This window comes from Hyla sarda, chromosome 6 (assembly GCF_029499605.1).
Source record: "Hyla sarda isolate aHylSar1 chromosome 6, aHylSar1.hap1, whole genome shotgun sequence".
NCBI lineage: Eukaryota > Metazoa > Chordata > Amphibia > Anura > Hylidae > Hyla > Hyla sarda.
In genome coordinates this window covers 258,270,360-258,414,538 of record NC_079194.1, presented here as the reverse complement: position 1 = coordinate 258,414,538, position 144,179 = coordinate 258,270,360, and the positions used below count along the sequence as shown (strand labels likewise).

The following is a 144,179-nucleotide window of genomic DNA, read 5'->3' as shown; positions in this document are numbered from 1 at the left end:
AAACACTCCCCCACAGCCCTCATTAACCATTTTATTAAAAGAAAAAAAAAAGTAATCCGCCATAATCCATCGATTCCGCGGTAATCCTTTGCATATACGGATCTGAAACGACAGCCTTTGGCTGTCTGGGCATGCTGGGAGTTGTAGTTTAGCAACAGTTGGAGTCTCCCTGTCTGGGTAGACACTGGCAGAAGGGTCTGTCCACATTATACAAAACGGACAATGTGAACAGAGCTTCAGATTAACTAGCCTAGTTCCCTTCTGTAGCTCCGCCCCTAATGACATCATCACTAGGGGGTGGAGCTACACGGACCTGCCCGGGACTCGAGGGAAGTAAGCGGACTTCGTCTTCTGTATACACTATATACAGCTATCTATAGATAGCTGTATATAGTGTATACCGCCCAAAGGGTTAACCAACACTGTCCAGCAGTTTAAGTTAACTCTTTCCTTGCTGGGCTTGCGCATAGTGCACAGCTCAGCAAGGGGTTAAGTGAGCCAGCAATGTGTACACTGTATACACGGCTCAGAGTCAGCTGTTCTCCCGGCTCTGTAGCCCTGAGAACAGCTGATCCCGATATTCACATAAGGACAATCGCAGCGGGTGTCAGGAGGAGTGACATCCGCTGGGATCTGTCCCTTACTGCAGGTACTAATACTACCAACATGAAGTACACTCTGCTCCATGCTGGGAGCTGTAGTACCTTCATTAATAGACATATCGCAGCGAGTGTAACTTCTGACACCCGCTGCGATCTGTCTATTAATGCAGGTGCTACAGCTCCCAGCATGGAGCAGAGTGTACTCCATGTTGGGAGTAGTAGTACTTGTAGTAAAGGAAAGATCACTGCGGGTATCACTCCTGATACCCTCTGTGATGCTCCTTTATAATGTATGGATGCGGCGGACGCTCTCCTATGGTCCCCTGCACGGCCGTACATATATATACATATTCCTATTTCTTACAGAGAGCTGTGATTGGCTTGAACCATCTGGCCAATCACAGCTCTGCGGGAAATATGAATATGTGTATATATACGTGAGTGCAGGGGACCATAGAAGAGCGGCCACATCTATACATTATACAGGAGGATCGCAAGGGAACCCGGCGATCTGTCAATTAGTACAGGTAACTACTACTCCCATCATGGAAGAGTGTGTTCCATGCTGGGAGTAGTAGTACTACCTAAAAAATGTAAAAAAAAAAAAAAGTGAAAAACACGCACACAATACATTTTTATTATTGTCGGCTACATTTTTAGTGCTTTACCCGCTCACATAAATTTATCCCTGTTTAAAAATTAATAAACATTTCATAATAAAAAAGATACATTTCGTTAGATACTATTTTTTCCATCACTACTGTATCTTTTTTATTAATTTTTTTTATGGTACCCTACGAAATTTTAATAAAAAAAGTATCTCCATAATTTCTTTGGATCGCTAAAGTCCTAAAAAGAATAAAAAAGATTTACCGAATGTACCCGAATACCGAATGTATCCGAAAAAAAAAATCAAACCGAACACCCGAATACCGAATGTATCCGAAAAATCAAAACCGAAAATATTGCCGAACCGAAAAAAAATTCCAAAACAAAAAAACGAAACGAAAATTTTTCTAGTGCACAAGTCTAATAAAATCTGGAATAGGCCCTATGAAAATGTTTAGGCCTACTCTCCAGAGTAAAATGTGATTCCTGTATACACATTGGCCCACATTTATCATTGTCTTTAGACAGTTTTTGTGTCTAAAAAAGGAGCAAAAAAGGAGCAAGCAGGTTTTTTTTGCGCCTTTTTTGCCCCTTTTTGTTTACACATTTCTGCTGATTTTGAGTTGCAATCCACTGATTTTGGTAATACACATGATATAGAAGGGTTTATCAACTGCACCTTTTTGTGAAAAGGAGCAAAAAAGGCGCAAAGCCACTGAAAAATCTCTAAAACTACACTAGCCCAGTCATGGTGTAGCTTTATGGTGTATGTGAAGAGAGAAATGTCAGAAAATGTGACCTGCACAAAATGTATCAAATGCCCTGCGACCATTTAAAAAAATGTGGCGCTCCTACACATTACCAGCACACAACAAAAAAGGTGTAAAAAAATGCTTCACTTACACTACAATGATAAATGTGGGCAAATGGCCTTCATTTACTAAAGTCCAACCGACTCTTTTTCTCGGTTATTGCACCTAAATTTGTGTCGCAATGTCTGTGCGACTAATTATGCAACCAAATTTTAGTCGCACAACCGACATTTTAGAAAACACTCGGAGTGGGTTTTTTTTCACTCTGAAATGGGCATGTTTCATGCAAAAATGGGCGTTTTACCGACAAAACCAAAAAATACTTGGAGTACTTCCAAAATCACTCGAGAAAAAGTGTGAGTTTGCCTCACACAATAACCGACAGTCAAGAGGCCGAGTGAAATTCCAAAAATGGAGTGATTTCTAACAAGGGACCGTTTACCATTGTGTTTTGTGTGAAAGTAACTTGGTTTATAACCGGAAAACATTTTGTACCGTTAAACACTATTATGAATAAAGTATTTAATGTTTGGGTGATAATTTTTTTTTTTTTTTTTTTTTTACATTGTAACACCTGAATAATTTTTATTAATGAAACTGTTTATAAACAAACTAGTCCAAAACCTTTTGACTCACACAAATACATTTTTATTTATAAATGGTCTTTAACCCCTTAATGACCAATCCCATTTTCACCTTAAGGACCAGGCCTATTTTATTTTAGCGTTTTAGTTTTTTCCTCCTCGCCTTCTAAAATCCATAATTCTTTTATATTTCCATCTACAGACCCATATAAGGGCTTGTTTTTTGCGTGACCAATTGTACTTTGTAATGAAACCTCTCATTTTACCATAAAATGTACGGCGAACCCCAAAAAAAAATTTGGGGGGGAGGGAATTTAAATGAAAACCAATATGTTGCACATTTTGGAGGGGTTCGTTTTCACACTGTATAATTTAAGGTAAAAATGATATGTGTTCTTTATTCTGTGGGTCAATACGATTAAAATGATACCCATGGCTAGATACTTTTATATTTTTGTATCGCTTAAAAAAAATCTAAAACATTTTGTACAAAATCAGTAATCTTAAATCGCCCTATTTTGACCACCTATAACTTTTTCATTTTTCCGTATATATAGGGTGGTATGAGGGCTCTTTTTTTTGCGCCGTCATCTCTACTTTTTTTAGATACCACATTTGCATATATAAAACTTTTAGATCTTTTTTTTTTATAAAATATGACAAAAAAGCAGCATTTTTGGAATTTTATTTTATACATTTACGCCATTCACCGTACAGGATCATAAACATTATATTTTGATATTTCGGACAATTACACACGCGTCGATACCAAATATGTTTATTAAAAAAATCATTTACGCTTTTGGGGGGTAAAATGGGAAAAACTGACAATTAGCATTTTTATTGGGGGGAAGGGATTTTTCCCTTTTTTTTACTTTTTTTTTTTTTACACTTTTCAACTTAGGGGACTATCTATAGCAATCCTTTGATTGCTTATACTGTTCAGTGCTATCTATAGGACATAGCACTGCTCAGTATTATCGGTGATCTTCTGCTCTGGTCTGCTCAATCTCAGACCAGAGTAGAAGACCCCGGGAGACGGCCAGAGCCAGGTGAGGGGACCTCCGGCCGCCATGCTGGATGATTGGATCGCCGCGGCAGCGCTGCGGGCAATCCTATCATCCAATCAAAGTACCGCAATGCCGCAGATGCCGTGATCTGTATTGATCACGGCATCTGAGGGGTTAATGGCGGACATCCGCGCGATCGCTGATGTCGGCCATTACGGGCGGGTCCCCGGCTGCTGCTAGCAGCCGGAACCTGCCGTGTATGACGCGAGCACCCTTCTGGTTTTAAGGGATACTCCAGTAAAAAACTTTTTTTCTATATATCAACTGGCTCCAGAAAGTTAAACAGATTTGTAAATTACTTCTATTAAAAAATCTTAATCCTTTCAATAATTATCAGCTGCTGAAGTTGAGTTGTTGTTATCTCTCTGGCAACAGTGCTCTCTGGTGACATCTCTGCTTATCTTGGGAACTGCACAGAGTAGAAGAGGTTTGCTATGGGGATTTGCTTCTTAATTGGGCGGTTCCCGAGACACGTGTCATCAGAGAGTACTTAGACAGAAAGGAACAACTCAACTTCAGCAGCTCATAAGTACTGAAAGGATTAAGATTTTTTAATAGAAGTAATTTATAAATCTGTTTAACTTTCTGGAGCCAGTTGATGTATAAAAAAAGTTTTTCCTGGATAACCCCTAAAAAAGTTTGTGTTACGTGTTTGGAGTTTGTGTGACACAATTGACTAGTGCGACACAAAAAACCTGTGCGACAGAAAAATAACCGACATGTGTGAAAGAATAGTAAATAAGCCTGGAAAAAAAATTGAGTGATATAGAAAACAATTCACAATAAACATTCCACTTTTAGTAAATGAGGGCCAATATGTCCGGTTGGTGACGTAAGTAATCACAGAATGCTTTCCCCAGCTTGCCAGGAGAGTTAAACCCCCGGACATTATGGGAAACAATCCTACACATTACAAAGGAGCAGGACAGCTAGAGTGGTGGCAAAAGGGGGAAAGCAGTCCCGGGGGGAAACCAAAATTGAAAAAGAGAGCATCACCTGAAAGGCATAGAACATGACATCAATACAGAAAAAGCTATGACAGACCATGTGGACATAGGCAAAGCAATAAAAAACAAAACAATAGACATACAAAACAAAGAACAAAAAACAACCAAAGTCTAGGAAAGATGGCACACACTGCAATGCGAGTCAAAGTACTTCCAATCTTCCAAAATTGGGCATCAGGACACAGTAGTCCACTACGTATCCAGCCCATTGGAAACAGGCTACCACCCTGTAAGGTTAGGCTGTAGAAAGTGACAGCCATGCCAAAAAACAAAAAAGGGGGAAAAGAGGGAATGGAAAAAAAAAAGAGGAGGGGGGGAGGAAAGGATAAAGAGGGGAAGGGAGCAAGGGGAGAAAAGGAGGAAATGTGAGGAAAAGAAGGGGAAAAGTAGAGAAGCAGAAAGAAGAGGAAAGGTGAGAAGAGGGAGAAAGAGGGAGAAGAGGTAACAGAGAAGGGGGGCGAACAGAGGGGGACAAGAATAAGGGATGAGTAAGGGAGCCAAACACAGAAAACAAGCAGAAGGGAGGCAAGAGATAGGAAAGAAGCTGAAAGAAAGGGGGAGAAGGCAGGAAAAGGCAAAGGCAAGAAAAACAGAGAGAGAGGGGAGGAAGAAGAGAGAAGAGAACAGGCTAGGGTTAAACGGAGAAGGAGTTAAGAGAGCACACAGGCCTCCAGAGAAAAATAAGCCAAAAAGGTAAAAACGCACAAAAAGTAAAAAATGGCAAAAAGGGCAAATAGAGTCAGAGGGGGCAATGAGAAGGTAATAGAGTCCCCAGCAGGCTAGAAGTTCCGGGATACCAGAAGGTCTGGGAGAAAGCAAAGCAGACGCTATATCATGGCGGCAAGGCATCCGCCCTAGGTGCACGGGTAGGCCGGTTGTCCAGAAGTCCAGGTGCGTCCCGGTCGTGAGGCCCTCTGAGGCAGGGGCGGGGATGGGTCAGATGCTAGGGAAAGTTTCTCCTGCAGAAGGGCCTTCTTAGCATCCTACAGATTGCGGACTGTGTGGGAACATCCATTAATATGGAACATCAACGAAAATGGAAAGCCCCAGCGGTATTTAACTTGCGCCTTCTGGAGAGCCAGCGTGGCAGGGCGTAGTTCCCTTCTACAGGACAAAGTCGTGGGGGCTAAATCTGAGTATAGGTGAACCGAGGGGGGCATCTCTGGTAAAGATGGCAAGTCTTTAGCAGCCGCCAGCAGAATGTCACATACCTCCGGGTACTGTGTTTCAAAATAATGTCCCTCAGGAGATCAGGGTTCCGGGGTGCAGCCAGGGCCCGGTGAATGCGGTCAAACAGCAGGAGCTCCGGCTCAAGTTGAGGCGCCAACTCGTTGAAAAGGTCGGAGACCGTTTTAGCAAAGTCGGTCACCGATTCCGGTAGGCCCCGGACTCGCAGGTTTTCCAGGTCCTCCAACTTCAATTCTAAAGAGCTGATCTGCGCAGCATGGTCATCAATGTCTCGCCTGTCCTCATCAGCCGCGTCGGCCAGTTTGTCAATCTTAGCCTCATTATCGGAGACGCCCTAAGCAAGTTCTTGGATTTGTGAGGTAAAGTCCAAGACTGCCGGTGAAAGGTCGGCGGAGTCCTGCGTGTCATCACCATCAGAGAGGCCTGCAGGCGAGGTGGAGCGGGACCCCGCCATCTTGGATCTGGTCCCCGTCCGGAATAATTCCGGAATAGATTGCGAAAGAACCTGCGATGCCCGGTTCGAGCCTCGCCTGTGGGATCTAGGCATGCTAAGGAGCAGGTCAGTAGGTTTGTAGCGCTGATGGAACCGGCAATGGCGCTATAGAGGGCTATATAGATACAATAGCCTCAACATACAATAGTTTCAACATACAATGCTACAGACAGTCCATATCTGTGAATGGCTGGAAGAACTGACCAATCAGAATGGGCATTCACTGGTAAAACACCTGTTTTACTGAAGTGCATGCACTGAATTCCTAACTGGTAGCACCCCCTACAGTACAGGGAGGTATTACATGTTCTGTACTATTTACCTGTGCCAAATTTAGCTGCTCCTTTGGACACCAGGTGTGGATGGATCCATTACTTTTATAGGACACTTTATGTACTGTACAGGTCCCTGAAGAAGCTCCTGTCCTCTACATAGACAGTGATTTACAGCTTCCAGCAGATCTTTCTTACTTTTATATGTAAGGACTTGCTTAATCTATATTTATCATCTACTTATTTTTTTTTATCCCTCACTTTTTCCAATTTTTGGATGACATTATGGGGGCTTCAGAATCAATTACCAGGTTTCCATAGAGTTATGGTCTCAACATACAATGGTTTCAATCCAATAAGAAATAATCAGCACAGGATGGCCTATAGTGCGGTGCACAGTATCCACAGGCTTTCCATGCTGGATTCAAATGCAGCAATCTCCCTCCAAGGAAACAACACCTGTCAAGAGGTCCAGGTGAATGCAGGCTTAAAGGTCTTTTATTGCATCAGAGCATACAAATGGGATGTTTTGCCTAACAAGCCTTTTTCAAGCATAGCACATACATAAATACATCAATCTTAAATAGATAGCAAACAAATGTGATAGGTGGAAACACAGCTGCAGATGCAACAATAATCATTAAGCCAGCCCTACAAATTCAATAGGCTCGGGTTGTGATCATGAGACATGGAAACTGTCAAATATACAAACATCTACAATATATTATAAATATAAATTTTTAAGTCCAGACTGTGGTGTCCCGGTACCGTATTGCATACTGAACTTGTATGGTGGTCCCCAAAGTCAGAGGTACTACGTTCAGGTAGGGTCCCTCAGGTGGGACAGCCCCTAGTCGCCTCCTCCTTCTCTAATTTTATAATGTTTATGTGTACATATTTAATAATGTATATTTTTTAAATATAATATATATTAGTATGCTTACCTTGGTAGCGTCGCAGGACCTTCGGTCATGTGACTGCGTTAATTCCTCTATGATATGTTGGAGGACCTTTGGAGGTCCTTGGGTCACATGGTTACCCATAACCCTTTGTAAAGATGATTGACAGAAGTATTGGACAGAAGTCCAGCCCCTGCCCATATAATGGAACTGTAGCCAATTATTGCTCTCTTGGGTTGCTGCTCTCGTGGATGCCAGACTATTAGGATGGATCTGTGCAACTTTCAAAGACAAGCTAGGCCAGAAAACCTGCCGGCCTCAGCCTCAATCAAACCGTGAGTTCTAAACTAAATCCCCGCTAAAGCTAGCGAGACTGCTGGACCTCAACTAAATCCCCGAAATCCAGCGGAACAGCGAAAATATCAGTCTACGTACTCTAAAATGCTTAAGGTCCCAACCACTGTCAATCTCTAAGAGACTTTGCCTGTATAGAGACTGTTCCGGTTATGAAGCTTGCACAAAATCTTCAGTAAAAGTTCCGACTGTTTTCAGCAAACTCTACGGTTGTGGACATTCAATTATTTCATACCTCCCTATCGCTCTTGGGAAGGGTGGCGGTAGGACAAGCATTGCAGAGGAGCCTTCACCCTGGCATCACGAATAGAAAGGGTTAATCAGACACCCTTTAGTAACCGCACAGCTACACTCCCATATACCCTACTCCCCCAAGCTACCATAAGACCAATTGGAGTGACAACCAAGGGGGGAATCTATGACATCAGTGCAAGTATCCAATGTTTCAAAACTTACAGTAAGCACTGAGATTGTAATAGGTCCACGCTCTGTCCTGTCGTTTGTAAACATTGCATATGCGGCTGCGCAACAATCACGCGTGTGATCACAGCCGACCGGAAGACTCGTCATCTAACCATGTGTGAAAGGGATTCCCCTGCGCGTGCGCTAACACACAGTGCTCAGCGCAGCCGTCCGGTAACAGATGCGAAGATCCAGCTGACAGTTCACTTCATCTAGATCCCGCAGTAAATCTGTCAGGATCCGGAACAAGGTCCTAAAAGGAGAGATGATGGTCCATTTCATATAGAGGATGGTCAGCAATTATTTATGCACTTGATTGATTTGTGGAATACCCTGTACGTGATCTTCTTCAATTGGTCAGGATTTGTGATCATATATAATACCTAAAAAATAAGAGCAAAATAATGGTTAAAATCAACACCTCACATCACTTCCTTATATTTAAATAAATCATTACCTATTCCGAATAAATAGGAAAGAGGGAAAAGACAAGAAAAAAATTTAAAAGAAAAAGAAAAGAAAAAATGAAAAATTTAAAATAAATTATAAAAAAAAACTATAAAAAATATATATATAATTATATATTATGTAAATATATAAATTATATTTAAAAAAATACATCGTAAAAAAAATTATAAAAAAATATAATAAATAATAAAAAATGTATCAAAAACAAAAGATGGATAATAAAAACTAGGAGAAGGAAAGGGGGGACTGAGGGAAAAGGGGGGGAATGGAAAAAAGAAAAAACACAAGGCAAACAAGAATAAGATTACATGTAGGTTTAAGATTGAAGCCACCGTTAAAACCAAATGGGTATAAAGTATTTAATTTATGGATCCATCTGAGTTCTTTTTGCTTTAAAATCCTCTTCCTATTGCCCCCTGGCCTAAGTGGGGGGGGACATGGTCAATTATCCTAAAACGTAATTGACTGATATTATGACCCATCTCCAGAAAATGTTTAGGAATGGAAAGTTCAACTTTCTCTGTCCTAATAGATGATTTCTGCTGGTTCAGACGGATGCGACACTCATTAGTAGTTTCCACCACATAATAGAGCCCACAAGGGCATTGCAGAAGATAAAAGACAAATGATGACCTACGTGTATATCTCTCTCTAATCATTCATTTTTGGCCCGTTTGGGGATGAGAAAAAACAGTCACCCTTGATTATACTATTACAGTGGCTGCACCCTAAACAAGGAAAATTACCTTTTCTGGAGCCCAGCCACATTCCACTCTCTCTAGGGCTTTGTTTCTGACTCCCTACATCAGATTTAACCAAAAGATCTTTATAATTCTGTCCCCTGCGATAAGCCATAACAGGGGTTATGTTGTACTATACTCCAGTTCTGTTTAACTTTATTAGCAATCTTGTTGCTGCATGTGGTATAGGTAGAGACAAAAGGAATTCTCTCACTCTTATCTTTTCTATTCACATGCAGCAATTCATCCCTGGTTTTTGTCTCCAAATTGTATCTATGCTGCCGAAATAATTTCCGCGGGTAACCTCTTTTCCTAAATTTATTACACATCTCATCTAATCTACCCTCCAAATTCTCTGAGGGTGAAACTATACGCTTCACCCTCAGCGTTTGGCTCCAGGGTAGAGATTGTATCATTGACCTAGGATGGAAACTATCGTAGACCAATAGGTTGTTTCTGTCAGTCTCTTTCATGAACAAATCAGTTGTCAATTTATTGTCACGTAAGCAGATAGTTGTGTCCAAAAATTGTAGAGACTTCGTTGAGCATACCATGGTAAATTTTAATTCAGGGTAGATGTCATTTAACTCCTCAAGAAACCCATTTAATTGTGTTTTCGTACTCCTCCAGACCACAAACGTGTCATCGATATAGCGCAGCCACGTCTGAACATGTCTGAACAGGGGCGAAGAATATATATATGTAGTTTCCACATCAGTGATATAGATATTTGCATAACTCGGCGCTAAATTCTAGCCCATGACATAGAGGTCATCCCCAAACAGAAAATAGTTCTGTCTGAGAATGACCCTCAATAAGTCCAGAATAAGGGAGCAGCCGCCCTCGGTCATATCAGAATTTCTCAAGCACTTTGCTACTGCATAAATGCCTCAATCATGATCGGGCGAGCTATATTGGTTTACTACATCGAAGGATACATGTATGGTGTCATTAGGGCACTCCAAGGCCATTATTTTGTGGCGAAAATCTGTAGTATCCTGTACATGGGAGACGGCATGCATGGCAAAATCACGCAATATTTTTTCTAAATACACTGCTATAGGAGAAAATACAGAGCCCCGCCCGGAGACAACAATGGTCATCCCGGAACCAATTAATATTGTAACTTGAGGGACCACTGTATATATCCCTTAAAATGTATAAATAAATAATATTTCAAAATCCCCCTCGTTATGTCACTCCCTGCCCCCTCAATGCAAGTCAATGGGAGGGGGTGGGACCATGATCACAGCCCCTCCCATAGACTTGCATTGAGGGGGTGGGGTGTGATGTCACAAGGGGGTGGGGTGACCCCCTAAGCCCTCACCCAGCCTTCGGAACTAAATATTTTAAAGGGGTTATCCACCATAAGGTGATTTTAGTACGTACCTGGCAGGCAGTAATGGACATGCGTAGGAAGGACCTGTTCTTGTCTTGGGGCTAAATGGCTATGTTGTGAGATTACCATAACACTGTGGCTAGCTTTTTGTTAACTGGTATTTTCTGTTTGACTTTTCTTTTTTTGACTACAAATCCCACAATTCCATTTTCCTCCCTCCCACACATCAGCCACCCCACCCATTGAAACATAAATGAGCTGCATCCATCAAAAGACCTGTGGTTTTCAATCATCAGGGTGCCTACAGCTGTTGCATTAGTTGCAGATTGATCCCTCTCCCACCAAGCGATCCCTCCACCCATGGAAGCAGACAGGCTCCCTGTCATCAGCTGACTAGTGAGTCAGGTCTCGGCCACTTTGCATGCTGGGAAAAATCTGAGACAACAGTCAATTTGTATGCTAATAAAAATAAATATTGGAGTGAAAATTACAGAAGAATTGTGAGAAAACCGTCGCACACAGGTACAGACACTATATTATGAACTACACTAACTTTATAGCCCCTGTAGCATAGTCAAATAAAAAAATTCCTGGAATACCCCTTTAATCCTGCCCCCCTTCCCACAAAAATAAAAAACAAGATATATATTCCTTAAAATGTATGAATAAATAAATAATATTTCAAAATCCCTGAGATAAATAGTTCAGGCCCTGGAGTGTTATATATATTAGCGTCTGTAGCATGTATCAGGAACATGTTAACATACCTGTGTCTTTTTACAGGTGACTGATGCCCGGTGAGATGGTGAACGTGACATATACCCCCGTTAGCTGCAATAAAGGAACCACGAGACAGGTAATTAATATTTATATTAATTACTGATAACAATCAGGCTAGATGTAAAATCTAGACCTGCAGAGTCACAGTCTCTAAATTATACATGAAGATATATGTGTGGTTTATAAGAATATCGTCTATGGACAACTTTTTATATAACACAATTATATGTCAGGTACAGAGATTAGGAACATTTATGATCCCTAATCTCTGTTTTTTATCTGTAGGAATCTCTTTTTCAATATTAAATAGAATAGATTTGACCGACTGCAGAGTTTACAAGTTTACTTTAGACTGTGGGCTGACTAAGATTTAAGACTTAAAGGGGTACTCATATCCCCAGCGTTTGGGACATTTAGTTCCGAACACTGGGTGTGGGCTTTGGGGTCACCCACGCCCTCTCATGATGTCACACCCCACCCTCTCAATGCAAGTTAATGGGAGGGGGTGGGACGACTGTCACACCCCCTCCCTTAGACTCGCATTGAGGGGGGCGAGGTGTGAAGTCATGGTGGCGGGGTGTGACCTCATGAGGGGGTGGGGCGGGGTGTGACCTCATGAGGGGGTGGGGCTATTTCGGAACAAAATATTTTAATCCTGCCCCCCTTCCCTCAAAAATTAAAAACGTGATGAGAGTTTTAGCTTTGCAACAGCTGAAGAGCCGTTTGAGCCATTTGAAGAGCCGTTTGAAAATGGTCTGATTCGTCTAAAATGCCCGGGCCTATTTTTGGTCCTAGTCCAGCCCTGGACACAGCTTTTGTTTGTTTCCTCCTCCATGATGCAGTTTTTGTGGTGTATATTTAAATAATAGATAATAGAGTATGTGCAGCTCACAGAAAAAAATATGCGAGGTTAACTATGAAATTCTCACACCCTAATGAGAATTGAGAAGAAAAAATATGGGAAAAATAGATTACTCAGTCCTCAGCTATATCACTCGAGAAAAAAGTGTATGATGGATGGATGGTTCAGAAGGAAAACAGTAGACTTCCAGACCAATTACCGTATATACTCGAGTATAAGCCGACCCGAGTATAAGCCGAGACCCCTAATTTCAACCCAAAATCCCAGGAAAAGTTATTGACTCGAGTATAAGCCTAGGGTGGGAAATACATCATCCCCCCCTGTCATCATCCAGACCCGTCATTAACATCCTCATCATCCCCTTGTCACGATGCCGGCTGGCAGGTAGTGGATCCTCTGTGCCAGAGAGGGATTGGCGTGGACCGTGCTAGTGGACCGGTTCTAAGCCACTACTGGTTTTCACCAGAGCCCGCCGCAAAGCGGGATGGTCTTGCTGCGGCGGTAGTGACCAGGTCGTATCCACTAGCAACGGCTCACCTCTCTGGCTGCTGAAGATAGGCGCGGTACAAGGGAGTAGGCAAAAGCAAGGTCGGACGTAGCAGAAGGTCGGGGCAGGCAGCAAGGATCGTAGTCAGGGGCAACGGCAGAAGGTCTGGAAACACAGGCAAGGAACACACAAGGAACGCTTTCACTGGCACTAAGGCAACAAGATCCGGCAAGGGAGTGCAGGGGAAGTGAGGTGATATAGGGAAGTGCACAGGTGAACACACTAATTGGAACCACTGCGCCAATCAGCGGCGCAGTGGCCCTTTAAATCGCAGAGACCCGGCGCGCGCGCGCCCTAGGGAGCGGGGCCGCGCGCGCCGGGACAGAACAGACGGAGAGCGGGTCAGGTAGGGGAGCCGGGGTGCGCATCGCGAGCGGGCGCTACCCGCATCGCGAATCGCATCCCGGCTGGCAGCGGAATCGCAGCGCCCCGGGTCAGAGGACGTGACCGGAGCGCTGCCGCGGGGAGAGTGAAGCGAGCGCTCCGGGGAGGAGCGGGGACCCGGAGCGCTCGGCGTAACAGTACCCCCCCCCTTGGGTCTCCCCCTCTTCTTAGAGCCTGAGAACCTGAGGAGCAGACTTTTGTCCAGGATGTTGTCCTCAGGTTCCCAGGATCTCTCTTCAGGACCACAACCCTCCCAGTCCACTAAAAAAAAATTTTTCCCTCTGACCTTTTTGGCAGCTAAAATTTCTTTGACCGAGAAGATGTCCGAGGAGCCGGAAACAGGAGTGGGAGGAACAGATTTGGGAGAAAAACGGTTGAGGATGAGTGGTTTGAGAAGAGAGACGTGAAAGGCATTAGGGATACGAAGAGAGGGAGGAAGAAGAAGTTTATAAGAGACAGGATTAATTTGACACAAAATTTTGAAAGGACCAAGATAGCGTGGTCCCAACTTGTAGCTAGGGACACGGAAGCGGACATATTTAGCGGAGAGCCATACCTTGTCTCCAGGGGAAAAAACGGGGGGAGCTCTTCTTTTCTTATCCGCGAACTTCTTCATGCGTGATGAAGCCTGTAAGAGAGAATTTTGGGTCTCTCTCCATATGATGGAAAGGTCACGAGAAATTTCATCCACAGCGGGCAGACCAGAGGGCAAGGGAGTAGGGAGGGGGGGAAGAGGGTGACGGCCGTACACCACGAAAAATGGGGATTTGGAGGAAGACTCAGAGACCCTGAAGTTATACGAGAATTCGGCCCATGGGAGGAGATCTGCCCAGTCATCCTGGCGGGAGGAAACAAAATGTCGCAAATAATCACCCAAGATCTGGTTAATCCTTTCTACTTGTCCATTGGACTGGGGATGATATGCAGAAGAAAAATTTAATTTAATCTTGAGTTGTTTACAGAGAGCCCTCCAGAATTTAGACACGAATTGGACGCCTCTATCCGAGACAATCTGCGTAGGCAACCCGTGAAGACGAAAAATGTGTACAAAAAATTGTTTAGCCAACTGAGGCGCAGAAGGAAGACCAGGAAGAGGGATGAAATGTGCCATTTTGGAGAATCGATCAACGACCACCCAAATAACAGTGTTGCCACGGGAAGGGGGTAAATCAGTAATAAAATCCATACCAATCAGAGACCAAGGCTGTTCGGGGACAGGCAGAGGATGAAGAAAACCAGCGGGCTTCTGGCGAGGAGTCTTATCCCGGGCACAGATAGTGCAGGCTCGCACAAAGTCCACAACATCCGTCTCCAGAGTCGGCCACCAATAGAAGCGGGAGATGAGTTGCACAGATTTCTTGATACCCGCATGACCTGCGAGATGGGAGGAGTGACCCCATTTGAGGATTCCGAGGCGTTGGCGAGGAGAAACAAAAGTCTTTCCTGGAGGAGTCTGCCTGATGGAGGCAGGAGAAGTGGAGATCAGGCAGTCAGGTGGAATGATGTGTTGCGGAGAGAGTTCAACTTCTGAGGCATCCGAGGAACGAGAGAGAGCATCGGCCCTAATGTTCTTATCGGCAGGACGAAAGTGAATCTCAAAATTAAATCGGGCAAAGAACAGAGACCACCGGGCCTGGCGAGGATTCAGCCGTTGGGCAGACTGGAGGTAGGAGAGGTTCTTGTGGTCGGTGTAGATAATAACAGGAGAACTTGATCCCTCCAGCAGATGCCTCCATTCCTCAAGTGCTAATTTAATGGCTAGAAGCTCTCGATCCCCGATGGAGTAGTTCCTCTCCGCTGGAGAGAAGGTCCTAGAGAAAAAACCACAAGTGACAGCATGCCCGGAAGAATTTTTTTGTAGAAGAACAGCTCCAGCTCCCACTGAGGAGGCATCAACCTCCAATAGGAAGGGTTTGGAAGGGTCAGGTCTGGAGAGGACGGGAGCCGAAGAAAAGGCAGACTTGAGTCGTTTAAAGGCGTCTTCTGCTTGAGGAGGCCAGGACTTGGGATCAGCATTTTTTTTGGTTAAAGCCACGATAGGAGCCACAATGGTAGAAAAATGTGGAATAAATTGCCTGTAATAATTGGCGAACCCCAAAAAGCGTTGGATAGCACGGAGTCCGGAGGGGCGTGGCCAATCTAAGACGGCAGAGAGTTTGTCTGGATCCATCTGTAGTCCCTGGCCAGAGACCAAATATCCTAGAAAAGGAAGAGATTGGCATTCAAACAGACATTTCTCAATTTTGGCATAGAGTTGGTTGTCACGAAGTCTCTGAAGAACCATACGGACATGCTGGCGGTGTTCTTCTAGATTGGCAGAAAAAATTAGGATATCGTCCAGATATACAACAACACAGGAGTATAATAGATCACGAAAAATTTCATTGACAAAGTCTTGGAAGACGGCAGGGGCATTGCACAGTCCAAAGGGCATGACCAGATACTCAAAGTGTCCATCTCTGGTGTTAAATGCCGTTTTCCACTCGTCCCCCTCTCTGATGCGGATGAGGTTATAGGCGCCTCTTAAGTCCAATTTAGTGAAGATGTGGGCACCTTGGAGGCGATCAAAGAGTTCAGAGATGAGGGGTAAGGGGTAGCGGTTCTTAACCGTGATTTTATTAAGACCGCGGTAGTCAATGCAAGGACGTAGGGAGCCATCTTTTTTGGACACAAAGAAAAATCCGGCTCCGGCAGGAGAGGAGGATTTACGGATAAAGCCCTTTTTTAGATTCTCCTGGACGTATTCGGACATGGCAAGAGTCTCTGGGGCAGAGAGAGGATAAATTCTGCCCCGGGGTGGAGTAGTGCCCGGGAGGAGGTCGATAGGGCAATCATAAGGCCTGTGAGGAGGTAGAGTCTCAGCTTGTTTTTTGCAGAAAACATCCGCGAAGTCCATATAGGCCTTAGGGAGACCGGTTACTGGAGGAACCACAGAGTTACGGCAAGGGTTACTGGGAACCGGTTTTAGACAGTTCTTGGAACAAGAGGACCCCCAACTCTTGATCTCCCCAGTGGACCAATCCAGGGTAGGGGAATGAAGTTGAAGCCAGGGAAGTCCAAGGAGAATTTCCGAGGTGCAATTGGGGAGGACCAAAAGTTCAATCCTCTCATGATGAGATCCGATGCTCATAAGAAGGGGCTCCGTGCGGAAACGTATGGTACAGTCCAATCTTTCATTATTTACACAATTGATGTAGAGGGGTCTGGCGAGACTGGTCACCGGGATGTTGAACCTGTTAACGAGTGAGGCCAAAATAAAATTTCCTGCAGATCCAGAGTCCAAGAAGGCCACTGTAGAGAAGGAGAAGGCAGAGGCAGACATCCGCACAGGCACAGTAAGACGTGGAGAAGCAGAGTAGACATCAAGGACTGTCTCACCTTTGTGCGGAGTCAGCGTACGTCTTTCCAGGCGGGGAGGACGGATAGGACAATCTCTCAGGAAGTGTTCGGTACTAGCACAGTACAGGCAGAGGTTCTCCATACGGCGTCGTGTCCTCTCTTGAGGTGTCAGGCGAGACCGGTCGACCTGCATAGCCTCCACGGCGGGAGGCACAGGAACAGATTGCAGGGGACCAGAGGAGAGAGGAGCCGAGGAGAAGAAACGCCTCGTGCGAACAGAGTCCATATCTTGGCGGAGTTCCTGACGCCTTTCGGAAAAACGCATGTCAATGCGAGTGGCTAGGTGAATAAGTTCATGTAGATTAGCAGGAATTTCTCGTGCGGCCAGAACATCTTTAATGTTGCTGGATAGGCCTTTTTTGAAGGTCGCGCAGAGGGCCTCATTATTCCAGGACAATTCTGAAGCAAGAGTACGGAATTGTACGGCATACTCGCCAACGGAAGAATTACCCTGGACCAGGTTCAACAGGGCAGTCTCAGCAGAAGAGGCTCGGGCAGGTTCCTCAAAGACACTTCGGATTTCCGAGAAGAAGGAGTGTACAGAGGCAGTGACGGGGTCATTGCGGTCCCAGAGCGGTGTGGCCCATGACAGGGCTTTTCCGGACAGAAGGCTGACTACGAAAGCCACCTTAGACCTTTCAGTGGGAAACAGGTCCGACATCATCTCCAGATGCAGGGAACATTGGGAAAGAAAGCCACGGCAAAACTTAGAGTCCCCATCAAATTTATCCGGCAAGGATAAGCGTATCCCAGGAGCGGCCACTCGCTGCGGAGGAGGTGCAGGAGCTGGCGGAGGAGATGATTGCTGGAGCTGTGGTAGTAACTGCTGTAGCATAACGGTCAGTTGAGACAGCTGTTGGCCTTGTTGCGCTATCTGTTGTGACTGCTGGGCGACCACCGTGGTGAGGTCAGCGACAACTGGCAGAGGAACTTCAGCGGGATCCATGGCCGGATCTACTGTCACGATGCCGGCTGGCAGGTAGTGGATCCTCTGTGCCAGAGAGGGATTGGCGTGGACCGTGCTAGTGGACCGGTTCTAAGCCACTACTGGTTTTCACCAGAGCCCGCCGCAAAGCGGGATGGTCTTGCTGCGGCGGTAGTGACCAGGTCGTATCCACTAGCAACGGCTCACCTCTCTGGCTGCTGAAGATAGGCGCGGTACAAGGGAGTAGGCAAAAGCAAGGTCGGACGTAGCAGAAGGTCGGGGCAGGCAGCAAGGATCGTAGTCAGGGGCAACGGCAGAAGGTCTGGAAACACAGGCAAGGAACACACAAGGAACGCTTTCACTGGCACTAAGGCAACAAGATCCGGCAAGGGAGTGCAGGGGAAGTGAGGTGATATAGGGAAGTGCACAGGTGAACACACTAATTGGAACCACTGCGCCAATCAGCGGCGCAGTGGCCCTTTAAATCGCAGAGACCCGGCGCGCGCGCGCCCTAGGGAGCGGGGCTGCGCGCGCCGGGACAGAACAGACGGAGAGCGGGTCAGGTAGGGGAGCCGGGGTGCGCATCGCGAGCGGGCGCTACCCGCATCGCGAATCGCATCCCGGCTGGCAGCGGAATCGCAGCGCCCCGGGTCAGAGGACGTGACCGGAGCGCTGCCGCGGGGAGAGTGAAGCGAGCGCTCCGGGGAGGAGCGGGGACCCGGAGCGCTCGGCGTAACACCCCTTGTCATCATCCCACACATCCCCCCTTCATCATCCCCTTATCATCCCACACATCCCCCCTTCATCATCCCCTTATCATCCCACACATCCCCCCTTCATCATCCCCTTGTCATCCCGCACATCCCCCCTTCATCATCCCCTTATCATCCCACACATCCCCCCTTCATCATCCCCTTGTCATCATTCGCCCTCAGTGGTCTTCAACCTGCGGACCTCCAGAGGTTTCAAAACTACAACTCCCAGCAAGCCCGGGCAGCCATCGGCTGTCCGGGCTTGCTGGGAGTTGTAGTTTTGAAACCTCCGGAGGTCCGCAGGTTGAAGACCACTGCGGCCTTCGACATCATCCAGCCCCCTCTCACCCCCTTTAGTTCTGAGTACTCACCTCCGCTCGGCGCTGGTCCGGTCCTGCAGGGCTGTCCGGAGAGGAGGTGGTCCGGTGGGATAGTGGTTCCGGGCTGCTATCTTCACTGGGGAGGCCTCTTCTAAGCGCTTCGGGCCCGGCCTCAGAATAGTCACGTTGCCTTGACAACGACGCAGATGTGCGTTCATTGTCAAGGCAACGTGACTATTCTGAGGCCGGGCCCGAAGCGCTTAGAAGAGGCCTCCCCAGTGAAGATAGCAGCCCGGAACCACTATCCCACCGGACCACCTCCTCACCGGACAGTCCTGCAGGACCGGACCAGCGCCGAGCGGAGGTGAGTACTGTACAGAACTAAAGGGGGGTGAGAGGGGGCTGGATGATGTCGAAGGCCGCAGTGGTCTTCAACCTGCGGACCTCCGGAGGTTTCAAAACTACAACTCCCAGCAAGCCCGGACAGCCGATGGCTGGCCGGGCTTGCTGGGAGTTGTAGTTTTGAAACCTCTGGAGGTCCGCAGGTTGAAGACCACTGCGGGTGGGGGAGTTCACTCGAGTATAAGCCGAGGGGGGTGTTTTCAGCACGAAAAATCGTGCTGAAAAACTCGGCTTATACTCGAGTATATACGGTAGGTTATAATATTTACCGTAATAAGAAAAACAGCAAAATTGCTAAAAAGTCACAGCCGTAGGGCTGTGTACAATTATTAAAATAATAACATAAATTTCTATCACAAAAATTAGATAAGCCCTGGGGAGTAAAAATTATGCTCACATCTGGTGAATCAAATGGAGTCACATGGAATATTGATATACAATGTAATCTAATATATCCCTACAAATAGATGTAGCAACAATGAAATGCCGTAACAGTATCCCTGCAAAAAAATGTAGCAACAATATAACAGTCTGTCTATGTACCAGCTTGAGATTAAAAAGGCAATAAATTAACCTGTAAATGAACAGCAAAAAGAAACTAGTCAAAAAGAAACCAGTCTTATAGTAGCAAAGTCAATCCTGCAATGAGAAATCAGTGCTGAGAGTTTAAACATAGAAAGTTTTGCGCAGAGGGAGAATCAGTTCATACACCGCAAGTGGAGGCTAGGAGCCCGGCTAATGTGACCTGCTGTGCCAACAGTTGGAGAAACGACACAGGCACCGAAGTGCCACTCACCCACTCCGCGCTGGTCCTGATGTCTGGGATGTCCTGCTCTAGCTAAGAACGGTGGCAGCACCGCGGCAAGTGCAGCCGCCGCGCAAGCTCCCGGCATGTGACGTAGCGGGTGTATGGTCACGTGTTGGGCAGTCAGCTGGTCAGGTGGAAGCATGCCGGTTCCGTGGTTTTGCAGAAACGGTAAAGCCTCTGTAACTTGGGTGGGTGATGGAATGTCCTCCGCACAGGTAGATATCTATAATCCAGCAGCTGCTGCTGTATTCACCAAGGAAAATGAAATGCCAGGTGAAATACAGCGAGATAAGGTAAACTCCGCAGTACAGGTCACATGTCTAACCCAGGAAGAAGTACGGTGCCGCCTTCAAAAAATCAAAACAGACAAATCACCAGGTCCAGATGGCATTCACCCCCGTGTTCTAAAGGAATTAAGTAATGTAATAGACAGATCCCTATTTTTAATATTCAGGGACTCTATATTAACAGGGACTGTTCCCCAGGACTGGCGCTTGGCAAATGTGTTGCCAATATTTAAAAAGGGGTCAAAAGATGACCCCGGGAATTATAGACCTGTTAGTTTAACCTCGGTTGTATGTAAATTGTTTGAGGGTTTTCTAAGAGATGCTATTTTGGAATATCTTGATAAAAATAAATGTATGACTCTGTATCAGCATGGATTATGAGGGATCGGTCGTGTCAAACTAACCTGATCAGCTTTTATGAGAAGGTGAGCTCCAGACTGGACCAGGGGCAATCGCTGGATGTCGTATATCTGGATTTTCCCAAAGCATTTGATACGGCTCCACATAAAAGGTTGGTGCATAAAATGAGAGGGATTGGGCTGGGGGAGAATGTGTGTAAGTGGGTAAGTAACTGGCTCCGTGATAGGAAACAGAGGGTGGTTATTAATGGTACTTATTCTGATTGGGTGACTGTTACTAGTGGGGTACCACAGGGGTCAGTCTTGGGTCCTGTCCTATTTAATTTATTCATTAATGACCTTGTAGAGGGGTTGAATAGTAAAGTAGCAATCTTTGCAGATGATACTAAACTCTGTAAGCGGTAAACACCATAGAGGACAGTGCACTGTTACAAATGAATCTGGATAGGTTGGAGGTTTGGGCTGGGAAGTGGCAAAATTAAAATAAAAATAAAATAAATATAAATAAAAAAATTTCTTTTTATTTATTAATTTTTTCTTTTTATCTTATCCTTTTTTCTCACACACATTTTATCCAATCTTATTAATTCATTGGTTATTTTATTTTATATTCTTATATTACATTCATTTATATTCTCATTTGATTCATTATCATTGATCAGAATTTTGCTATCGATATCCCTTTTAGACTTGCACCTTTTTTCTCTCTCATATTCTGATCTTTTTGCAAAGTTTTCCAGATTTTATTCACAACCCAATTCCATTCCATATTTTGTAACAAACAGGATTTAATTACAGCTGTGAGACTTCCAGACCATATAAAAATAGCAGGATAACCATTGATTCATTATACCTCTACCACTGAGGAAGGGGTTGGAGTGGTTTATGCTCAGGTTATACCCCGAAACACGGTGGTTTTCATACTATTTTATTCTATTTAATTTTTGTCTTTTGGACTAAATACAATCTTGGTCCAGTATTTTTAAACCCTCTCAAAGCCTTGGAGAGACGGTTTGTTTGCCCATTCCCCATCTATGGGAACATATTTGCTCTTTTTACAACTCCAGTGTTGTGCCGCTTGAGATACCAGACTATCATATTTGCCGGACAGTTGGAAATACCGGATTATTGGATCTACTATTGGATACACCAGCAGCTGCCGGACTATAGACATCTACCTGTGCGGAGGACATTCAATCACCCACCCAAGTTACAGAGGCTTTACTGTTTCTGCAAAACCACGGAGCCGGCATGCTTCCACCTGACCAGCTGACTGCCGAACACGTGACCATACACCCGCTACGTGACATACCGGGAGCTCGAGCGGCGGCTGCACTTGCCGGTCCTGCCGCCATTCTTAGCTAGAGCAGGACATCCCAAACATTGGGACCAGCGCGGAGTGGGTGAGTGGCACTTTGGTGCCTGTGTTGTTTCTCCAACTGTTGGCACAGCAGGTCACATTAGCCGGGCTCCTAGCCTCCACTTGCAATGTATGAGCTGATTCTCCCTCTGCGCAAAACTTTCTATGTTTAAACTCTCAGCACTGATTTCTCATTAAGGCTAGGTTTCCACTTTTTTTTTTTTTACAAAAAGCCAATAAAAACGCCCATTCTGCCGCATGGCGTTTTTTTGTGTGAAAAAACACTGCAGCCAGATGTTAGCTGCAAGTCAATTGTAAACTGCAAAATGCCAAATCCACTTGGCGTTTATCAGTTTGGCTTTTTTTAATCCTTTTGGTGCTTTTCGGCTCCTTGGCAGTTTTTAACCTCTTGTCGAGACTTCGGCGTTTTTCGGGAAAATCTTGACGTTTTTCTCCCATAGAAGTCTATGGGAGTGAAAAACGCCAAGAAAAACACCATGTGGGTTTTAACTTTGGCGTTTTTTCAGGCGGTTTTTATTCTCTTTTGGACTTTATCGATCCAAAAAAGTGATGGAGATATCTTTTTTATTAAAATTTTGTAGGATACCATTAAAAAATAATAATAAAAAAGATACAGTAGTGATGGAAAAAATTGTATTTAACGAAATTCATCTTTTTTATAACAAAGTTTTAATAAATTTTTAAACAGGGATCAATTTATGTGGGCGGGTAAGGCACTAAAAATGTAGCCGACAATAATAAAAATGTGTGTGTGTGTGTTTTTTACTTTTTTTTATTTTTATTTTTTTTAGGTAGTACTACTTCTCCCAGCATGGAACACACTGTTCCATGATAGGAGTAGTAGTTACTAGAGATGAGCGAACGTACAGTAAATTCGATTCGTCACGAACTTCTCGGCTCGGCAGTTGATGACTTTTCCTGCATAAATTAGTTCAGCTTTCCGGTGCTCCGGTGGGCTGGAAAAGGTGGATACAGTCCTAGGAGACTCTTTCCTAGGAATGTATCCACCTTTTCCAGCCCACCGGAGCACCTGAAGGCTGAGCTAATTTACGCAGGAAAAGTCATCAACTGCCGAGCCGAGAAGTTCGTGACGAATCGAATTTACTGTAAGTTCGCTCATCTCTAGTAGTTACCTGTACTAATTGAAAGATCGCCGGGGTTATTTGCGCTCCTTCTGTATAATGTATAGATGCGGCCGCACTTCTATGGTCCCCTGCACTGACGTATATATACACATATTCATATTTCCCGCAGAGAGCTGTGATTGGTCAGATGGTTCCAGCCAATCACAACTCTGTGAGATATATGAATATGTGTATATATACGTCAGTGCAGGGACCATAGAAGAGCAGCTGCATCTATACATTATACAGGAGGATCAAAGCGGGTGTCAGGAGTTACACTGTGATCTGTCTATTAATGCAGGTACTACAGCTCCCAGCATGGAGCAGAGTGTGCTCCATGTTGGGAGTAGTAGTACCTGCAGTAAGGGACAGATCACAGCGGATGTCACTCCTCCTGACACCCGCTGCAATCCTCCTGAAGTGACTGTCGGGATCAGCTGTTCTCAAGGCTACATAGCTGGGTGAAAAGCTGATGCCCAGCAAGAACTTACAGTGAGCCTGCAATGAGTATACAGTATTCACATTGCTGGCTCACTTAACCCCTTGCTGAGCAGTGTGCTAAGCCAGCCTGGCAAGGAAAGAGTTAACTTACACTACTGGACAGTGTAGGTTAACCCTTTGGGCGGTATACACTAGATACAGCTATCTATAGATAGCTGTATATAGTGTATACAGAAGATGGAGATGTCCCCTTACCTTCGTCCAGTCCCCGCGGGTCCTTGTAGCTCTGCCCCTAGTGATGACGTCATTAGGGGGCGGAGCTACAGACGGGATCCAGGCTAGTAAGTCTGAAGCTCTGTTAACATTGTCCGTTTTGGATAATGGGAACAGACCCTTCTGCCAGTGTCTACCCAGACAGGGAGATTCCTGCTGTTGCTAAACTACAACTCCCAGCATGCCCAGACAGCCAAAGGCTGTCTGGGCATGCTGGGAGTTGTAGTTTTGCACCAATTGGAGGCTCCCTGTTTGGGAAGACATTGCATTATGGGCGCTCTCCCCTGCGGAGAGCGGAAAAAAATGTCCTAACCCATTTTTTTGTGGTTTTTTTTTTCCATCTCATTTCAGATCCATGTATGCAGAGGATTACGGCGGATTCGACAGATTACAACGGATTAACTGGATTTTTTAAATTTTAATAAAATGGTTAACGATGGCTGTGGGGGAGTGTTTTTTAAAATAAAATTTTTTTCCCAATGTGTTGTGTTTTTGTTTTATTGAATATTCAGGCTTAGTCATGGAGGCTGTCTAATAGACGGAATTCATCACTAAGCTGGGGCTTAGCGTTAGCCCCAAAAACAGCTAGCGCTAACCTCCAATTATTACCCCGGTACCCACCGCCACAGGGGTGCCGGGAAGAGCCTCTAACAGGCCCGGAGCATCAAAAATGGAGCTCCTGGGCCTAGGCGGTAACAGACTGGCATTATTTAGGCTGGGGAGGGCCAGAAACAATGGTCCTTGCCCACCCTGGTAACGTCAGGTTGTTGCTGCTTTGTTGGTATCTGGATGATACTGAATATACAGGGAACCCTATGCGGTTTTTTTCATAAATAAATTAAAAAATAAAATAAACCCATAGGGTTCCCCCTATTTTTAGTATCAGCCAGATATCAACAAAGCAGCAACAGCCTGATGTTACCAGGGTGGGCGAGGACCATTGTTACTGGCTGTGACTTTTTAGCAATTTTGCTGTTTTTCTTATTAAATATTATAACCTAATTGGTCTGGAAGTCTACTTTTTTTTCTCAGAACCATCCATCCATCATACACTTTTTTCTCGAGTGATATAGCTGAGGACTGAGTAATCTAGTATTCAAATAATACTGTGTTTTAACTTGGTGTTTTATCCCATGCCTTTTTATTATTACAAGTTGATTCTTTAACATGAGACTCAAGGATTTCTAAGGGGGAAGAAAACAACAAACAACGCCATAGTTTTTATTAGGATTTTTATTTCCTTACAAAAACGCTCTGTCTGTTTTTAGCCTTACCAATTAGCCTGGTTCAATGTGAGAATTAGACAGTTTTGGTATGTTCCCCTATGTTTCCATTAAAGGGGTACTCCGCCCCTAGACATCTTATCCCCTATCCAAAGGATAGGGGATAAGATGTTATATCGCCGCGATCCCGCTGCTGGGGACCCCGGGGATCGCCGCTGCGGCACCCCGCCATCATTACTGCACAGAGCGAGTTCGCTCTGTGCGTAATGATGGGCGATACAGGGGCCGGAGCAGCGTGACATCATGGCTTGTATCTTTTAAGGAAAATCCACCCATATAGCCAATTATAGGATTTCTACTATAAATGTAGTATATGTGTTTCCTTACATTGCGGATTTAAACTTCTAGGTATTAGCAATATCTTTTCTCTTCTCTCTCTCTCTTTGTTAGAGTGTGTTTAGTTTACAACTGTGTATTAAACATCTTTTATTTCTGCCAGTGTTTGGATGTGTAGTGTTGATTTGTGCATTGGATATTAGGATATAACTCTTCCAAAATTCCTAAATAGGTTGGTCTGTGGGGTGTTTATGAATGCATTTGGTCTCCGGTAGTACTGCTCAGTTAAGTGTCTATGCACCTGGTCTGTGAATATATTGTATTCACAACACCGCACGGTGGCAGCCATTTTTGTCGGACATTTTGTGTCCCAGATGCATGGTCTGCAGATCTTAACTGGTCGTGTGACCCTTGGAGCCAGATATAATTCAACCCCAGAGCCACGAACCACAACAGTTGGTTATCAGCATAGTACCCATCCTGCTACCCCTTTAAAAGTACCCTCCTTCTGCTTTCTTATTATTGTGACTTCTGCCTCCCAACTTGCCTATATTACAGTACCTGCTCCACCCAAAAAAATAATGATCTTATACTAAACAGGAGTGACAAACACATATTCCCTTACGTCCTAACCAGTAGCACAGATGGGGTATTCCACCCCCCGCGAACTGGTAGGACAGATGGAAGTTTTATTGAACCTAATTAAACAATCAGTAAAGACACACCCACAACCCCCTGTATAAGTAAGAGGGTCATCCTCTGCTCCATTGTGTTTTTTTCTGTCCTCCCGGACAGTGGGACAGATGGTGACCCCCTTACTCCTGTTATATGAGTAGGAGGGTTTTTTTTTTTCTTACTTGCAAATTTGGGCATAGTTTGCGCCCATCTGCTTCTATTCCTCGGAGCCGCGACTCCAATCGCGGCCCCGGCCGGAAGTGCGTCAGCGGCGTCTGACGTCACTTCCTGTTTCTCTCTTCGCTCCCGGCTCGGTTTTTTGCGCCGTTTTTGCTAATAATGTGGCGAAACCGAGCGAGGAGCCTCTTCCATAACCCTCTAACTAATAGGGTTCCTTTTTTTCCTGTTTTTCTCCTGTTTTTTTAAGACAGGATTTCTTTATCTATAACTCCGCCTTGTGGGCGGAGTCTTGTTTTGGCGCCAGCCAGGAGGATATTTAAACTCCCCCTAGGCTGTCATTCAGCCTCCTAGAGCGCAGAGCTGTTGGTACTTCCACAGTCCTGTCTTTTTGAGTCTAGTAGTGCATCCTTGCGGATACTACTGTTTCCCTATCTCTCTATCTTACCTGGTCTCTTGCTGAGAACTTTGGGTATTTTAATTATATTTTAGCTGGCCGCTACATTATCTAATCCTCCTCTCATATTTACCTAGATATGTCGACCGAGGGCTCAGGGGATCGTGAAGGCTTGGCAAAAAGATCCGCCAAGCGCAAGCACCTCTCTTGCCATGACTGCAATACTTCCCTTGAGGATAATTATGAATTTTCCAGGTGCCCTCCTTGTAGGGCTAAGTCTCTACCTTCCCACCAGACTGAACCTACAGTCCAAGATATGTATGTGTGGGTCTCCTCTAACATGTCGGCTATGCAAGCCTCTATTGAGGAGCTGAAACACGTTGTCTCTCAGAAACGCGCCAGACCTTCTTCACCTCCCAGAATGGAGACGTCTGTGGATCAGGAGAGAGAAGATTCCAAGTCCTCCTCTTCGGATGAGGAGATCGCTGCCTCCTATTTCTTTCCGCTGGAAAAGACCCAGCGTCTTCTGAGATCCATCCGGTCGGGGGACCAGGATGTTGATCCCGGGGAAGCCTCTACCTCCGCCTCTAAGGGACCTAGGGTCTTTAAAGCGGATGATACCCTTCTGTCCGTGCTTAGAACGGAATGGAAAAAAACAGAAAAGGGTCCGGTCTTAACTAAAAGATTTAAGACCATGTTTCCTATACAGGAATCTCAGCTTTCCTCCTGGGGCCCTGTCCCTAAGGTTGACATGGCAGTTGCCAAACTGTCCAAGAGGACAGTGGTCCCTGCTGAGGATGGGTCTTCCTTGCAGGATCCAATGGATCGGAAGGCTGACTGTGCCATGAGGCGCTCCTACTCCACTGCTTCTGCGTCTGCATCAGTGGCGATAGCTTGCTCTGAGGTAGCAAACTTTTTGAAGACCCGTCTTTCTAACATCCAGTCGGATTTGGACCAGGGGGTTCCTAGAGATGAAATTCTTTCATCCTTCAAGACGTCCAATCTGGCCGTTGATTTTTTGTGCGATGCTTCCACCCAGCATCTTAAATTGGCCTCCAAGTCTATGGCCCTGGCTTCCGCTGGACGACGTCCTCTATGGTTAAAACCTTGGAAGGTTGACAACTCTTCCAAGAACACCTTATGTGCTATGCCTTACGAACCCGGCATTCTTTTCGGAGCTGAGCTGGACCGCATTATGGAGGGACTTTCTGACAAGAAAGGCAAGTCCCTTCCTTATTCCTCCTTCGTGGTCGAGGGCGGCGTTCTGGGGGCGGATCAGCCCCCCAGCCTAAGCCTCAGAGAGACTGGGGTAATCAACGCCGGGGCGGAAAACGCTCCCGTGGCCCCAAAGACAACAGAAAGCTCTGATTGCGGGCTTCTACGAAGCTCTGGGTTCCTTGCCGAGGTGACCTTTCCAGTTTCCCATCCTGCCCCCCAGATTCCAGTTGGTGGTCGTCTTCACCACTTTTCAAGCGCCTGGTCCCTCCACATTCAGGATCCTTGGGTCCTGAGATTAATCTCGGATGGTTATTCGATAGACCTCGAATCAATTCCCCCATCCAATTATGTGGAGACAAGAGTTCTTTCACCAATCAAACAGGGGGCGCTAGAAACCTACATTCTGGAATACATCCAGAAGAATGCCTTAGAGGAAGTTCCTCTTGCAGAGCGGGGGTCAGGAATTTATTCTCCAGTCTTCCTAGTTCCCAAGGTAACAGGAGACTGGCGGATGATTATAGATCTGAGATATCTCAATCAGTATGTGAAGCACAAACGCTTTCGTATGGAAACTATTCAATCTGTGGTCAACCTCATCTCGCCAGGGGATTACCTGGCTACTCTGGATCTAAAGGATGCTTACCTTCATATTCCTATTCATCCGGTATCCAGAAAGTATCTAAGGATCGCAGTTCGGGTAGGGGGAGTTCTAAAACACCTCCAGTTTGTAGCCCTCCCGTTTGGAATTTCTTCGGCCCCACACACATTTACCAAAGTGGTGGTAGCGGTAGTTGCTGCTCTAAGGCTCCAGGGGCTCAGCATCGTTCCCTACCTAGACGATTGGCTCCTCAGAGCTCCTTCTTCTGCGATCCTGTCCCAACATCTGCAACTAGCAGTATCCTTCCTTCACCAGTTAGGGTGGATAGTCAATTGGGCCAAATCCAATTTCCTCCCAACGACCTCAGTGAGGTTCCTCGGCTTCATAGTCGACTCAATCTCCATGACACTTTACCTCTCTCCCGAGAGGAAATCTCGGGTTCAGGAATCGGCCCTTTTTCTCTCTGTACCCCGGAGAGTTTCCATTCGCACTCTCATGCGGATGTTGGGACTTATGTCCGCTACCGTGGATGCGGTTCCTTGGGCTCTTTGGCATCTACGCCCTCTTCAATCAGAGGTGCTCGCCACTTGGAATCTCAGGCCCTCGGGCCTAAACAAGTGCCACTCCCTGTCTTATCGAGTCCGGTACTCTCTCAGATGGTGGTCTCACCTCGAGGACGGCAAGTCAATGATCCAACCCCCTTGGATCATACTTACTACCGACGCGTCCCTTGTAGGTTGGGGAGCGCATCTCTTGGATCTGTTAGTGCGGGGATCTTGGTCTCCTCAGGAGAGAGGGTTAACCTCCAATCTCCTCGAGATTCGAGCCATCAGATTAGCACTCCTCCACTTTGCTTCTCTTCTTCAAGGGAAAGCAGTAAAGATCCAATCCGACAGCATGACGGCTGTATTGTACATCAACAAGCAGGGAGGCACTCGATCACAAAGCCTCCTCAGAGAGGTGGGTCTGATCTTGGATTGGGCAGAGAGGAACCTAACCCACCTGTCGGCAGTTCACATTCGGGGATCTCTCAATGTGATCGCCGACCGCCTGAGCAGAGGACTTTCAACTGGAGAATGGTCTCTCCATCCAGAGATGTTCAAACAAATAACACTCAGGTGGGGTATGCCAGAAATAGATCTTATGGCAACAAGGTTCAACACCAAAGTGGTGAGATTTTGTTCCCTGTACAGGGAAGACAACCCAGTAGCAATCGATGCTCTCTCAATCCCATGGAGGTTCAGGCTGGCCTACATCTTCCCTCCAATTTCCTTGATCCCAAGGGTATTGATGAAAATCAGGCAGGACCAAGCCTCTGTCATAGCCATAATTCCATTTTGGCCCAAGAGAGCTTGGTTTACCCAACTCTTGCAAATGAGTCGGGGACAATTCTGGAGGCTTCCCCCAGAGCAAGCACTAGTGTCGGGGGACACTCACAGCTGCTCAAATCTTCAAATGTTCAACCTGACAGCCTGGAGGTTGACCAGTCCCTTCCACATCTAGAAGGGCTTTCTAGTGCAGTCTTGAATACCCTCTCGCATTCCAGAGCGGAGTCCACTAACAGAGCCTATAAAAGAATTTGGACAACTTTTCAGTCTTGGTGCTCCAAGAAACAACTACCTGGACAGAATCCAGCTGTTGCCACAATCCTCAACTTTCTCCAGGAGGGATTAGACAAGAATCTATCTCCTTCCACACTCAGAGTTCAGGTATCAGCCATCTCTGCCTTTCTCAATAAACCATTGTCTCAAGACCCACTAGTCAAAATATTCTTGAGGGGATCCTCAAGGTTAAAACCTACAATTATACAACCTGTCCCAGCATGGGACTTATCGATGGTGCTCAAGGGGTTAGCATCTCCCCCCTTTGAGCCCTTGGAGGAGGTGGACATGAAGTTTGTTACCATTAAAATAACTTTTTTACTGGCAATCACTTCAGCCAAAAGGATTGGGGAACTTCAAGCGCTCTCGGCACTTGAACCATATACTAAATTTTTGCCGGATCGAGTGTTACTCAGATTCATGCCATCCTTTATACCTAAAGTTCCATCATTCCAAAATATAAATCAAGTTATATCCCTGCCAGTATTTTCTCCTCCTCCATCCTCCAATGAAGATAGGGCTCTTCATTGCCTAGATATCTCGAGATGTCTCCAGATCTATATAAGAAGATCTTTGGAGTTTCGGAAGGATGAAAATCTGCTAATTCTCTTTTCAGGACCCAAGAGAGGTTTTAAAGCTTCAAAGCCCTCCATCAGTAGATGGGTAAAAGATGCCATTCGTATTGCCATGGTATCCCAAGGTAAGGAGCCTCCTGAGTTTGTAAAAGCTCATTCCACCAGGTCTGTATCTACCTCCTTTGCGGAAAGGAGTCTTGTTCCCTTGGAACATATATGCAAAGCTGCTTCCTGGAGTTCACTCTCCACATTTATCACCCACTACAGACTTGACAGTAGATTGGCCGATTTTTCCTCATTTGGACGGACAGTATTATCTGCCGTCAGGCATGAGAGCCCTCCCTCATAGGGTTTCTGCTTGCCATTTCCCCATCTGTGCTACTGGTTAGGACGTAAGGGAATCGTTAATTTCTAACGATAATTTGTTTTCCCTTAGTCCTAACAGTAGCACAACTTTCCCTCCCTAGTTAAGTTATTTTCTTCTATTATTTGCCTTTAGTTCTTCTTGTTACTACACAATGGAGCAGAGGATGACCCTCTTACTTATACAGGGGGTTGTGGGTGTGTCTTTACTGATTGTTTAATTAGGTTCAATAAAACTTCCATCTGTCCTACCAGTTCGCGGGGGGTGGAATACCCCATCTGTGCTACTGTTAGGACTAAGGGAAAACAAATTATCGTTAGAAAATAACGATTACCATAGATGAGAACAGTTACCCATCTTTTTGTCCCACTCAGTAATAACATCCCTAACAGAGTAAAAGAGCTCCCTTAGCGTCAACTATGTAAACCTTAACCCCTTAAGGACTCAGCGTTTTTCCGTTTTTGCACTTTCATTTTTTCCTCATCACCTTCTAAAAATCATAACACTTTCAATTTTACACATAAAATTCCATATGATGGCTTATTTTTTGCGCCACCAATTCTACTTTGTAGTGACATTAGTAATTTTACCAAAAAATCCACGGCGAAAAGGAAAAAAAAATCATTGTGTGACAAAATTGAAGAAAAAATTTCATTTTGTAACTTTTGGGGGCTTCCGTTTCTACGCAGTGCATTTTTCGGTAAAAATGACACCTTATCTTTATTCTGTCCATACGGTTGTCCATACGGTTAAAATTATACCCTAATTATATAGGTTTGATTTTGTCGCACTACTGAAAAAAATCATAACTACATGGAGGAAAATGTATACATTTAAAATTGTCTGACCCCTATAACTTTTTAATTTTTCCGCGTACGGGCCGGTATGAGGGCTCATTTTTTGCGCCGTGTTCTGAAGTTTTTATCAGTACCATTTTTGTATTGATTGGACTTTTTGATCGCTTTTTATTAATTTTTTATGATATAAAAAGTGACCAAAAATACGCTATTTTGGACTTTGGAATTTTTTTGCGTGTACGCCATTGACCATGTGGTTTAATTAATTTTTTAGGGGAAAAGGGGGGTGATTCAAACTTTTATTAGGGAATGGGTTAAATGACCTTTGTTAACTTTATTTTTTCACTTTTTTTTTGCAGTGCTATAGCTCCCATAGGGACCTATAACACTGCACACACTGATCTCTTATGCTGATCCCTGCAAAGCCATAGCTTTGCATGGATCAGTGAGATAGGGGCTCGATTGCTCAAGCCTGTAGCTCAGGCTTGGAGCAATCAAACCCCGATCGGACCTGGCGGAGACAGGTAAGGAGACCTCCGCTCGCGTCCCAGCTGATCGGAACATTGCGATTTTATCGGAATGTCCCGATCAGACGCGGCAGTCAACTTTGATCGCCGCGTCTGAAGGGTTAACAGCGCACGGCACAACAATCGGTGCTATAAATAGCAGCCGGGACCGACCCGGTGTGATGTGGGGTTACGGCATGACCCCATTTTAAACACCGGGATCGGGCTCAGGGCGTACAGGTACGCCCTGATTCCTTAAGAGGTTAAAGTGTTCCTGTCAGATCCCACAAAAAAAACAGTTATATGTTACTCAGTACTCACCCTGATCATGTACATTCAATTTTTATGTCTTTCACTAATATAAAAAAAAAAAAATAGCACATTACAGCTGCTCAATGTCTTTTCAAGCTTCCCAAAGGGAGGGGGAGTGTCCCTCTCTTGTCTGCACTGTGATGACTCCTCCCCTACCTCACTCTGCTGACTCACTGCTCTTGCTAACCTGGCAGCCCTGCTCTGTAACCCTTTCATCTCTGGTTTTATGCTGTACACACACAATGATTATTGGAGATTGCTTGTACTCTACCACCAAAGACAAAATGTATAACTTACATCTTCCTAAACTAGTTCAAAGGTTCAGTGCTAAAAGTACAGTGTTTTTTTTATGCACACATTTTATATATGTTTCTATATCATATATATTTCTATGCCAGTCCTGTAATGCTGGGACTTGTAGTTTTTGAATAGTTGGAGGTACAGTGTTTGGATAGTTCTCTTTTTTTTGCAGCAGTGTTGCCTTCAGCTGTGAGCCTACAGTTTTTCTAAAACTACAACTCCCAGCATGCCCAGACATCCTTTGTCTGTCCAGGCATGCTTGGAGTTGTAGTTTTGCAACAGCTGGAGGCACATGTTTGGTAAAACTCTGTGTTACAGCAGTGTTTCTGCAGGCTGTATTCCTCCTTGACCCTTGGACACCCTCATGCTGCTGTGGGACTCATCAGCGTCCCAGGAGGTATGGGGACCCCTAGTGGTGGGATTTTCAAAGGCAGTTTTCTGTGAAAATTTTATAAAGAAGTATATTAGAAAAACTATTGTTTTGCCAAGATATACAACATATAAAATATATTTATATTTGACAGTAATCATTTAATGCAGTATAAGCACTTTTTTAATCCCCAATAGTAATAGTGCCCTCTAGAAGCCTCCACATAGTGATAGCTGTCAAGTCCCCTCCCGTAGGCTTGCATTGAGGGATGGAGCGTGACGTCACACGGGGGCGGAGGCGTGGCGTCACACGCCGCCGGCCGTGTGGTCGCCGGTAATCAGACCCGGAGCGAACACGCTCCGGGGACTGATTACAAACAGGCTGCCGCATGCAAGAACTCGTGGGTCCCCAGCAGCGGGACTCCCGCGATCAGGCATCTTATCCCCTATCCTTTGGATAGGGGATAAGATGTGTAAGCACTGGAGTAACCCTTTAAATGTCCCTCACATAGTAGCCCTGCCCCCTTAGAGGGCCCCAACACATTAAAAATCACTCTCCGAACAATAAAATAATACCTAACCCCATTCCCATAAAGGAGCAGCTTAAGGACACCGGCTTCTTCCAGCCTGTTGCCTGTGCTGTTGGCAGTATGGCAAAGAATGGCATGATGATGTCATTGCATCGTGGCGGCAGGTAATTTTGCAGACCTGAAGTGGCCTGTACTCAGTTTAAGACTCAGGTTAATGTACATTTGACAGCAGTGGTGACTACCCTCTTGATAGTCCATAGTCTGCAACTACATCAGTGGACTATCATAACTGCACTTAATAAGGTGTAAACCTGAGGCTACTTCTGTTGAGAACCGAGTGGTGGGGACATTAGCATATTAAAGGGGTTATCCAGGAAAAAACTTTTTTTATATATATCAACTGGCTCCAGAAAGTTAAACAGATTTGTAAATTACTTCTATTACAAATCTTAATGCTTTCAGTACTTATGAGCTGCTGAAGTTAAGGTTGTTCTTTTCTGTCTAAGTGCTCTCTGATGACACGTGTCTCGGGAACCGCCCAGTTTAGAATCAAATCCCCATAGCAAACCTCTTCTAAACTGGGCGGTTCCCGTGAATCACGATCAGACCCATGAATCACTTCAATAGATGGTAATAATATGCGCAGTCGTAATATGGGTGGCTAGATTTTAAACACTGCGAAAAATTTCCCAACATATTTTGTTTTACGGAAATAGTTTTGTCCTTTTTTTGCCAATTATGTACTAAAATGTGTGTTTTAAATAAAATGTGTTGGGAAATTTTACGCAGTGTAAACATGAGACAGTTTTCATACGTCATATTTTGCTGTAACAAATCAGCCTTCTCATGTTTATTGGGTAATCCATGACTTAGAATGACAATTTATAATAATGGGGCATCATAAAGTTTTGGATTCTGATGATTAAAATCCCTCAGTTGATGATATGTTTGGTAATAAATGGTTTTATAACTTCTGCTCTCTTGTGGTTGAAGAATAAGTATGTATTTTCCTCACCAGTCTGCTGACGTGTGGACGATGTGGCTAACATATGAGTTCAGTTCCTAAGTAATGTTCTAAGTATTGTACATCAAGGGATTTTCCATTAGGCACATGAACATTTTGCCTTTTTTGTCCTGTAGGTTCATTGGGCATTAGGCTTTGCTGTGGAAGTGGGTTTTAATGACTCTATTGTAAATATGCATTGTAGTGCTATGGTGTTTATTCTAATAGAAGATTACTTTAATGGGGTTGTCATGAACCATAGTGTTCAACTGTTAAAAAGACTAGAACAAAAACAGAAAGCGCATTTGTGATAACATCTAATTGCAACATCTAAGTAACATCTAATAGTGCAAATACCCAATATGAATATGAGGCACAACATTAGATACCGTATATCAAATAGATGAAGATCCATGCAATAGTACAATAATCCACTTACTTCCTCCAGTTAATAATGAGATTAAAACGCTGGGAGATCTTCCAATTCAACATTCAGACACATTTATTACCCACAATGCGGCATGTTTCGTGGCAAACAACCACTTCATTAGGCATATATATATATATATATATATACGCTGCATTGTGGATAATAAACGTGTCTGAGTGTGGAACTGGAAGATCATCTAGCTCCTATCTTAATCCCAATTATTACCTGGAGGAAGTGCTTGGATCATTATACAGTTAAAGGGGCTCAAGGGGGAAGTTAAAACTGTGAAACCGCCCCCTAGCGTATGTCCCTGTGTGTGTGTGTGTATGTGTATATATATATATATATATATATATATATATATATATGTTTATATAAAAAAACTTCTCTAGCCTTCTTTTGCATGTTCACATCATGTATAACAATATTCTTCCAAATCTAAGAGAAATGAAAAAACGGAGCACTAGCCGTGTTCTTGCAACAGGTGACTTTATTCCTTATCCAGGTAGATACATGAAAGGGGGAGAGCGGACAGACAGGGAGACCTCCTCTTTGATTTGAATGAACTTTCATGCTTCTGAACTTTGTAGCATTACCATACCTGCACAGGTGTCTGAGTTATCAGCAAGGGGTTTTAAAATACAGCTTTCCAGCTATTTGAATGTAAGTATAGAACGGTGCAGAGACTCTCTTTCTCCTATAAGGTTGCTTGGTTAATTTTGAGCAAGCATCAAGTTCATGTAACATTTTCTATCCAAGAAAACGGTCTAGTGAAATAGCCTACTCCGGGTCAGACTAGCCTTACATTGTAGGTGCAACATTAGTTAGCATTTCATGGTTTCTCATATAGCTATGATCCAATGGTGGAGTGGGGAGAAGCTGCTAGGGACTGTCTTGATGACTTGTGGTTCAGGCAGCATGGAAGTGATGACAGGTTCCCTGTAAACTTTGAATTATAATAGATGAACTCTACATCGAAGAACTGCAATAGATAGTCAATTTTAAAATCCACAGTATGCAATCAATCTGCTGAAGGTTTTTTCCAGTGCGTATAACTTTGGTTCTGTAAAATTTGTAGTTTGGTTCTGATTCAATTAGTTTGTCGACTGATCACTTCCATAGGGTAATATGGGCCTACTCTGTCAATAATCGCCCCATGTAATAGGACCTTATATGTATGGCCAACTTATTTACAGTTTTATTTTTTTTCATGTTCATGAGGAGACTTATTCATATTGTGGTTTTGTGGACTTCTGTGGACAGTTCTTACTCTTAGGATTTTTATGTAGAATCTGAATGTATGTTACAAGGTGTCAGCACATGAATTGTAATACACATTCCATTAACATTTTGCAGTTGACAGCAGCCAAAAAATGTATGAAAGGAGCTGGGAGCTGTGCAAGCAGCTGTAGTCTTGTCCAGGGGGTCAGCTGAAAGGACGAACTTATAGTACGCTCACAATCCCCGGTGAATTATGTACTTGTAAACATACCCTAAGGGTACGCTCACATGAGCAGGGGGCACTAATGTGTTTCCTGCTGCCAGCTTGAGCCACTGTGGGTGTTCGGCAGCCAATTTTCTACAGTGGAATCTGTAGAAAATCTGAACACCCGCAGCAGCTCAAACCCACAGCGTGAAACATGTTTGTAACCAACCTGTGTTAACCTACCTCTAAGGACAGTTCATATGTCCTTATTTTTTACTTTAATGGGTAGCAAAACCTGTAAAGCAAATCTGCAGAAGGAAATACGCACGTGTGAACTGCCCTTTAGGATACGTGCAGTCCCTGCAGATTTGCTGCAGATCTGCTAAAGATCAGTTGCAGAAAATGTGTAGTGTTTCTGCACCAAAGGGGTAAAAACACAATGCAGTTGTCCGCATTTGGCCATATGCAGTAAGTACTTCTGAAATGCTGCTGTTAACCTGCGTTTTTATAATACTAGCCACTTATACCAATTACACCCCACAAGGAAAATATTTGGCCTATTATTTATATATGCAATAAGGATGTTTGGATGTGTTATAGTGTGGCCAGTTTTTTTCTCCAATAAAGATAGTAAAAAAAAAAAAAAGTGGCTTTCTGTCTTTTGTTGTTAGTAGTACAAACTGTTATGTGTACCATAAGACTTGTGGGAAGACAACATATTGGAATAAAGAACAGGAGAGTGAACAAACAGAAATCAAAAGACTTAAAGGGGTAGTCAAGCTTTATACATCTTATCCCCTATCTCGATGCAGCCCCCGGCACAAACATGGCAAAAAGTCACGTTCGGTAGGGATGAGGGAGGCCCTGAACTGAATTGCACCCTCTGTCCCTGTATTTTGGGGTGCCCACCATTCTTAATAGGGTGGCCCCAACCACGGTGCCGGTCCCTACGTTACTAAGATGCAGGGTATAGCGAGGTCAAAGAAATAACACAGTATGGAAGTCAGGAAAACGGGGCACAAAAGGGTTAACAAACAACTCAACAGCAATAGGAGTAATAACAGGGAATGTATAAACAAATGTATAATAAGAGTCAAACAAGTCTGGTCAGTAACAAAGAAGCAGTGCAATACCAAATCAGGATGCAATAGAGGAGTCAGAAAAACAGGCCAAGAATATATGCAAGATACACAGGAATAGCAAAAAAGAGCCAGGGGAAGATCCTTTATTGCAGGCAAGAACACGGGTGCAGATTTATCACTCTAACAATCTAATGTGTCTAATTTTTGTCTCAGACAGATATCAGCCAATACCAGCTCAGCTGTATTTTACAAGAGCAATGAAAGCTGAGCTGTGATTGGTTGCTATCTGTCTAAAATAAAATCAGACATATTTTTGTTTCAGACAGATTGGTAAATCTGGGCTGTGGAGTCTGAGAGCAGAATAAATAGACCAGCTCAGAAGGGCACGGATGATATGTCTGGACACGATTGGCCAATTGTTACGATTCGGCAGGCTGGATGTGGATCCTCTGTGTCACGAGGGATTGGCGTGGACCGTGTCGGTGGACCGGTTCTAGGGTTGCTACTGGTTTTCACCAGAGCCCGCCGCAAAGCGGGATGGTCTTGCTGCGGCGGTAGCAACCAGGTCGTATCCACCGGCAACGGCTCAACCTCGCTGACTGCTGAGAAGGCGTGGGACAGAAGGACTAGGCAGAAGCAAGGTCAGACGTAGCAGAAGGTCAGGGCAGGCGGCAAGGTTCGTAGTCAATAGTAATAGCAGGAGGTCAGGAACACAGTAATGGTAAACACAGTAGTAGCTTTCTCTAGGCACTAAGGCAACAAGATCCGGCAAGGAAGTGCAGGGGAAGTGAGGTTATATGGACAGGGGGCAGGTGGAAGCTAATCAGACTGATTGGACCAGGCACCAATCATTGGTGCACTGGCCCTTTAAATCTTAGAGAGCTGGCGCACGCGCGCCCTAAGGAGCGGAGCCGCGCGCTCCAGGACGTGACAGCCGGGGACCGGGACAGGTGAGTGACTTGGGATGCGATTCGCGAGCGGACGCGTCCCGCTATGCGAATCGCATCCCTGCCGGCAGAGTCAATGCAGCGCTCTCGGTCAGCGGGTCTGACCGGGGCGCTGCAGAGAGAGGAACACCGCGAGCGCTCCGGGGAGAAGCAGGGACCCGGAGCGCTCGGCGTAACAGTACCCCCCCCCCCCTTAGGTCTCCCCTTCTTTTTGTCCGGTTGTCCACCAGGGACGAGGACTTTGGGAGCGATTGTAGAGTCTCCTTCTGGAGGACAGAGAAGTCCTGGGTATACAGATCAACGGAAGGCAGTACAGAAGGAATGGGGAGGGGGAGCAGGGGGAGAAGCATGTCACAGGGCAGGGTGTCACCAGGACGGGGGCTATGAGGAGGCACGGCACAGTCCTGATAAGCCTTGGGGAGACCAGGCACAGGAGGAGACACTGAGGCCCGACAGACGGGGCTGGGAGCAGACATGAGGCATTTCTTGCGGCAAGCAGTACCCCAATTCTTGATCTCCCCAGTGGTCCAGTCCAGGGTGGGAGAATGAAGCTGGAGCCATGGCAGACCGAGGAGGACTTCAGAGGTGCAGTTGGGCCGGACCAAAAATTTAATTTTCTCGTGATGCAGTCCAATGTTCATAAGCAGGGGCTCTGTGCGGTAACGCACAGTGCAGTGCAACTTCACTCCGTTGACCGAAGAAATGTAAAGCGGCTTGACGAGACGGGTCCTGGGATGCAGTACCTATCAAGCAAAGAGGCCAGAATAAAATTTCCAGAAGAACCAGAGTCCACGACGGCCACGGCTGAGAAGGAGGCAGAAGGAGAAATCCGCACGGGCACAGTGAGACATGGAGAAGCAGACTTTGTACCAAGAGACGCCAGACCCACGTGAGCAGGGTGCGAGCGTGCGTTTTCCAGACGTGGAGGACGGATAGGGCAATCTACCAAGAAATGTTCGGTACTAGCGCAGTACAGACAGATTTTTATCCCTACGGCGAGACCTCTCTTCAAGGGTCAGGCGAGACCGATCCACTTGCATAGCCACCTCGGCGGGAGGCACAGGGGTAGATTGCAAAGGATACCATGAGAGAGGTGCCCAGGGATCAAGGTCTTTTTCCTGGCGGAGTTCCTGGTGTCTTTCAGAAAAACGCATGTCAATGCGGGTGGCCAAATGGATAAGTTCACGCAGGTTGGCAGGAATTTCTCGTGCGGCCAGCACATCTTTGATGTTACTGGATAGGCCTTTTTTAAAGGTCGCGCAGAGAGCCTCGTTGTTCCAAGATAATTCAGAGGCGAGGGTACGAAATTGGATAGCGTATTCGCCTACAGAAGAACTACCTTGGACCAGGTTTAACAAGGCAGTTTCGGCATAAGAAGCTCGGGCTGGTTCCTCGAAGACACTGCGAACCTCAGAGAAGAAGGACTGTACAGTGGCGGTGACAGGATCATCGCAGTCCCAGAGCAGTGTGGCCCATGACAAAGCCTTCCCAGACAGGAGACTAACCACGAAAGCCACCTTCGACCATTCTGTAGGAAATTGGTCCGACAACATCTCCAAATGTAGGGAACATTGTGACAGGAAACCACGGCAGAGTCTAGAGTCCCCATCAAATTTGTCCGGCAGGGACAAGCGGAGGTTAGGAGCGGCCGCTCGCTGCGGAGGAGGTGCAGGAGCCGGCGGAGGAGATGGATGTTGCTGTTGCAGCTGCTGTAGCTGAGACTGAAGTTGCTGTGTCATGGTGGTCAAGTACGACAGCTGCTGATCTTGTTAAGCGATCTGTCGGGATTGCTGGGCGACCAGCGTGGATATGTCATCGATACTTGGCAGCGGCACGTCAGCGGGATCCATGGCCGGATCTACTGTTACGATTCGGCAGGCTGGATGTGGATCCTCTGTGTCAGCGAGGGATTGGCGTGGACCGTGTCGGTGGACCGGTTCTAGGGTTGCTACTGGTTTTCACCAGAGGCCGCTGCAAAGCGGGATGGTCTTGCTGCGGCGGTAGCAACCAGGTCGTATCCACCGGCAACGGCTCAACCTCGCTGCTGTCCGATCGCCGAATGACTGTTCAGTGCCTGAGATCCAGGCATGAGCAGTCAAGCGGCAAAATCATCGATCAGTGGATTCTTATGAGAAACCACTGATCAATGTAAAAGATCAGTGTGTGCAGTGTTATAGGTCCCTATGGGAGCTATAACACTGCAAAAAAAAAAAAGTGAAAAAAAAGTGAATAAAGATCATTTAACCCCTTCCCTAATAAAAGTTTGAATCACCCCCCTTTTCCCATAAAAAAAAAAAACCCTGTGTAAATAAAAATAAACATATGTGGTATCGTCGTGTGTGGAAATGTCCGAATTATAAAAATATATCGTTAATTAAACCGCATTAAAATTCCAAAGTCCAAAATAGTGCATTTTTGGTAACTTTTTATATAATGAAAAAATGAATAAATAAGTCCTATTAATGCAAAAAAGTGTACCACTAAAAACTTCAGATCACAGCGCAAAAAATTAGCCCCCATACAGCCCCATACGCGCAAAAATAAAAAAGTTATATGGGTCAGAAGATGACAATTTTAAATGTGTACATTTTCCTGCATGTAGTTATGATTTTTTCATAAGTATGACAAAATCAAACCTATATTAGTAGGGTATCATTTATTTTAATCGTATGGACCTACAGAATAAAGAGAAGGTGTAATTTTTACTGAAAAATTTACTGTGTAGAAACGGAAGCCCCCAAAATGTACAAAATGGCGTTTTTTTTATTTTTTATTTTGTCTCACAATGATTTTTTTTTCCGTTTTGCCGTAGATTTTTGGGTAAAATGACTGATGTCATTACAAAGTAGAATTGGTGGTGCAAAAAATAAGCCATCATATGGATTTTTAGGTGGAAAATTTAAAAACAGTTATGATTTTTTAAAGGTAAGGAGGAAAAAACGAAAATGCAAAAATGAAAAAACCCCGCGTCCTTAAGGGGTTTTCATACAGGATGCTTTTGCTACGGTGCATTCACACAAAGTTTTTGCAATATGACAGCCGGATCCGGTGAGAGAATATAAAAACTGTCCGCTGCCATATCCGCACCGGACCGGCGCCAGTTTTGTTGCCGCTTGGTTTGGTCTGCCAAATTTTTTAGTTTGGTAATAAAGCTGATACGGTTCAAAAATTTAAAAACAACCTAAAAAGAAGTCCTATATACTGTGGTCTAAATAAAATTGGGGAAAACCCAAAACAACCACTAAAAAACCTATAAATACGCCACTACAGCATATAGGGTAAACCCATTAAGAATAAAAATGTATAAAATAAATAAGAAAATATGAATCTAATAAATCAATAAACATCAAGTTAATACCGTATATACTCGAGTATAAGCCGAGTTTTTCAGCACGATTTTTCGTGCTGAAAACACCCCCCCTCGGCTTATACTCGAGTGAACTCCCCCACCCGCAGTGGTCTTCAACCTGCGGACCTCCAGAGGTTTCAAAACTACAACTCCCAGCAAGCCCGGGCAGCCATCGGCTGTCCGGGCTTGCTGGGAGTTGTAGTTTTGAAACCTCCGGAGGTCCGCAGGTTGAAGACCACTGCGGCCTACGACATCATCCAGCCCCCTCTCACCCCCCTTTAGTTCTGTACAGTACTCACCTCCGCTCGGTGCTGGTCCGGTCCTGCAGGGCTGTCCGGAGAGGAGGTGGTCCGGTGGGATAGTGGTTCCGGGCTGCTATCTTCACCGGGGAGGCCTCTTCTAAGCGCTTCGGGCCCGGCCTCAGAATAGTCACGTTGCCTTGACAACGACGCAGAGGTGCGTTCATTGCCAACGTACTTCTGCGTCATTGTCAAGGCAACGCCTCTATTCTGGGCCCGAAGCGCTTAGAAGAGGCGCCCCCAGTGAAGATAGCAGCCCGGAACCACTATCCCACCGGACCACCTCCTCTCCGGACAGCCCTGCAGCACCGGACCAGCGCCGAGCGGAGGTGAGTACTCAGAACTAAAGGGGGTGAGAGGGGGCTGGATGATGTCGAAGGCCGCAGTGGTCTTCAACCTGCGGACCTCCAGAGGTTTCAAAACTACAACTCCCAGCAAGCCCGGACAGCCGATGGCTGCCCGGGCTTGCTGGGAGCTGTAGTTTTGAAACCTCTGGAGGTCCGCAGGTTGAAGACCACTGAGGGCGAATGATGAGAAGAGGATGATGAAGGGGGGGGGGGTGGGATGATGACAAGAGGATGATGAAGGGGGGTAGGGGGGTGGGGATGATGAAGGGGTGTGTGGGATGATGAAGGGGGGTGTGTGGTATGATGAAGGGGGGATGTGTGGGATGATGACAAGGGGATGATGAAGGGGGGATGTGTGGGATGATGACAAGGGGATGATGATGAGGATGTTAATGACGGGTCTGGATGATGACAGGGGGGGATGATGTATTTCCCACCCTAGGCTTATACTCGAGTCAATAACTTTTCCTGGGATTTTGGGTTGAAATTAGGGGTCTCGGCTTATACTCGGGTCGGCTTATACTCGAGTATATACGGTAAATATAATTTTATTTTACAAAAAATACATATATCATACACAAGCGAAAAAGATTGATAATAATATATAGCTATATAACATACATAAAAATAATAATCAATAGCACAATTTGATAATGTGTATAATTATTTAATAAAAAATGTGTATGTATATATATATATATATATATATATATATATATATATGTAAATAAATAAGCTTAAAATTAAAATTTTCAAGGATAAAGACGGTCACGGTGAAACGCGTTGGAGGTGATCGCAGGGACGTGGAACCTACCTTCTTTTTACATGTGGGGTCAAGTATTTACATTCTGACACCTTCACTTTTAGCACTTTATTGTCACGATTCGGCTTCCAGGTAGTGGATCCTCTGTGTCAGCGAGGGATTGGCGTGGACCGTGCTAGTGGACCGGTTCTAAGAGGCTACTGGTTTTCACCAGAGCCCGCCGCAAAGCGGGATGGTCTTGCTGCGGCAGTAGCAACCAGGTCGTATCCACTAGCAACGGCTACCTCGCTGACTGCTGAGAAGGCGTGGGACAGAAGGACTAGGCAGAGGCAAGGTCAGACGTAGCAGAAGGTCGGGGGCAGGCGGCAAGGTTCGTAGTCAGGAAGGGTAGCAGAAGTTCAGGTACACAGGCTTTGGACAACACTAAACGCTTTCACTGGCACAAGGCAACAAGATCCGGCAAGGGAGTGCAAGGGAGGAGACTAGATATAGCCAGGGAACAGGTGGGAACCAATTAAGCTAATTGGGCCAGGCACCAATCATTGGTGCACTGGCCCTTTAAGTCTCAGAGAGCTGGCGCGCGCGCGCCCTAGAGAGCGGAGCCGCGCGCGCCAGCACATGACAGCAGGGGACCGGGACGGGTAAGTGACCTGGGATGCGATTCGCGAGCGGGCGCGTCCCGCTGTGCGAATCGCATCCCCAACGGCCAAGACAGTGCAGCGCTCCCGGTCAGCGGGACTGACCGGGGCGCTGCAGGGAGAAAGACGCCGTGAGCGCTCCGGGGAGGAGCGGGGACCCGGAGCGCTAGGCGTAACAGTACCCCCCCCCCTTAGGTCTCCCCTTCTCTTTGTCCGGTAACTGCCTCCCCTGGGATGAGGACACCTGGAAAGAATGGAGGGTTTCCACAACGGCAGGCAGTACAGCAGGAGTGGGAATGGGGAGGGAGGGCAGAGGGCGAGGCCTGGCACGGAGCAGTGTGACACCAGGACGGGGACCATGGGGAGGCACAGAGGCTTGCCTGACGGGACTGGGAGGGGGGGAGAGGCACTTCCTGTGGCAGGCAGAGTCCCAATTCCTGATCTCCCCGGTGGTCCAATCAATGGTGGGGGAATGAAGCCGGAGCCAAGGCAGACCGAGGAGTACCTCAGAGGTACAGTTGGGGAGAATGAAGAACTCAATCCTCTCAAGGTGGGGTCCAATAGACATGAGGAGGGGCTCTGTGCGGTAACGCACGGTGCAGTCCAATCTGGCTCCGTTGACCGCAGAAATGTAGAGCGGCTTGACGAGACGGGTCACCGGGATGCTGAATTTATTAACAAACGATTCCAAAATAAAATTTCCAGAGGCACCGGAGTCCAAGCAGGCCACGGCTGAGAGGGAGGAGTTGGCTGAAGAAGAAATCCGCACGGGTACCGTGAGACGTGGATGAGCAGACTTGGAACCAAGAGACGCCACACCCACGTGAGCTGGGTGCGTGCGTGCGTTTCCCAGGCGTGGAGGACGGATAGGGCAATCCACCAAGAAATGCTCGGTACTGGCACAGTAAAGACAGAGATTTTCTTCCCTACGGCGATTCCTCTCTTCCTGGGTCAGGCGAGACTTATCCACTTGCATGGCCTCCTCGGCGGGAGGCCCAGGCGTAGATTGCAACGGATACTGTGGGAGAGGTGCCCAGAAATCTAAGTCTTTTTCCTGGCAGAGCTCTTGGTGTCGCTCAGAAAAACGCATGTCAATGCGGGTAGCTAGATGGATGAGTTCTTGCAGATTGGCAGGAATCTCTCGTGCGGCCAGCACATCCTTGATGCGACTGGATAGGCCTTTTTTAAAGGTCGCGCAGAGAGCCTCGTTATTCCAGGATAATTCTGAAGCAAGAGTACGGAATTGTACGGCATACTCGCCAACGGAAGAATTACCCTGGACCAGGTTCAACAGGGCAGTCTCGGCAGAAGAAGCTCGGGCTGGCTCCTCGAAGACACTCCGGAGTTCAGTGAAGAAGGCCTGGACTGTGGCTGTGGCAGGATCATTGCGGTCCCAGAGCGGTGTGGCCCAAGACAAGGCCTTTCCTGAGAGAAGGCTTACTACGAACGCCACCTTAGACCGTTCTGAAGGAAACAAGTCCGACATCATCTCCATATGCAGGGAACACTGAGACAAAAATCCACGGCAGAGTCTGGAGTCCCCATCAAATTTGTCCGGCAGGGACAAGCGGAGGCTAGGAGCGGCCACTCGCTGCGGAGGAGGTGCAGGAGCTGGCGGAGGAGATGGTTGCTGCTGTAGCAGAGGCAGAAGTTGCTGTAACATGGCGGTCAACTGCGACAGCTGCTGTCCTTGTTGGGCAATCTGCTGCGATTGCTGAGCGACCACCGTGGGAAGATCAGCGAGACTTGGCAGCGGCACCTCAGCGGGATCCATGGCCGGATCTACTGTCACGATTCGGCTTCCAGGTAGTGGATCCTCTGTGTCAGCGAGGGATTGGCGTGGACCGTGCTAGTGGACCGGTTCTAAGAGGCTACTGGTTTTCACCAGAGCCCGCCGCAAAGCGGGATGGTCTTGCTGCGGCAGTAGCAACCAGGTCGTATCCACTAGCAACGGCTACCTCGCTGACTGCTGAGAAGGCGTGGGACAGAAGGACTAGGCAGAGGCAAGGTCAGACGTAGCAGAAGGTCGGGGGCAGGCGGCAAGGTTCGTAGTCAGGAAGGGTAGCAGAAGTTCAGGTACACAGGCTTTGGACAACACTAAACGCTTTCACTGGCACAAGGCAACAAGATCCGGCAAGGGAGTGCAAGGGAGGAGACTAGATATAGCCAGGGAACAGGTGGGAACCAATTAAGCTAATTGGGCCAGGCACCAATCATTGGTGCACTGGCCCTTTAAGTCTCAGAGAGCTGGCGCGCGCGCGCCCTAGAGAGCGGAGCCGCGCGCGCCAGCACATGACAGCAGGGGACCGGGGCGGGTAAGTGACCTGGGATGCGATTCGCGAGCGGGCGCGTCCCGCTGTGCGAATCGCATCCCCAACGGCCAAGACAGTGCAGCGCTCCCGGTCAGCGGGACTGACCGGGGCGCTGCAGGGAGAAAGACGCCGTGAGCGCTCCGGGGAGGAGCGGGGACCCGGAGCGCTAGGCGTAACATTTATTTTGTTTTGTTTCTCTTGCACTGCTTTTTTACATTTATTTTATACACTTATTTTTGTGTTGCACATTGCACTTTATGCATATTTATATTTCTAAGGTTAAATACACTTTTTTTTTGCTTTAAACAGAGTGTCACATTGCACGTATTTTATAGCAACAGGTGTTTCTATGATCCATTGGTGATTAATTGACCCCCACATCTACTCCTTTCTTTTTTACATCCTTTTCCCGTCCCTGCCATCTTTTGCATTTTTTAAGCTTATTTATTTACATATATATATACATTTTTTATTAAATAATTATACACATTATCAAATTGCACTATTGATTATTATTTTTATGTATGTTATATAGCTATATATTATTATCAATCTTTTTCGCTTGTGTATGATATATGTATTTTTAGTAAAATAAAATTATATTTATTAACTTGATGTTTATTGATTTATTAGATTAATATTTTCTTATTTATTTTATACATTTTTATTCTTGGTGGGTTTACCCTATACGCTGTAGTGGCGTATTTATAGGTTTTTTAACGGTTCAAAAATTTGCCAACTGGAGTCACTATCTGACTCCATCTGACTTATTCACATGAAAGGGGTATGGCGCGGGTCCAGTGTGGATATGGCAGAAGATAGTTTTTAAATTCTCCTGCTGGCTACAGTTGTCATTTTGCATAAAACCTGGTGTGAATGCACTCTTATTAATGTAAGAAATGTAGTTTTTCTCAACTTATATTCACACTCCTCATTTTGTGTGTTCACATAGGCTAGGTTTCCACACAGGCTTTTTTCTGGTGTTTTTTTTTTAAACTGCTATAGCCCTTTTAGCCCCCCGTAGCGATGGCACTGGGCATGGCCAATGCCAGTTTTTCTGGCATGATGGGAGGAGAGTTGGAAGAGACTTGGCAACTAGGTGGGGGCATTAGAGGATTTTGGTCTGAGGCCTTGAGCCAGAGCATTCTTTTGACTTCCTGGAATAAAGAGGGGTAGGCCCACACCATATCTCCTGCTCATGATCACTGTCAGCCTGGGATGGATAAGTATATTGATTGTGTCAATCCTCTTATTTTTGTACTCAGGTATATCCATACCAGCCTGCTTAACATAGCGCATGTACCATTGCATTGATGGTTGTATGTATGTTTTTAGTTTAGTTATTAATTAATTTTATAGTTGTATGTGGTATTCCGGTACAGGACCTGGTCCTGTCCCTGTCTAAAGTCCCCTCAGCCAGAGTTCCTTCATTCCTATGGGGCTCTCCTGCAGGGCTTACCCCTGGTCACCTCATATAAATTGTTTAATATTGTTTAATATATAAAGATAATATTAATATATAGGAAATATAGATGTGTAGGACCCGGGTAGGGTCACGTGATCTATTATAATGGTTGTATAGCTATTTAGGACCTTTCGAGGTCACGTGATGTACAGTTGTAATGTATACTTGCTTAAGGACCTTCCAGGGTCATGTGATGTACCCAGAGTTCACTGGGTTCATAACTTTCAGGTTTGCTGACCAATGAGCTTTGTTCAGCCACTTATTATATAAAGGGCTGTAGCCACTAAATTCGCTCTCTTGTTCCTGCTCTAAAGAAGCACAAACATCTCAGCAGAAATCTCAATTCATCTAGGCCAAAGCCTAAGAACCTGCAGCCACTAAACCGTGAGTTACCAAGCTCATTGCTTCAGAGTCCCAGCAAAACCTGTGAGGAACCTGCATTCCGGTTACCTCTTAAGAGACTGTTACGTATGAAGACTGTTGCACAAAATCTTCAAGTAACGCTCTCCAGTTTATTCATAAAGTCTGCTGTGGACATTCCGTTATTTTCCCTACCGTTTCTGGGACGGTTGGCGGTAGGACCATTAACACTAAGGAAACCTCACCCTGGCGTCACGACATCTAAGGGTTAATACCACCAGACCCTGCACCTACATCACCACAACACCCCAGACACCACAGCTCTCCTGCTTATCCACATAACTTGTTTGTTACTGCATTAAGGCTCTATACATTTAGCCTGTGCCTCCTTTCTGAGTTCACATGGCCCCATTTCAGGACAGTAGCACATGTAGGTCAGCTCTAATGCTTGAAACCACAACAGTTGCTGTAGTCAGCAGGATTACCACAATAAATGGCGCTGTGAACAGGATAACAACCCCAGAACCACAACACCACATGAACTGTGCATTTTCCCTATTGAATTCAAAGTATTTGTGTTTTTCTATGCAAATATATCAAATAAAGAAAACCTCTATTGATCTCATCTACAGCTTAGTGATACAGGATGCTTATAAAGTCACTTCTATATAGTTTTCTGATAAAGCATTTTTTTCCTTCTAAGCCGTTAGGTCACTTTTCCCAGGACAAATGATCGATTCATTATATTATTAGTTGACAGAAACAAATTGATTTTGCCTATAAAGTACTATAAGCAGGTCACATTGCTTGAAGCTCTTTCACATTCCAGTGACACAGAGCAATGAACTATGTACAATAAATCAGAAACACTTCCTAAGGAAAATGTTTATATGATTTGTAGCTGTTCCGACCATATGGGCTGAGCATCTGACTTTTCTTTTTTAACCCCTTCAGGACCAAGCCCATTTTGGCCTTAAAGGGGTAGTCCAGTGGTGAAAAACTTATCCCCTATCCTAAGGATAGGGAATAAGTTTGAGATCGCGGGGGTCCGACCGCTGGGGCCTCCTGCGGTCTCTCTGTACAGGGCCCCGGCTTTCCGCCGAGATAGCGGGTGTCGACCCCCGCACGAGGCGGCGGCCGACACGCCCCCTCAATACATCTAAATGGCAGAGCCGGAGATTGCCGAAGGCAGCGCTTCGGCTCAGCCATAGAGTTGAATTGAGGGGGCGTGTCAGCCGCCGCCTCGTGCGGAGGTCGACACGCCCCCTTCCCGCGGGCTGTCGGGGCTCCGTACAGGAGATCGCAGGGGGCCCCAGCGGTCGGACCCCCCGCGATCTCAAACTTATCCCCTATCCTTAGGATAGGGGATAAGTTGCTCACCACTGAGTCACCACTGGACCTTTAAGGACCAGAGCGTTTTTTGCACATCTGACCACTGTCACTTTAAACATTAATAACTCTGGAATGCTTTTAGTTATCATTCTGATTCCGAGACTGTTTTTTAGTGACATATTCTACTTTAACATAGTAGTAAATTTTTGTGGTAATTTGCTTCCTTTCTTGGTGAAAAATCCATAAATTTGATGAAAAATTTGAAAATTTTGCATTTTTCTAACTTTGAAGCTTTCTGCTTGTAAGGAAAATGTATATTACAAATAAAAAAAATTTGATTCACATATACAATATGTCTACTTTATGTTTGCATCATAAAATTGACAAGTTTTTACTTTTGGAAGACACCAGACTTCAAAGTTCAGCAGCAATTTTCCAATTTTTCCCAAAATTTTCAAACTCACTATTTTTCAGGGACCAGTTCAGTTTTGAAGTGGATTTGAAGGGCCTTCATATTAGAAATACCCCATAAATGACCACATTATAAAAACTACACCCCACAAAGTATTCAAAATGACATTCAGTAAGTGTTTTAACCCTTTAGGTGTTTCACAGGAATAGCAGCATAGTCAAGGAGAAAATTCAAAATCTTCATTTTTTACACTCGCATGTTCTTGTAGACCCAATTTTTGAATTTTTGCAAGGGGTAAAAGAAGAGAATTTTTACTTGTATTTGTAGCCCAATTTCTCTCGAGTAAGCAAATACGTCATATGTCTATCTAAAGTGTTCGGTGGGTGCAGTAGAGGGCTCAGAAGCGAAGGAGCAACAAGGGGATTTTGGAGAGTACGTTTTTCTGAAATGGTTTTTGGGGGGCATGTTGCATTTAGGAAGCCCCTATGGTGCCAGAACAGCAAAAAAAAAAAAAAAACCCACATGGCATACCATTTTGGAACTAGACCCCTCGGGGAATGTAACATGGGATAAAGTGAACCTTAATACCCCACAGGTGTTTCATGACTTTTGAAAATTTAAAAAAAAAAATTTTTTTTTTACCTAAAATGCTTGTTTTCCCAAAAAATTAACATTTTTAAAAAGGGTAATAGCACAAAATACCCCTCAAAATTTGAAGCCCAATTTCTCCCGATTCAGAAAACACCCCATATGGGTGTGAAAAGTGCTCTGCTGGCGCACTACAGGTTTTAGAAGAGGAGTAGTCACATTTGGCTTTTTGGAAGCAAATTTTGCTCTGGGGGCATGCCGCATTTAGGAAGCCCCTATGGTGCCAGAACAGCAAAAAAAAAAAAACACATGGCATGCCATTTTGGAAACTAGACCCCTCGGGGAACGTAACAAGGTGTTAAGCGAACCTTTATACCCCACAGGTGTTTCACGACTTTTGCATATGTAAAAAAAAAAAAAAATTACCTAAAATGCTTGTTTTCCCAAAAATTTTACATTTTTAAAAAGGGTAAAAGCAGAAAATACCCCCCAAAATTTGTAACACAATTTCTCCCGAGTACGGCGATACCCCATATGTGACCCTAAACTGTTGCCTTGAAATACGACAGGGCTCCAAAGTGAGAGCGCCATGCGCATTTGAGGCCTAAATTAGGGACTTGCATAGGGGTGGACATAGGGGAATTCTACGCCAGTGATTCCCAAACAGGGTGCCTCCAGCTGTTGCAAAACTCCCAGCATGCCTGGAAAGTCAACGGCTGTCCGACAATACTGGGAGTTGTTGTTTTGCAACCGCTGGAGGCTCCATTTTGGAAACAGTACCAGACGTTTTTCATTTTTATTGGGGAGGGGGGCTGTGTAGGGGTATGTGTATATGTAGTGTTTTTTACTTTTTATTTTATTTTGTGTTAGTGTAGTGTAGTGTTTTTAGGGTACAGTCACACGGGCGGGGGTTCACAGTAGTTTCTCGCTGGCAGTTTGAGCTGCGGCAGAAAATTTGCCGCAGCTCAAACTTGCAGCCGGATACTTACTGTAAATCTCCGCCCATGTGAGTGTACCCTGTACGTTCACATTGGGGGGGGGACGGACGGACGGACATCCAGCTGTTGCAAAACTACAACTCCCAGCATGCGCTGACAGACTGTACATGCTGAGAGTTTTCGTTTTGCAACAGCTGTAGGCACACTGGTTATGTATCACTGAGTTTGTGACCTAGCTCAGTGTTTCACAACCAGTGTGCCTCCAGCTGTTGCAAAACTACAACTCCCAGCATGTACGGTGCATGGTGTACGGTGACTGCTGAGAGTTGTAGTTTGCAACAGCTGGAGGCACACCGGTCGTGAAACACTGAGTTAGGTAAAAATAAACTCTGAGTTTCACAACCATTGTGCCTTCAGCTGTTGCAAAACTACAACTCTCAGCAGTCACCGACAGCCAACGGGCATGCTGGGAGTTGTAGTTATGCAACCAGCAGATGCACCACTACAACTCCCAGCATGCACTTTAGCTGTTTGTGCAAGCATAAGGGAATTCTGGGAGTTGTGGTTGTCTGCCTCCTGCTGTTGCATAACTACAGCTCCCAGCATGCCCTTTTTGCATGCTGGGAGCTGTTGCTAAGCAACAGCAGGAGGCTGTCACTCACCTCCTACTGCTGCTCCGGGACACAGGTCAGTCCCGCCGCCGCTCCTGGGGCCCCGATCCCAACATTCACGCCGGGGATCAGGGTCCCCAGCTGCCGGGGTCCACTTCCCGCACCCGCTCACGTCCTCCGGAAGAGGGGCGGAGCGGGTTGCGGGAGTGACACTGGCACCAGTGTCACCTCACCCCTGCTGGCTATGGCTGTTCTGTTCGGGGCCGTCTCAGCCAGTAATTCCGGGTCAACGGGTCACTGGAGACCCGATTGACCCGGATTCGCCGCAGATCACTGGACTGAATTGTCCAGCGATCTGCGGCCATCGCCAACATGGGGGGGGGCATAATGACCCCCCTGGGCGATATGTCGCGATGCCTGCTGAACGATTTCAGCAGGCATTCAGCTCCGGTCCCCAACCGGCTAGCGGTGGGGACTGGAATTCCCACGGGCGTATGGATACGCCCTCGGTCCTTAAGGGCTCGGAATGCAGGGCGTATCCATACGCCGAAAATGAAAAGCAGATGATCCAGCACTATTTCTATGCAGCTTTATTAGAAACACAGCACACAGGTAAAACCAGCCTGAACTCAGACGCGTTTCGAGCGCATGCGCTCTTTGTCGGTGATGTCACAGGTACTACCAGGTGAGGTTAAATACCTTTTGCTTGTGGGAGGGAAGGGAAAGAAATCCCATATCCCCACCTCTCTCTGGAGACGTGTGGCATAGTTCACATTAGTAAGAACAAACAATGTTAAAATATATGTATAAAAGACCAAAAAATGAAACATACATGCAATAATATAGCTTGATTGTTCATAAAATTATAGGATTTAAATGTCACGGAAGGGGGTTCGTAAAATAGGTGTTAATGCTTTTAGTAGTGAAACAGCAGTTCTTGACGGACATTTAAACCCGTCGGAGAACGAGTCCCCAATGTGAACTGCCAATATGCTTCACGATCTGCCAATTTTTTCCTAATACAACCCCCTCTCGTGCCCATTTTTACATGTTCAATGGCAAAAATTCGAAAGGTGTTTAATTTACCGGCATGTGCAAAGTGAAAATGTGCAGATGCAGCAGATCTCTGTCTTACTGCTGTCATTGTACTGTCATTCAGATGTTCCAGTGCTCTTATTTTCAATTTTCTTGTTGTGTATCCCACATATTTTAAATTGCACTCTGTGCACTCTATCATATAAATTACATTACTGTAATTACAGTTCATGTAATTATTGATAGGGTACCTTTTGGTGCCATCCGAGCTCTCGAACTGAGTCGTCTGTTTGACATACTGACAAGTACGGCACACTTTATGTCCGCACTTGAAAAACCCTTTCCTTTCTAACCAGCTGCTATTTCTCCTGTTCTGTGAAACGACCACACTCGGGGATAATTTGTCCCCAAGTGTGGGGGCCCGTTTGGACACTATTCTGCAACCTTCTTCTAAGATTCCAGCCAGCGTATAATCCTGTTTCAGATAATGTAAATGTCGCTGTACTATACTTTTGACCTGATTGAAGTAAGGTGAATAGGTAATAGCCAGAACTGGTTTTTCGGATCTGGTGGATGATTTATTGGCATTATTTGGGTTTAATAAATTAACCCTTTCCTTTTTAGCTACTTTTTGTTCAGCTTTTTTAAGAGTATGATTGGAATATCCCCTAGATTTTAATCTTTGTTTTAATTCACTGGCTTGTGTGTTATATACATTTGTATTTGTACAATTTCTTTTTAGTCTAGTTAGTTCCCCAACTGGAATCGCTTGGACTGTGTGTGTGGGGTGATTGCTATCTGCTCTCAGGACCGTATTGCCCGATATGGGCTTTCTGTACGTGGAGGTCTCAATGATTTGATTCTGGGACCCTCTCAACACTAAATCCAAAAAAGTTATACTAGTGGGGTCCACATGATAGGTAAATTTTAAATTAAACATATTATTGTTTAAGTAGTCCACAAACAGTGGCACGGTCGCGATGTCCCCTCTCCAAATAAGGAGGAGGTCATCGATGAATCGGCCGTACCACTGTATGCTGGCCTTAAAGGGATTATCATCTGTATAAATAAATTGTGATTCCCAAAATGACATAGTTAAGATAGCTAGTGAGGGTGAATGTCTGGCCCCCATAGAAACGCCGCTTACTTGGACAAAAAAGGACCTATCAAAAGTGAAATAGTTACGGGACATAAGAAACCAAACAACCATTTTAATGTATTCACATAAATCTGGAGAATAGTTGCTATGGGTAACGAGATGATGATCCAGGGCCCGCATGGCAACGGTTCATGGTATGCTGGTGTATAATGACACCACATCACACGTATCCATACGCCCTATGTCCTGAAGAGGTTAAGTCCTCTCACGCTTTTCTCCTGCAGAAAAATCTGTAAATAAGCTCCTCTCCATAAAAGGTAGTGAAGTAAATAAACCAAACAAACAAAGAATGTTCAGCATGAGAAATCCTCAGGCCATTAAAAAATATATATTTGGAGCAACTTAGTCAATTCATTCCACCAATACCCAGAGAAAAGATATCTGAGGGGGAAAGCCTGACAGCTCTCTATTCACACTAGATCCACCAACATCATTGGAATGAAAAAAGTCCTACAGACTACTGACTTGGGTTACTGCGATTTTACTGCCAGAAGCGGACTCAGCAGGAAGAAGGAAAAAAGTCCTCCCTATATACTCACCCCTGTCCACCCCTATTTTACCCCTTGTCACCCCTGTCCACCCTTCTCTATAACTCCTGTACACCCCTCTGTCACCCATGTTCACCCCCCTATCCACTCCTCTGACCACTCCCTTTGTCTACCCCGTCACCCCCCTTTCCACAGCTGTCTATCCTGTCACCCCTGCCTACTACCCGTCCACACCTGTCACCCCTGTCCTCCCCTTTGTTACCTATGTACACTCTGCTACACCCCCTATCACCCCTCCACCCCTCTGTCATCCATGTACACTCCTCTACACCCCTGCCACCCATGGACACCCCTCTGTCACCCCCTACACCCCTCTGTCACCCATGTAAACTCCTCTGTCACACCCTACACCCCTCTGTCACCCCCTATCATCCATGTACACTCTTCCACACCCATCTATCACCCATGTACACCCCTCTACACCCCTTTGTCACCCCCTAAACCCCTGTCACCCCCTACACCCATCTGTCACCCATGTACATCCATCGCCAATATACACTCCTCTACACCCCTCTGCCACACTTGTACACTTCTCTACACCCCTCTGTTACCCCTTTACACCCCTGTATTCCTCTTCATTTGTAAAAGGGGCAAGATCGTAGCCAAGCTACCTCCCTACAGGCGGGAGGCATTGGGGTAGATTTATCAAAACCTGTGCAGAGGAAAACTTGCCCAGTTGCCCATAGCAACCAATCAGATCGCTTCTTTCATTTTTAACAAGGCCTCTTTAAAATTAAAGAAGTGATCTGATTGGTTGCTATGGGCAACTGGGCAAGTTTCCCTCTGCACAAGTTTTGATAAATCTCCCCCGTTGTGTGTGTGTGTGTGTGTGTGTGAGGCTGGAGGCATTTGAGTGTGTGTGTTGGGAAGAGGGATCCATTATGTGTGACGGAATCTGGAGGCTGATGCTGGAAAAGTGTGTTGCCTGATGCATGTTTTGCAGGATTTACGGTGAAGAGTTGTGGCTGGAAGAAATCATCATGATGGCCCAGACAATATGGAGAAGAAAAGGGAATGATGCCAGAGATGATGTCATTTGTGAGTTGCTGTATAAAGCAGCACTGTAATCTACATAGCCAACAGATATATACCGTATTTTTCGCAGTACAAGACGCACTTTTACTTCCCCAAAACTGGGGGGAAAAGTCATGCGTCTTATACGGCGAATACACCCCTATCGCTGCGGTCCCTGCGGCCATCAACGGCCGGGACCTGCGGCTAATACAGGACATCACCGATCGCGGTGATGCCCTGTATTAACCCTTCAGACGCGGCGATCAAAGCTGACCGCCGCGTCTGAAGGGAAAGTACTAACCCGGCTGTTCAGTCGGGCTGTTCAGGACCGCCGCGATTTCACCGCGGCGTTCCCGAACAGCCCGACTGAATAGCCGGGTGAGTGCTTACAGGACACCGGGAGGGACCTTACCGGCCTCCTCGGTGTCTACTCCGTTCAGGGATCCCCTGTATGGCCGGCGCTCTCCTTCCTCGTCATCACGTCGTCGCGTACGTGCGTCGGCGTGCGTAACAACGTGATGGCGGCGACGGAGAGCGAGGATACCCGGCCGGCAGCAGAGACATTCCGGAGCGACGGGGACATGGCGACAGCGATGGAGCGACATCCAGGGCAGCAGTTACGGGTCCGGAGCGTCAGGGACACGCGAGTATTACCTCCTATGCAGTGGTATTCAATCTGCGGACCTCCAGATGTTGCAAAACTACATCTCCCAGCATGCCCGGACAGCCTGGAGGTCCGCAGGTTGAAGACCACTATTGGGTTCAAAATCTTTATTGTGCAGGGCTTCTTTTTACCTTTTCTTTTGTTGTCGAAAATTATTCGGTAGGGGTGCCCTGTGAAGTTTTTTTTTCCCGAGGCATGCCCCATGCCAAAAAATGTTGGGAACCACTGCCTTAGGGTATGTTCACACTGATGAATTGCAAAGAAATGTACTCAAGTAAGGTTATGTTCACATGACAAAATGTCTACACGGAAAAGCTCTTCCACAGACTTCGGGCACTAGCATGACATGCCGGCACTAGGACTGCTGGGGAATGTGCCCTCTCATAGATGGCAATGCATTCAGTGCGGACACCGGAATTTCAGCGGCAGATGTTTCCTTCACAGCACAGCATAGCCTTATTCCGCTCACTTATTTTACTTCAAAACATCCAACAATGAAAGTTCCATTGGCTGTTTCGCCTGATGATAGAACATAGTTCATTCTTTAGGCGGAACCTGCGAGTAAAATCCCATTGAAGTCAATGGGATATTTTTTTTACTGACAAAATGAGTTTCACATGGAAATGCCATGTGGAAATTCCGCAGAAGGGGGAAAATGATGGTTCAGGAAGCCTCAGCAGGCTGGAGCAATCGAGCACCGATGACACTGATCATTGCTATGATATGGCATAGCATTGAACAGTGTATGCAGTCTGAAGATTACATGTAATAGTCCCCAATGGGGACTAAAAAAATTGTATAAAAAAAAGTTAATAAGTGCGATTTAACCCCTTCCCTAATAAAAGTTTGAATCACACCCCCTTTTTCCATTTAAATTCCATTTCGAAGCCCTGGCTGGCCCATACTATATATATATATATATATATATATATATATATATATATATATATATATATATATATATATTATATGTAATATGGGCCAGCCAGGGCAGAGGGCACAGCACAGTCGTTGTGTATACTTTATGTTCCTACAGCCAGCCGGCCGGGCCCTTAATGCTCACCGATCGGCAGGCGCTGCCTGCAGGGGACTGGCCCTGCCCTGGGACTCAGCTTACAGGAGAGGCAGAGCTGAAGAGTCTGTGAGGCTGCTACTCTCTTCTTCTTCATGGACTCCGGTGAGCAGCCGGAGGCGGGGCCAGCCGGGAAGGGACATATCAGACTGGCCTGTGTGCGGCATGTGAACAGCCCCTTCTCTTAAAGTGACAGCTGGAGGTGCTCGGACTCGAGTATAAGCAGAGGGGGGCTTTTTCAGCATAAAAAATGTGCTGAAAAGCTGAGCTTATACTTGAGTGTATGGTAACTTTTATTTTTTACACATTTCTTCGCCCCGCTAGGGGCCTATGATAAGCCATCATTAGATGTCTTACATAGATCATTGCTATTGCATTACAATGATCTATGCTGTCTGCGCTCAATTATTAAGGGTTGTCAACAAACCAGGGAGGCCCAAGGAGCAGAGTTAGGAACCCGGGCTTTCTTAGCAACCCATCGTCTTAAATTGCAAGTGGGGGGGGGGGGGGGGGGGGGGGCATGGGACCACTGGATACCAGGGAATAGTGGCATTTAACCAGTTAAATGACAGACATCGGAGCAATCTCTGATGTCCCATCATTACTGGCAGCTGACATCACTGCTCACCCCCACCCATGACATACATGTATGTGATTGGTTGGGAAGGGGTTATTAATCGTATTGACCCACAGAATTTCAAGAAAATGTCATTCTTCCTGTTAAGTGTACAGTGTGAAAACAAAACTCTCCAAAATCAGAAAAATTGTCAATTTCTCCACACAAATAATATTTTTTGGGGTTTTGCCATACATTTTATGGTAAAATGAGTGATGCAGTTACAAAGGATAATTGGTTGCGCAAAAAACAAGCTCTCATATGGATCTGTGGAGGGAAAGAGTTGTGGCTTTTAGAAGGTGAGGAGGAAAAAATGAAAATGCAAAAATAATATTGGCTGTGTCCTTAAAGGGGTACTCTGCTGCCCCAGCGTTCGGAACATTTTGTTCCAAATGCTTGGAGCAGGCGGCAGGGGTTGTGACATCACGGGTGTGGCGTGATGTCAAGAGGGGCGTGGCCGTGATGACACGACCCTCGCCGCCCGCACCCAGCGTTCTAAATGAACACCAGGTGCTGCACAGAGATTTTGGGGGGTCCCTTTGGATAAGATGCCTTTAAAGAGGTACTCCAGTGGAAAAAAAAGATGCCAAAAAGTTATACAAATATGTAAATTACTTCTATTTAAAAATATTAATCCTTCCAGTACTTATCACCTGCTGTATGCTCCAGAGAAAGTTATGTAGTTCCTTCCAGTCTGACCACAGTGCTCTCTGCTGACACCTCCAATCGTGTCAGGAACTGTCCGGTTTAGGATATGTTTGCTATGGGGATTTGCTTCTGCTCTGGCCAGAGGTGGCAGCAGAGAGCACTGTGGTCAGACTAGAAAGAACTAGATACGTACTGAAACGATTAAGATTTTTAAATTGAAGTAATTTACATATCTGTATAACTTTCTTTTCCACTTGTTTTACAAAATGTTACGTTTCCTTAAGGGGTAACTTAGTAATATAGTGTTATCACAAATTGTACTGACTTCAGAATGCTTTTGCTTGAAGTACCCATGACAGGAAGTTGTGTAGTCCTTTCTTTGTCAGTGTGGTATTGTCATCAGCTCCCTGGCTCCTTCCTTTTGCCCAAGATGATGCATCTTCCTCTGCTTTCTTGTGATGCTTGGCAAAATCCTGTCTCTGACCTAAAGCCTGGCCCCATGAGTGATGCCATCACCTCTGACCAGCTCCAACACATTTCCCTGTCATCTCTATTTATCTATCCTTTTTATGTTGACATTTAAGGAAAAATTTCAGGTGTGTTTACAGCATACTGCTTTGCCATGAGCACTGCCATAGGCAGAGGAGCAGACAAAGACTGACAACAGCTTCTGCTGAAGGCTGTTCTTCAGTGTTATAGAATGTTCTGCAGCAACTTAGCAAAGCTATGCATTCAGGACATTGTAGTACTGAGCAACTGCCCTTTCTGTCAGAAGTCAGGACCACTAATTGCAGACATGAGAAATACTGATTATGTTCACCTCTCGGGATTTACTTGTAAAGTCAGCCCACAGAGGCAGACTATACAAGTAGAGTGTAGATATCACAGATCAGTGCTATATGCCTATGCATAGCACTGAATAGTAATAGCAAAAGAAAAAAAAAACATATTTAGTATCACCAATATGTCTGAACTATTAAAATATAATCCCATATGGTGAATGACGTAAACATTAAAGTTTCTTTAAAAGCAGTACAATAATGGAACAAAAGCATGAACAAAAGTTGACCAATTTCCCATAGCAACCAATCAGATCGCTGCTTTAATTTTTTTTTTAAATAGGTTAGTCTAATACCACAAACACATTTACACAAAAAATGTATTCCAGTTTAATAAATCAAACAAATAAATATTAATCATGTTTAATTATAATAATTCAAAACAGTTTAAGCCAACAAACTGCATTAAAAGGCCAAAATTGCTATGTAATATCTTCCATAATACAAAAAATGGGATTGAACCCTATGACCCTCCAACTGTACATGAATCATTAGAATCCTGTCCTGAAACCCCTAGATAGGAACAAAAGGGGAGATTTATCAAAACCTGGAGTAGCGGAAAAGTAGAGCAGTTGCACATAGCAACCAGTCAGATTTGATTTGCTTTATTTTTAAAAAAGGTCTCTGAAAAATAAAAGAATCAATCTAATTGGTTGCTATGAGCAACTGCTCCACTGTTCCTCTATACAGGTTTTGATAAATCTCCCCCTAAGGTTTCTATCACACAGCGACAGAACATGTCTTCGCTAGGGCTGCTCGGAAATGCGGCATCTTCATAGGCGATAATGCATTTCCGAGCAGAATCCGCCGTAATAATTGTCACGTCAATTCTTTTCACAGAGGCAGGAATATGAATCTCCGCACCGGCGTTACATTCTGCCGTGGGCACGCTGCAAAAATGAATTTCTCTCTTGTTTTGTCAAAACTGCAAAATATAAAAATAAAAGTATTTTCACATTTAAGGACACTCTGGGCAGAACTGATCTAATATGTTCTGCATAATACAAGGCCAAAAGGAGGATGTGCATGTGTGGGGATTTCATGTACCTTCCTCTCAGGTCTGCACTCTGCATAACACACTATGAAAATGTGAGTGTTCCTTTAATTTAAGGGTTTTCCCGGAGTAGAATACTGATGGCCTACCCTTAGAATAGACCAGGCATAGGCAACCTTCGGCACTGCTGATGTTTTGGACTACATCTCCCATGATGCTTTGTCAGCATTTTGGCTGTAGGAACATCATGGGAGATGTAGTTCAAAACATCTGCAGTGCCGAAGGTTGCCTACGCCTGGGATAGACTATCAATATCACATCAGGGGGGGGTCCAGCCCACAGCATAATGCTAGTAAGCTGATTAAGGGGAACATAGCGCTCCAGCCTATGTCACATCCCCTTCATTGACAATTTGTAGTGGCTGTGACTGGTACTGAAGCTCAGTCCCTTTCACTTGAACATTTCTGAGCCGCCATACTGTAAGCAATTGTACTGGTAAACAATAAGGCTGGGTTCACACTAGCAAAATATGGATGCATCTTTTTGTACCTCTTAAAAAGGGGTACTCCACTGACCAGTATTTAGAACATTTAGTTCCAAATGATGTGTGCACGCTGCGGGGGTCAGCCATGCCCCTCGTGACATCACACCATGCCCCCTCGATGCAAGTCTATGGGAGGGGGAAGGGCAGCCGCCACCCCCCCCCCCCATAGACTTGCATTGAGAGGTCATGGCGTGATGTCACAAGGGGCGTCACCGACCCCCTGCAGCGCACACATAGGGTACAGAACAAAATGTTTTGAACGCTGGTCGGTGGAGTACCCCTTTAAGGCCTCCTGACTGTAGGTCTATTTTCATCAGGGGTCTCAAACTGGTGGCCCTCCGGATGTTGCAAAACTTTTTTACATGAAAAGCCAGCCAGAGGAGCTTTTGCATGTATTATGCTGTGTGAACTCAGTCTAAAGGAGACATGACACTTGCTGTAGAGCTGGATCAGTTAGCTGATCGGTGGGGGTGCCAGGGGTTGGATCCGTAGTATAGACCATAATTTGTATAGTTATGAAAACTCATTCAATGTCTTCATCGGTTTTTCATCCTGTTAGGCTGAGGGTCCAGCAGAAACTACAGGAATTGTGGGTTTCTGCTAATGTCACCCCACATACCTACATTACCAATAAGAGCATAGCGTGCTGGTATGTTTAGTGCCTATAGCAGCCTTGAACAATAGCACTGTAAAAAGAAAAAAAAAAGTACTGTTCATACTTTGTATTGTCTGTATACGGAATATAATACTGCTAGGCACTCAACTGCTGTCAACAAAGTCCAGGTTTCATAACCTAAGCTTTGCTTAGACCCCTGGCTAACATTCCCTTCATCTACCTCTGCTTGCTGTTCTCTTTCTGCTGGTTCCACCCTGTACTTGGCCTGAACTAATGCTTCATCCAGCAGCACTCTGGGTAGGCTATAAATCAGAGTTTAATCTAAGGCCAGATTTACAGTGTTTTTCGGCAACGCCCCTTTCTTTATTGGAAATGAACTGTTTATTGAGGTGAAGTAAATATGCCAAAATTAGTGACATACCATATATACTCGAGTATATACGGTATTATTTATTTGAAGTTTATTCATCGCAAAAGTGTATGAGAAAGGCTGAAGGCCAGTGAGCCACATTAAACAGGAATGGCGCTAAGCCACGTCCATCATCATGATATATGTCACAATTCCAAGGCCGCACTCAGACTTTCCTCAATATTAGAAAAACACGCTATACCCCAACACCCTGCTTATCCTGTGTATTATAATGCTGCAGGAAGAATCAATGAGTCAGGGAGAAAGAAGCAAGAAAAAGAAAAAACTGCAAAGCTGCAACATGGTTCAAAAAAACAAATATATCTTCATAGACGTTGCACTAGGATCAGTGTTACCCTACAGCTGCATTCACAATTCTGTTGGTGAAGTAAAAATCCCCCAGAATTTCCTGCTCAATGGCTGCACATGACTTTTGCTGTGATGTACATTCTGGAAAGTGTCACCTTTACATCATGGACCGTATAGGAATCTAAAACGTAAAACTAAAGTCATTGACAACATTGCTGTCAGCTCAGGAGAATTGGGAACGCAGCTTCTAATAAATAATATATATAATAGGATCTGTACAGAACAGTTTCATTCAGCAAAGGCAGAAAGAACAAAATACATAAGTTGTTGAACTTTTTTTTTTTAAGTGAATAAAGTGAGCATTGTTACCTTTTTTTCTCAAAGATAGTAAAAAATAATTGTATTTCACTTCACATTTCTATTACAAACTTTTAATAGAGGAGAACTATTGTGTAAATCTCTTACCTCAAAAGTGCAGAGACAGTTTAGGAAAAATAAGAGTTCTTAGAGGCCAATTGTCAAAAAATTTCTAACCAATGATCCCCGTCATGTAAAAAAAAAAATAATAATTTTTTACGTGTCACAAACACAAGTCAAAATGTTTGATCAGTTGATGAGACCCCCACTGATCAGGAGCGCATTACCTCCACAATCCTCAGCGATCTGTCCTGCTGCCCCATAGATGGGGTGTAATGCGCACTAATTCCCATCGTTCTCCCGATTGGTGAGGTCCTGACCGATTAGAACTTTTAAACATTTCTCTGTGACATGTCAAAAGTGTTTATAAAGGACAGGTACACAAACATTCCTGAAGATCAGAATCAATTTATACTACTTGGCCATTCCAACCCTAGGCAACAACACAAGCACAGCAAGGGATCATAATAGTGAAACAATGGGGGATGGTTTCAATGGCCCCCTTTTAAAGAATTTATCTTACTGCTGCAACCAGCTTGTTATCCAGGAATAGAAAAACAGAGCTAATTTCTTTCAAAAACAGCTTCACGTCTATCCCCAGGTTGTGTGTGATTGTGTGTGATATTACATTATATTGACATCCAACCTTGAGACAGAAAGAAAGCCTTTTTGAAAGAAATTAGCTCTGTTTTCCTATTCCTGGATAACCCCTTTAAGTGGGGTCTTATATTGCCTGAATCGTGGAATTAGGCTGGACACACTGAAACTTGTTTATGGAAATGTAAAAGAAGAAGTCAAAAGACCTGCATAAAACATATCACAACATGCCTGGAAACCAACACTATGACCTTTGAAACCGTAATAAATGTGTATTTTAATTAACATTGATTAGTGATTCTTTATAATGATGTAGTGCCTGTTAGTTTTACTTGTATAAATTATATTACTGTCAGAAGATTGAGAATTAAGGGGGGAAAAACTTTTCTTATACAAAACATTCTGCAACACTGGCTTATGAATCCTTTCAGGGCAAAAGAAAGTATACATGAGAAATTACAAGATATTCCCTAAAAAAAAAAAAAAAAAAAAGTCATACTTGTAGTTTGTTATTCTCTTGGCAAGTCTCCACATGGGATATTTCCACTATACACAGTAAATCGGAATTATTAAATTAAAGCAAAGACCAAGGACTATGTATGGTACACCACACAGGCAGGCTGTCTGACATGGTAGACTGTGTGTCATCGTGCCATCTGTGAAGGCACAAAAGGATCCCATAGCTCATGTACCAGCTAATGCCTCCATATATCTTCTCTGGGCAGAAGAACACACTGTAGCCATCACTGCTGGAATAACTCTGCAGAAGGAACACTGGGCAGTGTAGAAGATGTTAAGCTTGAGACGCACCCACTAAGAAGGAGACCACCCACTTGCTTCTCCACCTGGGACTCTGGGATTTCTTAGGCCATATAATTCATTTTTGGTGGGGACAATGTTCATTCCTTTGTTCTTCACCTGGAATGCTTCAGTATAATCTAGTTCTGCCCGATTCGGATATGGGGGTTCAACAGCGGGTTAAGGTTTGGGTCATTGTCAGCTGATGCTCTGCCCCATTTTGACATTAGTAGAATGAGAGTTAGAAAGCCCAATACACCAATGATTAGAATAACCAGGAACCGTTGTTTGGTGGAGACCGGCCGAGACTTAGAACCAGTACGATTCCTGTAATAAAATAATACACGGATTTATTCTCCAGGTGATGTATGAACCCTTGAAAAAAAAAAAACACTAGAGAAATACAATGCCAGCCAGGTCAATCAGACGAAAAGTAATGACAAAATGATAACTTTCCCTTAATAACATATTTATTACAAAGTTTAATATATTCACATAAACTACTAATTTATTTAGCAATACACATAATTCCAAAACACCCATATAAACTGTATTTACACAGGCACGTTTATCATAACACACAATAGTATATTAGTGAAGCTACTGATAAGGATGATAATTATGTTTGATTAACCCTTAAGGACATGCGCCGTAAATGTACGGTGCTGCATAGCACCTCTTAGCACACAGCGCCATACATTTACGGCGCGGCTGTAATACGAGCGTAGGAGCTGCGCTCGCTTCATTCTGGGCGGGTCCCAGTGGCTGCCAGCAGCCGCGGACCCGCCGGTAATGGCTGACATCAGAGATCGCGCTGATGTCTTCCATTGACCACTCAGGTGCCGTGATCAATACAGATGATGGCATCTGCAGCAATTATAATGGCTAATCTGATAGCCTGCGGCACTGCCGTGGGGATCAGATCAGCCAAGATGGCGGACGGAGGTCCCCTCACCTGCCTCCGTCCATCTCCCGGGGTCTTCTGCACTGATCTGCCTTCCAGCAGACCAGAGCAGAAGATCACCGATAATACTGATCAATGCTTTGCCCTATACATAGCACTGAACAGTATTAGCAATCTAATGATTGCTATAAATAGTCCCCTATGGGGATTAAAAAAAGGGTAAAATAAATGTAAAAAAAAGTTTAAAAAAAAGTTAAAAATCCCCTCCCCAATGAAGTTTTAAATCATCCTTTTTCCCCATATTAATACATAAAAGCGTAAAAAAAGATAAATAATAAACATTATCGGTGTGCGTAAATGTCTGAACTATAAAAATATAATTTTAATAATCCCCTACGGCGAACGGCGTAAACATAAAAAAAAAAAGTAAAAAATTTCTGTTTTTTTTGTCCCATCAAACTGCAAAAAAAAAAAGCGATCAAAAAGGCACGTACACAAGAAACTGGTATCAAAACAAACTACAGATCACGGCGCAAAAAATGAGCCCTCACACATCCCTGAATATGGAAAAATACTAACGTTAGAGGTGGTCAAAATAGGGCAATTACATACTGTTTTTTTTTTTTTTTTTTAAAGTCTGAGATTTTTTAAAAGCAGTACAATAAAAGAAGTGTATGTAACCATGGGTATCATCTTAATCGTATTGACCTTGAGAATAAAGAAAACATGTATTTTTTACCGTAAAGTGTACTGTGTGAAACCGAAACCCCCCAAATTAGCAAAATTCGTTAAAATTTCCTTACACAAAAAATAATTTTTGGGGTTTACCATACATTTTAGGGTAAAATAAGTGATGTCATTACAAAGTACAACTGGTCATGCAAAAAACAAGCCCTCATATGGGTCTGGGAATGGAAATATAAAAAAGAGTTATGAATTTTAGAAGGCGAGGAGGAAAAAACAAAAAAACGCAAAAATAAAATTGTCTGCGTCCTTAAGGTGAAAAGACATTATGAGATTCTTGCTATTCTAAAAAGAAAAACATTATCACCATTATAAAGTTATCAGTTTACCAGCCATATGCACATATCTTATACTACTAGAAATAAAAAAACAAATAGAGTTGACAAAAGTATTAGAAAAAACCCAAACAAATAAAAAAATATTAAAATAATCAAAGTTTGTGGCAATAGTAAATTGCACATATCGCAGGTAGCTTACCGGAGTATCCGTGCCAACCAACTTAGAGTGGGTCTCCTCCTGTATTTGTCATCATCAAAGTCAATCACAGCGTCTTGTGAGGCAGCAACATCTCGAGTGTCATAAATCTTTCTAGGAGTTGAAGCTATAGAAAAGAAAAGGAAAAATAATTAACACCCTGTCCCTTTTTCCGGTCTTGTTTGGCCTGATTCCAAAAACAGCCGAGTGGGCTGTTTTACATTGTTTATGTAACTCCACTAGACATTAGGCAAAAAAAAAAAAAACAACAACAACACCATTGTGATCAGTGTCACCCCACCCCAAGTACCAGAAGGTTACTATGGGTGACTCTGCTGTGAGATTCCCTTTAAGGGTAGGGTCAAACACAGCACATTTGCAGCATATGCACTAGGAGCAGACAAACAGCCCTGTGTGTGCAGTAAGATTCGGAGGCGGGCCAAGCGCACCAACGTAACTGTGATGCGCGGCTTGCCTTCACACAATATTAAACACACAGGGCTGTGGCAGGGAAAGCCCTGTGTGTCTGCTCCTAGCCCACATGCAGTGTATTTCCTCTGCATATTTGACGCTGCAAGAAATCTGCCAATGTGTGTGACCCTACCCTAAGGCTGCATTCAGATGGCCATAAAGCAGCCTAGTTTTAGCTTCAGTATTATGGCTGCAACACCTCTACCCCTTTTTGGTGGAGCTGAACACACATATACCACCTTAAGGTTCTATGCAGATCTAAAACTAATTTTGTTAAAACTAGGGAAGGTGTGCAGGTTCGAGCTGTAATACAGAAGTTAAAAAAGGACGTTTCATTGTCATCTGAATGCTGTTAAATGCTGTTGTTAAAAGGGGGCCACACCTGTTACAGGTTGGAAGCTGTGTTTCATCAACAGAGCCAAGCTGCAATACCAGACACAACCAATGGAGAGCTATGGCACTGTTTCTAGATGAAAAGCTATCTTTTTTTTTTTTTTCTAATTCTGGACAATTCCTTTAGGGTATGTTCTACGGGCACAAAAGGTGCAGAAAACAAACCCATTTCCATGTCCAAAACAGTACAGTGTCTTTCCTCAAAATACGACTTCTATTGACTTCTATTAAAGAAGTGGAAATATGCTGAATCTCCCATTGAAGTCAAGGGCTGCAGGTGACCCAGTGGCTCATAATTACCATATTAGCAACAAGATTGACTTCTCCTGAACAGCTCCACAGAATTTTTTTCCAGATTAAAAGTGTTAGAAACAGGGTCACCCCATACCACTGTTGTTGAAGGTCACATAAGTGACAGGGAAGAGTATAGGCTCCACTGTAAAAATGTACAGGTTATTGGGATGTCAAAATCTGTTGACGGCCGAACCAACTAAATACCTGGAGACCTGGCTGAAAAGATCTGGTTCTGACCGTCTTACGTAGTAATGTGAAGAAATGTGCACTGGATCCAGCAATTCCGTAAAACATCAACTTTTATTTGTAATCCACAGCATTAAAACTTCGCGAAATAGCACTCACGACACACCACCTGGCCAGTGATACAATGCAACATGGACGCGTTTTGAGTGCATGCGCGCTCTTGATCACCTGCGCACCTGTCAGGCCGAAGGCCTGATTATTAAAATCCTATATGTGTATTATAAATTATAACTGTGTGTGCAGTGGCGTTGCGACCCGGGTGCGGGGGGGTGCGGCCCGCACCGGGTGACACCAACCTAATGGGGTGACACCAAGACGCTCCGCAGCACCCACACCCCCTCCCCAGCTACACTGACACCCCCCTATGTGCCCGACTGGCCTCCCATCCGTCAGCACACCCCCCCTGTGCTGTGTGTGCGGTGCGCCCGTCCGTTAGCAGTCCCCCCCCCCCTTTCAGTGCGCCCGTCCGTCATCACGCCCCACCCTCACCTTCACCAGTACTGTGCCCGGCCTCCGCTCCCACGTCTGCGCCGGCCTGACGTCACACCGCATGGCCGCGCAGGGGGACGTCAGTTACGTCACTCGCATTGCGCCCGGTGAGAAGGATCGCTGCGCTGGATGGGTGAGTGTGTGTGTCTGTCTCTATCTATGTTTGTGTGTGTGACTCTGTGTGTGTGTGTGTGTGTGTGTGACTGTGTGTGTGTGACTGTGTGACTCTGTGTGTCTGTCTGTGAGTGTGTGTCTCTCTGACTGTGTGTGTTTGTGTGTGTGTGTCTCTCTGTGTTGTATGTTTTTTTTTTGTGTGTGTGTGTGTGCGTGTGTGTGTGTGTGTGGGGAGACTTTGACGCATTGTGGGGAACCTGCGGCCTAATGTGGGGAGTCTATGCTACCTAATGTGGGGAGTCTATGCTACCTAATGTGGGGAGTCTATGATACCTAATGTGCGGAGTCTATGCTACCTAATGTGGGGAGTCTATGCTACCTAATGTGGGGAGTCTATGCTAGCTAATGTGGGGAATCTGTGCTACCGAATGTGGGGAAACTGCTACCTAATGTGGGGAATCTGTGCTACTTAATATGGGGAAATTGCTACCTAATGTGGGGTAACTGGTACCTACCTAATGTGGGGAAACTGGTACCAAATGTGGGGAATCTATGCTGCCTAATGTGGGGAAAAGATGCTACCTAATGTGGGGAAACTGCTACCTACCTAATGTGGGGGAACTGCTGCCTACCTAATGCTCCCCCCCCTGGCAGTAGCACCCTCATCATCCACCAGCAACTACCCCCCCCCCCCAGCAGCACCTCCATCAGCAGATCCTGATGGTGGATGATGGCGGTGCTCCTGCCAGGAGGATGATCCCGCCGATGGATGATGGGGGTGATACTGCCAGGGGGGATGGCCAGTAGCACCCTCATCATCCTTCAGCAACACCCCCCCCCCCAGTAGTAGCACCCCGATCATCCACTAGCAACACCACCAATACCCCCCTCCCGTGGTAATAGCATCAGCTAACGGATGTTGAGGGGTGTTACTGCGGTTGTGGTATTATATTCAGAGGGTGCACTGTATGGCAACGTTATATTCAGAGGGCGCAGTTTGTGGTAGTGTTATATTCAGAGGGCGCAGTTTGTGGTAGTATTATTAGAGATGAGCGAACTTACAGTAAATTCGATTCGTCACAAACTTGTCGGCTCAGCAGTTGATGACTTATCCTGCGTAAATTAGTTCAGCCTTCAGGTGCTCCGGTGGGCTGGAAAAGGTGGATACATTCATAGGAAAGATTCTCCTAGGACAATATCCACCTTTTCCAGCCCACGGGAGCACCTGAAAGCTGAACTAATTTATGCAGGAAAAGCCATCAACTGCCGAGCCGAGAAGTTTGTGACGAGTTGAATTTACTGTAGTTTGCTCATCTCTAAGTATTATATTCAGAGGGCGCAGTGGGTGGTAGTAATATATTCAGAGTGTACAGTATGTGTTGGTATTATATTCAGAGGGTACAGTATGTGATAGTATTATATTCAGGGGTACAGTATGTGGCAGATTTATATTCAGAGGGTACAGTATATGGTAGTATTATATTCAGAGGGTACAGTATGTGATAGTATTATATTCAGGGGTACAGTATGTGGCAGATTTATATTCAGAGTGTACAGTATGTGTTTGTATTATATTCAGAATGTACAGTGTGTGGTAGTATTATATTCAGTGGGTACAGTGTGTGGCGGTATATTCAGGGGTACAGTATGTGGCAGATTTATATTCAGGGGTACAGTATGTGGCAGATTTATATTCAGAGTGTACAGTATGTGTTGGTATTATATTCAGAATGTACAGTGTGTGGTAGTATTATATTCAGTGGGTATGGTGTATGGAAGGTTTATAATCAAAGAGTATAGTGTATAGTAGTATTATATTTAGAGGATACAGTGTCTGTCAGGTTTATAATAATTATTGTTTTCATATAGAGGATGAGAATGCGCTGACATAGTGAGGAGACGTCTGGGCGTCACATTCTGCAGAGAGAAGTTTTAGCTGGACCAGGCGGTATGTACCATCTGAATTAGATAAGGGAAGACTATAGAGAAGACGTCACTGATATCATTGTGTATTCTCCTCTCTGTGTCCTATCAGAGCTGTAGTCGCTTGTCAGTTCTACAGTTATGGTCAGTGAAACTACAACTCCCAGCATAACCTCACCACTGCATAAAGGGGTACTCTACTGGAAAACATTTTTTTTAATCAACTGGTGCTACAAAGTTAAACAGATTTGTAAATTACTTCTATTTAAAAATCTTAATCCTTCCAGTACTTATTAGCTGCTGTATAAGCGATTCACAGGAAGTTATTTTCTTTTTAACTTCTTTTCTGTCTGACCACAGTGCTCTATGCTGACACCTCTGTCCATGTTAAGAACTGTCCATAGTAGGAGCAAATCCCCATAGCAAACCTATCCTGCTCTGGACAGTTCCTGACATGGACAGAGGTGTCAGCAAATAGCACTGTGGTCAGATTGGAAAGAACTACGCAACTTCCTGTCGAGCATACACCAGCTTATAAGTACTGTAAGTATTAAGATTTTAAATAGAAGTAATTTAAAAATCTGTTTAACTTTCTGGCACCAGTTGATATAAAAGTAAATGTTTTCCAGTGGAGTACCCCTTTAAGTTATTCTGGGAGCTGTATATTTAAATGGTGAAAAACTTCTTTAACACTTTCCCATTCTGTGGCAACTGGTATATCTGATTATTATACTGGAATTTCTCACAATGCGCTACAACAGTGGTGTCTGTCACAACAGGCTAAAAACTTACTGGGGGGAGGGGGAGGTATGGGGGTGACACCATTTTCTACCGCACCGGGTGACACCAACCCTAGCAACGCCACTGTGTGTGTGATGTATTATCCAAGACATGGGTAAGAGGTAATTCAGACGGTGTATCCTTTTGTGTATTGAATTTTATTGGGGGTCTGGCTGTTTGTTTACATCTCCTTTGAAGTCAAAGGCTTTTTTGAAGCAGCAGGATGTAAGGGGCACTCTGGTCCCATCATATAATCACAAAGATAAGGGGGCCAGGAAGAGAGAAGACTGGAGTCTTCCTCCCAAGAAAGCAGATATGATATTTAAAACAATGCTAGACTCAAAGTTGGGTGTTCAAGGCTGTGCCCAAAGCTGACAAGAGCTGGACTCTCACTCCCAAGGAGGGCTATACCATCATGCTGTAAGAACTTCATCTTTTGTTTTCTGAACTTGCTTGCCAAACTCTTTTATATATTTTTGTACCTGTATGTCATTTGTTTCTGTATTTTTATCAGATTAAATGTTTAATTAATCAGCTCTGGTCTTTGATCTCTAAATATATGAGCTCACCTTTCTGAAGGCAGCTCTGGTGGAAACACATTTATCTAAGGGTTAATTTGGTGACTTGCTGGGACTAGTAGTGGATACCCAGAGGTCTGGCGGCTTTAACCCTTGCACCATCACACTCTCTCTAGCGTCTTGGCTGGACTGATAGGGTGTGATCGTGACAGCACCCCTTCCCCTCTTTGTACAAGACTCAGAGGGAGGGGCTGACAATTGTGAATTAAAATAAACTACTGAATAAAACACTGTCACAAGAGACAGGTTCAAATAGTAGTCTAATGCATGGATAATGGGAAAAAACTTCTATGCACATTTCGCATGTGATTAATGTATGAAGCCTTCATTGCAAAAATATTTGCTACAGAGATGCCGCAAGGTTCACATGCCAATGTGCACAGGAGCTGATGTTCACAAACAGATATAGGGGAACAAAATTGAAAATTAGGATACAGCAAGCATTTCACACTCTTCTTAATAGTGAAACATAAGTTCTTTTCTTTTATTCAATCCTTGGGGGGCTCTTGTCTGGAGCGTAAACTGCCAAAATGCCTCTCGGCTTAAAGGGGTATTCCAGGAAAAAACGTTTTTATATATATCAACTGGCTCCAGAAAGTTAAACAGATTTGTAAATTACTTCTATTAAAAAATCTTAATCCTTTCAGTACTTATGAGCTTCTGAAGTTAAGGTTGTTCTTTTCTGTCTAAATCCTCTCTGATGACACCTGTCTCGGGAAACGCCCAGTTTAGAAGAGGTGTGCTATGGGGATTTGCTTCTAAACTGGGCGTTTCCCGAGACAGGTGTCATCAGAGAGGATTTAGACAGAAAAGAACAACTTTAACTTCAGAAGCTAAGCTAATAAGTACTGAAAGGATTAAGATTGTTTAATAGAAGTAATTTACAAATCTGTTTAACTTTCTGGAGCCAGTTGATATATAAAAAAAAGTTTTTCCCTAGAATACCCCTTTAACAGTCTGGGCTGCAGATCCCCTCCACGCTTCTTCTGAACTACCTTCTCTATAGCATACATCCTAAAATTACTGACACCAGCATTAGGTTTGTCACAGAAATGTAAAGAAGCCCCAGATTTGTTTCGATTTCCATTTAAATTAGTGACATCATTGAGGTGTTCCCTAATTCTCACTTTTAACCTGCGGGTTGTGCACCCTACATATTTTAAATTGCAGGTTACACGCTCAATTATGTAAACTACATTTGCAGAATTACAATTTAGGTGTTGCTTAATTTTATAGCTACGACTACCTGTTGTATCTGTAAATTCTTTGCATATGTGCGTCAGTCCACAGGCTTTACATCGTGTCGCTTCGCATTTGCCGGTTTTATGAGATTCTGACGGTTTTTGCAACTCACAATTTTCCTGGCCTGTGTTATATTTGCCCGACTGTAACCACGTTTCAATAAGCGGTTTTCAAGGCTCTGCGCTTCTTCCAAATATTTAAATTCTGATGTGCAATTCCGCTTCAATGTTGTCAGTTCACCTATAGGAATTGCACGAATGGTTTGTGGGGGGTGATTACTATCTGCTCTTAACACCGTATTTCCCGACATGTTTTTCCTAAAAGTTTCAGTCTGAATACTTATGTCTGGAATCCCTGTCAATTTAAGATCCAAAAAATGTATTGTAATCGGCTCTGCATGAAAGGTAAATGTTAAATTGAATGCATTATTGTTTAAATGGTCTATGAACGGTGGTATGGAAGACATATCACCCCTCCAAATAAGAAGGAGATCATCTATGAATCTTCCATACCACTGTACATGATCAGAAAAACTATTGGCGGAAAAAATGTTAAGCTCCTCCCAATAAGTCATTGTTAGATTCGCTAAGGAGGGGGAATGCCTCGCCCCCATTGAAACTCCACTGCACTGGATATAGTATTCCTCGTCAAAAGCGTTTTGACAAGGAATACTATATCCAGTGCAGTGGAGTTTCAATGGGGGCGAGGCACTCCCCCTCATTGGCGAATCTAACAATGTCTTATTGGGAGGAGCTTAACATTTTTTCCACCAATCATGACAGCGATCTTATTCTCCTAAGCCTGGCTAGAGAAAAGCAACTCTGTCACTCTGGATGAATGCTTTCTTTCTTTCTATTCATCTGATGTGCAGAAAAAGTGGGCAACATTTATGTAAGTGAAGAAGCGGTTGAGAGCACTGGATGCTATGCTGTGCACCATGTTCTACCCTGCTCGGCTAAGAGTGGCAGCTATGTGGGACACCCACTTCTTAAAGGAGTTAAGAAGGCTTCAAGATGGCCAAACACCCATGAGCAGCAACTTCTTCAGTTTTCCATGCCAAGACATGGATGCATCCTTGCCTTTTCTAGAACTGTGCTCTCCATGCTACCTTAGGCCTAGGTCCAGCTGATCACCGGTCACCTGTTCTATACGCTGCTGTGTTCTACCATTGTTGCACCAATGGGACTGTACCTATGCAAAAAAGGATTGTGCAGCTCAAACTAAAAAGCCTGAAAGCAAAAGGAGCAATTGCTCCGACAGCGGAGTGCCGGCAGAACCTGCCATCTAATAGGCAGCAATGCATTTACGTGCAGAGTCCGCTGAAAGACTAGACATGTTCTTTCTGTGGACACCGGAATTTAAATGTGAACAGCGTAGCAGAATCCGCATTGGAATTCTGCAAGGAAATTTATGCATGTTAGAAATTGGATTACTCACGAGACTGCCAGACCCGACACAGACTACTGTATTGGTTTGTAACGTGTGGAGTAAAGCCAAGTCTATGCTGGGGTGTGTAATACTAGTTTAATACTAGTGTAATTGTGGAATAAGACTCTTCATTTTGGGAGCGCAGAGGGTGATCCAATTGGGTCAATTATGTCAATAAGAGTGTGTAGGTATACACCGCTCACTTCTTTCGGGTCTCACTGCATCACCTGTGCATGGACACGCCGGTCCCGCCCTCGGCTATGTGCACTATTAGAAGAAAGAAGGTTGTCCAGCACTCGGGATATGCAGGTAAAAATCAATGCTTGCTTTTGGAAAAAACTGCTTTTGGAAATTCCACCACTAGGGGTCCCCAAACCTACTGGGACATTAACCAGTCCTGCATCAGGCTTAAATGGGCACTGTCAGATACAAAACTTTTGATATGTTGTAAAGTATGCAAAACCAATATGTTTTGCAATTGCTTTTATTAGAAAATGTTCTGTATTTCATATTGAAAAAGCCAGTCACACAACTGCCCCCTGCCTCCTTGGACACATACTAGTCCTGCTGTGTCCATGCATCATCACCTATGTCATGGACACACTTCCTTGATTGACAGCCTCCCACTGTCAGCTTGTGTCCCGCTGCTGTCAGTGAGGACAAGCTGGGAGTTGTAGTTTTGCTAATGCTGGGGGAGATGTGAGCAGACAGCATACTGAGGGAGGGGGGAGGGGGGGGGGAAGACCTGCACAGTGAGGCCACGCCCCCTCCCTTTGAGAGGAATTCAGACTAATGAGCTAAATTAAAAGTGTAATAAAAAAATGAATAAAAGGTGTCAGACACAAAAATTAGATGAACATGGTCAGGATTAGGTACTGGGTGATATGTTAAAAAAAAAAAGTTTTTTTGCTGGATCTGACGGGTACCCTTTAAGAGATGACTCATGGACAAGGCTATATGAGCAGACATACCAATCACCTCCCACCACCACAAGGGAGGGATACGTCTCCCTTCCTCTGAGAGGATTTCTCACACGGTGAGCTAATGAAAAGTGGTATTTTCATAATAAACTAGCTGAGTAACCGGCGTTGCCTGTTTTTTTCCTTCCTCATCCTTATTGGGGAGGAAAATCAACAAAGGAGGAAGCTTTTGACTTCATATCCCAACCCCATATCCCGTCCTCATACCCGACCTCCTATATGTGTCCCAGGTATTGAAATATCTCCAGCCGTACGGAAGTTATGAGGGAACATACATTTCCCATTGATTTGCATGGGACTTTAAACAAAAACCTCGACCCTCACAAATGGGGGTATTTAAGGGTTAAATTAACTATCCTATATTTTAAGTGGACATATAAGTAACATGTGACCAAGTATTATCAAAATATCGCCAGCCATTTGGAAGTTATGCAGTAACATATTTCCCATAGACTTGTATGGGACTTTAAACAAAAAACCCGACCCTGGCAAATGGTGGTGGGTAAGGGTTAAATCACCTATCCCATGTTTGTTGTCAACATATAGGTAACATGTGTGCCAAGTTTCATGTTAATATCTTTAGCTGTTTGGACGTTTTTGTGGAACATACATATACACATTGGGGGACATGTATCATTATGTGTCTATTGTAGACACAGTTCTACCCCTTTACACTCTTGTCTATTTTACACTCTTGCTCAAGATTTACTAAAGTTGTGCACTCCTTTGATAAATTTTGTGCAAATATAGAAATGCCCCCCTTGCTCTACCGTGCACTCCTTCTCTACCGTGCACTCCTTCTCTACCGTGCACTCCTTCTCTACCGTGCACTGTACACTGCTCACTGCTCATAGCTATAAGTGCCGGAGCAGCAGTGTGCGCCGAACAAAACTCTGCATAATAGTAAAATCATAAATCTGTATAAAGTACACAGAGGGGGAGATTCTCAAAGATTCTCCAAAAATAAGCAATTTTGCTGAACAATCTGTCCCCTTACCTCTATATCTGTGTTTACCAATCAGAATGCCTCCAAGTGCTGCAACACTTTTTGGGGTTGAAATAGGGAAAATAGGACAATTTATTTTTATTGGGGAGGGGGTTTTTCACATTTTTGTAACTTATTTTATTTTATTTTTTTTACAATTTAATAGTCCCCATAGGGGACTATTTATAGCAATCCTTTGATTGCTAATACTGTTTAGTGCTACGCATAGGACATAGCACTGATCAGTATTATCGGTCATCTTCTGCTCTGGTCTGCTCGATCGCAGGTGAGGGGACCTCAGTCTACCGTTCTGGATGATCTGATCGCCGTGGCAGTGCTGGGAGCGATCCTATCATCAGTTGTACTGTCCGCAATGCTGCAGATGTGTTAATGACAGACATCCACGCAATCGCGGATGTCCGCCATTACCGGCAGGTCCCTGGCTGCTATCAGCAGACGAGACCTGCCGTGCATGATCCGGGCATCACTCCGATGCTCGCCGTTATGTAGAGGACGTAAATGTACATCCTGGTGCATTAAGTACCACCTCACCAGTATGCACATTTACGTTATGCATCGTTAAGGGGTTAAAGCAGATTTGTCATCAGACCATGATATCCTATATAGCGAGAGCATTCTATGGAGAATAGTTTACTGTTCTATAAGCCTATATGGCATAAACTGTGCCATTTCACTAATCGTAATGGTCAGAGAATACACTGTACATATTTTCTACATGTAAGCACTGACCCCTTTCCTCTGCTCGCCTTACTCACAATAACTGACAGGCTGCTGTGTACACACATACAAAGCTACCAGCTGTCAGTCACCAGGAATACACTAAACTCAAACTGTATTTTGTGTAATCTCTCATCACAACATTTAATAAGAGAGTGGAAAGGTTCTCATAAAAACTTGCACCCTTGCCACCTTTGGCTTACTGCATACAACCTTTGTCCCCATAAGAATTAGGTGCGCTTGCATTGTAACCACAATTCTCTGTCACTGTGTAGCATTGCATCATTCAGTTATTGTTGATCACCATCGTATTACCTGCATTGATTGTAACACTATCAGCTCCTACATCTCCCATCATCACAGTGTGATCTTTTGACATGCTGCCAGATAAGCCATGCTGAGCTGTGGTGTTAGGTCCAGAACCGTAGAGATACCCGGCGGATTGTTGTTGTATTTCGGAGTTTTCAGACAGGTGATCAGAGGATGAAGCTAAAGAGAAGACAAATGTAAGCGTCACAAATATGACCACTGAGCTGTACCTGTATTCTGATATATTAGGGCTGGGCGGTATGACCAAATATGTGTATCACGGTATTTTTTTAACTTACGGTGGTTCCATGGTATATAACGGTATTCCCCCCCCCCCCTCAATCATGTGACCCGCACGCAGTGTTCAGCGACCCCCCCCCCCCCAAATCATGTGACCCACTAGCGCTGTTTGCCCCCCCCCCCCCCCCCAATTAATAATCAGTCCAGCGGGGCAATACTCACATATGTCACCTTCAAGCACTGCCCTCCTCCTCTTTGTTGGGGCCGCCGGCGATGGAACTCTATACTGTACGCCAGTGGTCTCCAACCTGCGGACCTCCAGATGCTGCAAAACTACAACTCCCAGCATACCCGGACAGCCAACGGCTGTCAGGGCATGCTGGGAGTTGTAGTTTTGCAACAGCTGGAGGTCTGCAGGTTGTAGACCACTGTTGTCCGCTGTATCCCTATGCCCGGGCTGCAAAACATAGAGAAAATAAACTTTAAACTCACCTGCTGGGGACTGGAACGCCGGACAGCAGTCAGCCTATCACCGGCCGGAGCGATGTCCCGCCCTGGCCAGTGATAGGCTGAGCCCACTGTCATGTAAGAAGCCGGCCAGAGTTCCTTACATGACAGTGGGCTCAGCTTATCACTGGCCGAGGCGGGACATCGCTCCGGCCGGTGATAGGCTGACGGCTGTCCTCCCCAGTCCCCAGCGTGTGGCCCCAACGTAGGCGAGTTTAAAGTTTATTTTCTCTATGTTTTGCAGCCCGGGCATAGGGATACAGCGGACAACAGTGGTCTACAACCTGCAGACCTCCAGCTGTTGCAAAACTACAACTCCCAGCATGCCCTGACAGGCGTTGGCTGTCCGGGCATGCTGGGAGTTTTAGTTTTGCAGCATCTGGAGGTCCGCAGCTTGAAGACCACTGGTGTACAGTGAGTTCCAGTGCCAGTGTCCCCCAACAAAGAGGAGGAGGGCAGTGCTTGAGTAGTGCCCCGCTGGGCTGATCATTAATTGGGGGGGGGGGGCAGAACAGCGCTGGCGGGTCACATAGGATTAGTTCCCCCGATGTGGGGACAGCGCTGCGCTAGGCTGATAATACATTCCCGAGGGGAGGGGCCCAACCGGTATTGCGGTATGGGGGAAAATTCATATCGTGCAGCCCAAAAAATTCGGTATTCGGTATGGACCGGTATACCGCCCAGCCCTATGATATATGTGACAATATATGAGAGAACACTCACAATTGACAACTGACCAGTCCCTGTAATCCGTAACATCGTGTTCTGCAACCTCCTCTACAACTGCAGTCTCTTCAATCTAACAAGAAAATATATTGATTATAGATCTATAGACATTGACTACATATTGAGGCAGAAAAACAGCAAAATAATGTAGAAACTTTGAAATCAATAAAGAAAAAAGTCTCAAGTACAAAGATTCCTTTTGTGCTTAGTGATTACTTACCAAAGGGAGGCCCAGTCCCGCCCTCGCCCAGTTTACTGTGGAAAGCTTCTCCCGCAGGGTGGAGGCCACGGGGCTGACAAGGTTGCTTGGAGGAAAAACGGGGCCTTGACAGCTTGGACATTGGTAGCCAGCAGGTGCAGTGTTTGGTGGCAGCTGTGAGGCCAGGTCATTTAGACAGGACCAGTGGAATAAGTCTAAAGCAACATATTAAAATAAAGATCATTCCTAAACTTACAATATCAGAGGATAACATAATGGCTAGAGCAGAATTATGTGCTAAATAATAAAACATTAACTGTACTGGAGGACAGTAAGAGCAACTTTAGTGTTCTATGCCAGGCGGCGGATGCCAAGGCAGACAAAGTCATGGGATGTATCAAGAGAGGCATAGAGGCTGGTGACAGCGGCCCCTGTATAAATCACATATGGAGTACAATGTACAAATATATGAATGGACAGTACAGTGATGTTTTTAAACTATGTAAATATGTAATTGCTATAAATGAGGTTATCTTTTATTTTATTTTTTTATATGTTAAAAGGCTGGTCCAGCCATATTCTCCCCTCAGATCTTAAATAGGACATGGGGAAGCATGTATTCTAGATGCATGTGTGATATTTCATGGTGCCCGGGTGCAGCTTGCTCTGTACCTTCTAGTGCACAGATAGGTCTCCCCAAGCCCAATGTCAGAGAACACTTTAAAGCATAGATTTTGTGTGTGTATATATGAGGAATATCACTATTTATGTCCATCTTGTATATGGCATTTCCCACACTGTAGTCTTCATGTTCTTCCTTGAGCACTTACGATGTATCCCATACACTACACAGACAGAAAAGGGATCCTGTTCCTGTATATCTCTATAACGCAACCTTTAGAAACAGCAGCATTGAAGACATTATAGAGAAATAGTGCATAAAATGACTACAAGCACTGGAGTGAGATATAACATTCACTATGAGCTGCAGCTTCTCAGTGTCCGTTTCCATCATTGTCTGTTCAATCACCCCCTCCCTTCTTCCCTACCCCCTCCATAAAATTCTATGGGCAGCATTAAAATTAAAGGGGGTACTCCGATGGAAAAACTTTTTTTTTTTTTTTTTTTTTTATCAACTGGTGCCAGAAAGTTAAACAGATTTGTAAATTAATTCTATTTAAATATCTAAATCCCTCCGGTACTTATCAGCTGCTGTATGCTACAGAGAAAGTTCTTTTCTTTTTGAATTTCTTTTCTGACTGACCACTCTGTCCATGTCAGGAACTGTCCAGAGCAGGATAGGTTTGCTATGGGGATTTGCTCCTAATCTGGACAGTTCCTAACATGGACAGAGATGTCAGCAGAGAGCACTGTGGTCAGACAGAAAGGAAATTCAAAAAGAAAAGAACTTACTCTGTAGTATACAGCAGCTGATAAGCACTGGAAGGATTAACATTTTTTAATAGAAGGAATTTACAAATCTGTTTAACTTTCTGGAGCCAGTTGATTTTTAAGTACCCATTTAATCTCCCTGTGAAAGGAGCCAGATAAGTGGAAAAAGAAGCATTTTCTTATATTCACTTGTACTATTATGCAAAGTTTGTTAAAAGAATGAAAATGCTTGGATTCAATATTGTGGTTTGTTACTTTCTTCAGATCCTTTGGAATTGTTTGTATACCACATTCTATAATATCTGCTGTATAGGGATGCATATGGAAAGATGACATGAATAGGATGATGAACAATGGTAATAAATATCACTTAGGGGGATCATCTAGCTTTCAAGATGTGACCGTCAATAATATAAACAGACCCAAAACAATGTTTGTTCTGAAGAGACAAAAAGCACATTAGAAAGTGGTAACTGCATCTAAAAGACTTCTGCCCCAGTCTTCACATATCTGCAGCCAGCTTTAAAGGGGTACTCTGTTTTTTTTTTTTTTTTTTATTAACTGGTGCCAGAAAGTTAAACAGATTTGTAAATTACTTCTATTTAAAAAAAATCTTAATCCTTTCAGTACTTATTAGCTGCTGAATACTTCAGAGGAAATTCTTTTCTTTTTGGAATACAGATATCTCTGCTGACATCACGAGCACAGCGCTCTCTGCTGACATCTCTGTCCATTTTAAGAACTGTCCAGAGTAGGAGAAAATCCCCATAGAAAACATATGCTGCTCTGGACAGTTCCTAAAATGGACAGAGATGTCAGCAGAGAGCACCGGGTTCCAAAAAGAAAATAATTTCCTCTGTAGTATTCTGCAGGTAATAAGTCCTGGAAGGATTAAGATTTTTTAATTGAAGTAATTTTCAAATCTGTTTAACTTTGTGGCTCCAGTTGATTTAAAAAATAAATAAATAAAAAGAAGAACGTTTTCCACCGGAGTACCCCTTTAATGCCAGTTTACACGTCATTTATAGAAACTGGAGAAGTCCTTCTTGATGTTGACAATTTCTATATATCTAGGGTTGGTATAAATTTCCACAAAAAGGATATAACATCTCCTACCATAACACACAAGGCGAGCGGTCTCTTTAGAAGACAACAGAGTGTTACATAGACGGCAGTTGGGATTGTAATCGCTGTCCTGGAGCCACTGAAGGTAGGACTGAACAATGCACTGGAACAGACAACACAAGGACAATTCTTTAAGAGGGGTAGAGAATTAAGTCAGAATAATATGAACATGAGCGCTCCTAAGTCTTACCTTCGGATGATTGGCCACCAGACAATGTTCACAAACATTTACACGATGTTCAAAGCAGAAGAGGTTTGTCACTTTTCTCTTGGGACACTTGCAGAGACCCATAATGGGAGAGACACCTGTCAGAGAAATTGGGCAAAAAGAAAATCAGCAATGCGTCAAAAAGTTACTAGGGGTTGGTTATTTTATGAAAGACAGGTACTTTAACATATAAAGAGGATATCCCAAGATTAAAGGTTATGCCCTATCTACAGGATGACTAGCTGATCAGTGGAAGTCCAACCACTGGGACCCATGTCCTATCCATAGTCCCATGAGTGACTGAAGCAGCAGCATGCTTGGTCACTGTTCCATTCACTTTCTCTAGAAAGAGGAAGGAAGGCGCCTCATGTGCGGGATCAGTAGATCTTGTTAGTGGGGGTGGGGGACGGTAATTCCCAGGCCGCTTACCAAAGTTGGTTGTGCGCCCACACACAACAAGGTAAAGTGTAGAATGAATGTAAGTAAAGGTCCACTGCAGCCCTCCTTGGTAGAAGTAGAATCAAAACAGGATGACCGTGAGTTCAGGAGTTAGTCCGGCGCAGAGAGGAACCATCAGGGAGCCAGATAAAATCAATGGATTTATTAAATGCAACGCGTTTCGCTGCGCATGCGCAGCGAAACGCGTTGCATTTAATAAATCCATTGATTTTATCTGGCTCCCTGATGGTTCCTCTCTGCGCCGGACTAACTCCTGAACTCACGGTCATCCTGTTTTGATTCACTTTCTCTAGGTCTTCTGAACAACACTGAACACTAAGTTTGGAAGTCCTACAGACATGAAATAAGAAATGGATGCACGCTGCCACTCCATTCATCTGGGGCACAAGGGAGCTCTGTTCTCGTGATTGGTGCAGTAGTCGGACCCCCACTGATCAGCTAGTTATCACCTATCCACACAATGTGGTATTAAATTGTATACACAGACCAACTTACTACATGTGAGTCCAACCTAAGGCCAGTCATACAAGGGTTAATAGAGTTGCATTTTTGTGTCCGTATTCTGCCTTAAAATACTCAGACACTTTAATACTTCCTTCTAGTTTAGCTATCGGTCATCGTCTGAACACTCAGACCCGACTGATCAACATTTGTGACATGTCTCCAGAACATGGCAAAAGTTGTTTTTTTTAAGTTACAATGCCCATTTACGTCCTATCCTGGCCAAGTTTCTGATGACCCAAACTGACAGCTATAAAAAAAAATAAAATAAATAAAAAAAAGAGTTTTCCCAGGATATATTTTTAGTATATACAGTAGTTTATAAATTTTGTATTTACAATAAGTTTCAGCTAATAAAAAGTATTGTTACACAAGCTGTCATTTCTGATTGATACACGTCAGGCAGCAGGACAGCAGTAGCTGCATCTACCACCACTAAAACTGGTACAGACATCAATACAAGAACAGCACAAATCATAGGTGCCAGCTTCCAGACTTCAAGGTATATTGACTACAAGTAGGGCTGGGCGGTATGACCAAAATATGTGTATCGCGGTATTTTTGTAACTTATGGCGGTTCCACTGTATATAACGGTATTAATTAGCCCAGCGCTGCACTCTCCCCATCGGGGTACTACTCACGTCACCCACAAGCACTGCTCTCCTCATCCTCCTGTTTGTTGCGCCCGCTGGCGCCGACACTCTATACTGTGCGGTATCCCTATACTGGATCCCTATGCCCGGGCTGCAAAAAGTAAACAAAAATAAACTTTTACGCATGTTCCAACGTCGGCCTTATGCTCTTCCTGGGGACGTGAACATCGGAGAGCTGTCAGCCTCGGCCATAGCGATGTTCCGCCTCGGCCAGTGATAGGCTGAGCCCACTGTCATGTAAGGAGCCGGCTTCTTACATGACAGTGGGCTCAACCTATCACTGGCCCAGTCGGAACATCGCTGCGGCTGGTGATAGGCTGACGGCTGTCCGACGTTCCATTCACTAGGAAGCTGCTCCGGACCGACGGGGAAGGCGAGTTAAAGTTTATTTTGTTTACCTTTTGCAGCCCGGGCATAGGAATACAGTATAGAGAAGTGGTCTTCAACCTGCGGACCTCCAGATGTTGCAAAACTATAACTCCCAGCATGCCCGGACAGCCATTGGCTGTCCGGGCATGCTGGGAGTTATAGTTTTGCAATATCTGGAGGTTGAAGACCACTGGTATAGAGTTTCAGCGCCGGCGGCCGCAACAAACAGGAGGACAAGGAGGGCAGCGCTTGCGGGTGACATATGTGAGTATTTACCCCAATGGGGACAGCGCTGGGCTAATAATTAATTGTAGGGGGGGGGGGGGCAGAACAGCGCTCGCAAGTCACATATGATTAGTCGGGGATGCTGAGAGTTATAGTTTTGCAATATCTGGAGGTTGAAGACCACTGGTATAGAGATTCAGCGCCGGCGGCCGCAACAAACAGGAGGACGAGGAGCGCAGCGCTTGCGGGTGATATGTGAGTATTTACCCCAATGGGGACAGTGCAGCGCTGGGCTAATAATTAATTGTAGGGGGGGGGGGGGCAGAACAGCGCTCGCGGGTCACATATGATTAGTTCCCCGATGTGGGAACAGCGCGCTGCAGCTGATAATTCATTCATTCCCAAGGGGGAGGGGCAAAACCGGTATTGCGGTATGGGTTAAAATTCATATCGTGCAGGACAAAAATTTCGGTATGAACCGGTATACCGCCCAGCCCTAACTACAAGGCTCCTAAGATTGATTACGCAGAACCAAAACCTGTACTGACATAAACCCATAGCTACCAATAACACATGATGCAAACAATAAAGCAATGAATATTTAAAGAGCTGCAGAGAGATACAGACAATTATATCACTAAACTACAAGTCTGTCAACTAGGTGACCGCAGGAATGAATCAGCAATGCCTGGACACACCTATAGGTGGTGCAGGGAGCAGCGCGCCTAGGTTATAGAAAGAAGACTCTCATTCATATACATCCGGGGAGACTTCCACTAGAAGGTCAACATGTATACTAAACCCTTCAGAGTGCTGTCAATGTGATTTTAGTGCCCTCATTGCTGGTCTTGAGCCCCTGAGAGTCCCCTCCATGGTGCATGGTTATTTCTCATTCTCTCCATTTTAGGTGAAGGGATCAGAGCTGGCCCATTTGCCAGTGATGCCCAAAATGGACTTCCTTTACCTTACTTCTCTGGCTAATCATTCGACAGCACTTGCTCCTCCCTGCTATGCCATGAAAGTGCATTGTGCAGGAGGATGATTTACAGTCCATTACTATAGATGGCATGATGCACTAAGCGTGCAAGGTGTTATGTGACCAGAAAGGAAAACAGAACAAAAGCAGAATTTGGCACGTTGAACTTCATGCTTGTGCACTATATGACTTTAGGCTCCTTCACTACTTGTTTATCGTAGTCTATGGAAGCTCCGTCACAGGGTCCATTCAGCGTCACAACAGAATGGGATCTTCGCATAACAGACACCAACAGGTTCCATTGACTTGAATAGGGTCCGTCTGGTTTTCCGTCTATTGTCCTAAGTTTTGGACAAGTTGAGCGAGGTAAAAAAAAACAGACCTGTAGTTTTTTTTTCTCAGCTCCAGTCCTGTACTTTAAATAGACTGTGTGAAAGGAGCTTCCCTGGTTAGAATTGAATGGTGGTGTGAACTTACATTTTGTCCATGAATTAAAGGGTACCTCTCATCAAAAAAACTTTTGATATATTATAGATTAATGTATGCAGAATAACTTTACAATTGCATGTTATTAAAAAATATGCTTCTTTCTATTTAATTTTCCACTTTGAAGAAATGACCACTAGGGGTCTCCCTACCAGTCCTGGCAGCAAGCATTTCAGACTCATGCTGGAGTCCTAAACACTACGAGCTGCCAGTCTGCTTTGTTCACAAAGGAGAACACTCAGAGCTGCCAGCCTGCTTTGTTCACAGCCTGTTTGGCTGTGAACAAAGCAGGCTGGCAGCTCTGAGTGTTTAGGACTCCAGCATGAGTCAGAAATGCTTGCTGACAGGACTGATACAATAGAAAGAAGCATATTTTTCATTAACATGCTATTGGAAAGTTATTCAACATTCATTAATCTAAAATATATCAAAAGTTTATTTGATGAGAAGCACCCTTTAATGTCTGAAAAGGATTTTGTGTTATGATGACATCCCCTGTGAACATTATAAGACATATGAAGGGGGGGGGGGCATCCCTCACTCAAGACCCTCCTCTATAAGACAGAGCAGATCTGGAAGACCTAGCAGCCCTATATAACATTGTCATCTCTAAAGGGGTGCCATGTAAACACCGCTGCGGAGGGACAAGATTTCCCCCAGAGATGACAGCTCTGTTTTGACAAGGCGAGACATCTGATTTAACAGAATGTATAACCGAATCCCGTTTTTCCCAACCAGTATGCCTCCAGCTGTTGCGAAACTACAACTCCCAGCATGCCCAGACAGCCTGAGGCTGTCTGGGCATGCTGGGAGTTGTAGTTTTGCAACAGCTGGAAACACACTGAATGGGAAACACTGACTTAAAGGCTAAGAATAAATACTTTCAATGGGCAGATATTTTCCTAGACTTCCTTCTAGAGATGAGCGAACTTACAGTAAATTTGATTCGTCACAAACTTCTCGGCTCGGCAGTTGATGACTTATCCTGCATAAATTAGTTCATCTTTCAGGTGCTCCCGTGGGCTGGAAAAGGTGGATACAGTCCTAGGAGAGTCTTTCCTATGACTGTATCCACCTTTCCCAGCCCACCGGAGCACCTGAAAGCTGAACTAATTTATGCAGGATAAGTCATCAACTGCCGAGCCGAGAAGTTTGTGACGAATTGAATTTACTGTAAGTTTACTCATCTCTACTTCCTTCCATTCAAATAATAGTACTGACTGTAAGTCTGGACCTAGTTGCGGATCTGATGACCCAAACTTCTGCAAATAATGTCAGTTCAGGTCATCAGAAAACAGGACAATCATAGACAATAATAATGCTGAGGGTCCAACTACACCTATACAGGCACCTGCACCTCTATGGACCAATACTGATCCCCATCAATGCATCCCTGTGAGAATCCTATAGATGAACACTCTACTGGCTGATAACAGAGAACAATAGCTGATACCAGACTGTTGCCATATAGTGACCCATCACGTCCACAGGACCTATAGACATACCGGGCACTGCCCCACTTCCGTGTTGTCCTCGCCCCCTTTCTCCTCCTCGGTGTCACTCTCGGTTCTATCTTCCTCCACTTACACCCCACACATAGGTAACTATCGTCCTTTACACCCAAGGCTTTTTTTCCTCTTTTCTGACTTCTATCTGCCACGTCTCTTCCGGGTGACAGTGACAGCCTCAGTGTCAGGGCGCTGCATCCTGCTCGTCACTTCCTCCACACGCAATATGGCGGCGGGCGGGGTGTCGTGTCGTCACTTCCGGTTTCCCAGGCGCGCGGGACATTTGAACTTTTCCGCCTCCGATTTTTGTCGGCGGGGAGAGTCAGGGCTGTGCGATGCTGCTCGAGTGAATGGGATTTTGCCTTGGTCTGCGGATCTGATCGGCCATAGAGGACGAAGAGGAGAGAGGTGTGCAGCCGCGCGTTATGTAATCCTGTGGTCACTGTTCACAGAGTGCGGTAATACACAGGCGTCTATCTCCTCTACAGACTGATTGTATCCGGAGGATAGAGCAGTGCTGAGAACTGGAGCCGACGTCATGTCTGATCGGAAGAAGAGAGGCAGCAGCCGAGGCACGGTGACCTGGGGAGCGGACGGTAAGTGCCCCCGCCCTGGCCATAGCTTATAATGCTGCTATTACATGCGGACATCTGCTTTATCAGGACTGGTGCAAGGATTTTTGCCACCCTAGGCAAAAGCTAATTTTGCCGCCCCTTGACATGCCCCACTTTACTACTGGGGTGATACACTGTAACAAACCCCCTCATGTAATCTCCTTACTACTGGGGTGACACACTGTAACAAACCCCCTCATGTAATCTCCTTACTACTGGGGTGACACACTGTAACAAACCTCCTTCTCATGTAATCTCCTTACAACTGGGGTGACACACTGTAACAAACCTCCTCCTCCTCATGTAATCTCCTTACAACTGGGGTGACACACTGTAACAAACCTCCTCCTCCTCATGTAATCTCCTTACTACTGGGGTGACACACTGTAACAAACCTCCTCCTCCTCATGTAATCTCCTTACTACTGGGGTGACACACTGTAACAAACCTCCTCCTCCTCATGTAATCTCCTTACTACTGGGGTGACACACTGTAACAAACCTCCTCCTCCTCATGTAATCTCCTTACTACTGGGGTGACACACTGTAACAAACCTCCTCCTCCTCATGTAATCTCCTTACTACTGGGGTGACACACTGTAACAAACCTCCTCCTCCTCATGTAATCTCCTTACTACTGGGGTGACACACTGTAACAAACCTCCTCCTCCTCATGTAATCTCCTTACTACTGGGGTGACACACTGTAACAAACCTCCTCCTCCTCATGTAATCTCCTTACTACTGGGGTGACACACTGTAACAAACCTCCTCCTCATCCTGTAATCTCCTTACTACTGGGGTGACACACTGTAACAAATCTCCTTCCATGTAATCGCCTCATCATTGAAGTGACAGCTTAGCGGCTGTCAGGACCTTGCAGAGGGCAGAACGACGCCCCCATCGAGAGGGTGCTCTAGGCGGCTGCCTATTATGCCTATAGGTGGAGCCGGCCCTGTGCTTTATTATACATAGATGTATTTGTGTACATCAGCATTTCTCAGCCTGAGACTTTACAGCTGTTGCAGAACTACAACTCTCAGCATGCCCGGGCATACTAAGAGTTTTAGTTATGCAACAGTAGGAGGCGGGAAACATTGCTTTACACTTTAGAGCAGTATTTCCCCACCAGGAATCCAACATCTGTTGTGAAACTACAACTCCCAGCACACCCTGAAGTCAATGGGCAGCAAAATCTGCAGCAAAAATCCGCACGTGTGAACTGACCCTTAGATAGTAGATTCTGATGTTTGTTTGTCTTTGACTCTGCAGAGATATCTTCTCCGCCTAGCAGAAGATCCCAGAGGAATTCTGCGTCCTTCAACAAGTCTTCAGACAGTCCGGTATGTTTAAGGCATTGCCAGGGTATGTGGTTTAGATCCGGGCATCCTGGCCTCACCAGTGCATTACTGGGGTCCTCTAAAATGGGCTATTGCAATATCTCAGATGTTTATTGCTGTCAGTGAATGGGGTCGTTGTGTTTCCACATATATTCAGTGCTGCGCTCTTTATTTCAGATGTTTATGAGCCATATTAAAGATCTTCTTGCTGTCAGTGAATGGGGTCGTTGTGTTTCCACACACATTCAGTGCTGTGCTCTTTATTTCAGATGCCTGCTCCACTGATGAAGCGATCTGTCACAGCAAAAAAGATTATGCCGCGCAAAACGCTGGTAAGTGTCACCTCTTAGCTGGTGTAATGTTATTAGATCCTGTTGCCATAAATTATAGGGACACTTCTTCCTAATAAAGAAACCTTCCAGCAGAGCCGCAGCTATATATGGCTGAACCCTGTAAATCTGTCATCTTAGGAAGGAGGAGAAGCTACAGGAGTTCTCCAGGAATCCTAGGAATCTTTTATTGGTGGCCCATCCTCAAGATAGTTGAATAGGGGTGTGTGTGTGTGTGTATGTATATGTGTATATATATATATATATCTATATATATATCCCTCAACTTACAATGGCCTCAACAAACAATTGTTTCAACATATAATGGTCTTTTCTGGACCATTGTAACTTGAAACCAGACTCAACATACAATGTTACAGACAGTCCAGATCTGTGAAACATGTCAAAGGCTGGAAGAACTGACCAATCAGAATGGACATTCACTGGTAAATCACCTGTATTACTGAAGTGTATGCACTGACTGGTGTCTGGTAGCGCCCCCTACAGTACAGAGAGGTATTACATGTTCTGTACACTTTACCTGTACCAGGGTTACCTGCTCCTTTGGACACCAGGTGAGGGCGACTCCATGTTACTTTTTTAGGACATTGCATGTTCTGTACAGGACCCTGAAGAAGCTCCTGTCCTCTACATAGACCAGTGTTTTCCAAGCAGGGTGCCCCCAGCTGTTGCAAAACTACAACTCCCAGCATGCCCGGACAGCCAAAGTCTGTTCGGGTATGCTGGGAGTGTAGTTTTGCAACAGCTGGAGGCTCCCTGCTTGGGAAGCACTGACATAGACAGTGATTTACAGCTCCCAGCAGATCTTTCTTACTTTTATATGTAAGGATTTGCTTTATATATATATTAGTTATCTACTTATTTTTCTTTAATCCTCACTTTTTCCTATTTTTGGATGACATTTTCATGTCAGAACCAATTACCAGGTTTCCATAGAGTTCTGGTCTCAACATACAATTAATTAATATTGTAACTTGAGGAACCACTGCCACTTCCAGGAATCTGAGTATATTTAATTCACACACCAAAAAAGGGTTAACTACAAGCACAGAGTAAATAATGTACAAAAGTAGAGTTCCTTACATAAAAATGATGGAAGGTAGAATGTTCATATCTGCCGGTCCTTGGTCTCCTTCTGGTGGGGGAGAGGTAGCTTGAGAATGAGGCCGGCGAGGGGCGTTTGTTGTTCTTCCTCGTTGCCTCTCTTGCTAGGCTCAAATGGCCATCTTATATACCAGTGGTCTCCAACCTGCGGTTCTCCAGATGTTGCAAAACTACAACACCCAGCATGCCCGGACAGCCAACAGCTGTCCGAGCATGCTGGGAGTTGTAGTTTTGCAACATCTGGAGGTCGGCAGGTTGGAGACCACTGTTATATACCCCTAACTTACACCTAATTGGATACTTAACCCCTTAAGGATGGATTTTTTTTATTTTTTTTTTACCTCAATGACCAGGCTCTTTTATTTTTTTTATTTTTTTTGACATTTATCTCTTTAAATGGTAATAACTTTAAACGCTTTTTCTGAGCAGAGCAATTCTGAGTTTTTTCGTGACATATTGTACTTTATATAAGTGGTGCATTTTTGTTGACACATGCAGCATTTTTAGTGAAAAACTTCAAAATATTGTGAAAAACGTCAAAATTTCTGGCATTTAAATTTTTATTTATTTTTTAATGGTGAACACTGCGGTAAAAGTGATGTTATATTTATTCTGTGGGTCGGTACGATTATGGCGATACCCATTTTATATGGCTTTCTATGTTCTTTTTCCTTTTCTGAGCAAAATTCTTTTTCTGCCATTCATTTTCCAACAGCTTTTTTTTATTTTTTGTCTGACGCCATTGAGTAACGACTTATTTTTTTGCGGGATGATCTGTACTTTTTATTATCAGTTTAGTGCTATGTGCTACTTTTCGATCTTTTCAAATGTTGCGTTTTTTTTTTTTTTTTTTACGGCGTTCACCGTATGGGATAATTTACATTATAGTTTTATAGTCGTTATGAACGTGGCAATACCTATTATGTATATGATTTGTGTTTTTGATGATAATACAGGGCTTTTATTGGGAATGGGGCATTTTTTTTTTTTTTTTTTTTTTTTTTTACACTTCATACTTTTATTGAAGAACTTTTTATTTTATTTTTTACACTTTCACAGGTTATACTATGCTGCAATACATTTGTACTGCAGCACAGTATGACCTGATGAGCTGCACATACTACAGCCTGTGCGATCCAGCCTCTGGCTGGATCTCACAGGCTTCCGTAGCTGGCATACAGGAGGTCATGATCTGACCTCCTGCTGCCATAGCAACCAACAGCGACCCGCGATCGCATTGCGCCGCCGTTGGTGAACCGGGGAAGAGCGCTCCCCCTCTCAACACCATAGATGCCGTGGTCAGGATTGATCATGGCATCTAGGGGGTTAGTGCTGCCGGGACCTGCGCGAACACGGCTCAGGCTCAGATCTCCTGTGTTGGGGGGGGGGGGCTTATCTCTCATCCTCTGCTTGTCCCAGCTCTGAGATTGATAAATTCTAGCTGAACCAGGCTTTATCAATCAAGCGCAGAGCACACGGATCAGTGGAGTTCTATGGAACTATTGATCTGTATGAGAAATCTAATGATTCCTCCTAAAAGTTCTCTAAGGGGACTAATAAAGTGTGTGTGTGTGTGTGTGTGTGTGAATTTTTTTTTTTTTTTTTAAATAAAAGTAAAAAAAAAAACATTAACCCTTTTAATATTAAGTTTAAATCGTCCCCTTTTCTGAAATTCCATATAAAAATATATAAACATAATAAAAATAAACATTTGTGGTGGTATCGCTGCGTACGTAAATGTCCGAAATATAAAAATATAATGTTAATTAAACTGGTCAATGGCGTACACGTAAAAAAAAAGTCCCAAATTGCGTATTTTTGGTCACTTTGTATACCCTAAAAAATTGTTTAAAAAAAGCCTCATCAAAACAAAAATTGTACCGATTAAAAAATCCAGATCACGGCGCAAAAAATGAGCCCTCATACATCCCTGTATATGGAAAAATAAAAGTTATAGGGGGTCAGAGGATGACCATTTTAAACCTAATAATTTTGGTACATGTAATTATAATTTTTGTTTTAAGTAGTAAAATAAAATAAAACCTATGTAAGTTAGGTATCTATGTAACCGTATGGACCTACAGAATTAAGATATGGTATGTTTACCGAAAATGATTTTCCAATTTTGCCCCACAAATATTTTTTTTTCTGGTTTCACCGTAAATTTTATGGTGAAATGATTGATGTCATTCCAAAGTATAATTGGTGGCGCAAAAAATAACCCTCATATAGGTCTGTAGGTTAAAAATTGAAAGGTTCTAATTTTTAGAAAGTGAGGTGGAAAATACAGAGGGCAAAAATGAAAAAAAAACTGTGATCCTTAACCCCTTAAGGACCCAGCCATTTTATACCTTAGGACCCGGCCATTTTTTGCACATCTGACCACTGTCACTTTAAACATTAATAACTCTGGAATGCTTTTAGTTATCATTCTGATATCGAGATTGTTTTTTCGTGACATATTCTACTTTAACTTAGTGGTAAAATTTTGTGGTAACTTGCATCCTTTCTTGGTGAAAAATCCCCAAATTTGATGAAAAATTAGAAAATTTTTCATTTTTCTAACTTTGAAGCTCTCTGCTTGTAAGGAAAATGGATATTCCAAATATTTTTTTTTATTCTCATATACAATATGTCTACTTTATGTTTGCATCATAAAATTGACAGGTTTTTACTTTTGGAAGACGCCAGAGGGCTTCAGAGTTCAGCAGCAATTTTCTAATTTTTCACAAAATTTCCAAACTCACTATTTTTCAGGGACCAGTTCAGGTTTGAAGTGGATTTGAAGGGTCTTCATCTTAGAAATACCCCATAAAAGACCCCATTATAAAAACTGCACCCCCCAAAGTATTCAAAATGACATTCAGTCAGCGGTTTAACCCTTTAGGTGTTTCACAGGAATAGCAGCAAAGTGAAGGAGAAAATTCACAATCTTCATTTTTTACACTCGCATGTTCTTGTGGACCCAATGTTTGAATTTTTACAAGAAGTAAAAGGAGAAAATTTATACTTATGTTTGTAGCCCAATTTCTCTCGAGTAAGCACATACCTCATATGTCTATGTAAAGTGTTCGGCGGGCGCAGTAGAGGGCTCAGAAGCGAAGGAGCGACAAGGGGATTTTGGAGAGTACGTTTTTCTGAAATGGTTTTTGGGGGGCATGTTGCATTTAGGAAGCCCCTATGGTGCCAGAACAGCAAAAAAAAAAACACATGGTATACCATTTTGGAAACTAGACCCCTTGAGGAACGTAACAAGGAATAAAGTGAGCCTTAATACCCCACAAGTGTTTCACGACTTTTGCATATGTAAAAAAATTTCACTAAAATGTGTTTCCCCCCAAATTTCACATTTTTGCAAGGGTTAATAGCAGAAAATACCCCCCCAAAATTTGTAACCCCATCTCTTCTGAGTATGGAGGTACCCCATAAGTTGACCTGAAGTGCACTACAGGCGAACTACAATGCTCAGAAGAGAAGGAGTCATATTTGGCTTTTTGAGAGAAAATTTTGCTCGGGGGGCATGTCACTTTTAGGAAGCCCCTATGGTGCCAGGACAGCAAAATAACCCCCACATGCCATACTATTTTGGAAACTAGACGCCTTGAGGAATGTAACAAGGGGTACAGTGAGCATTTACCCCCCCCCCCCCCCCCCAGTGGTGTCTGTCAGATCTTTGGAACAGTGGGCTGTACAAAAATTTTTATTTGCAGAGCCCACTGTTCCAAAGATCTGTCAGACACCAGTCGGGTGTTAATTCTCACTGCACCCCTCGTTACATTCCGTGAGGGGTGTAGTTTCCGAAATGGGGTCACATGTGTTTTTTTTATTTATTTTTTTGCGTTTGTCAAAACCGCTGTAACAATCAGCCACCCCTGTGCAAATCACCTCAAATGTACATGGTGCACTGTCCCTTCTGGGCCTTGTTGTGCGCCCCCAGAGCACTTTGCGCCCACTTATGGGGTATCTCCGTAGTCGGGAGAAATTGCATTACAAATTTTGGGGGGGCTTTTTTCCCTTTTACCTCTTGTCAAAATGAAAAGTATTGGGCAACACCAGCATGTTAGTGTAAAAAATTTTTTTTTTTTTACACTAACATGCTGGTGTAGACCTCAACTTCACCTTTTCATAAGGGGTGAAAGGAGAAAAAGCCCCCCAAAATTTGTTAGGCAATTTTTCCCGAGTACGGTGATACCCCATATGTGGCCCTAAACTGTTGGCTTGAAATACGACAGGGCTCCAAAGTGAGAGCGCCATGCACATTTGAGGCCTGAATTAGGGATTTGCATAGGGGTGGACATAGGGGTATTCTACGCCAGTGATTCCCAAACAGGGTGCCTCCAGCTGTTGCAAAACTCCAAGCATGCTTGGACAGTCAACGGTTGTTTTGCAACAGCTGGAGGCTCCATTTTGGAAACAGTGGCGTACCAGACGTTTTTCATTTTTATTGGGGAGGGGGGCTGTGTAGGGGTATGTGTATATGTAGTGTTTTTTACTTTTTATTTTGTGGTAGTGTAGTGTTTTTAGGATACAGTCACACGGGCGGTGGATTACAGCGAGTTTCCCGCTGCGAGTTTGAGCTGCCGCACAAAATTTGCTGCATCGCAAACTTGCAGCCTGATACTCACTGTAAGCCCCCTGCCCATGTGAATGTACCCTGTACATTCACCGGGGGGGGGGGACCTCCAGCTGTTGCAAAACTACAACTCCCAGCATGCACAGTCTATCAGTGCATGCTGGTAGTTATAGTTTTGCAACAGCTGGAGGCACACGGGTTGGGAAACACTGAGTTAGGAAACAGACAATGTTTCCCAACCAGTGTGCCTCCAGTTGTTGCAAAACCACTACTCCCAAACATTCTCGGGCATGCTGGAAGTAGTAGTTCGGCAACATCTTTAGAGCCATGCTTGGAGTTGTAGTTTTGCAACATCTGGAGGACTACAGTTTGCAGACCACTAATACAGTGGTTCCCAAACTGTGCCCTTCCAGATGTTGCAAAACTACAACTCCCAGTATGCCCAAACTGTCCAGGAATGCTGGGAGTTGTAGTTCTGCAACATCTGAAGGGCAAGATGTTACAAAACTACAACTTCCAGCATGCCTGGACAGTAAGGGCATGCTGAGGATGTGTAGTTTTGCAACATCTGGAAGGGCACAGTGGTCCCAAAACTGCGGACCTTCTGATGTTGCAAAACTGCAACTCCCAGCATGCCCGGACACCAAGGGCTGTCTGGGCATGCTGGGAGTTGTAGTGTAAGGGGACCAGATGGAGCAGTCCAGATCGCTTTACAGCGGTCTGGACTGCTGCAAAGGTCCCGCGACGCCGCTGAAGATCCACTCACGTGTGTGTGTGTGTGTGTGTGTGTGTGTGTGTGTATGTGTGTGTGTGTATATATATATATATATGTGTGTGTATGTCATGGCCGTAAATGTTGGCTCCCCTGATATTTTTCAAGAAAATGAAGTATTTCTCACAGAAAAGGATTGCAGTAACACATGTTTTGCTATATGCATGTTTACCGTATTTATCGGCGTATAACACGCACTCTTTAGGCTAAAATTTTTAGCCTAAAGTCTATGTGCGTGTTATACGCCGATAAGCCGCTGCGGTTCAATGATTTAAAGCGGGCGCTTTAAATCAATGAACTGCAGCGGCTTTGCAGGTGCAGAGACAGCCAGCGCTGCCGGCTTCTCTGCCCCTGCCTGCCCTGGGGTCTAGAGCCCTGCTGCCGGCCCTTCTCTCCCCCTGGCTATCGGCGCCGCTGACCGTTCTCTCCCCCTGACTATCGGTGCCGGCGCCCCATTGCCGGCGCCGATAGCCAGGGGGAGAGAAGGGGCAGCGGCACCCATTGGCGGCGCCGCTGCCCCGTTTCCTCCCCCCCCCATCCCCGGTTGCATAATTACCTGTTGCCGGGGTTGGGTCCGCGCTGCTTCAGGCCTCCGGTGTGCGTCCCCTGCGTCGTTGCTATGCGCGGCGCATGACGTCGCCGTGCAGTGCATAGCAACGATGCAGGGGACGCACACCGGATGCCTGAAGCAGCGCGGACCCGACCCCGGCAACAGGTAATTATGCAACCGGGGATGGGGGGGCAGCGGCGCCAGCAATGGGTGCCGCTGCCCCTTCTCTCCCCCTGGCTGTCGGCGCCGCTTCTCTCCCCCTGGCAATGGGGCGCCGGCACCGATAGTCAGGGGGAGAGAACGGGCAGCGGCGCAGATAGCCAGCGGTAGAGAAGCGGCGGCAGCAGGGCTCTAGACCCCAAGAAAGGCAGGGGGAGAGAAGCGGGCAGCGACGGCCTCTCTCCCCCTGCCTTTCCTGGGGGTGTATCGGGGTATACACGCGCACACACACACCCTCATTTTACCATGGATATTTGGGTAAAAAAAACTTTTTTTACCCAAATATTCTTGGTAAAATGAGGGTGCGTGTTATAGGCCGGTGCGTGGTATACCCCGATAAATACAGTATTCCCTTTGTGTGTATTGGAACTAAACCAAAAAAGGGAGGGAAAAAAAGCATATTGGACATAATGTCACACCAAACTCCAAAAATGGTCTGCACAAAATTATTGGCACCCTTTCAATATTGTGGAAAAAAAAAAAAGATTGTTTCAAGCATGTGATGCTCCTTTAAACTCACCTCGGGCAAGTAACAGGTGTGGGCAATATAAAAATCCCACATGAAGCAGATAAAAAGGAGGGGAGTTCACTTAGTCTTTGCCTTGTGCCACACTAAGCATGGACAACAGAAAGAGGAGAAGAGAACTGAGGACTTGAGAACCAAAATTGAGGAAAAAGATCAACAATCTCAAGGTTACAAGTCCATCTCCAGAGATCTAGATTTGCCTTTGTCCAGTGCACAACATTATCAAGAAGCTTGCAACCCATGGCACTGTAGCTAATCTCCCTGGGCTTGGACAGAAGAGAAAAATTGATGAAAGGTGTCAACGCAGGATAGTCTGTATGGTGGATAAGCAGCCCCAAACAAGTTCCAAAGATATTCGCACTGTCCTGCAAGCTCAGGGAGCATCACTGTCAGCGCAAACTATCAATCAGCATTTAAATGAAATGAATCACTATGGCAGGAGACCCAGGAGGACCCCACTGCTGACACAGAGACATAAAAAGCAAGACTACATTTTGCCAAAATGAACTTGAGTAAGACAAAATCCTTCTGGGAAAACATCTTGTGGACAGATGAGACCAAGATAGAGCTTTTTGATAAAGCACATCATTCTACTGTTTACCAAAAATGGAATGAGAACACAGTGAAATATAGTGGAGGTTCAATTATGTTTTGCTGCCCCTGGCACTGGGTGCCTTGAATGTGTGCAAGGCATCATGAAATCTGAGGATTACCAATGGATTTTGGGTCGCACTGTACATCCCAGTGTCAGAAAGCTGGGTTTGCGTCCGAGATCTTGGGTCTTCCAGCAGTAAAATGACCCCAAAAAATATGTCAAAAAGCACCCAGAAATGGATGCCAACAAAGTGCGGGAGAGTTCTGAAGTGGCCAGTAATGAGTCCAGATCTAAATCGCATTGAACACCTGTGGAGAGCTCATAAAATTACTGTTGGGAAAAGGTGCCCTTCCGATAAGAGAGACCTGGAGCAGTTTGCAAAGGAAGTGTGGTCCAACATTCCGGCTGAGAGGTGTAAGAAGCTTATTGATGGTTATAGGAAGCGACTGATTTCAATAATTTTTATCCAAAGGGTGTGCAACCAAATATTAAGTTGAGTGCCAATAAATTTGTCCAGCCCATTTTTGGAGTTGGGGGTGACATTATGTCCAATTTGCTTTTTTCCTCCCTTTTTTGGTTTAGTTCCAATACACACAAAGGGAATAAACATGTGTATAGCAAAACATGTGTTACTGCAATCCTTTTCTGTGAGAAATACTTCATTTTCTAGAAAAATGTCAAGGGTGCCAACATTTACGGCCATGACTGTATTTGTGAGATAGATATATAATCTCTAAATCTCCATATAAAAAAGATAGATAGATACATGCAATGCATTTGGAAAGTTTCCATACTTTCTTTTAAATGTATTTATTTATTTTTTTAAATAAAAAGTGAAGGGGGGGGGGGGCTCGCACCGACTCAACTTACATATTCACAGTCTGTGACTCCGCTTCTCTTTGCATAGAGCGCATGCGCCGACTAAGCGCTCACGTGACCATCGACTACACATCACTAGGACTTGGAGTCGCACACCAGCTGAATGTAGTGGTGGTCGGTAAGAACTGACCAACACAATGACAGCCAACATCCCCATCTGCGGGGTGATCTGTGTCTCTGCTGGACCACATGCGTATGGAGTAGGGTTCTGGTTCTGCTTTTCACACACTTTGTATTGGTCAATTGTATATAAATATACTGTGTCTTGATTTTTACAGGCTGCCCTTGTTTCTGCTGAATCTCAACCTAAGGCTGCATCCATAGTAGAACAGTCCAGTCCTTGCTCCAGTTCAGCTCATTCTAACACTGTATTATGTGCATCGCAGTCCACACCAATAGTAAGTATATAAGTAAGCCTGCATAACACCTTGGTGAAAACCACTATATCCACTGTGTACATGCTGTTGGGCATTGATATCCACACCACTACGGGACATCTAAATACTTTCATCTGAGCACCAATACTGTACACCAATTTAATCAAAGCAAAACTCTTGGTTTTACAAAATGTCTTTCACTTCTAGGTATCAAGTGTTGCAGTCGCACCTAGGAGAAGTTCAAGGGTGAGTTAAATTTCCTAATGCTATCAGTGCAGTGGATTGCAATAGAAGTAATTTCTAGGGATGTTACAGAATTGGCTAGGTTTAATAAACCTACCAATATGTAATGGGGGTAGGACGATCTTAAAGGCATTGTCCTGTCTATAAATGTTGAGTCTATAACAGTGTTTCCCAGCGAAGGCTGTCCAGGCATGCTGGGAGTTGTAGTTTTGCAACAGCTGGAGGCACCATGGTTGGAAAACACTGGTCTATCATATCAATATTAAGAGTGGCAGAAATTCCGACTCCTGTCAACCCTGCTGATAGACTATATGTCAGAGTTGCCAAACTTGTGGCTTTGCAGCTATTGCAAAACTACAATTCCCATAGTGCCGAACAGCTGAAGGCTGTCTACATATGATGGAAGTTGTTGTTTTGCAACAGCTGGAGAGCCACAGGTTTGAGAACACTGCTATACACAGTATAGGCAGAAAGCTGTCAATGGGGCAGCATCTTATGAATATTGAGGGTTACTGTCAGGCACATTAGGACTACCCTGCATGTCCTACAATATCAAGGAAGCATTACACAATGTACGCAAACATTTTATTTTATTTATACTGTTAATGTTAGGCTTCTGTTTGATAGGACACCACACACCTGGTGACAGATTCCCTTAAAGGGGACCTGTCACCTTGAAAATGCAGAATGGGGGCATTCTTCCAGGATAAGGCTGGGTTCACCTCACATTTTCAGCCGTACGGGACCACATACGGCTGGGGGAGCTAAAACTGGATGCTCCTGTATCCCTGCTGTATGTAATTCATTTCAATGAGCCGACCGGAGTGAAACGATGACTCCGGTCGGCTAATTTTTCCCACCGGACCTAAAACCGTGGTCGACCAATGAGTTTTAGCTTCCCCCCCCCCCAGCCATATGCGGTCCCGTATGGCTGAAAACGTGATGTGAACCCAGCCTAACTTGAATTTATCCTCTATTTATTAAAATGCCCGTGAGAAGTCCAGTGGGTGGTCCTAGTCAGTATTAGACAGCTATCTATATGCTTGTTCATACACAGAAGATCCTGGCAAGCCATTAAGTGAATTGTTCTGTACTTTTCCCCGCTCATCCTAAAAATCGTAGTGGTCTAAGCACTGAGACCCTGACCAATCAAAATTATGTTGCTGTGTCATGTCAAAAGTTTTCCTAAATGACAAGAACATTTTAAAGCGTACTTGTGCGATCCAAAAAAAAATGTAAATGGTAATATGTTACTCAGTACCTAATCCTGAATGTACGTGTGTGTGTGTGTATATATATATATATATATATATATATATATATATATATATATATATATATATATATATATACATATATACATATGTTGCTCTCATGCATGATTTTCTCCCAAAAGGATGGGGCGTGGCTTAACTGTGCAGGCCTCAGCCTCCTCCCTCAGTATGCTGTCAGCTTACCTCTCTTTGCATTAGCAAAACTACAACTCCCAAAATGTCCTGGTGCAGGACTAAACTTCCCCGCCTTTCCCTAAACATAGTAAGTAAGAAAACTCTGCTGCTCCTCCCCTAGGTGCTGCTGATCCTTCAGAGGATGCTGCTGACATGTAGGTCCCAGGCTCACTGAGGTCTGTGTGCGCGCTCGCTCCCGGCGGCCACGCACTCACACAGGCAGAGTGAGGGGACTGGGAGCGAGCACAGCAGCGCTGGACCTGCATGCAGACCTGTCAATCAAGTGGGTCCATGACGTTGGTGATGACAGCTAGACACTGCTGAGCTGTTATGTGTCCCAGAAGGCAGGGGGATTCCTAGTGGACAATTTTTTTTTCTTTTTGTATTAAAGGGGTACGCCAGTGGAAATCCTTTTTTTTATTTTTTTTTAAAGTAACTGGTGCCAGAAAGTTAAACAGATGTGTAAGTTAAAGCGAAGATGTGATATTCGGCACTGCTACTACTGGCTAAACTGGACTATGAGACGGGCGTACGACTAGGACAAACCAGTAGAGATGTGGTGGTGCTCTGACGTAGTGGCAAAGTTCAAATCTTCAATACAGTGGAGAGTTAGAAAAACATCGGCACTCACCAGTCTTCTCTTAAAAAGCTTCTTTATTGATACATACTCACAACATGAAATGCAGTCAGGGAGAGGGATCTGTGCAGGGGGGGTAAGTAGTAGGCAGTGCCTACTACTTACCCCCCCCCCCCCCCGCACAGATTCCTCTCCCTGACTGCATTTCATGTTGTGAGTATGTATCAATAAAGAAGCTTTTTAAGAGAAGACTGGTGAGTGCCGATGTTTTTCTAACTCTCCACTGTATTGAAGATTTGTAAGTTACTTCTATTTAAAAATTGCAATCCTTCCAGTACTACTTAGCAGCTGTATGCTACAGAGGAAATTCTTTTCTTTTTGAATTTATTTTGTGTCTTGTCCACAGTGCTCTCTTCTGACTCCTGATTCCCGTATCAGGAACTGTCCAGAGCAAGAGAAAATCCCCATAGCAAACCTATGCTGCTCTGGACAGTTTCTGATACGGGCATCAGGTGTCAGCAGAGAGCACTGTGGAGAAGACAAAAAAGAAATTCAAAAAGAATTTCCTCTGTGGCATTCAGCTGCTAATAAGTACTCGAAGGGTAAACATTTTTTAATAGAAGTAATTTACTAATCTGCTTAACTTTCTTGCACCAGTTGATTAAGAAAGAAGTTTTCCACTGGAGTACCCCTTTAAATACTGAAAATTTTCTAATGAAAGCAATTGCAAAATGTATTGGTTTTGCATGCTTTACACTATATCAAGTTTTTATATCGGACAGTGCCCATTTAAGACTCCTTTTACATGATATCGGTCAATATTGTATTGTACTCCAAAACACAGGTTCAAATCCTTCAACTATAGTTTTTCTCTGTTTAGAGAGTTCTGCTCCTAGTTTCATATGTGTGTGGTAAAGTAAAATTAAAGGAGAACTCCGGAATATAAAAATTGTCGCCCATACTGCCGGCAGTAAAAAAATAAAGATGTACATACCTTCCTCCGGGGCCTCCGGTAACCGGCTCCATTCTCCGCCGCCATCCACTTCCTGGTGGTCGGATGAATCGGCTAATCACCAGCCGCAGCAGTCTGACTCGGCCGGCGATAGGCTGAGCGACAGTGTGAAAACGCTTCAGGACACAAAATTCTTCACTACACCGGCACCTGCGGCCGGGGCAGAAAATGTGTCACTGCCGCTCAGCCTATCGCCGGCCAAGTCGGACTGCGCTGCGGCTGGTGATTGGCTGATTCATCCGACCACCGGCAACCAGGAAGAGTATCGTGGCGGAGACTGGAGCCGGTTACCGGAGGCCCCGGGGGAGCGGAGGAAGGTATGTACATCTTTATTTTTTTTTACTGCCGGCACTATTGGGGACAACTTTTATGTTCTGTAGTTCTCCTTTAACAATAGCATCGTGGTCCAATCTATTTTATTACCTTCCTTTTCTTATTTTAATTTTTTTTTTCTGCCATTCCTTTCCAGATTTCCCCAAATGCAGGGAAAGAAAACGCAGTACTTGACAAGTCACATGATACTGCTGAAGATGTACCCAACCAATCCACAACCTCTAAAATAGACATCCTATCTCCTATTCCTCTGAATATACCTCAGTCACCTACTGAAGACCGACAGAAAGTGATGTCTGTGAAAGTCCGGCGCTCCTATAGCAGGCTAGAGATGTCTATGAATGGCAGCTCATTTCTGTACAGTCCCACCAAAAAAACAGAGGCATCTGGCACCTCTACCCCAAACTTGTCCAAATCGGGGCGACGGTCACTTTTTGGGTTTGATAAACTTCTTCTGAGCTCAGAAGAGGATGTGGAGAATAAGAAAGTTGGTGAGAAAACAAAACAGACACTCAACGAAAGTTCTAGTAGGACATCGGCAAAGTCATCGGTGGAAGAGCCAGATCCTAACATCCCTGGGGTGGCACTAGCCAAACAGAAGAGGAGGAAACGTAAAGTTCAGCAGATAGAGGTATGAATGGAATAGAAGGGGTGAGGTAAAATCTTTACTTTTACTTGCTTTCTAAGGGCCCATGCACTCTACAGAATTTACACCCGTAAAAATTCGGCGCAGAGATTCCATGTGCAGCAGGTGCCACCGGGGTTAAATTCAGCTGTGTACATAGGGCAGCCTAATCCAATTGAAGACAATGCAAGGAAATTCTGTACTGTGCATGGGCATTAAGGGTTATTCCAGTGTTTTCCCAAACAGGGTGCCTCTAGCTGTTGCAAAACTACAACTCCCAGCATGCCCAGACAGCCAAAGGCTGTCTGGGCATGCTGGGAATTGTAGTTTTGCAACAGCTGGAGGCATCCTGGTTGAGAAACACTGGTCTAGTCACACAGCAGAATTTCCGCATCCGGATTCTGCACTAATTCCGCACAATCCAGGAACCACCCAAATGATGTAGATGCAGATGTGCGGAAATGTGATTACAGCCTCAGAGTTATAACTCCACACCCCTGTCCCCCAAAATTATCTTGATTATTCAGGTCAGTACAATTACAATACCAAATTTTTATAGTCTGTTCTTTAAAAAAAAAAATATATATATATATTTTTATTTTTTTATTTATTTAAACAAAACCTAATTCTTTACCTTTTTTATTAAATTATTTTTTTCTCATGTGACTGGATCAAATATTCTGGCTTTTTTATTTATGCTATTCACCTTTGTGTGATTACTAATGTTCTATTCACATTAGGTTCACACGTGACTATACCAAACATATTTTATTTATTTTATATTTTTGACAACTGGGGGGGGGGAAAGGGGGTGAAACATTTTAAATTACACTTTTTTAGGCCCATTAATGCTATACAAATGTATTGCATTGATCTGTGAGGCAGGCACAGAGGCCTTTCAAAGGCTACCATAGCGACCAATTGACAATTGTGTTGCAGGGTGCTAATTGGCGATTTGCAGGTGTCGCACAGGTCTTGTCACCCTCTACATGTCTTGATCACTACTCACATTAAATGAGTCCCCAAAATACATCTGTTTTCCACTATACTGGTGCTTCACATGACCAAGAAGTTTGCAAATCTAGGCCAGTATAGGAAGTCACTGGAAGGAAGAGTCTGAGGATGCGAGTTAGGGATCGACCGATATCTATATATTTTTTTATTTTTTTTATTTTTTTTTTAGGGCAGATACGGATAATAGTAACATAGTTCATAAGGTTGAAAAAAGACCAGAGTCCATAAAGTCCAACCTATAACCCTAACAAGTCCCTACTGAGTTAATCCAGAGGAAGGCAAAAAACCCTCATACTAGAGGTAAAAATTCCTTCCCGACTCCAAATATGGCATCAGAATAAATCCCTGGATCAACGTTCTGTCCCTATAATTCTAATATACATAACCAGCGATGTTCTTACTCTCCAAAAATGCATCCAGACCCCTTTTAAATTATTTTAGAGTTCCCCATGACAACCTCCTCCGGGAGAGAATTCCACAGTCTCACTGCTCTTACAGTAAAGAACCCCCGTCTGTTCTGGTATAGAAACCTTCTTTCCTCTAGATGTAGAGGATGCCCCCTTGTTATAGATACAGTCCTGGGTATAAATAGATCATGGGAAAGATCTCTGTACTGTCCCCTGATATATTTATACATAGTTATTAGGTCGCCTTCTTTTTTCTAAACTAAATAACCCTAATTCTGACAATCTTTCTGGGTACTGTAGTCCTCCCATTCCCCGTATTACCCTGGTTGCCTGTCTTTGAACCCTCTCCAGCTCCACTATATCTTTCTTGTACACTGGTGCCCAGTACTGTACACAGTATTCTATGTGTGGTCTGACTAGTGATTTGTACAGCGGTAGAATTATTTTCTTGTCGTGGGCATCTATGCCCCTATTGTTGCACCCCATGATTTTATTTGCCTTGGCAGCAGCTGCCCGACACTGGTCACTACAGCTAAATTTACTGGTAACTAAAACTCTCAAGTCCTTTTCCACGTCAGTCGTCCCTAGTGTGCTCCCATTTAATACATAGTCCCAGGCCGGATTTTTCCTCCCCATGTACATTACCTTACATTTATCAGTGTTGAACCTCATCTGCCACTTCCCAGCCCAAGCCTCAAACCTATCCAGTTCCATTTGTAACAGTGCCCTGTCCTCTATTGTGTTTACCGCTTTACAGAGTTTAGTATCATCTTCAAAGATTGCTACTTTACTATTCCACCCCTCTACAAGGTCATAAATGAATATATTAAATAGGACAGGACCCAATACTGACCCCTGTGGTACCCCTCACTAATCTGTGACCTTTCAGGCCAATAGCGGATAACTTATACCGATAATCCGATATAAGTTATCGGCTATTTCCCCCCCACCCGGCCCCTCAGAAGCCGCTGCAGATCAATGATTTAAAGCGGGTGCTTTAAATCACTGAACTGCAGCGCCTTTTACGGGGCCAGAGACCGCCAATGCCGCCACCCGCTTCTCTCCCCCTGCCTGTCCTGGGGTCCTCCCTAGTCCAACCACCACCGCCGCTGCCCTATTGCCTCCCCCATCCCCAGTTTTATAATTACCTGTTCCCTGGGTCTGCGCTACTTCTGGCTCCGGTGGTGTCCTGAGCTGTCACTGTGCGCACTGACGGTGACGTCACTCGTCATTGCGCTGCGTAGCGCGCAGGACGCCGCAGGAGCCAGAAGTAGCGCGCGCGCCCCGGGAACAGGTAATTATAAAATCGGGGAGGCAATCGGGCGGCGGCGGCGGTGGTCTCTTGTCGGGGATTATCTGCATATTGGCAAGGTAATTGCCGATACCGATAAGGTCCAAAATCGTGAATATCGGCCAAACAGATAATCGGTCGATCCCTAATGCAGGTCATGTGATACATCATGAATGGGAAACTGGTGCGTTTTAAGAGTCTAGATAATTTTTTTATTTTTTATTTTTTTTAACCTCTTCAGGACATAGGGCGTATGGATACGCCCTGCATGCTGAGTCCTTAAGGACCGAGGGCGTATCCATACGCCCGTGGGAATTCCGGCCCCCACCGCTAGCCGGTTGGGGACCGGAGCCGGATGCCTGCTGAAATCGTTCAGCAGGCATCCCGGCATATCGCCCAGGGGGGTCATTATGTCCCCCCATGTCGGCGATCGCCGCAGATCGCTGGACAATTCAGTCCAGCGATCTGCGGCGATTCCGGGTCAATCGGGTCTCCAGTGACCCGGAATTACTGGCTGTTCGGGGCCGTCTCTGACGGCCCCGAACAGCCAGAGCCTGCAGGGGTGAGGTGGCACTGGTGCCACCTCACGATCGCCCTGATTCGTCGGCCGGATTACCGGCCGACCAATCAGGGCGCCTGCTGCGGGTGTCACTCCCGCACCCGCTCCGCCCCTCTTCCGGAGGACGTGAGCGGGTGCGGGACGTGGACCCCGGGTGCTGGGGACCCCGATCCCCGGCGCCCCTGTTGGGATCGGGGCCCCAGGAGCAGCTGCGGCGGCGGAGACGACGAGGGACTGACCTGTGCGGCGAGGATCGTTGGAGGTGAGTGACAGCCTCCTGCTGTTGCTTAGCAACAGATCCCAGCATGCAAAAAGGGCATGCTGGGAGCTGTAGTTATGCAACAGCAGGAGGCAGACCACCACAACTCCCAGCATTCCCTTATGGGCATGCTGGGACTTATGGTTTTGCAACAGCTGGAGGCACATTCTTTCTATGGAAAAGTGTACCTTCAGCTGTTGTATAACTACAACTCCCAGCTTGCACAAACAGCTAAAGTGCATGCTGGGAGTTGTAGTGGTGCATCTGCTGGTTGCATAACTACAACTTCCAGCATGCCCGTTGGCTGTCGGTGACTGCTGAGAGTTGTAGTTTTGCAACAGCTGAAGGCACACTGGTTGTGAAACTCAGTTTGTTTTTACCTAACTCAGTGTTTCACGACCGGTGTGCCTCCAGCTGTTGCAAACTACAACTCTCAGCAGTCACCGTACACCATGCACCGTACATGCTGGGAGTTGTAGTTTTGCAACAGCTGGAGGCACACTGGTTGTGAAACACTGAGTTAGGTCACAAACTCAGTGATACATAACCAGTGTGCCTACAGCTGTTGCAAAACTGCAACTCTCAGCAGTCACCGACAGCCAACGGGCATGCTGGGAGTTGTAGTTATGCAACAGCTGGATGTCCCCCCCCAATGTGAACGTACAGGGTACACTCACATGGGTGGAGGATTACAGTAAGTATCTGGCTGCAAATTTGAGCTGCCGCAAACTTTCTGCTGCAGCTCAAATTGCCAGCGAGAAACTACTGTGAACCCCCGCCCGTGTGACTGTACCCTAAAAACACTACACTACACTAACACAAAAAATAAAATAAAAAGTAAAAAACACTACGTATACACATACCCCTATACAACCCCCCTCCCCTCCCCAATAAAAATGAAAAACGTCTGGTACGCCACTGTTTCCAGAACGGAGCCTCCAGCTGTTGCAAAACAACTCCCAGTATTGTCGGACAGCCGTTGACTGTCCAGGCATGCTGGGAGTTTTGCAACAGCTGGAGGCACCCTGTTTGGGAATCACTGGCGTAGAATACCCCTATGTCCACCCCTATGCAATCCCTAATTTAGGCCTCAAATGCGCATGGCGCTCTCACTTTGGAGCCCTGTCGTATTTCAAGGCAACAGTTTAGGGCCACATATGGGGTATCGCCGTACTCGGGAGGAATTGTGTTACAAATTTTGGGGGGTATTTTCTGCTTTTACCCTTTTTAAAAATGTAAAATTTTTGGGAAAACAAGCATTTTAGGTAAAAAAAATTATTTTTTTTTTACATATGCAAAAGTCGTGAAACACCTGTGGGGTATAAAGGTTCACTTAACCCCTTGTTACGTTCCCCGAGGGGTCTAGTTTCCAAAATGGTATGCCATGTGGGGGGTTTTTTGCTGTCCTGGCACCATAGGGGCTTCCTAAATGCGGCATGCCCCCAGAGAAAAATTTGCGTTCAAAAAGCCAAATGTGACTCCTTCTCTTCCGAGACCTGTAGTGCGCCAGCAGAGCACTTTTCACCCCCATATGGGGTGTTTTCTGAATCGGGAGAAATTGGGCTTCAAATTTTTAGGGGTATTTTCTGCTATTACCCTTTTTAAAAATAAAATTTTTTTGGGAAAACAAGCATTTTAGGTAAAAAATTATTTTTTTTTTTTTACATTTGCAAAAGTCGTGAAACACCTGTGGGGTATAAAGGCTCACTTTATCCCATGTTACATTCCCCGAGGGGTCTAGTTTCCAAAATGGTATGCCATGTGTTTTTTTTTTGCTGTTCTGGCACCATAAGGGCTTCCTAAAGGTAACATGCCCCCCAAAAACCATTTCAGAAAAACGTACTCTCCAAAATCCCCTTGTCGCTCCTTCCCTTCTGAGCCCTCTACTGCGCCCGCCGAACACTTTACATAGACATATGAGGTATGTGCTTACTCGAGAGAAATTGGGCTACAAATACAAGTAAAAATTTTGTCCTTTTACCCCTTGTAAAAATTCAAAAATTGGGTCTGCAAGAACATGTGAGTGTAAAAAATGAAGATTGTGAATTTTCTCCTTCACTTTGCTTCTATTCCTGTGAAACACCTAAAGGGTTAAAACGCTGACTGAATGTCATTTTGAATACTTTTGGGGGTGTAGTTTTTATAATGGGGTCATTTATGGGGTATTTCTAATATGAAGACCCTTCAAATCCACTTCAAACCTGAACTGGTCCCTGAAAAATACTGAGTTTGAAAATTTTGTGAAAAATCGGAAAATTGCTGCTGACCGTTGAAGCCCTCTGGTGCCTTCCAAAAGTAAAAACACATCAATTTTATGATGCAAACATAAAGTAGACATATTGTATATGTGAACCAAAAAAAAATGTATTCGTAATATCCATTTTCCTTACAAGCAGAGAGCTTCAAAGTTAGAAAAATGCAAAATTTTCAAATTTTTCATCAAATTTACGGATTTTTCACCAAGAAATTATGCAAGTATCGACAAAAATTTACCACTATGTTAAAGTAGAATATGTCACGAAAAAACAATCTCGGAATCAGAATGATAACTAAAAGCATTCCAGAGTTATTAATGTTTAAAGTGACAGTGGTCAGATGTGCAAAAAACGCTCCGGTCCTTAAGGCCAAAATGGGCTCCGTCCTGAAGGGGTTAAGTGAGCAGGGCAGGGGAATAGTTCAATCGAACCACTTGACACCAACTAGTGTGAAAACCCTGCTTGTTATGTTAATGGTATAGTGTCTAGGCCACCCAAAATGGCATTGATTGGTCTTTTATGGGGATAGTCTTATCAGAAGGTGGCCACTATGCACCATGTATACTGTAGGGGACTGAAATGTCACATAGAATATCTGGTCTACATAATGGGTGGTCTTTTTGGAGAGGTTTCTCTGTAAATGAAGTAAATTGTGAATTCATCTTTCAACTGTGGGGACATTTGCAATATGGAGAAGTTTACAGGGTGAACCACACAGAACAAGTAACCTCCTTGTATAAAATCTGTATTGAGTGTAGGATGAATGTGAGTGGCATTGTGGAGCACACGGCCTCTGACCCTTCATTATATAGCTGTATTGATGGAGTTTCACGTTCCCTCATAGTTGAGGCTCTGGCAGGAGTAGTGCCCAGGGCAGCGATCCATTATTGGACTGAGCTGTTTTCTTAGTGTGTGATCAATACGCGGTGCCCTCAGCATATTACACTGGGATATACTGGGTTTTAATGTCATAACATTTTATTGTAAAACATTATTTGCTACTACAGAACTGGAGTAATGGGATTTCTTTCATTTATTTTTTTTTTTTTTTTCCCCCCCAAAATCCAGAAAGCCTGGTAATCTGACACGTTTGCAGCATGAAACCATAAAATAATGTGGAATTTTATAGAACATTGATCAGTAATAACCAACTAGGAAATTTAGAATAGAAAACTATTTATTTTATTTTTTGTTCTATCTTTGTCTCTTGGAAACTCTTGGAGTTTTTAGTTAAAGGTACTGTCATTTCGAAGCAAATTTGACATGTTGCAGACATGTCAACAGTTTAGATCAGTTTAGATCCTGTTGGGATTGCAAATGATAAAACTGTGAATTGATCTCTACTGCCTTGTCGGACGCCAAATCCGTCATGTCGGTTTTAAGTGACAGTCAGGTGGTAATCGCAGACTTGGTGCATTTTAAACTAAACCATGGACAACATGTCAAAAGTTGTCCATGTCCCCCCGACAGTCACACTAAAATGAGAATATCCCTCCTGAAAATATCACATTTAACTGTTATTGCCTTTCCTGAAACTCAAGCTCAGCTCGGGCTAAACTGTTAGGGGGTTAATATATAGTTGAATTACTTTTCATATAGACAAATTCATCTGCGCTGTATTAGCCTGTAACCAGTAATCTGTCACTGGATTATGGGCTTTGGCACATGGCTTGTTGGCTAGGAGAGGCTGTTGAGAGGAGTTGTGGTGGGGCAATGGCAATGGTGGAATCTGGCCCATCCTTATGAGGTTTTGTTCTCTCTTATGAGGTTTACTACCCTTCAATTCACCACCAGAGCGGAGCATCTGGGAGAGAAAAGAGCGCCATCGCACCCTCTGCTGACAAGCCTGGAGGTAGCCCAGTGAGACCTCATTCTGTATTCTACTCATAGGGCTCCAGTTATTATTGGTCACTCAACATACGATGGTAATCCGTTCCAAATGAACTATCGTTAGTTGAAACCATCGTATGGTGAGGGATCTGTGCAATGTAAAGTATAGGACAGTGGTCTTCAACCTGCGGACCTCCAGATGTTGCAAAACTACAACACCCAGCATGCCCGGACAGCCAACGGCTGTCCGGGCATGCTGGGAGTTGTAGTTTTGCAACATCTGGAGGTCCGCAGGTTGAAGACCACTGGTATTGGAGGGTATACTCGCGTGTCCCCGCCGCTCCGGATAGTCACCACTGCCCTGGATGTCACCTTCCATCACTGTCGCCGGGGTGTCCCCGATGCTCCGGCAAGGCCTCTGTTTCCCCGGCATCTTCGCTCTCAAGTCGCCATCATCAGTTCACTACGCACGCCGCTCCTATTGGATGACGGGACGGCGTGCGCAGTGATGTGATGACTACGATGGAGAGCGCCGACGATGCAGGGGATGCCGAGGAGGATGCGCTGGAGCCCCGAGGACAGGTAAGTGATCGTCAGCGGACCACACGGGGCACCGTAAACGGCTATCTGGTGGCAGCTGAAGCAGTCTGCTCTGCTGGATAGTCGTTTATGCAATGTCGGGGCCATCGTAGGTCACTGTACACATTACAATATAATTCCCTGTACAGGATAAATAATGTAATTGTACACTAGGAAAATAGTGAGTGCAGCTCTACAGGATATCAGATGTTACTCCTGATCCTGGGTTACATTATATATTGAATATGGAATGTAACCCAGGAGTATCGTCTAGTATTGTATTGATGGAGTTTCTCGTTACAATACAATATTATTCTGATGGAGGGGTCATTGTATACAATTACATTACTAATCCTGTACAGCAGCACCCTTGGTCAAAAAATGGAGGCTCTTAGCATAGTTATTGATCAAAACGTGTCCCCCATCCACCACACATAGGTGGCCTCACTTCAGATGAGACCCTACAACACTTTTAGGGTGCATTCACACCACCTTTTTGCAATTTGGCTGCCTCATCCCATTCGTTTGAATGAACCAGATTAAGTCAGTCACTCCGGTTGGCTAATATTTGGACTGTATCCAGTTTTGTTGCCGGTCTGAAAACCATGGTCTGATAATAAAACTGATAATATCTTACTCCGTCTGGCTCAATGAAATATATGGAGTGCGGTGTAGATCCAAAAATTGAGACTCTTTGAGCAATTGAAGATGTGGCCTCACTTCGGATGGGACCCTAGCATACTTAGAATGTTCACATGGCAGAATGTCCATCCGGCATTCCACCATGTGAACACTGCCTTACTCTACTCACTTCTGCTAGGTGTGGATAGATAGATAGATAGATAGATAGATAGATAGAGATATATATATATATATATATATATATATCCGCTTACTGGGTGACATGCAGGATCCACTATCAACTGTAAACAGGGAGGGGTGCAAAAAAAAAACTATGCGCTAAGAGCCTCCATTTTTTTTTGACCAACAGTGTTGCTGCAACCTTCTATTTGTATACTCTGTGTTGGCCAAAGCAGCGTGCACCCGTGTATTAGGTAGTTGGGCTGTTTCTGCATTCCATCAGAGCAATACTAGCTATTCTGTTGGAGTTACTGTCTACATACATTACCATTTACTGATTTTAAGTTAAATACTCTATTATACTTCAGAGCTGCACTCACTATTCTGCTGGTGCGGTCAAACTGTACAAAGGGATCAGGGGTCCTAGGGCAAGGAGATGAAGTAAAGAAAAGCATATAAACTTGAAATAACTATTTTATTGGGCTGCCATTGTGTTGTAAACCACTTTCTTAGGCTGATGAGGACACATTCCTTCTGGAGAGTCTTCTGCTTTCCTGTGAGTGCAGTCCATGGCAACCTGAGCGTGGTGTGTAGCCGCCTTGTACCTGGCCGCTGAGCCTCAGTACTTTTATCTGAGAGGTCCCGGGGAATGCCTAGAGGAGGGTTCTATAGGTCTGTGCCATCTCCACTACTCCTTACACTTTAATAAGAAACAGAGTAGACTCCTATGCAGAGTGATTCTTGTAACCAGACTAGTGCCTGCCGGGGTCCTACTCACACGCTGGGCCCAGATGCTCCTGGAGGATAAATCCTTCTAGCATAATGACAATCTAGTAAAACATAAAGTTATTTTTCTGGCTGATGTTTCTGAGGGAATGTATGGATAAGCTTTTTTTTGTTTTGTTTTTTCTTCCAACCATACTAACTGTAACTGTATGTAAAGTAGGGATCGACCGATTATCGGTATGGCCGATATAATCGGCCGATAATCACGATTTTGGACATTATAGGTATCGGCAATTACCTTGCCGATAATGCCCCGCACCACCCCCACCGCACCGCGACCCAAAATCCGCCGCCCCGCGACCCACATATCAGCTGCATCAGTATTCGTATTTTTATTTTTTTAAAGTTAAAATACTATTCTCTGTATAAAAATTAAAAACACCCTTTTCCCATGTGTCATATTTAAAGAGAAAAATCTATACACACAATAACTAACTGGTATTTCAGAGACTGACTTATTAACTCAGGGTTTTTCCGTTTTTGCACTTTCGTTTTTTCCTCCTTACCTTTTAAAAATCATAACCCTTTCAATTTTCCACCTAAAAATCCATATTATGGCTCATTTTTTTGCGTCACCAATTCTACTTTGCAGTGACATTAGTCATTTTACCCAAAAATGCACGGCGAAACGGAAAAAAAAATCATTGTGCGACAAAATTGAAAAAAAAATTTGCGCCGTGATCTGAAGTTTTTATCGGTATGATTTTTGTTTTGATCGGACTTTTTGATCACTTTTTATTAATTTTTTAATGGTATAAAAAGTGACCAAAATACGCTTTTTTGGACTTTGGAATTTTTGGGCGCGTACGCCATTGACGTACGGCTTAATTAATGATATATTTTTATAGTTCGGACATTTACGCACGCGGCGATACCACATATGTTTATTTTATTTTTTTTACACTTTATTTTTTTTTATGGGAAAAGGGGGGTGATTCAAACTTATTAGGGAAGGGGTTAAATGACCTTTATAAACACTTTTCTTTACATTTTTTTTTGCAGTGTTATAGGTCCCATAGGGACCTATAACACTGCACACACTGATCTCTTACACAGAGCACAAGCGTGTATTAACACGCCTGTGATCAGTGTTATCGGCGCTTGACTGCTCCTGCCTGGATCTCAGGCACGGAGCAGTCATTCGCCGATCAGACACCGGGGAGGCAGGTAAGGGCCCTCCCGTCGTCCGGTCAACTGTTCGGGACGCCGCGATTTCACCGCGGCGGTCCCGAACATCCCGACTGAGCAGCCGGGTCAGTTTCACTTTAGAAGCGGCGGTCAGCTTTGACCGCCGCTTCTAAAGGGTTAATACCGCACATCGCCGCGATCGGCGATGTGTGGTATTAGCCGCGGGTCCCGGCCGTTGATTAGCGCCGGGACCGACGCGATATGATGCGGGATAGCGGCGCGATCCCGCTTCATATCGCGGGAGCCGGCGCAGGACGTAAATATACGTTGTTAAGGGGTTAAAATATCATATTTATCAATACTCAAATAAGAACTATTTTTTACCCGGTCACCCATGACAGCCCCCCTGGAGAGGACCTCCCACCGTGGGACAGGAAACCTGGTTATTAATTTGGACCTCCTTCCTCTCCACCCTCAGTTCCGGTTTCCTCTCCTACGGATAGGAGGCCTGGAAATTTTTCTGACCTCTTTCCATATGTTGAGCTGCAGGGCCCCCATTGCCTTGGGTTGTGAGGGGTTTTCCGGTTGGCGTAAGTCTCCACAGGAGCTGCCGGCATGTCTTCTGTGGGGTCGGACAGTGTCCGGCTCGGGGTTCGGCAGTGTTCCCTTTAGGGGGGGCACTGTGGAGTCTGGGGGTCGGCTGGCCAGCGCTCCCGTTTGTGCGCGAATGTGACTGGAGGTGCGGCGCACAGTGATGACGTCCAGCCCAGCAACCCTGGGAGATGCATCACTCCAGGGGATGCGCGGCACGCGAAGATTTAAGAGACTCGAATTCCGGAGCCGGGCATCTGTTGCATCTCCCGCATCCGGAGATCCGTCTGCCCGCAGCAGCCAGCTCCTGCACGGGTGAAGTTTTCCATACTGCAGTGGATCTTGAAGTGGTGCCTGAAATCCGGTTCTGCTCCCAAACTGAAGACCTTCTCCAGCATGCCTGAGCCTGGGAAAGAAGGTGGACATGCTAAATCCAAGAGCTCCAGTCCGGTACTACAGCTACCTTGGATGAGACCTTTCCTTGTTTTCATTGTTTGTTTGATTTAATTGGGGTTATCATGTGCTTTGTTGTAGGCAGATAAAAGCTCAGCTGAGTCCCCTAGGAAAGCGTCATTTAAAACTCATAATATAGAATGTGCTCAATGTAGAGTTCCACTAGATCCCTCATATATAAAAGAGCCATCTGTCCATCCTGTGTAGACTCTCTAGTTGCCCAGGAATCCTCCTCTTTAGTGCTAACCATCAAAAAAAGATTAAGGATGAGCTTAAAAATTCTCTACAGGACTTGGGTCTTTCAAAAGAAAAGGATGTGGCCGTTCTTCCTGCCCCATTATCCAGATCCCCTCCACATGAGTCCAATATAGGAGAAAGGGAAGTCTTATCTTCTGATGAAGAAATAGAAGATTCGGGTACTATATATTAACCGGAACAACTTATTAAGGCCATCTGTATTACCATGAATGTGGAAGAAAGGAAAGAGCCCTTGTCAGCTGAGGATGCACTCTATGAGGATCTAGGTCCTAAGGACAGGCGCACTTTCAGCCTCCATAACAAAGTTAAAGCCCTTATTGATAAGAAATTTAGTCAGCCAGACAAGAACTCCTACATAACTAAACACCTAAAGAGAAAATATCCCTTTGAGGAAGAAGTCACAAAAAATTGGGATAGAGCCCCCCTTATTGATGTGCCTGTGGCGAAGATTTCTTAAAAAAATAAAAACTCTACCTTTTTGAGGATCTCGGCTCTCTCTGACCCCATGGATAGAAAAGCTGATTTATTCAATAAGAAGACCTGGGAAGTAGCAGCAGGTTCTCAGTTTCGTTTTTTCCTCCTTACCTTTTAAAAATCATAACCCTTTCAATTTTGCAGCTAAAAATCCATATGATGGCTTATTTTTTTGCACCACCAATTCTATTTTGTAATGACATCAGTAATTTTACCCAAAAATCTATGGAGAAAACTGAAAAAAAATCATTGTGCGACAAAATTGAAGAAAAAATTCCATTTTGTAAATTCTGGGGGCTTCAGTTTCTACACAGTACATTTTTCGGTAAAAATGACACCTTCTCTTCTGTAGGTGCATACGATTAAAATGATACCCTACTTATATAGGTTTGATTTTGTCATACTTCTGGAAAAAAATCATTACATGCAGGAAAATTTCTGTTTAACATCTTAAGGACGTAGGGCGTACCTGTACGCACGGTCGCGGTGTTTAAAACGGGGTCACACTGCATTTATTCTTTGTGGACTTGGTAGGGTTTATCTGTATTGATTTTGTGGACAGTTCTCCACCGATACGCTATTTAGCGTCAGCTAGGGGGTTGAGGTAGGGTTACATCCCTTCTCTCTGTACATCAATATTTCATGGTTTTAAGTGTTTTTAAGATGTTCTCTCCCTTTGTGGTATTTCTCATAAAGTAATATTTATATTTATTTGTACATATGGTGGTGTGCATTTTTTGTGGTTGCCAGTCTTTTTCTTCTTTTTTCAATTGTGTCACGTTTAGGCAACCTCTTTGCACCTACGGTTATTATCTCAGCGGTGCCCATCGCTTTTCTTAGTGTACTGTGACCCCGCATCACACCGGATCGGTCCCGGCTGCTATTCATAGCCGGGACCCTGGGCTAACAGCGCGCAGCACCAATCGTTGTGCCGCACGCTATAAACCCTTCAGACGCGGCGATCAAAGTTGACTGCCACATCTGAAAGTGAAAGTACATGTTTCCCGGCAGCTCAGTCGGGCTGATCGGGACATCGCGATAAAATCGCGATGTCCCGATCAGCTAGGACGCTAGCGGAGGTCCCCTTACCTGTCTCCGCGGCGTCCGATCGGGGTTTGATTGCTCCAAGCCTGAGCTACAGGCTTGAGCAATCAAGCCCCTATCTCACTGATCCATGCAAAGCTATAAAAAAAAGGTAAAGGTCATTTAACCCCTTCCCTAATAAAAGTTTGCCCCCCCCCCCCCCCCTTTTCCTTTTCCCATAAAAGGAAAAGTATAAATAAAAATAAACTGTGGTATCGCCGTGTGTGGAAATGTCCGAACTATAAAAATATATTGTTAATTAAATCGCACGGTCAATGGCGTACGCACAAAAAATATTCCAAAGTCCCAAAAAAGCGTATTTTTGGTCACTTTTTATATAATGAAAAAGCGATCAAAAAGTCCGATCAATAAAAAAAATGTTACCGATAAAAACTTCAGATCACGGCGCAAAAAATGAGCCCTCATACCGGCCCATACGCGGAAAAATAAAAAAAGTTATAGGGGTTAGAAGATGAGAATTTTTAACATATAAATTTTCCTGCATGTAGTTATGATTTTTTCCAGAAGTACGACAATATCCAACCTATATAAGTAGGGTATCATTTTAACCATATGGACCTACAGAATAAAGATAAGGTGTTATTTTTACCGAAAAATGCGTAGATACGGAAGCCCCCAAAAGTTACAAAATGAAATTTTTTCTTCAATTTTGTCGCACAATGAATTTTTTTCCCTTTTCGCCGTGGATTTTTTGGTAAAATGACTGTCACTGCAAAGTAGAATTGGTGGCGCAATAAGCAATCATATGGAATTTTATGTGCAAAATTGAAAGCGTTATGATTTTTAGAAGGTGATGAGGAAAAAATGTAAATGCAAAAAAAAGGAAAAACCGTGCGTCCTTAAGGGGATAAAATTGTCATCTTCTGACCCCTATAACTTTTTTTTTTTCCGCGTATGTGGTGGTATGAGGGCTCATTTTTTGCACCGTGATCTGAAGTTTTTAGCGGTACTATTTATGTATTGATCAGACTTTTTGACCACTTTTTTTTAATAAATTTTTTTCCATGATATAGAAAATGACCAAAAATAGAGAGATTTTTTTTTTTGCACGCACGCCATTGACCGTGCGGTTTAATTAAAGATATATAGTTTTATCATTCGGACATTTCCGCACGCAGCGATACCACATGTTTTTATTTTGTACTTTTTAAGTTGTTCTCAGTTTTCTACAGAGAGGACTAGAGTTTGGCCTTAGTCCCAATACTCTCAAGGTTCAAGTCTCTGCTCTAAGGAGGAGATTTATCAAAACCTGTCCAGAGGAAAAGTTGCTGAGTTGCACATAGCAACCAATCAGATTGCTTCTTTCATTTTGCAGAGGCCTTGTTAAAAATGAAACAAGAGAGCTGATTGGTTGCTATGGGCAACTGGGCAACTTTTCCTCTGGGCCGTGTTTGATAAATCTTCCCTTAAGTTCCTTCCTAAATTCTATGTTGGCGGACCAGCCTCTTATTAAAAGATTTCAAGTAGGGGCTTCCAGACTCCGCCCTTCAACTAAATCCTTAGTTCCTCTATGGGCTCTCACGACCCCTCCATTTGAGTCTCTAGAATCTGTCTCCATTAAAGTTTTAACCATCAAATTAGCTTTTCTTTTGGCCATCACCACAGCAAGAAGGGTGGGGGAATTACATGCCCTTTCAGCCTTTACCCCTTAAACCAAAATTCTCGATGATAGGGTTGTAATGAGAACATTACCGCACTTCTTGTCTAAAGTAGTATCTGATTTTCACCAACATCAAGACTTCAGTCTGTGACAATCCTTCTGATAATAATGAAAAACTTTCATAATCTAGATGTAAGAAGGTGTTTAATCACTTATATTGATTCTACTAAAAGTTTTCGTACATCTGAAAACCATCTTTTACAGTTTTCTGGCCCTAATAGGGGTAAAGCTGTCTCTAGATCCACTATTAGTTGGTGGATTAAACTTGCTATTAATATGGCTTATGAGGCAAAAAGTCAGGACCCCCCTTCTTTCTTTAAAGCTCATTCCACAAGGGCATCTTGTTCGGAAAAAGCTGATGCTTCCATAGATCAAATTTGTAGGGCAGCCACCTGGTCATCTAGCCATACCTTTCTGAAGCACTACAGGTTGCACCTGGAACCAGTTGCCGATCTAAGTTTCGGTCGCAAGGTTCTTCAGGCTGCTGTCTCCCCCCCCAGTTTATTTTTATTATAGTCTCCAGGGGTGCTGTCATGGGTGAAAGGGTAAATATGGATTACTTACCCGTAATCTGTTTTTCGAAACCCCATGACAGCACCCCTCGGATATCGCTCCCTTTTTTTATGCATTTTGTATTACCGTATTTTTCGTCCTATAAGACGCACCCAATTTTTAGGGGCAAAATCTAAAAAAATAAAGATTTTGAACCCAATAGTGGTCTTCAATCTGCGGACCTCCAGATGTTGCAAAACTACAACTCCCAGCATGCCCGGACAGCCGTTGGCTGTCCGGGCATGCTGGGAGTTGTAGTTTTGCAACATCTGGAGGTCCGCAGATTGAAGACCACTGCAGGAGGAGGTAATACTCATGTGTTCCCGCCGCTCTGGATCCGTCACCGCTGCCCTGGATGTCGCTCCATCGCTGTCGCCGTGTCACCGCCCGGAACGTCTCTGCTGCCGGCCGGGTATCCTTGCTCTCCGTCGCCGCCATCACGTCGTTACGCACGCCGACGCACGTACGCGACGACGTGATGACAAGGAAGGAGAGCGCCGGCATACAGGGGATCCCTGAACGGAGAAGACACCGAGGAGGCAGGTAAGGTCCCTCCCGGTGTCCTGTAAGCACTAACCCGGCTATTCAGTCGGGCTGTTCAGGACCGCAGCGATTTCAGCCCGACTGAACAGCCGGGTTAGTGTCACTTTCCCTTCAGACGCGGCGGTCAGCTTTGATCGCCACGTCTGAAGGGTTAATACAGGGCATCACCGCGATCGGTGATGTCCTGTATTAGCTGCGGGTCCCGGCCGTTGATGGCCGCAGGGACCGCGGCGATAGGGGTGTATTTGCCGTATAAGACGCACCGACTTTTTTCCCCCCAGTTTTGGGGAAGAAAAAGTGCGTCTTATACGGCGAAAAATACGGTACAGTTTCTCTGTGCATGTTGTTCTACCTCTTGCTCCGTAGGAGTACTTTATAATTGAACTGAGGGTGGAGAGGAAGGAGGTTCAAATTTATATCCAGGTTTCCTGTCCCACGGTGGGAGGTCCTCTCCAGGGGTGCTGTCATGGGTTCTCGAATAACAGATTACCGGTAAGTAAGCCATATTTTTCTTTTTGTGAGGTGCCAAAATGTGATCAGAAAGTCACCTTTACCTGGTACCAAAAACAAAGTCCTCACAAAGCTTTGTCAGTAGAGAAATAAGTTCTAAGAATATGGTGATTAAACAATAATAAAAAAATAAAATAATTATAGCAAAGACTGTTTACTTTGGTATTGCTATAATTGTATTGACCATTTGATCAAAAGCTACCACACACACACTCACACACTCACACACTCACTCTAATCATTGGTATATGTAGCCGGCTCTTGTCCTTGTATATTACTGATGTGATATTTTATATTCCCCATTGTTCTCAGGTTTCGGCTTTGGATGAGTGGGCGGCAGCCATGAATGCAGAATTTGATGAAGCAGAGAGATTTGACCTGCTGGTTGAATGAGAGAACTGGGCCACACTGGACTTTACTTGTATATAGAACCTGTTATTTTTAAATCTAGTTGTTATGTTTTGTCTGTTTATTATACGTGTGTGTGTTCATTTTCCATTTTATGGTGACTGGTTCTTTTACTAGTCAGATTATGTAGTGTTTCTTATTTCTATCCATCTGTGCTCAGTCACAGCTCTAAGATTTTGGATATTTTTAGGACCATGCTGACAAGATATTACCTGTAAATCCAAGCGACCACTGGTTCTACATATTTGTAATACCATGTAGTAGGTGGGAATGGATTTTTCAGAAGTTCTATGTACAGAAGAAGCAGAGCTATGTTTATTCTATGTGGAAACACATTTATAATATCAATTGTGCGAAAGGAAGTAGTCATCCTATCCCTGCTAACTATAAGTTTCAACCTGCTACTAATAATTTAAAGGGGTCTTTCATACAAAATTAATTGACAACCTATCCTCAGGATCAATCAATATTCCATTAGTGCAGTCTTGACCCTCAACAATATTGATGACCTGAGGAAATTGATGACCTGAGGGACCCAAAGAAATATGGATGCCGGGGGACCGCGCTACTACAGCGAGGACAAACAGAACTTTCTCGGGGGAGAACTCAGCGGCCGTTGACACACTAAAGTAAGCAACCCCTCGGTGCACTCCAGTTCACCCACACGATCACCCAGTATCTTGGGTTTTTGTGTGGGTGAACTGGCAGACAGTTTTTCTTTAATTCCCTCATTTGACTTTGTTTACTTTTATGAAATGTACCTGTAGTTTCACAACTTCTGGTGTTTGTTTTGTCAGGGGTTCAGGTGCTGAGACTCAATGATTGTGGAAATTAAGAGGCAGAAGGGGCCCTGTCACCTGTGATCAGCCTTGGTTGGCTCTCCTTGGAGATAAGGGCAGAGCAGCATTAGGACTCCTAAACTTCGCAGAGCCTGTATGCCACCACCACCACCTGCCAATGGGCACAGTGCTTAGCTGAGAGCTTCTGCCCCTTAATTCTAGCAATCAGTGGAGGGGGTGGACCCTCACCAATCAAGACTTCTGTAATAATTCAATCATTAAAGTATACCAGATTTACTATGGTGAAAACTGGGCAATGTAAGTGAAATACAAATCTTTGTTTATGAAAGTAAAAATAAAGCCATATATTTCACATACAAACAATATACATACAAACGTTTCGAAATTGTGACCGTTTATAGTTAGATGCAGAGAACATGACACTGAAAAGAAAAATTAAAAACATCTGCGGTTACCTGTTGTTTTAAATGATTACTAAATATCTGCATGGTGTTGATAGATTAACCCTTCAGAGTGGTGACAATGCAGTTTTAATGCTCTTACTATTATTGAGCCCCCTCCATGGAATACAGCTATAAGCAGAAATGAAGGAAACAGCAGCACACCAAAGAAGTGGATATCTTATGCAATGAAATCTTATTTTTATTATTAATCATCTCGTCCATGGAATACAGCTATAAGCAGAAATGAAACAGCACCACAGAAATAGTTACCCTAAACACTGAACTGCAGATGATAAAACTAAAGGGAGGAGGAGAAAGGAGATTACAATCAGGAGACAGCACTGTGTACATTAAGTAGAAAGGGCAGCTGTCCAGAACATTATGGGTAGTCAGAGATTAGAAGGAAGCTTTGATTTACCTTTTAATGGAGATGGTCTCACGGATTCTATGTACATAAACCAGGCTCTCTCTCCTGTACATAGCACTAACTACACCCCAGCTTCCACTTTCTGTGGTCAGTCCTAGTTACTATAAAGGGACTAAAACTAATAGGCTGTGGACTCCTGATTGCAGACGAGGGAGCCACCTGGTGGGCTATTTGGGTTTGTGGGTGTCACAGACTTTATAGAAAAGGAAGTATGCGCTCCATAGAATAATATTGTTTTAAACCCAAAGAGTGAGATTGGCATATAAATTAACTGCTCCCCCTGGGTGGCTGTGTAGTCACATACACAACAATGGAAAAGGTGTATGAAATAGGTTGTCGGCTGCCCTCCGGAACATGTACGGCAATGGATATTTGGCTTCGGGAGAATCCGGCTCACAGCGCTGATCGACCAGACATGTAGGTTGACTAAAAGAGGATTTATTGACCAAAATGCAATGCGTGTGTGCAAAACGTGCTGTGCATGTGTAGCGAAATGCGTTGCATTTTGGTCAATAAATCCTCTTTTAGTCAACCTACCTGTCTGGTCGATCAGCGCCGTGAGCCGGATTCTCCCGAAGCCAAATATCCACAGACTTTAAAAGGGTTATCCAGGATTACAAAAACAGCTTGTGGGTGATATTGGAGCTCAATTCCATTAAAGTGAATGGAGCAAAATTGTAATACCACACCCAATGTGAGGATAGGCGTGGTGCTGTTTTTGTAAGAAATGTTTCCGGACTGACATTCCGCCGTCTGAACATACCCTTTAGACTTTTTGGACAATAACTCCACCCACTTTGGCCAATAACTCTGCTCCATTCATTGACATGCTGAGAAAGAGGGGATGAATATTTATGGAGGAGATTAAATTATTGCTGGAGAGGGGGGGGGGGGGAAACATTGCACATACAGCAGCCGCCCATCTTTTTTGCACTTAAGAGTAAATTACCATATTAGCAGCAAGATGAGTAAGAAGCATTAGAAATAGGGTCACCTGCACGATCTACCTGTATATTTAGTTTCATTCTGGTGACCCTGTAAGTTTCCCTTTCACCATCCTCCTTTCCTACTGTACAATCACATCTAGAGCTTCACCATCATTCTCTCCTGCTATATATATATTTATACAGCAACAAGAGAATATATATATATTTATAGAAATATAACTAATAATCAGCGCTTTAAAGGAGGATAATAAAACCCGTATAAAAAACTATACAAAGCTGTATAAAAAAGGAGTATGAAATAAATACCATATACCAACAATATTGTAGAATACCTGTTTTATTGACAGGATAAAAGGTAGGTGCAAGATAATGGCAGTAGGACGGTGCACTGCCGTACATTGTGATTTGCCATAGATTGTGATGGAGTGACTCAGCAGTTTTCCCTGCTCGAGCACTCCGCCTCCATTACAATCTATAGGCTGACACTAGCACACGACTCCCCAACCATTGGTTACTGGGGGGGGGTGCGAGTGTCACGTGACATATTTAATCATCAGGCATCGCAGCTCACGGCAGTCTCACTTGGGCTATCACAGGGAGAGGATCTCTCCGTGTGATAGCCCAAAGCTGCACGGAGCTCTCATGGCTTTGTGGCCCGATTCCGTGAGCGGTATCGGGCCACAGAAGCGAATACTTTTACTGTTTTATTGTCACCTGCCAGCGCGCTTGTTCGCCACCACTATCGGGATCCCTATGCCCGATAGTGCTGACAACCTCTTGCCTCCCCGCCCGCTGCTCTGCTCCCCGTCCCCTGTTAACTCTCAGGGAATGGGGAACAGAAAGTAGAGCAGTGGGCGCAGCTAAAGTTGTACTGCGCATGCGCAGCACTACGCAAATAGCGTGGGTAGGTAGCGTAGCCGTAGATTAGTGTAGGTTGTAATTTAGCATAGTTTAGTATTAAAAGTGAAAGGGGGTTAGGCACCACAACTCCCAGCATGGGAGTTGTAGTTTAGGACAACAACTCCCAGCATGTCCATACAGCTAAAGGCTGCCAGGGTATGCTGGGAGTTGTAGTTTAGCTTAGATTAGACAGCAAAGGGACCACAACTCCCAGCATGCCCAGACAGCTGAAGGCTGCCCGGGCATGCTGCGAGTTGTAGTGCAGTGATGGGACCACAAATCCCAGCATGCCCAGACAGCTGAAGGCTGCCAGGGCATGCTGTGAGTTGTAGTTTTGCTTAGATTAGACAGCAAAAGGACTACAACTCCCAGCATTCCCAGACAGCTAAAGGCTGCCCAGGCATGCTGGGAGTTGTAGTTTAGCTGATGGGACCACAACTCCCAGCATGCCCAGACAGCTGAAGGCTGCATGGTGATGCTGTGAGTTGTAGTGCAGTGAAGGCACCACAACTCCCAGCATGCCCGCCCAGACAGCTGAAGGCTGCCCGGGCATGCTGGGAGTTGTAGTTTAACTGATGGGACCACAACTCCCAGCATGCCCAGACAGCTGAAGGCTGGTTGGACTTGATGGAACGTTTGTCTTTTTTCAACCAAACTAACTATGTAAGGCTGCGTGGTGATGCTGGGAGTTGTAGTGCAGTGAAGGCACCACAACTCCCAGCATGCCCTGACAGCTGAAAGCTGCGTGGTGATGCTGGGAGTTGTGTTGCCTTCACTGCACTACAACTCCCAGCATCATCACGCAGCCTTCAGCTGTCTGGGCATGCTGGGAGTTGTAGTCCTTTTGCTATCTAAACTACAACTCCCAGCATGCCCTGGCAGCCTTTAGCTGTATGGGCATGCTGGGAGGAGTTGTCCTAAACTACAACTCCCATGCTGGGAGTTATGGTGCCTAACCCCCTTTCACTTTTAATACTAAACTATGCTAAATTACAACCTACACTAATCTACGGCTACGCTACCTACCCACGCTATTTGCGTAGTGCTGCGCATGCGCAGTACTACTTTAGCTGCTCCCGCTGCTCTACTTTCTGTTCCCCGTTCCCTGAGAGTTAACAGGGGACGGGGAGCAGAGCAGCGGGCGGGGAGGCAAGCGGTTGTCAGCTCTATCGGGCATAAGGATCCCGATAGCGCTGTCGAGCGATCGCGCTGGCGGGTGACAAGCTGATAACGCCGCTATCGGGCATAGGGATCCCGATAGTGGTGGCGAACGAGCGCGCAGCTGATAACACCGCTATCGGGCAGAGGGATCCTGATAGCGGTGGCGAACGAGTGCGCTGGCGGGTGACAATAAAACAATAAAAGTATTAGCTTCTGTGGCCCGATACCGCTCTCGGAATCGGGCCACAAAGGCCATGAGAGCTCCGTGCAGCTTCGGGCTATCACAGGGAGAGATCCTCTCCCTGTGAGACTGCCGTGAGCTGCGATGCCTGATGATTAAATATGTCACGTAACACTCGCACACACACCCAGCCACTGCAGTAACCAATGGTTGGGGGGTGGTGTGCGAGTGTCAGCCTATAGATTGTAACGGAGGCGGTTCGCTCGAGCAGGGAAAACTGCTGAGTCACTCCATCACAATCTATGGCAAATCACAATCTACAGCAGTGCAATGGCAATAAGGTGCAATGTGCTGAAAAAGCGGGGAAAAAATTTATATATTATAAATAGATCGTGACGATAATATATACGTGTATGCTGGTATATAGCTGAAAAAATTATAATGATACCTTGGTTTGGTAGGGGAGGAAAGTCCAAGGTGAGTATATGACAGTAGATTTTTGGTATATTTTAGACGCTCATAGGGTGCATTGCAATGCTCTGCAGATGAGGACAAAATGCAAGGATGCTGCGTACAGAAAAATATATAGAGCGTTATTTAAATATGTTGTAGGATATTCCTGTTCATCACCTGTTAGGGGGCATTGGTTTAGGTAAATGCCACAGCAAGAAATGTAAAAATGTACCTCGGTCTTCTTTTTGTCGTAGTCGTCAAAAAGAACGCCCGATTGCCGGGCAGTGTCTGTAACACAGGGTGCCGTATTCCGTGCGGTGAGCAGGGTACGATTCCAAACGTATCGGGAGGGAACGGGAGACAGCCCCGGCCGGTGGCGTCTCTACCGTTGTCTTTCCCGTGGAGTTCTGGTGAGTTCCGGGATATATCATTCTTCAGGACGACTACTCCAAAAAGAAGACCGAGGTAAATTTTTACATTTCTTGCTGTGGCATTTACCTAAATACTCACCTTGGACTTTCCTCCCCTACCAAACCAAGGTATCATTATCATTTTTTAAGCTGTATACCAGCATACACGTATATATTATCGTCACCATCTATTTATAATATATGCATTTTTTCCCTCTTTTTCAGCACATTGCACCTTATTGCTGTCCTACTGCCATTATCTTTCACCTACCTTTTATCCTGTCAATAAAACAGGTATTCTACAATATTGTTGGTATATGGTATTTATTTCATACTCCTTTTTTATACAGCTTTGTATACAGTTTTTTTTATACAGGTTTTATTATCCTCCTTTAAAGCGCTGATTATTAGTTATATTTCTATGTTTATACCCCTTAATATATGGCAATAAGGGAACCATATATATAAGAATCGGCAGCTTTCTTACCATCTCCCCCAACCCATAGGTAGCGCTTGTGTGTGTGTGTATGTATATATATATATATATATATATATATACATCCAGAGCTTCACCATCACTCCCCATCCCAGTATATTCACATCCAGAGCTTCACCATCCTTCTCTCCTGCCATATATATACACACACACTACTCAAAAACACTTAAAGGAGATATCCCATGCAGCAAAGAAAAAAAAAATACCTAGCCATTCCATAGTATATTCACCTACCACCTCTCTGACATGTTTGTGATTTTTTTTCCGCCCCCCATTCACCGGCTATTCAGCTCATAAATTCCAGTTACTTCCTGGTTATGGTGGCTATGCCTGTGATCTCAAAGACTACATTTCCCTGCATGCACTGCTCACATTTCCTGCTCTCAGCTGCCTGAGCAGAGAGATTGTTACCACCCCTAACTTATGTTAGTCACTCCCACATAACACTGAGCTCCAATCATAGCCCTATACAGCAGGGTGGCCACGAGGAAACACAATGTAATCTCAGTACTCAGAGAGAGGGACCCTGGAGTTGAAGCTGCAGTTTTACACTGTAAAATCACTCCCTCCCCCTCCTCCTCTCAATGAAATAGCTTTACAGTGGCACAATCACCTCCCCCCTCCTCTGCCCTGCACTCCTCTCTCCCCAGTGCTCAGTGTGACAGCTCCCTCCCCTCCCCCCTCTCCTCCGTTCTCAGTGTAAAAACATTAGCAAGGAGAGGGGAGAGAACTATGATCTGAATCAGCCGGCATATAGGCAGTGCTGCTCAGCCAATCACTGCAGAACAGAGGGAGGACAGTGTGAATATTCATCAGATGGGAGGGGCTAAGCCCGAGCTCAGGCAGTTCTCTGCAGCACAGGGGTTTTCTGGGTAATTGTCACGTCACGGCCCCTGAATGCTGCTGATAACAGCCTGAATAGGGGGTCGAAAGTCATGAAAACCTGGAACAGCTGAATTTCCTGTCAGACAGAAGAATGCAGATAAAGCTGGTTTCTAAGCAGCACTGGTAATGGAAGTGATTTACAAACCTGTATAACTTTACCTTCTGCACTAAAAGCTGAACAATTGTTTACTGTGAGACTTCTCCTTTAAACAACACAATGTAACTCCAAGTCAATGACACTTCTGTGAAATCACACTGTCCACTCAGGAAGCAACACTGATTGACAATCAATTTCACATGCTGTTGCGCAAATGGAACAGACAACAGATGGAAATTATAGGCAATTAGCAAGACCCCCCCCCCCCCCCCAATAAAGTAGTGGTTCTGCAGGTAGTGACCACAGACCACTTCTCGGTTCCTATGCTTCCTGGCTGTTGTTTTGGTCACTTTTGAATGCTAGCGGTGCTTTCACTCTAGTGGGAGCATGAGACGGAGTCTACAACCCACACAAGTGGCTCAGGTAGTGCAGCTCATCCAGGATTGCACAGCAATGCGAGCTGTGGCAAGAAGGTTTGCTGTGTTTGTCGGGGTAGTGTCCGGAGCATGGAGGCGCTACCAGGAGACAGGCCAGTACATCAGGAGATGTGCAGGAGGCCGTAGGAGGGCAACAACCCAAGAGCAGGACCGTTACCTCCGCCTTTGTGCAAGGAGGAGCACTGCCAGAGCCCTGCAAAATGACCTCCAGCAGGCCACAAATGTGCATGTGTCCACTCAAACGGTTTGAAACAGACTGTATGAGGGCCCGACGTCCATAGGTGGGGAATGTGCTTACAGCCCAACACCATGCAGGACGTTTGGCATTTGCCAGAGAACACCAAGATCGGCAAATTCGCCACTGGTGCCCTGTGCTCTTCATAGATGAAAGCAGGTTCATACTGAGCACATACTGGAGTATGTCAGCAGTTCCTGCAAGAGGAGGGCATTGGTGCTATGGACTGGCCCACCTGTTCCCCAGACCTGAATCAGATTGAGCTCATCTGAGACATCATGTCTCGCTCCATCCACCAATGCCACATTGCACCACAGACTATCTAGGAGTTGGACACCTCATCAGGAGCATGCCCAGGCATTGTAGGGAGGTCATACGGGCACGTGGAGGCCCCTCCCAGCAGGGTATACCCCACCTCCTGCCTTAGAGACACTCAGTTTTAGCTCCAGGCCTGGTCTTTTATTTTTTTTTGTGTTAATGTTTAGACTTTTTCTTCTTTTTTTATTTTTCTAGGTAGGGGCGACAGGAGCATGGTGCTACCTGTTTCCCCACATGCGACTGAAGGGCACGGTTCCATAGTGTATGGTCCGTTAACCCTTCCTCGCCACCGGCCAGCACCAGGTTGTACTTTGGGTCCGGGTCACCTATTACCTCTGCTTGCCCGGCTTAAAGAAGCCTGGCATGATGCAGCAGGCTTAGTCTGGCGAATACTGCTGGGGACAGACCTTCTCAGGAGGTAAGTATATCTCCATGTTCAGGTAAGTTCCCTACACCCCTTAACCTCTCCATCTCTAGGGCTCCTCAAGGGGGGGACATGTCTTTATTTGGGGGGGGACCCCTTATGGTTGTGGGGTAAGGGCATTGGGGAAACCTTTACTTGGGGCACTGTGCTGTTCACTGTATGACTGTGGGCTGCAGCTCCTCACACATGGTGAGGCAGCTGCCGGCCCCACCGGACGGCATTGCGGCATCCAGTCTAGCTATCCGGCAGCCGTTCCCGCAGTGGAGGCGGCTGCCGGCCCTTCAGTGTTGGGACGGCGTGTTCGGCCGGGAACCAGGCCGCTAATTTAGCCCGCGGCTTCGGCCTGGTCCCGAGTGGTCTCCGCTGGTTCCGGCAGCCATCCCCACTGGGAGACGGCTGCAGGCTTCTTGTCAGGGCAGCATGGTGTGACCTGGAGCCAGGCCGCTGCTTTGACAGCAATTTGGCCTTGTCCCGGCCGAGTGTGGCTCCGCCCCACAGGCGGTCATCTGCTTTTCCCCAGCAGCCATCCCCACAGAGGAGACGGCTGCCGAATTCACTCTAGGGCTGTTCGGCCGGGAACCAGACCAATACTTGAGGCCACGGCTTCGGCCTGGTCCCGGCCGAGTGTAGCTCCGCCCCTTCCTACGCTCTCTGAGCGCCAAATCTTCGCACCTGCACGGGGAGGACTGGTTTAGCCTATCAGGTTCAGGTTGTCTCAGCCTCTCCCGTGCTAGCGTGCGCACAGTAGCTCCTCCCTCATGTCACGTGACAGAAGCCTCCACTATTCACTCCTGTTCCAAGGCTGTTCTTCTCAGATGCTGCTGCACGCTGCTCCTGTGGGTCTTCCATATCTGTTTTCCAGCCGGACGTCCTGTATTCCGAAGGTGGGGACGTCAGCCAGGAACCTGGATGAGCTAATTCCAGTTCTTCTGTCAGCCAGGAACCTGGGTGAGCTAATTCCAGTTCTTCTGTCACTAATTGGCTGTGCTTGGCAATGTCTACCCCCAGCATTGAACCTTCCCTCAGACAGGCGGCCCCTGCCTTGGTCACGTACTATGCTTGTACAGAGTGTAGGGTTAAATTTTCGGGGGGTTCGGCTGTACCCACTTGTTCTGCCTGCTCTTCCTCTCGCCCTACTACCCCTGCCCAAGATGCTCCTTCAGTGTCTGTGGCCCCTGAACCGACCCCGGTTTGGGTGTCATCCCTCTCCCAGACTATCTCAGACTTGACGCAGGTTTCCAAGGAGGTGGCTACAGCCTTAAGGCAGTCTTCACTACGGGAAGCAAATTCGGCGTCTTCGGACCGTCGACGATCCCACAGACGTCCATGGATTTTTTATCCTGACTCCTCTCCTGAAAACAGGCGCCACTCGCGCTCCAGATCCCCTGCTCCTAGGCAGCGCTCCCGGTCACGCGACCGCTCTCCTAGGGGTCATTCCCCGAACCGCCATTCTAGATCCCGATCACCTAGATCGGGAGCCTCCACTAACCGTTCCCGATCTCCGGGTGAATTGGCAGACTCAGAACCTCATTCGGATTCTGAAGAGCTGTCCTCCATATCTGACTTGGTGGACGGCCTGGTGTCTGCAGTCAGGGACACTTTCCATCTACAGGACCTTCGGACCCTGTTCCTGAGGTTTCCTTTGCCCGTACTCCTCGTTCTCCTAAGTTTTTCCATCCTCATAAGGAGTTTGATGTGCTTCTGGAGACCGCCTGGAAGCTTCCAGAGAAGCACTTCCAAGGCACTAAAAGGTTAAAGACTTTGTGTCCATTCCCTCAGGACCTTATTTCTAAGTGGACTGTTTTACCATCTGTGGATCCCCCAGTCTCCCGTTTATTAAAATCCACCGTTGGCAGATGCAGCTTCCTTTAAGGATCCCGCGGACAAGCGGGTCGAGAATTTGGCCAAATATGCTTTTGAAGCGGTGGGATCCTCCCTGCTTCCAGCCTTCTCTTCCACCTAGGTTGCGAAGGCCTTGGCGGTGTGGGCTTCTCAGCTTCATCAAGGTCTGTTGTCTGGGGCCCCCCCGGCTGATCTGGCTGAGATTGCTCGTCAGGTGTCAGACGCAGGCGAATATTTATGCCAGGTTTCGTTGGAGTCTGCTCGCTGTGCGGCTGTTGCATCTGGCAACCTGGTCGCCATTCGTCGCTCTATGTGGCTCAAAGCTTGGAACGCCGATTCGGCTTCTAAAAAATCTCTGATGGCAATGGCCTTTACTGGCGGTCGCCTTTTTGGGAAACGACTAGACGACATAATCTCTGAGGCTACAGGAGGTAAAAGTTCTTTGCTTCCACAGAACAAGGCTCGCCGCACTGCGGCTCGTGGGGGTCTTCGTAAGTCAACCTCCTTTCGGTCCTTTCGCCCCTTGGGTCAGGGGCGCCAGGAAAAATCGAGCCCCTTTGCTCCTCCTGGAAGCAGGATAATCGCTCCAACCGATTTCCTGCTAAATCGGGAACCCGCAAACCTGCCTCGACCTGAAGGGGCGCCCCCACCTGGGACTCTGTCTGGGGTGGGCGGTCGCTTACTTCTTTTTTCGGAACGTCTGGTTGGCACAAGTCCAGGACTCTTGGGTTCGGGACGTCATCACCGACGGTTACCGAATCGAGTTCGCTTCTTTTCCTCGGGATCGATTTTTTTCGATCCCGGCCTCCTCGTTCACCTACTCTGGCCACAGGTTTTCATTCTGCATTCGCACTCTGCTGCAACAGGGGGTTATTGTGCCCGTTCCACCTCAGGACCGTTTCAGGGGTTTCTATTCAAACCTCTTCGTTGTGCCCAAAAAGGAGGATTCAGTCCGTCCGATTTTGGACCTGAAACTCCTCAACCAGCCTTCGCCACTTCCGTATGGAGTCACTACGGTCGATTGTGGCATCTATGGATCAGGGCGAATTCCTGTCTTCAGTGGACATTCAGGATGCGTATCTTCACATCCCGATTTTTCCTCCTCATCAACGTTTTCTACGCTTTGCCGTTCCGCAGGGTCACTTTCAGTTTGTGGCTCTGCCCTTCGGCCTGGCCACAGCCCCCCGGGTTTTTACCAAGGTCCTGGCGGCTGTCATGGCCATTTTCAGGTCCCGGGGGGTGTCTGTCCTTCCTTACTTGGACGACCTACTTATCAAGGCTCCGTCCCGAATCCAGAACGACGAGAGTCTCCACATCACCCTGCTGACCCTAACCAGCTTCGGGTGGCTGATCAACGAGGAGAAATCCAACCTTTCTCCATCCTGGTCTCTGGTCTTTCTGGGCCTCCGGTTCGATACCAAGAGCGCCCGAATCTTCCTCCGGACAAGCGGAGTGCTCTGCTCTCAGGTGTTCGTCACTTGAGACGCCCGCTTCCAGTGTCCATTCGTGCATGCATGGCAGTGCTTGGCAGAATGGTGGCGTCCATAACGGCGGTTCCGTTTGCACAGTTCCGTTGCCGTCCGCTTCAGTGGGCTATTCTGTCTCTGTGGGACGGATCCCCCCTGTCCTTGGATCATCGGATCCGTCTGCCCACCTCGGCTCACCTCGTCTCTTTGGTGGCTCCACTCTCCCCTCCTTCAGAGCGGCTGCTCGTTTCTCCCATTGAACTGGCTGGTTCTTGCGACGGATTCGAGTCTCCTCGGTTGGGGGGGTGTTCTTGACCAGACGGTCCAGGGCCGGTGGTCACCTCGGGAAGCCAGGCTTCCTATCAATGTCTTGGAGATCCGGGCGATATTCCTTTGTCTCCGACACTGGCGTATCTCAACCGCCAAGGGGGCACTCGCAGCAATGCCGCCATGACCGAGGTGTCCAAGGTCTTGATCTGGGGGCGGAATGCATGGTTCTTTCCATATCAGCGATCCACATTCCGGGGGTGGAAAATTGGGAGGCGGACTTTCTAAGTAACTCCTCTCCCAATCCCGGGGAGTGGTCCCTTCACCCGGAGGTGTTGGAGTCCATTTGCCGCCGCTGGGGGATTCCGGACGTGGACCTCTTTGCGTCCCGCTTAAACCGCCAGGTTCCAAGCTTCGTAGCAAAGTCCAGAGATCATCGTCATTCCCTGGTCTCGGTTCACTCTCCCGTGCCTGTTTCCGCCAATTCCCCTCCTTCCCCGAGTGCTCAGGAAACTCTAGGCGAAAGGCGTACCGGCCATCCTAGTTGCTGCGGATTTGCCCGGCCGATCTTGGTACGCCGGCGTAGTTCGTCTCGTGGCGGACGTTCCCTTCCGACTGCCAGATCGTCTCGATCTTCTGTCTCAGGGTCCTCTTTGCCACCCCAATTCACAGTCGCTGCGTTTGACAGCGTGGCGGTTGAAACCGCGGTATTGAAGGCTTGCGGTTTCTCATCTGGAGTCATTGGCACTATGCTCAGGGCGCGTAAGCCTCCTCGGCTAAGATCTACCATAGGACTTGGCGGGCTTATTTTCGGTGGTGTGAGGCACGCTCTCTTCCCTGGTTTGTTTTTCTCTGCCGAACCTTCTGGCGTTTCTGCAGCCGGGTCTTGAGACGCGCCTGGCTCTTAGTTCCCTCAAGGGTAGAGTGTCAGCGCTGTCTATTCTTTTTCAGTGGCCTCTGGCTTCTGACTCATCGGTTCACACCTTCCTCCAAGGAGTGGCTCACGAGATTCCTCCCTACAGGTCTCCTACTCCCCCTTTGGACTTGAATTTTGTCCTGAGTGCTTTGCAATCCGTTCCGTTCGAGCCTATCCGCGATATTTCTCTCTGTTTGCTTTCTTGGAAGGTCGCCTTTTTGGTAGCTGTGACCTCGATCCGTCGGGTGTCGGAATTGGCAGCTCTTTCTTGTCAACCTCCCTTCCTAATTCTTCATCAAGACAAGGCAGTACTTCGGCCGGTTCCTTCTTTTCAACCGAAGGTGGTTTCGTCCTTTCATCTGAACGAGGATATCATTCTCCCTTCCATCTGCCCTGCTCCATCTCATCCTAAGGAGCGTTCTCTCCACAATCTGGATGTGATACGAGCCTTACGAGTTTACCTCAAGGCCACCCTCTTCTTTCCGACAGTCGGAGTCGCTGTTTGTCCTTCCGGAGGGCTGATGCAAAGGTTTGCCGGCTTCTAAGGCCACCATCTCCAGATGGATCCGGTCTGCCATTTCTGAAGCATACCGTTCCAAGGGGAAGGATCCTCCCTTCCGGGTTACGGCTCACTCCACTCGCTATGTGGGGGCCTCTTGGGCTGTCTTTAACAGAGCTTCGGCCCTACAGGTGTGTAAGGCGGCCACTTGGTCTTCAGTGCACATGTTCACCAAGTTTTACCAAGTGCACACTACTGCATCTGCCGATGCCTCCTTAGGGCGTAAGGTTTTGCAGGCAGTGGTGGCTCTGCTGTCCGCTTGATCCCACGGTTCCTGTGCCCCCAATGGAGCTGAATGAGAAAAGGAGATTTTTTACACTTACCGTAAAATCTTTTTCTCAGAAGCTCCATTGGGGGACACAGCTCCCACGCTGTGTTGTTAGTTGTGATCTGAGAGTTGGTCGCCTGTCAGTCTGTTGGTTCGTTGTTTTGACTGGGCGCCCTCTGGACTCTGTATTTTGTTGGTTCCTCCTATTGCTTTGGGACTAAAACTGAGTGTCTCGAAGGCAGGAGGTGGGGTATACCCTGCTGGGATGGGCCGACTTCTTTTTTTTTTGTATGCCTAGTGTCAGCCTCCTAGTGGCAGCAAGATATACCCACGGTTCCTGTGTCCCCCAATGGAGCTTCTGAGAAAAAGATTTTACGGTAAGTGTAAAAAATCTCCTTTTTGCTATGCACATTTATTCCCTTTGTGTGTATTGGAAATAAACCAAAAAAGGGAGGAAAATAAGCATATTGGACATAATGTCACACCAAACTCCAAAAATGGTCTGGACAAAATTATTGGCACCCTTTCAAAATTGTGGAAAAATAAGATTGTTTCAATCATGTGATTCTCCTTTAAACTCACCTGGGGCAAGTATCTGGTGTGAGCAATATAAAAATCACACATGAAATCAGATAAAAAGAGAAGTTCACTTAGTCTTTGCATTGTGTGTCTGTGTGTGCCACACTAAGCATGGACAACAGAAATAGGAGAAGAGAGCTGTCTGAGGACTTGAGAACCAAACTTGTAGAAAAATATCAACAATCTCAAGGTTACAAGTCCATCTCCAGAGATCTAGATTTGCCTTTGTCCACAGTGTGCAACATTATGAAGAAGTTTGCAACCCATGGCACTGTAGCTAATCTCCCTGGGCGTGGACAGAAGAGAAAAATTGAGGAAAGGTGTAAACGCAGGATAGTCTGGATGGTGTATAAGCAGCCCCAAACAAGTTCCAAAGACATTCAAGCTTTCCTGCAGGCTCAGGGAGCATCAGTGTCAGTGCGAACTATCCGTCGACATTTAAATGAAATGTCAGGAGACCCAGGAGGACCCCACTGCGGACACAGAGACATAAAAAAGCAAGACTACATGTTGCCAAAATGAACTTTAGCAAGCCAAAATCCTTCTGGGAAAACATCTTGTGGACAGATGAGACCAAGATAGAGCTTTTTGGTGAAGCACATCATTCTACTGTTTACCGAAAAAAGAATGAGACCTATAAAGAAAAGAACACAGTACCTACAGTGAAATATGGTGGAGGTTCAATTATGTTTTGGGGTTGTTTTGCTGCCTCTTGCACTGGGTGCCTTGAATGTGTGCAAGGCATCATGAAATCTGAGGATTACCAACGGATTTTGGGTCCCACTGTACATCCCAGTGTCAGAAAGCTGGGTTTGTGTCTGAGATCTTGGGTCTTCCAGCAGGACAATGACCCCAAACATAAGTCAAAAAGCACCCAGGAATGGATGGCAATAAAGCGCTAGAGAGTTCTGAAGTGGCCAGCAATGAGTCCAGATCTAAATCCCATTGAACACCTGTGGAGAGATCTTAAAATTCCTGTTGGGAAAAGGCGCCTTTCCAATAAGAGAGACCTGGAGCAGTTTGCAAAGGAAGAGTGGTCCAACATGAGAGGTTTAAGAAGCTTATTGATGGTTATAGGAAGCGACTGATTTCAGTTATGTTTTTCCAAAGGGTGTGCAACCAAATATTAAGGTAAGGGTGCCAATAATGTTGTCCAGCCCATTTTTGGAGTTTGGTGTGACATTGTCCAATTTGCTTTTTTTTCTCCTTTTTTTGTTTTAGTTCCAACACACACAAAGGGAATAAAACATGTGTATAGCAAAACATGTGTTACTGCAATCCTTTTCTGTGAGAAATACTTCATGTCACAACCTTACATTTATCAGTGTTTAACCACTGCCACTTCTAAGCCTAATCTCTCACCTATCCAGATCCATGTGTAACAGTGCACTGACCTCTATTAAATAAACAGTTTTACAGAGCTTAGTATCATCTGCAAAGCTTGACACTTGCCTGTATAATCCCTCTACAAGGTCATTAATAAATATATTAAAAAGAATAAGGCTCAAAACTGACTCCTGTGGTACCCCATGTCACGATTCGGCAGGCTGGAGGTGGATCCTCTGTGCCAGAGAGGGATTGGCGTGGACCGTGTCGGTGGACCGGTTCTAAGTTGCTACTGGTTTTCACCAGAGCCCGCCGCAAAGCGGGATGGTCTTGCAGCGGCGGTAGCAACCAGGTGGTATCCACCGGCAACGGCTCAACCTCTCTGACTGCTGAGATGGGCGCGGTACAAGGGAGTAGACAAGAGCAGGGTCGGACGTAGCAGAAGGTCAGGGCAGGCAGCAAGGATCGTAGTCAGGGGCAACGGCAGGAGGTCTGGAACACAGGCTAGGAACACACAAGGAAACGCTTTCACTGGCACAATGGCAACAAGGAAGTGCAGGGGAAGTGAGGTATAAATAGGGAAGTGCACAGGTGAAGATACTGATTAAAACCCATGCGCCAATCAGTGGCGCACCGGCCCTTTAAATCGCAAAGACCCGGCGCGCGCGCGCGCCCTAGGGAGCGGGGCCGCACGCGCCGGGACAGCACAGACGGGGAACGAGTCTGGTAAGTAGGTCGGGATGCGCATCGCGAGCGGGCGCGTCCCGCATCGCGAATCGCATCCCGGCTGGGGACATCATCGCAGCGCACCCGGTCAGCAGGTCTGACCGGGGCGCTGTGAACAAGAGAACGCTGTGAGCGCTCCGGGGAGGAGCGGGGACCCGGAGCGCTCGGCGTAACACCTCACTAGTAACAGTGACCTATTTAGAATGTTATATTTAGGTTCGTGTATGACAGTACCCTGTAAGGAAAATGCTACATATTACTAAATGTAATGATTTTGGTCCCTAAAAAAAAGTTCCACTGCACAATGGTCAATCTATAAGGGGATGTGTAACAGTGTCTTGTACACATTCATGCTCCACAGGTTAATTGATTAAATGTCAGGTCAGATTTTCATAGGCAGTAACATTTTATGTTTCTCCTTTTAATGGAATGGATTTTTTACAGAAACTATCAATACTTCTCATTGTGTTGTTACATTTTCCACTCATGTGCCTTTCTGTACGTCAGCAGACTCCAGTTCTGTACTCATATTGAGATACAGTAGAGGGAGGGGAATGTATTCACTTTGTGGTGGGCATTCAGTATATTTTAGAGACCATGAATACTAAGCAAGAGGTTAGAAGAATCAGACTTTCAGAACCCAGGGCATCCTGGGAAGATCAAGGTAGTTCTGGAGTTGCTGCTGGAAAACTGGAAGTTATGGAAAAGTTTTTTACACCACTGCCCCATTCTTCAGGCCACAGAGGAGCAAAGGGTCAAAGAAAGAAAGACACAAGTTGGGAAGGGATTAGAGATCAATACTATAAAGAACGTATGTCGACTTCCTCGCCTTCTTCTTCTTCATCACCTTGGTCATCAGAATCCAATTTTGGAGTTAGAGGACGGTTTTCTGGTTACCAGCCACATGCACCCCAGTCACGTTCCTGCAATGATCTGTCTGTGGCAAGGACAAGAGAAAATGAAGAGAAGAGAGATTGCTTTGTGAAGCAGAAGGATGCTACTGTAAGAAAATCTGCCAGAGATGGTGCAGAACGATTGTCTCCACGAATATTCAAAAGTGAGACAACTCAAAAGAGCAACAGTGGGCACACACAAAATGTGGCACTGAACAGCAAAAGTCAACAAGACGATAAAAGAATGCTAAAAAATGGAGGTCGCCGAGCAAAATCCATGGAAGCTCTAGCAGCAAAAGAAACAAGGAAGGTACAAGGAAATGACAGAAAAAGGGGTACAGAAGAGAAGCAGAGATTCTCTCGCTTTCTAGATGAAATTACCATACAAGTACTAAGTCCTTCAAACCTCAATTCTCTCGGAGTAAAAGAAAGACACAGATCTCACAGCAATAGAGAACAGTGGAAGAATTCTAGTACAGACAGCTCAGGTTCTAGAGGTAAAAGAACTCTGCATGGCACTGCTGTAGAACAACAAGAGGTGAGAAGGAAAGCAAAAGGCAAATCCGTGTCTTCTACAAAGACAAAAATGGGCACAGAACCTCCTGTTCCTTGTAGAAGCAGAGAAATGAGCACCAGCCCTGATTCTGTATCTTCCTCAACTTGGCGGAGAGGAGAAAGGGAGGATGCTAACCTTGGGGCTTCAACTGCAAGCCACCAACCAAAAAGGTCAAGCTGCAGAGTGCCCCAGGAAAAAGGAATGAAAAGTGGAAACATAACTGAGCTACCAATGGAGAAAAAAGAATCTATGATAAGTAGCGGGGGAGTTTTAAAAGGAAAGGTAAGTTAGTGGCATTTTAAAGATTACCTGTGATCAATCTGTGAAAAACTGTGTTTTTTTTAATTAGTCTATAGCCTTTGTTTCCCTCAATCCAACCCCCAGTCCCCAGATATATGGGGTTTTACAATTTTGTTGCCTTTTAGTATAATAATACAAAAAGAATAACATCTCACCTGTGCATGTGACCAGCTAACGCCTCTATAATCACAAAATAGAAAAGTAGTTCAGCACTTAAATGTCAAATTTGAGGCCTCAAATTGAGGCCCCGTTCACATCACAGCTGAGCTTTGCTAAAGGGAGCTCAATCGAGAAAAGATGGGAGTAGGGGGGAGAAAAAAATACTGGCTGTCACCCGACCGACCCCATTCAAAGTCAATGGAATCCAGCAGAATGAGTTGGGTCTGTTCACCCAAAAAAAAAAGAGACAAATGGACCCTGAACGGGACAGAGCTCAGCGGGGATGTGAACATAGCCTTATTTATAGAAATTCAATGTAAAATTAAAAGTTCAGCAATGAAGAGTAAAACAGAAATACAGAAGAAAATGTTCTGCATACGACAAGACCTACATGTTTCAGGCTACGTTAGCAGGGTCATAGTTCAGGGTCGTGGTGGTCCACATCTGATTTTACCAACTTTGCCTTATGGGACAATACCTTTAAGTACAATAAAATACACTGACCAAAAAAATAAAGGGAACACTAAGACAACACTCCCTAGATCTGAATGAATGAACTAATCGTATGAAATACTTTTGTCTTTACATACTTGAATGTAATGACAACAAGATCACACACAAATTATCAATGGAAACCAAATTTATCAACCATGGAGGTCTGGATATGGAGTCACACTCAAAATCTAAGTGGAAAACCACATTACAGGCTGATCCAACTTAAAATCCTTAAAACAAGTCACAATGAGGCAGGGCTCTGGCAGTGCTCCTCCTGCTCCTCCTTGCACAAAGGCAGAGGTAGCGGTCCTGCTGCTTTGTTGTTGCCATCCTACGGCCTCCTCCATGTCTTCTGATGTACTGGCCTGTCTCCTGGTAGCGCCTCCATGCTCTGGACACTACGCTGACAGAAACAGCAAACCTTCTTGCCACAGCTCGCATTGATGTGCCATCCTGGATGAGCTGCACTACTTGAGCCACTTGTGTGGTTTGTATACTCCGTCTCATGCTACCACTAGTGAAAGCACCGCCAGCATTCAAAAGTGACCAAAACATCAGCCAGGAAGCATAGGAACCGAGAAGTGGTCTGTGGTCACCACCTGCAGAGCCACTCCTTTATTGGGGTGTCTTGCTAATTGCCTATAATTTCCACCTGCTGTCTGTTCCATTTGCACAACAGCATGTGAAATTGTCAATCAGTCTAGCTTTCTGAGTGGACAGTGTGATTTCACAGAAGAGTGATTGACTTGGAGTTACATTGTGTTGTTTAACCTGTTGGGGACGAAGGGCGTATGCATACGCCCTTGCGTCCTGGTACTTAAGGTCGAAGGGCGTATCCATATGCCCGTGAGAATTTCGGTCCCTGTCATGCGCCGGGCGGGGACCGGACCGGGGTGACTGCTGATATCGATCAGCAGGCACCCCGCGCAAGGGTCATCAGACCCCCACCCATGTCGGCGATCGGCGCAAATCGCAAGTGAATTCACACTTGCGATTTGCGACGATTACGGGTCTATGGTGACCCGGAATATAAGGGGGATCGCGGTTGTCTAAGATACCCACAATGCCCCTGAAGGGTTAACTTTCCCACAATACGCGGGGCAGGACGGGGAAACGACAGAAGACCGGCGCCGAAGTCCACTTACCTGTTCTGAGGCAGCTGGCGGGCGGCAACGTCATGTGGCAGAAGAGGACGGCTCCCTGGATCCTACAGAAGCCGGTAAGTTGCCTAACAACATCTGGAGGGCTACAGTGGTCTCTAAACTGTATCCCTCCAGATCTTGCAATACTACAACTCCTAGCATGCCCAAACAGATCTTTGCTGTCTGGGCATGCTGGGATTTGTAGTTTTGCAACATCTGGAGGTTCACAGTTTGGAGATCACTGTGCAGTGGTCTATAAACTGTAGCCCTCCAGATGTTGCAAAACTGCAAATCCCAGCATGCCCAAACAGCAAACAGCTGTTGCATAACTACCCTTCGGCGATCAGTACATGCTGGGAGTTGTAGTTTTGCCACAGCTGGAGGCAGACTGGTTGGACAATACTGAGTTAGGTAACAGAACCTAAATGAAGGTTTCCCCAACCAGTGTGCCTCCAGCTGTTGCAAAATTACAACTCCCAGCATGCACGGTCTGTCAGTACATGCTGGGAGTTGTAGTTTTGAAACAGCTGGAGGTTACATTCACATGGGCAGGTTTACAGTAAGTTTCCTGCTTCAAGTTTGGGCTGCGGCAAATTTTTCGCCACAGCGCAAACTACTAGAGGGAAACTCACGATAACACGCCAGTGCGAATGTACCCTAAAAACACTACACTACACTAACACGTAATAAAGGGTAGAACCCTACATATACACCCCCTTACATTGTCTCCCCCCCCCCCCCCCCCAATAAAAATGAAAAACATATTGTACGGCAGTGTTTCCAAAACGGAGCCTCCAGCTGTTGCAAAACAACAACTCCCAGCATTTCTGGACAGCCTGGACTGACTGTCCAGGCATGCTGGGAGTTTAGCAAAAGCTGGAGGCACCCTGTTTGGGAATCACTGGCGTAGAATACCCCTATGTCCACCCCTATGCAATCTGTAATTTAGTCCTCAAATGCGCATGGCGCTCTCTCATTTCGGAGCCCTGTCGTATTTCAAGGAAACAGTTTAGGCCACATATGGGGTATTTCTGTACTCGGGAGAAATTGCACTACAAATTTTGGGGGGCTTTTTCTCCTTTCACCCCTTATGAAAAGGAAAACTTGGGGGCTACACCAGTGTAAAAAAAATTAAATAATTTACACTAACAAGCTGATGTTGCCCCATACTTTTTATTTTCACAAGCAGTAAAAGGAAAAAAAGACCCCCAAAATTTGTAACGCAATTTCTCCTGAGTAAGGAAATACCCCATATGTGGGCGTAAAATGCTCTGCGGGCGCACAACAGGGCTCAGGAATGAGAGCGCACCATGTACATTTGAGGCCTCAATTGGTGATTTGCACAGGGGTGGCTGATTTTACAGCGGTTCTGACATAAACGCAAAAACATAAATACCCACATGTGACCCCATTTTGGAAACTACACCCCTCACGGAACGTGACAAGGGGTATAGTGCGCCTTAACACCCCACAGGTGTTTGACGAATTTTCATTAAATTTGGATGGGAAAATGAAAAAAAAAATGTTTCACTAAAATGCTGGTGTTACCCTAAATTTTTCTTTTCACAAGGGAAAATAGGAAAAAAGCCCCCCAAAATTTGTAACCCCATTTCTTCTGAGTAAGAAAATACCCCATATGTGGATGTAAAGTGCTCTGCTGGTGCACTACAATGCTCAGAAGAGAAGGAGCGCCATTGGGATTTTGAAGAGAAAATGTGTCCAGAATTGAAGGCCACGTGTGTTTACAAAGCCCCCATAGTGCCAGAACAATGGACCCCCCCACATGTGAACCCATTTTGGAAACTACACCCCTCATGTAATGATTTAAAGGGTGCAGTGAGCATTTACACCCCACAGGTGTCTGACAGATTTTTGGAACAGTGGTCCGTGAAAATGAAAAATTTTGGGGGTAATTTGTTAGGTATTTCTAATATGAAGGCCCTTCAAATCCACTTCAAAACTGAACTGGTCCTTGAAAAATTCCGATTTTGAAAATTTTGTGAAAAATTGGAAAATTGCTGCTGAACTTTGAAGCCCTATGATGTCTTCAAAAAGTAAAAACATGTAAATTTTATGATGCAAATACATATTGTATTTGTGAATCAATATATAATGTATTTGGAATGTCTATTTACCTTACAAGCAGAAAGCTTCAAAGTTAGAAAAATGCTAAATTTTTCATAAAATTTTTGCATTTTTCACCAAGAAATCATGCAAGTATTGACGAAAATTTACCACTACAATAAAGTAGAATATGTCATTAAAAAACGATCTCGGAATCACATTTATAGGTAAAAGCATCCCAGAGTTATTAATGCTTAAAGGGACAGTGGTCAGATTTTCAAAAAATGCTCCCGTCCTTAGGGTCATAATGGGCTCCGTCTCTAAGGGGTTAAGTGTTCCCTTTATTTTTTTTGAGCAGTGTATATTCGGGTTGACTTTGAAAAACATTAATCATTGTTTCATTTTTTATTTCTAGGTTCAGTATTCTGAGAAAACTCACAACAGGTCAGTTCACTGCTGCTCCAGTTCACCTCTTTCTTGTAACTAATGCTTGTTTCTTCTGTCTGCTTCTTCTTATGGCAATCACTGGCGAAAACAGGACAACATTGCGGCCAGTGACTTGTCTCAGTTTAAGTCTATAGCAGTCACTAAAAAAATCACTATAGCAGTCACTTGGCTCTGTGCCCGATGACTGGCGATGCGGGGCAGAGGCTCGTGACGTCACCCCCCCCCCCCCCGCCCCGCTCGTGACATCACGGCCATGCCCCCTCAATGCAAGTCTATGGTAGGGGGCGTGGCGGCCGCCACACCCCCTCCCATAGACTTGCATTGAGGGGGCATGGCCGTGATGTCACGAGCGGGCGTGGCCGTGACTTCATGAACCTCTGGAGCTGAACCTGATGCTCTAAACGAACGCCAGGTGCAGCAACGGGGACCCCCACAGTCAGACATCTTATCTCCTTTGGATAGGGGATAAGATGTCTAGGGGCAGAGTACCCCTTTAAGTGTCTTACCAGACCTTATGCTATTTTCTCTCTTTACTGAATTTGTTGTGGTACTAATTATATAATAGTATTTTTATAACTATATACTGTAAGGGCCCATTCACACTGAAGAGTTTCAAAGCTCTGCTGTGGAAAATACGGTACAGCAGCATCACATTGTTTTCAATTGCACTATTCACATTACGGAATATTCAGACCCCAGACTCTGCTGAAATGATGAACATGTTTATTCTTTTGCAGAAATGCGCTCGAAAATACATTTCTGTCTGTGGAGATGGCACATTTCTGAGCTGTCCT

General features: G+C 45.0%; 2 protein-coding genes across 3 annotated transcripts; one reads left to right on the top strand and one right to left on the bottom strand.

The window, feature by feature from the left end:
• Nucleotides 1-60,054: 60,054 nt before the first annotated feature.
• ZFPL1 (zinc finger protein like 1) lies at nt 60,055-87,379 on the bottom strand. The gene is made up of 8 exons (XM_056527074.1): nt 87,167-87,379; nt 81,974-82,089; nt 81,775-81,886; nt 79,288-79,481; nt 79,065-79,140; nt 77,601-77,774; nt 66,628-66,751; nt 60,055-64,829 (listed from the first exon to the last, which is right to left on the bottom strand). The coding sequence occupies exons 2-8, from the start codon at nt 82,073-82,075 to the stop codon at nt 64,643-64,645; spliced, it is 969 nt and encodes a 322-aa protein (XP_056383049.1). The 5' UTR covers nt 82,076-82,089; nt 87,167-87,379; the 3' UTR covers nt 60,055-64,642.
• Nucleotides 87,380-87,433: 54 nt separating this feature from the next.
• On the top strand, nt 87,434-122,013 carry CDCA5 (cell division cycle associated 5). 2 transcript variants are annotated; one of them, XM_056528486.1, is made up of 8 exons: nt 87,434-87,577; nt 87,658-87,765; nt 89,054-89,124; nt 89,391-89,453; nt 98,968-99,087; nt 99,274-99,312; nt 102,816-103,310; nt 120,671-122,013. In XM_056528486.1, the coding sequence occupies exons 2-8, from the start codon at nt 87,708-87,710 to the stop codon at nt 120,749-120,751; spliced, it is 927 nt and encodes a 308-aa protein (XP_056384461.1). In that variant the 5' UTR covers nt 87,434-87,577; nt 87,658-87,707; the 3' UTR covers nt 120,752-122,013. The 2 variants fall into 2 exon arrangements, with proteins under 2 accessions (XP_056384461.1, XP_056384460.1); XM_056528485.1 differs by having other exon boundaries at nt 87,434-87,765.
• The last annotated feature ends 22,166 nt before the right edge of the window (nt 122,014-144,179 follow it).

What these genes read in the sequence shown, in the direction of transcription:
- ZFPL1 (XM_056527074.1), bottom strand. Translation starts at nt 82,075, where the DNA reads ATGGGTCTCTGCAAGTGTCCCAAGAGAAAAGTGACAAACCTCTTCTGC. An exon ending in GGACTGGTCAGTTGTCAATT is followed by an intron (nt 77,775 to 79,064) that starts GTGAGTGTTCTC and finishes TCTTCTCTTTAG; the next exon opens with CTTCATCCTCTGATCACCTG. An exon ending in TGGTTGGCACGGATACTCCG is followed by an intron (nt 64,830 to 66,627) that starts GTAAGCTACCTG and finishes ATTTTATTACAG; the next exon opens with GAATCGTACTGGTTCTAAGT.
- CDCA5 (XM_056528486.1), top strand. Translation starts at nt 87,708, where the DNA reads ATGTCTGATCGGAAGAAGAGAGGCAGCAGCCGAGGCACGGTGACCTGG. An exon ending in GGTGACCTGGGGAGCGGACG is followed by an intron (nt 87,766 to 89,053) that starts GTAAGTGCCCCC and finishes TTGACTCTGCAG; the next exon opens with AGATATCTTCTCCGCCTAGC. An exon ending in CACCTAGGAGAAGTTCAAGG is followed by an intron (nt 99,313 to 102,815) that starts GTGAGTTAAATT and finishes ATTCCTTTCCAG; the next exon opens with ATTTCCCCAAATGCAGGGAA.